General features: G+C 39.6%; 7 protein-coding genes and 1 long non-coding RNA gene across 23 annotated transcripts; 3 read left to right on the forward strand and 5 right to left on the reverse strand.

The window, feature by feature from the left end:
• Positions 1-504: 504 nt before the first annotated feature.
• Positions 505-8,965, reverse strand: Mk (mevalonate kinase). Its single transcript, NM_001099829.1, is given in 6 exon segments — positions 505-688; positions 2,163-2,290; positions 3,019-3,084; positions 4,156-4,385; positions 6,845-7,388; positions 8,646-8,965. Coding segments are annotated over 6 exon segments (1,242 nt in total). The 5' UTR covers positions 8,787-8,965; the 3' UTR covers positions 505-555.
• LOC134200293 (bolA-like protein 2) lies at positions 8,866-75,328 on the reverse strand. Of its 2 annotated transcripts, XM_062672893.1 has the most exons (4): positions 74,619-75,065; positions 49,487-49,544; positions 19,220-19,314; positions 8,866-8,989 (listed from the first exon to the last, which is right to left on the reverse strand). In XM_062672893.1, exons 2-4 carry the CDS (start codon positions 49,508-49,510, stop codon positions 8,899-8,901), a joined length of 210 nt encoding a protein of 69 aa, XP_062528877.1. In that variant the 5' UTR covers positions 49,511-49,544; positions 74,619-75,065; the 3' UTR covers positions 8,866-8,898. The 2 variants fall into 2 exon arrangements, with proteins under 2 accessions (XP_062528877.1, XP_062528876.1); XM_062672892.1 differs by lacking the exon at positions 49,487-49,544 and having other exon boundaries at positions 74,619-75,328.
• Positions 16,285-25,903, forward strand: LOC134200303 (uncharacterized). The gene is made up of 2 exons (XR_009975141.1): positions 16,285-16,485; positions 25,798-25,903. It is a non-coding gene; the product is annotated as an uncharacterized LOC134200303 (long non-coding RNA).
• Positions 72,903-74,504, reverse strand: LOC101739034 (dolichyl pyrophosphate Man9GlcNAc2 alpha-1,3-glucosyltransferase). The gene has a single exon (XM_004928931.5). It carries the CDS (start codon positions 74,502-74,504, stop codon positions 72,903-72,905), a length of 1,602 nt encoding a protein of 533 aa, XP_004928988.2.
• LOC101738892 (protein adenylyltransferase SelO) lies at positions 74,758-90,288 on the forward strand. 11 transcript variants are annotated; one of them, XM_062672876.1, is made up of 13 exons: positions 75,803-76,050; positions 76,300-76,396; positions 78,553-78,716; positions 80,097-80,177; positions 82,835-82,998; positions 83,496-83,668; positions 85,271-85,370; positions 86,615-86,775; positions 87,091-87,212; positions 87,916-88,045; positions 88,496-88,622; positions 89,375-89,508; positions 90,116-90,288. In XM_062672876.1, exons 3-13 carry the CDS (start codon positions 78,628-78,630, stop codon positions 90,236-90,238), a joined length of 1,404 nt encoding a protein of 467 aa, XP_062528860.1. In that variant the 5' UTR covers positions 75,803-76,050; positions 76,300-76,396; positions 78,553-78,627; the 3' UTR covers positions 90,239-90,288. The 11 variants fall into 11 exon arrangements, with proteins under 11 accessions (XP_062528861.1, XP_037872363.1, XP_062528863.1 ...); XM_062672877.1 differs by lacking the exons at positions 75,803-76,050; positions 76,300-76,396 and adding an exon at positions 74,758-74,893; XM_038016435.2 differs by lacking the exon at positions 76,300-76,396 and having other exon boundaries at positions 75,784-76,050.
• A 405-nt stretch (positions 90,289-90,693) lies between these two features.
• LOC101738749 (DNA repair and recombination protein RAD54-like) lies at positions 90,694-93,331 on the reverse strand. Its single transcript, XM_004928929.5, has one exon. The coding sequence runs from the start codon at positions 93,096-93,098 to the stop codon at positions 90,801-90,803; it is 2,298 nt and encodes a 765-aa protein (XP_004928986.1). The 5' UTR covers positions 93,099-93,331; the 3' UTR covers positions 90,694-90,800.
• Positions 93,332-94,571: 1,240 nt separating this feature from the next.
• On the reverse strand, positions 94,572-100,823 carry LOC101738617 (leucine-rich repeat-containing protein 47). The gene is made up of 6 exons (XM_004928928.5): positions 99,599-100,823; positions 98,704-99,132; positions 98,355-98,514; positions 98,134-98,236; positions 96,693-96,848; positions 94,572-96,171 (listed from the first exon to the last, which is right to left on the reverse strand). Exons 1-6 carry the CDS (start codon positions 100,218-100,220, stop codon positions 96,064-96,066), a joined length of 1,578 nt encoding a protein of 525 aa, XP_004928985.2. The 5' UTR covers positions 100,221-100,823; the 3' UTR covers positions 94,572-96,063.
• LOC101738401 (collagenase) lies at positions 100,814-112,723 on the forward strand. Of its 5 annotated transcripts, XM_062672884.1 has the most exons (10): positions 100,814-100,839; positions 101,974-102,443; positions 103,849-103,879; positions 104,117-104,137; positions 106,680-106,836; positions 107,952-108,121; positions 108,673-108,774; positions 109,946-110,091; positions 111,142-111,250; positions 112,553-112,723. In XM_062672884.1, exons 2-10 carry the CDS (start codon positions 102,396-102,398, stop codon positions 112,618-112,620), a joined length of 852 nt encoding a protein of 283 aa, XP_062528868.1. In that variant the 5' UTR covers positions 100,814-100,839; positions 101,974-102,395; the 3' UTR covers positions 112,621-112,723. The 5 variants fall into 5 exon arrangements, with proteins under 5 accessions (XP_062528868.1, XP_062528869.1, XP_037872465.1 ...); XM_062672885.1 differs by lacking the exon at positions 104,117-104,137; XM_038016537.2 differs by lacking the exon at positions 100,814-100,839 and having other exon boundaries at positions 101,650-102,443.
• The last annotated feature ends 5,676 nt before the right edge of the window (positions 112,724-118,399 follow it).

Genomic DNA, 118,399 nt, shown 5'->3' on the forward strand with positions numbered 1-118,399 from the left:
AAAAACTTATGAACTCATTACGGTATCAACTGGGACCCAAAACCTTGTAAACCAAACAACTTTGGCCTCTCCCACAAATGTCCTGATATAAATAAAAAAAATCACAATACACTGGGATTTACATTCGTCTGAAAGAAATCTTTTAATAGTGTTAAGTAAATAGTATTCGAATACCGATAAAAGAATAATCGATTGATCGATATTCACTTCACTAGTAGTAGTACATCACCGATGCTTTCTAAGTCACAATTCGAATAATATCGATTATCATACGATTACAATCAATTGTTTTAACAATGATAATTTGTTAGCATCAGACTTTAACCATTAAGTTTAGAGATATAATACTCTAACTTCTTATTAAATAAAGGAAGGCAGGCGAGTGAGATATTTTTACATCTTACTATCGGTAATATCTCAAAAAAAAGACCTCAATAAACTCATCTACCATCTCAACTGTCACTGTCACCGCATGACAGTGAGTTGACACTTGTTTATTTCTTTTCACAAACGGTCCGTGCGCTATGAGACCCGTTGTCTCTTGTTTGTCTTTGGTCACATCTCTATGGAGACGCCCGGTCCACCGAGCCTCGTCTCCGTGACCCGGAAACCGTTCTGCAGCAGCTGGCCGGACAGCGAGTCTATCGTCGAACGAGGAGTCGATGGTGGAATTAAGATCATGGCGTATCTGAAAAAGAAGAGAGCAGTCATTAAATTTCTTAAAAAAAAATGTTAGTGATGTTGACTTGGAAGTTATTAATCGATACAACGGGCTCTCGGTCAGCTAATTACTTAAACAATTTTTTTAAATATCTGCGACATCGAGGATGATATGCTGATATATTAAAGTGATGGGACTATAGCAGGTTTCAGTAGTAGTTTTATTTTTCCAATTGGAAAGGCACAGGTATCATACCATACAGCCTAATCTTTTATATATATTTTTAATATGAAACATGGCATGAAATGAAATGATATGAGGTGAAATATAATTTCAGTAAAATGGTGGTCATTTACTGAGACTTTTTCAGTGGACTTTTTGGAGGATCCCGAGAAGTTACGTTAAGCGGCTTTGTTTCATTTTCCCACATTTGAATATATAGCGGGGTTCAATAAATTGGTAGATATATTTTTTTCTAATTACAAACGTGCAAAAGAACTTCTTTCACGATGAAGAAATAACACCATGTGTCCTGCGTTTCAGAAGGGATTTCTGGTGGCCTGGAAGCCTGTCCAGAACGAGAGGTTGGTTTGTTAACAGCTGCTGAAGAGTCTATCAATTCAAGAGAAGCTTGGCGGGCTGTTACTGGGGATGGGCTTAGGTTCATAAGGATGGATCTGGGGCGTGGACGGATGGGGATGGACGCTAGATGCTCTAGACTCTGGGCTTTAATCAGCAGCCGTCACGAAAAGGCTCGCGTCACTGTTGCGAACTAACGTGCTGACATTGAATTTTTTTTATTGCCTTTATAGGAACACCTTATGGTGAGTGGTTTCCGTCGCCCGTGGACTTCAGCAATGCCAAGAGCAGACCCAAGCTGCTGCCTACAAAATTAAAATTTGAAGTGTGGAGCCAACGTTACACAATACAGTTGAGATGTCGACCTCATGACCCGAGGTAAATGACGGAGTTCACATTCAATCTATGGATTCCGGTAGGTCTATACCATGAGCGTTATGAGCTAGTTCACGCATAATACGCATTAAACATTATTGAGATTTCTATGGCACGTCTCAAGGTGAGTTTCCATGCATTTATACAATAGATATTTAGTTAGTTAGATATAATAACTATACTTGAGACCTTAGAACTTATATCTCAAGGTGGGTGGCGCATTTACGTCGTAGATGTCTATGGGCTCAAGTAACCACTTAGCACCAGGTGGGCTGTGAGCTCGTCCACCCATCCAGGCATTTTTTTTTGTCTAAGCTGATAGGCTTGCGGAACCTTAACTAGTAGGTGAGCTCAAGGGGCTCAAACCTGACGACGTTGCTAACACGAACCCTAGCAAGAGCAGTGCTTCGCAGAATCTACCACCGGATCGGAACCGCGACCCACTGTAATGTACTCGTCGAGCCCTTCGTCGCAAGCGACGGGTTCGACGAAGACGATGACCGATCTCAAGGTGAGTTTCTATGCATTAGTACAATAGAATACTGACCCTCCACCTCCGGCTCCGGTGAGCTTGCAGGCGAGCCCCTTGCTCTTGGCCGCCGCTCGGATCACCTCGAGAGAGGGATGAGACACGCCCAGAGCCGACAGCAGACAGTGGTTCATGTCCCAAAGCTCCTGAAATATACATTTTTTACTGGTGATAGGACGTCTTGTGGGTCCGCACGGGTAGGTACCACCACCCTGCCTATTTCTGCCGTGAAGCAGTAATGCGTTCCGGTTTCAAGGGCGGGGTAGCCGTTGTAATTACACTGAGACCTTAGAACTCCTCGAAGTTAGGTGGCAGCATTTACATTGTAGATGTCTATGAGCTCCAGTACCCATTTAACACCATGTGGGCCGTGAACTCGTCCACGCATCGAAGCAATTTTTTTTTTAATTCACTATTTAAAACATTTTTGGGGATTACGGCGGCTTTGTAACTCGACCTTTTAGTCAATCTGTTTTTGTTTTACACTTTCTCTATACTAATCTACAATTTTCAGAGAATTTTATAAGAATTATGAATTCTCAACTTTTTCTTTGATTTTTTTAGTCTTTGCCTTTCCTACTATAATATTTTCATAGAATTATATAGTTATGAATTTTCATTTCTTTGGTTTAAATGTTGGACTTTAAGGATAGCAAAGCTACTGCAAGAAATGCTAAATGCACAAGCAATTACATAGTTCCCTCACGGTTGAATAAATAACCAACACAAACCAAACCGTAGGCAGCGGATTGCCTACACCCCTGGCATTGCTCCAGTCCATGAGCGACGGCAACCACTTACCAACAGGTGGGCCGCATGCTCGTCCGCCTACAAGGGCAATAAAAAAAAACTAGAGATAATAATTGAAACTTACTGATAAATGTTGATAGTCCGCCTCCGTATCGGGGTCACACTTGCCGCTGGAAAGTTTCTCTAAAACCTGTAACAAAAAACAGTCAAAATGACACTTTACTCATCAGAGAGTTTCATCACACTTAACACATATTAAGAATTGATGTGGCTTAATCTGCAATCCTTACGAAATCCAAAAACGAAAGATGATATGAGATGAAACATAATCTCGGTAAAATGGTGATTATTTACTGATACTTTTTAAGTTGACTTTTTTTTAATTTTATTGCCTAGATGTGTGGACGAGCTCACAGCCAACCTGGTGTTAAGCGGTTACTGGAACCCATAGACATCTACAAAGTAAATGCGCCACACACTTTGAGATATAAGCTCTAAGGTCTCAGTATAGTTACAACGGCTGCTCCACCCTTCAAACCGAAACGCATTACTGCTTCACGGCGGAAATAGGCGGAGCCGTGGTACCTACCCGTGCGGAGTCACAAGAGGTCCTACCACCAGTAATTACGCAAATTATAATTTTGCGGGTTTGATTTTTATTACACGATGTTATTCCTTCACCGTGGAAGGTAATCGTGAATATTTGTAAAGTACGTATTAGAAAAATTGGTACCCGCCTGCGGTATTCGAACACCGTTGCATCGCTATATACCAATGCACCGGACGTCCTATCCTTTAGGCTACGACGACTTCCGACTCCACACGACTTTTTGGAGGATCCCGAGATGTAACGTCCAGCGGCTTTGTTTCATTTTCCCACATTTGTGCACTTTCACAGATACTAAACACATTCGCGAAGCAGCTGCTCTTGAGCTGTTAGGTCTCCTTCGGAGGCGCTCGGGCAGCTGTTAGCACATTCCCCCCCTTCTGATTGAGCCTTTTCTCGCCCACCTGTCCTGATAATACTGGAAAGGCCTCCAGGCCACTAGTAATCCATCAATCATAAAAATAAAAATAAAAGATACTAAACAGTTAATAAACCACCGTTATAACACATTTAAACCTGAAGAAACACTAAATAGACAAAATAATACAATTCACACAACTTCACTCCTCGCGTTCCCGCGACAAGTATTCACTGATTTGAGTAGTAGTTGTTGTTGTTATATACCCTGAAATTTAACAATGAAGGATGTATTACCTGAGTGGCAGTGTGCGCAACGTGTTCACAGGCCTCCATGATGTGGTCCACGGCGGCCGTGTTCCTTTGCCTTAGGGCCGCCACACGAACGACCAGGGTCCTCGTTTCTCTGGACACCCGCGAATCGACCAGCAACACGCGCAGCTCCATCCTTATGTCGAGATGACGTGGTTTAGCGCCTTTCTTGAACGATACCAAGTTCCCGAATGTGCAGGTCGCGTTGTCAATACCTATAATTGCCAAGTTACAAGACTTATTAAAGTAATTTGGTCAATGGCTTACGCGGTAATGTTAAGGTCTATAAACCAATGGTATTCATCATTATGAAGCTAGCACGTTCAGGTACCACCACCCTGCCTATTTCTAAGTGAAGCAACAATGCGTTTCGGGTGCAGCCGTTGTAACAATACTGAAACCTTAGAACTCATATCTCAAGGTGGGTGGCGCATTTACGTTGTAGATGTCTATGGGCTCCGGTAGCCATTTACACTAGGTGGACTGTGAGCTCGTCCACCCGACAATGCAATAATAAAAAATTAAAAATAATGACGAGATAATTATATATTGTATTGACAGCTCTGTGAACATATTCATTTTAGTACCGCCATTTTGTCGATATAGCAAGGCACCAATAATTTTGCATCGCTCAGAAATTAGGACTCAGGGCTAAGCTAACTAAGCAATTTATGGTATGACACTGTTTTTTTTTATGCCCATAACTTTTAGTTCAAAAGATTGAGTTTGTAGATATACGACGAAAGGAAGATCTTCCACCGAGCGGGTGATATTGCTCGGTAGACCGACGGTCCGAATGTTGTTGTTCGAAACTTGTATATATGCGAGCTTAACTTGAAAATGTCGTAAGCGAGATTCAGGCATCTGTCAAATATCTTGCGTTGTATGATGGCTCCCGCCACAGAAACCAAACAACTAATGCCCAATGATCAGAAATACATGCTCTAAGAATAATAACATCCATTATAATACCCATCATAGTCCTAACTCTTGGTATTAACACGAGCAAGTAATCAGTCAATTATTATTACCGAAGTGACGATCAATTTACGAGATGATTAGAGACTAGTTCAATACGATCAGATTGCCTATTCAAGGATAAGAATAATGTATGTTGTATTTGTATAGATTTAATAGAAAATTATATGGAGGTATCTTCCTTTATTCTGCAAGCAAGGTCAATTTGGTCTTTTAATCTTTTTGATCTGGCATTGGGGGTCATTAATCAAAATTAACTAATTTTATTATAATCTATACTAATAAATCTACAGTCGTTTTTACGGATGTTCCGTTATAACTACTGAACCGTGCATCCGATTGACTTGAAACTTGGTATCCATGTAGAGAATACATGTACTTAATGGATAGGCTAATATTTAAATGAGTGTTGGATTCCCAAATAATAATGACAATAAATAATAATGTTAATTTTAAATGCCCGGCGAAGCGGACGAGTACGGCTAGTCGAATAATAAATACGCAATGGGCGTTCCTTATATGCATCCTTAGCCTAATAGGTAAGACGCCTTGTCTCAAAAAAGGGGCTACTGTAAAGCCTTTACTCTCAATTATTACCTCGTTTACCAGATTTGTCCCTATTCTAACTCTAGACTTTATTCCCTCCAATCTACTGTAAAAGCTCCGAAAAGTAATATTCGGATCGTCGGTCTATTGAGAGATTACACCCGCTCTGTAGAAGATCTTGCCTTTGTCGTATATTCCCCAAAGTTGTCTAGTACAATCCCGGACGATACGCATATCTGATCGCTGTAGTAGTTCCGCGGTCGTAAGTCGTATTTTTGGGTTGTTTCGGCATACGATATCATAAACTACACTAGTCTGTTTTAGGAGAAACATAATACGCGAAAGCGAATTCACGAAACTTTCACATTTTATCGTAAGCCGAGTTTCTAATGCTCTATAGAATTATATCGAGACGTCCCCGTCAGCGTCAGTTCCGAGGTCGTTCATATTAAGGCATTGACTTTCTAATTGATGACATTTCAAATGGAAGCGATCCGGCAATGACCCCTGATGGGAACGTCATCCGGAGACCTTGACATCGTTACATTGAACTGATTATTGTGATTATGTTTAATATACAAACATCGACCGTGTATGCTTCAAATAATTTCGAACTAACAACGTTTTATCTATATATTAATACGTGAAGCAAAAACTTTGTATCCCTTTTTACGAAAATTGCGCGGACGGAGGAGTACGAAATTTTCCACACTTATAGAGAATATAGAGAAGAAGTGCACAATGCTAATATTTTTTTTAAATAACGCATAAAAGATACATTAAATCAATAAAGAAAACATTACACACACTACACATCATGTATTTGACGCACACACGTATGCATACTATTTATTGCCAAGCTTTTGTTCTTGACGTCTGTTGTCAAATTGAGAATAGATTAAATATTGTTTGTCTTTGTTAATATTTTTTATAGTGTAGTCTTGGCGAAATTTGTGATTATAGAAGTATAAAATACAATCATAATAGTGTACAAACTTACAATTCCAATTAATTATAGTCGAATGTCGACTACTGCGGGACCTCTAGTTATAATCGAAATGAAATACTCATATTTTAGTTAACTCGTTTCATGGCAAATCGGTGTGACAGTGCCAGAGCTAACGCCAAAAAATACCATAATGGTACATACCTGAAGGTGTTCCGTGCATTATCTTCTCACAATTGAAGGCCCATTCCGATATAATCTCCTTTTCGGTATCCGTAAAATCTTGGCTGCTCTGATCGTAATATGCATCGAAATTCCCCGAAGAACTCTTCAATTTCAACAGCTGTATCAATGCTCCTGCTAGACAGACGGCAAAAGACGCCGAACTGCCAGTACCCGCGCCAATGGTGAGCTCAGATCCCATCGAAATATCCATAGACTTTACCGGTAGATATGTGCTACCGAAAATCCCGGAAAACACGTATAGGAAACTACGCAAGGAATTCTTTTGATTGTTGGGCAACGAGTCAAAGTTAGGCTTGATCAAATGCAGGTATTCCTCCACCCTTCGCAAGTGATAGTCATGGTCGATTTTGTGGGGTAATCTCCAAGAGAATTTGCCGGTTATCCCTGGTGCCAGTTTAGGATGGAACAGACTTTTGACTGTCGGCTCCAATGGAATGGTCTCCTGTAGATCCACGCACGGCAAATGTATGTGGACTGCTGGTTCGTGTGGAGTGTTTACTTCCTGCGAAATTGCGAGAAACATAAATAACGGAATGATGAGATACGCAATCTTAGACTATGACCAAACAAAAATTTTGCATCAGCCATTGATGAAGAAAAATTCCAACGTATTCATGACTAAGTCCTTATGTCACAAGTGATTAAATAACAACAAGGTGAAGTTGATGAGCATTTGTGAACTCGACTGCAGTCTGATGGCCACCACATGCATTTAATATTCATTACCTATCCATAGAATTAAACGATCGTATTGACACCAATTGACTTATTTTTGTTCATTTCAACAATTCAAGGCCTTCACAGCCATCCCGACACCTTACGTCCTTTCTATATCTATGGGTGCTTTTGGGCGAAATCTATTCGTAAATGGCCGCCTGGATATATCACTATCGCGACATTAGATTCACATAATCATTAATTAAAGAACTTTATAACTAATTTTCAAATCGTTTCAAAATAGGTTAAATTCGTATTCATTCGGTAGACAGCGGCGTGGCTGTACCCCTGGCGTTGCAGAAGTCCATGGGCGACGGTAACCACTCACCATTAGGCGGGCCGTATGTCTGTCTACAAGGGCAATTAAAAAAATAGTTTCCAGGGGTTCCAATATATCAGAACTGTCAGTAAAAGAGAAGAAATGATCTATTAGATTAGACGGCTTTTTGGGTAAAAAAACATATTTCGATTTAATCTTGTAAATACTGATTTATCCACCAACAGAAATGCTACCTTCGAAGCAAATCCACAATTGTACTTGTGGTAGGTAAGCCCTGATGAGTACGTTATCTTGCTTATTCCTGCCACGAAGTAGCCATTCGTTCCTGTTTGAAAAGGTAGCGACAGCCAATCTACATTACAATTGCGACTTCGACCTTGTGTCTTAAGTTATATGGCGCCATTCACCTTGTGACGTCTACGAACTCCGGTAACCACAAAGCACCATATCGCACCTTTAAAATTATAGAGACTCATTTTGAAATATTTGGATTTCGTCTTTAATTCAAAAATGGAACTAGAACGACCCTTTTAAGCGACTTTAAGTAATCAAATGACCAGAAGTAGCTTATAACAAAGCTATCCATCGGTCTCTTTTACTCCGTCCCCTTCCTCTACGTTTTTTCGGTTTGAGAACTTTGATGTTTTCCAAAAAACCCCTTTTTCTAGTTGGGTCTTTATAATTCTATAGGTGCGATATGTGAACCCAAAATTTTTTTCACACGTCTATAAAATAAAAGAAGAAAGACTTCATGAAAAATACCTTTATCACTATGGAGCTCCTTAGGCCGAGGCTGACAGCGATCGCAGTTTTTCCGTACACGACCGAATGCTCTCCATGCAAGATGACTTTCCCCGGCGCGGAAACGCTCACCGTAAACAAATTATCGACGGCCGTCAACATTGTCCTTTTAATGTAATAAGCACACGCGAAATTGACTAGATCTTAAGCAAGGTATAATGAACAATAAAAAACTAATGGATTTCGACTACTGCATTGTATTAAATAGTATACATTATTGTGTCTTCCACTGATCAACAGTTAAGGTTTTCTGGGTGAACGCGTGGATTGTCTTCAGTTCCTCTTGAAGCAATGTGTTCACCAATCTGCGAAAGGACGATTTTAAATGCTTCAGCCCTCATAATATGGTCTTTATTGTGTAAATCTGGTCTTGCGATTGCATCGGTTATTTTAAATAACAAAGATCCATTGTACTTTTATCGTTTTAGATCTGTTTTATTCTTAAAAGTGTTTATTTTCGCGACGTATGTACGCGTTTGACATTTTCACCCCAATTAGAATATTGGATCTCTTTTGTTGATCGATATTTTGAAAAAAAAAAAAAAAAACAACAAGAAACACAATTGTGTGGCAAGAGGAAAAAACAGTTTAAGATTGACGCAAATGATCTTTGAAAAATGATTATATTTTCATTGAAATAGTCTTATTGTTTGGTGAATAACGTGTGGCGCTGGAGAAAAAAATAGATAAGACACATATTACGCACTTATAGTCGAATAATATCAAATAGATATAAGAATTATTAAGATACGATATATTACAGAACTATTTGAGTACATATCACTGGTGGTAGGACCTCTTGGGAGTCCGCACGGGTAGGTACCACCACCCCGCCTATTTCCGCCGTGAAGCAGTAATGCGTTTCGGTTCGAAGGGTGGGGTAGCCGTTGTAACTATACTGAGATCTTAGAACTTATATCTCGAGGTGGGTGGCGCATTTACGTTGTAGATGTCTATGGGCTCCAGTAACCACTTAACACCAGGTGGCCTGTGAGCTCGTTCATCCATCGAAGCAATAAAAATAAAAATGTCTTTAATAACACAACTGCCTTTCAATATGTACATACGTACATATACATATGTACGTCGTGTCACTCGTGAATGTCACGTAGTCAAAATTTAATATATGTTCAATTTTTTATTATTATTATACAAAATATCTTTTTCTAACTAAAACTCTTTTGTTATCAAAACAAACAAAAAAAAACAATTATGTACTTTTTTATGATAATCAGTTTTCTGTATAGAACAATAATACAAAATAAAATATCGTTATTACTGATGTTAGTTACATTGTATTTTTTCTAGCGCAAACAGCCGATACTACTACATGTGTTTTTTTTTTCAAGGATTTTATGACTTGGTAACTAAGACCTTTAAGTCATGTCAATTTATATTCTTATTTTTATGAAAAATGATAATATGGAGTGAAATGGAATGAAATGAAGATGATTAATTTGAGATATTAATTAACTGGGTAAAAATATAATCTCAGTAAAATGGTGGTCAGTTACTGAGATTTTTTCAGTGGACTTTTTGGAGGTTACCAAGAAGTTACGTTCAGCGGCTTTGTTTCATTTTCCCACGTTTGTGCACTATCACAGATTATTAAACAGTTAATAAATCACCGTTATTACACATTTAAACCCGATGAAGCACTAAATAGACAAAATAAAACAAATCACAAAACTTCACTCCTCGCGTTCCCGCCAAAAAGTCCTACATATTATGTTTTGAAATCGGTGGGTAGTTTATTAGCGATTCCATTGCCGGCTGAATACACTAGCAATGGGTCGCTTTGGAATAATCTGCAATATTTACGTCTGTTCGTCTTTTATTGTCTTTGTGTTCATTTATTTGTTTAAATTTTCATTTTAACTATAAACGATACGTAGCGTCGATAGTAAGTTTATTCGCAACGATTGGAACAATGCCAATGTTATTAAACAGTTTTATTTATAAAATATTCGTAAGGATTAATTACGTGCTGTAACATACAGAACAGATGTTACGACAGATATGAGACTGTTTTAAGACGATATCTGTTTAAATAATTCGCGAAAATGAGAGAGAGAGTGTGTGCGTGTAAGAAATTACAGATATTCTCAGCTCAACAGATTTTAAATAATTAGGGTTTTTGTTTTTGAAACGTCTGATTTAGTGTCAGTATACGTGTTTAATTATTTAAGACTGCCAGTTCTTTTATCTCTTGTGTTTTTCTTTGCTAATTAAAGTATTCTGTCAATGAGTCTGAGTGAGTCTCGAGTGAAAAACTCAACATTTGTAAACGCACACGTAACGTGTATAAGCACGCCATAAAACCCTCAAACTGATGTTGCATCATGAAAGGCCCATACCCGATCCTGTAAACCGAATGGTAAACAGTCGACGTCGCCCAAAACACGTCATTACGGATTCTCCCGATCCATTAATGGTGCTTTTAGGTATCTCAAGCACCGGTCACCGTTCTCGTCGAGCCCGTCGCTCACGACGAAGGGCTCGACGAGCGAATTAGCCCATAGACACAGCCCACTAAGTTTCTCGCCGGATCTTCTCAGTGGGTAGCGTTTCCGATCCGGTGGTAGATTCTGCGAAGCACTGCCCTTGCTAGGTCCAGTGTTAGCGGCACTCCGGTTTGAGCCCCGTGAGCTCACCTACTAGTTAAGGTTCCGCTGAAATAGCCTCTCAAGGCTTATCTATCAGCTTAGCTAGGGAAAAAAAGGCTTTTCCGTCGCTCGTTAGTCTCGTTCATTTAACCGGAGACCTATCACAGCCGGTCTGTGTACGCGTGAAGACCGAGAACGAGAACTAGTTGGAGCCCTGCTTGGATGTGAATTTGACACGTGTAACCAGCGCGGGTCGTGACCGATTTTATCGGCTCACAATCCGCGTCAAATGAACCATGAACGCGTCAACGATAGCGAGAGCCGCCCCGGAATAGCTCACGCTGTGATCACCACGTGAAGTATTTCCGACAGGTCATTACAATTTACGATTCATGAATCTTTAAATGTGCGCCTCGTCGAACGATTTTTAAGCAATCTCTTATTAGGGTCTCGTGCAGTCTTCGAATAAGTCGATCGATATTCGAAGACCGTAATTGGTGTGAATGTTTCTCTTGAAAACTCGCATATTATTTATATTACTGGTGGTAGAACCTCTGGTGAGTCCGCGCGGGTAGGTACCACCACCCTGCCTATTTCTGGCGTGAAGCAGTAATGCGTTTTGGTTTGAAGGGAGGGACCGCCGTTGTAACTATACTGAGATCTTAGAACTTGTATCTCAAGGTGGGTGGCGCATTTACGTTGTAGATGTCTATGGGCTCCAGTAACCACTTAACACCAGGTTGGCTGTGAGATCGTCCACCCATCTAAGCAATAAATAAAATAAAAAGTTTCAGCCCATTCCAGTCTATTTTTCTTGGGAATACCAGTTAGTTTTGGGTTTTTCTTTTATTACAACGCATCCTTTGAGTTTTCAGGTTGTATTAGCAGATATAATTGCTGTGGACAATCAAACGAATGATTCTATCTATAGCAGTGATTATCAAACTTATTTCTTAAGGCGCGTTAAGCTGGCTTCTTCCCAACATCGGGGTCCTGACCAGGTGACGCGCCGTCTCTATACGGGGGTGGTGCGGTCAATGGCCTTATACGAGGCGCCCGCGTGGGGCCAGTCACTGGCCGTGGGGGATAGCGAAGTTGCTGCAACGGCCGCAACGCACCATCGCGGTCAGGATCATCCGGGTTTATCGCACCATTTCTTTCGAGGTGGCGTGTGTATTGGCTGGGACGCCGCCTTGGGTCCTGGAGGCGGAGGCGCTCGCCGCTGATTATCAGTGGCGGGCTAACCTTCGTGCCCGGGACGTGGCGCGTCCCAGCCCCAGTGTAGTCAGAGCGCGAAGGGCCCAATCTCGGCGGTCCGTGCTGGAGTCATGGTCCAGGCGGCTGGCCGATCCTTCGGCTGGTCATAGGACCGTCGAGGCGATTCGCCCGGTTCTTGTGAATTGGGTGAATCGTGACAGAGGACGCCTCACTTTCCGGCTCACGCAGTTACTCACTGGGCATGGTTGCTTCGGTGAGTTCCTACACCGGATCGGAGCCAGGCCGACGGCAGAGTGCCACCATTGTGGTTGCAACTTGGACAAGGCAGAGCATACGATCGTCGCCTGCCCCGCATGGGAGGGGTGGCGGCGTGTCCTCGTCGCAAAAATAGGAAACGACTTGTCATTGCCGAGTGTTCTGACATCGATGCTCGGTGACGACGAGTCGTGGAAGGCGATGCTTGACTTCTGCGGGTGCACCATTTTGAAAAACGAGGCGGTGGGGCGCGTGAGAGATGCACAGGCCCGCCTCCGTCGAGCGGGGTCCAGGGAGGCGGATCTCGACCAAGCCCTGGCCCTCCTAAGTGTTTCGGGTCTCCCTCACATGTCGGCCTGGGGACCGGCGAAGGGGGCCTAAGAAGACGACGTGCAAGCTGCTCTGCATACGTTTTACGTATGAGCATCCGGGTGATGGAAGGCCGGCTATCCCCAACCCACCCTGGTTCTGACCCAGTGTGGTATTTCGTAGGATAGACCATTCTAACCGGCGCCATCTAGGCGGTCTTCGGACAGCCTTCCGACTGAGAGGGCTGGTGGTTGTGGCGCCGACGACCGCCAGTCCGGCATCCCGAGGGGGAGGGTGATGGGAGAGATGTGCTCCGCACTAAACACTTCACTTTCCCCCTTTGCCTTTTCATGAGCTCTGTCTCATGCGAGGTTTGGATGCTGGTTGTTAAGCGATAGGAGGTTTTAGTCGGTTCGATTCCGACATGCGCCGCCCTCCATCCCCAGTGAAAGGCGGAAGTCCGGCGATTTACACCTGACAAAAAAAAAGTGTGGCACTCGGGAACTGCGGCGGTAAAGCTGTTGCATAGCATTTTTTATCAACTTATGACATTATAATTGGACAATGATAATTTAATATTAAAACAATAATAAAACAAGGCCACGCTATATTAAACCTTAATAAAGGCAAAACCTTAACTGTCCCCTTCACACTCATAAGCTAAAGCGCGCGAGAGAGAGATGGGCAGACTTTTTATGATTCGCATGCAGTGTGACATCACGCCACGCGCTTATTCACAAACACTACACAAGCGCAACGTGTGAATGTGTTGAACGCGAGCTACATGGTAGGCGGAGTGAGGGGTTTTTTTCGTTACGGAATTTCATGATTCGGTCGCCGCACTCAAGGCCCGCTATAAAAGCTATGCAATAGCTTAAAAATGTATGAACTTGTAATAAAATCTCTTTGACTATACTATTTGTATCTGGCTGGTTTTGGTATCATTAAAAGTTTAAATTCGAAAGAAGATAATTCCAAATTAAAATTAGGAAGATGTGTGATTTTTATTTATTTTTCGTACTGTCAAGATGAGTGAATCTAATGAAGATATTCGATACATTTGAAAATATTACTACAAAAAAAACTTCAGAGGTGTCAAGGGACACCCGGATGGAACGAAGTTCCTTTCGATTAATTAGTGAAGGAATTGTAATTTTTTTTAAAGTTATAATAATAAATTACGGCATTATGAAGAAGAAAAAAACAATACTATGAACTAAATTACTATTGTTGAAACGCTATCTCGAGAAACTGTACTCATTACGCGGACCAATCGGATACGAGCAATGTCACGCGATAAGCGCCTACACGTTGATTGGTCAGAATGACGGATCTAAAAAGTGTCGTGACAACTTTTCGTAAGAATTTTTTCCATCTAGCCCCCTTTCACAACGCGCGATAAGGAACTTCGTTCCAAAAAGTAAAAAAGCAACGCAAGCCGTGAAAAAAATTTGCGATGTTTATGGACCTAGTGCAGTGTCTGTGAGAGTAGCACAAATTTGTTTTAAGCGTTTTCAATCCGGTAATTTTGGTGTCAAAAATGCACGTCGCTCTGGTCGCCTTATTACGGATAAAATCGATGCCATTTTTGAAAAAGTGGGGCAAGATCGGGATATCAGTAGTTACAACGTAACTGAAGAACTGGGAATTGAGCACAAAATAGTTATGGCGCATTTGAAAAAAACTGGGTACACAAAAAAGCTCACTGAAAGAAACCTAATGAACCGTATACTAATTTGTGATTCTTTATTACGACGTAATGAAACCGAACCATTTTTGAAGAAGCTGATAACTGGTGATGAAAAGTGGATCACGTACGACAAGAACGTACGAGAAAGGTTGTGGTCAAAGGCCGGTCAGGCTTCACAGACTCTGGCGAAACCCGGGTTAACTCGCAACAAGGTGATGCTGTGTGTGTGGTGGGATTGGAGGGGCATTATACATTATGAGCTGTTACCACCAGGCAGGACCATCGATTCTGAACTCAACTGCGAACAACTGATGAGATTAAAGCAAGAAGTTGAGAGAAAACGGCCGGAATTAATCAACAGAAGGGGTGTGGTTTTTCATCACGATAACGCAAGACCTCACACATCTTTAGCCACTCTGCAAAAATTAAGAGAGCTTGGCTGGGAGGTGTTAATGCATCCGCCATATAGTTCTGACCTTGCACCTTCAGATTTCTACCTGTTTCGGTCTCTTCAGAATTCTTGAGGCAGTGTCAGGTTAACATCACGAGAGGACTGCCAAAACCAATTGTCGCGGTATTTTGATCAGAAGCCCCAAAATTTCTATAGCAATGGGATCATGTCCCTACCTACAAGATGGCAAAAAGCTATCGAACAAAATGGTACCGACATACTTTAGTAAATGTGAATAAATTATATTAAAAAATGTTGTGAATTTTCTTAAAAAATGCGAAGGAACTTTTTCCCCAATCTATTATTATATAGAAATAAAATAGTAAACAATGTTTACAATAAGTAAGCTGTTTAGGCTTACTATAACTATACTATTTGACATTGGACGGTAATGGGTAAATTGTAAAAAATAATAATCTAAGACAAGTTTTTGAACAATAATTATATACGCATTTCCATTTTATATAAAAATTATGATTCTTACATCAGTAATTTCTTATAAAATGCTAGGAAAATGCTTTGAAATGCTCTTATGTTAAAAACAAGAAAGAAAGTAAAGAAAACCTCAACTTGTATTAGTTTACGTATGTGTAATATTTTAAAACTCTGCATGGTAGTTTTTTTTCTAATGTTTAATATAATTTCTGGCGCAATGTAATTAAGGTAAAATTGCTCTAATTTTTTAACTATCATCGATCATGTTCCGCAGAAACTTGTTACAACTTGATTGCGTACGGTGTGCGGGCTGTCCTACGAAATCTATGTTAATTATTTTAAGTTTTTATAACATCATACAGGGTAGAAATATAAACTAATTATTCGTTACTGTGTAGTAGGTGAGTTTTAATTTTAGTAAAATTTAAAATACTATAAAGTAAATGAAATTACAAATTTTACAGCGCCCCCCTAACCCACATCAACGCCCCCCATTTTTTCCTGGACCCCTTAACGCCCCCCTCGAGGTTTCAAACGCCCCCCAGGGGGCGTTATCGCCCACTTTGAGAAAGACTGATCTATAGTGTAGTTTAATTAGATCATGTCTCGTCTCTGTCTCGCGTAACTCAGCATATCAGTTCGTCAGTGGCTTCAGTAGGAGTCAGTCGTCGGCTTGATATCGTACAGTCCTAGAATAGGCCATCGATACCGGCTTTTATAGTATTGCAATTGCAATGTATTGTATAATTAAAGTAGGTTCATGTCAATTCCAATCACGTCTGAGGTCCCATCGGCGAACGCGGCACGCTAGAGCTGTTGGCTTTTAAAATAACTCAGGTAATACGTCATACGTTCAAGGCTAATTTGCTCATGATGTTTGATTATACATTAACATTATTTGTATTCAAAATGGTTAAGTAGATAGAAACAGAGATAGGTGTAGCTTCTTTTAAGCCTTTTTAGTGCTGAGATTATTGTCACATATTTCGCAGAAACAGCTAAAGGATTTAAAAAAAAAAGCGGTATATAAAACTTTAATTAAAAAAATGATAATACAAAAATCAATGCTAAATTCACAGCAAAATAATTTCCCGCCTATTTCTGCCGTGAAGCAGTAATGCGTTTCGGTTTGAAGGGTGGAGCAGCCGTTGTAACTATACCTGAGACCTTAGAACTTATGTCTCAAGGTGGGTGGCGCATTTACGTTGTAGATGTCTATGGGCTCCAGTAACCACTTAACACCAGGTGGGCTGTGAGCTCGTCCACCCATCTAAGCAATAAAAAAAAAGGTTATTTATAAACATAATAAAAACATGCGTGCGTGTGCTAAGATACGTCCGTACAGGTCGATACCTAATACCTATAATCGAACTGCGTAACAGTCGATATTCAGACGATCCGCACTTTATACGCATTAATAGAGAGTCGATATATCGACGGTTCGCGCTCAAAGGGTTACATAATTAATAACTCTTTAGATTCTTGGGGCGGACGAATTGATCGATTAATGGCGTGATCTGTGTGATTGTGAAAACTGTCTTTTAAAATCACTTGCATGTTTTACGGTTTAATCTTGCGTTTTTTATTGTCATTATATCAAAGAGTGAAAGAAAGGCTATTAGTTTAAGCGACATTTCGCTTAATAAGCGACATTTATCTTTGTAACTAGCGACCCGCCCTCGCTTCGCTTCGGAAACTGTAATTAATTATTGATTTCTCCACTATTTAATGGATGTTATTATACATATAAACCTTCCTCTTCAATCACTCTATCTATTAAAAACCGCACCAAAATCCGTAGCGTAGTTTTAAAGATTTAAGCATACATAGGGACAGACAGATATAGGGACAGAGAAAGCCACTTTGTTTTATACTATGTAGTGATTACCGGTGCGTTTTATTTGGTCTTACAGCACCAACAATTGGATGTTTTTAATTTGAACTCCAATTAAGTTAGCCCCATTGAAATAATAGCTGAACAAGTTTTTTGTTACGACATTATTTCCAAAATTTAAACTTTAAATTGCTCTCCTGTGAATTTGCAAAAATGCCGCTTAAACATAATAGCAATTTCACTCCTCGATATTAGCTCGGACAGTTTTCGTGGTCACGCATGACTAAGGTGCTTGCTATATTCGACGACATTTCAATATTTTATCTAACTACCGTGTTAATATTGTATCGATATAATAATATCATCGATATTTTTCTATTGATAACAAAAATTTCATTGAATTTGCTTGTTTGTTTTGAATATATCTGAAGTACGAGAATGATAGCAGCGTTTGCGGAAAAAAAATACGAACCTATACTGATGAAGATACGGCACGTCTAGTTTATTTCAGTTATTTTCATAGTGTTATGTCCTATGGCATTTTGCTATGGGGCAATGCTGCCGATGTCGAAACGATTTTCATCCTGCAGGAGAGGGCTATTCGTGCTATTTATAATATGCACCCGAGGGAATCCTTGAGGGACAAGTTTAAGGAAATCAAAATTCTAACTTTAGCGTCCCAATACATTTTTGAAAATTTATTGTACGTGCGTAAAAACATTGTAGAATTCCCCAGAGTCTGCGATTTGCATAATGTGAACACTAGGAACAAACACAGGCTTGCGTTGCCGGCGGCTCGAATTAAGAAAATAAGCAACGCTTTCAGGGGGCTGGGTGTACAACTTTTCAACAAGATCCTACAAAACATTCAACTACTACCTGTTCATAGATTTAAGAAAACTGTCAAGGAACGTTTGTGCAACAAGGCATATTATAAAGTTAAGGATTTTTTTCTAGATGGCACTACGTGGGAATGAGGCGTTCGCTCCTGGCCTTTTCATTTTTCATTATTATTATTTATTTGAATTGTAGTTTTTTCGTATACTGTAAATATGTATGTTTTCTTATTTAAAAAAAAAAAGAAAATATTTGACAAAATCCAAAAAAAAAAAAAAGCCCGCTGAGTTTGTTTCGCCGGTTCTTCTCAGGACTGTGGCTTTTCTTGGAACCGGTGGTAGAGTTAACATTTTCTTTTACATTTTGACATTCAACAAGTGTGTTTTTGATGACATCCAAGTTGAAATAAATGATTTTGAATTTGAATTTGAATTGAATTTGATACATTACGGTATAGGTATGTAAAATATTTTGATAGAAAAACACGTGTGGCACTCGGGGACTGCCGCGGTAAAGCTATTGCATAGCATTTTTTTATAAACTTATGCAATTATAATTAGACAGTAATAATTTAATATTAAAACAATAATGAAATAAGACCACGCTATATATATAAACATTAACAAAAGCAAAACATTTGTCTCCTTCACACTCATAAGCTAGACCGCGCGAGAGAGAGATGGGTAGACTTTTCATGATGCGCATGCAGTGCCGACGTCACGCCGCGCGCTTATTCACAAACACTACACAAGCGCAACATGTGAATGTGTTGAGCGCGAACTACATTGTAGGCGGAGTGAGGGGTGTTAGGTTTTGTTTTCGTTACGGAATTTCTTGATTCGGTCGCCGCGCTCAAAGACCGCGATGAAAGCTATGCAATAGCTAAAAAAATACACTCACCTATGCCTGGCAAGAAGAGGTTTCCCTTTGAACTTGTCCGATACTATGAGAACAGAAAACTTGGCGCCGCATCCGTCGCTCTCATCTGTCACCTCCTATGGACAAACATACGCACTAAATCAGTACCGCATAAAACAACATAATAATACAACAACGTAAGTGAGGTTTTAGAACTAAAACTGTTGAATTTCTCAACAAAATTGACCAATACAAAAAAAATAGGCAGACGAGCATACGGCCCACCTGATGGTGAGTGGTTACCGTCGCCCATGGACTTCAGCAATGCCAGGGGCAGAGCCAAGCCGCTGCCTACCGTTAACGTATTTAGAAACAAATTTCTTTCACTATCCAGAGTTTCCAATGAAAATAGGTTAATATATTCAGTTTTTCAGAGTTTATTTCTGGGATCCACATGTCTTCGGGATTAACACATAGCAGATTACGGGCACCATCGATACAGACGTGTTATTATTGTTATTTTCCCCTACCCATTAGCTGGTGGCTTAAGGGACTATTTCACCTACGCCCGGACGGGTGAGCTCATGGGCTCACGGGCTCTTTCATTGTGACGGCGATATTTCTGTCAATTGATCGACCAGACCAGATTCGACTGAATCATCCTATATATTTCTTCTTTTTTCTCCGCCTTATCCCACTAGGTGAGGTCGGCATAGCGGATTTTTCTCTTCCATTCTCTTCTATCAGCCGTCATCTCAACACTCACTCCTCTCTCTCTCTCTCTCTCTCTCATATCGTTCCATACATTTAAGTTCGATAAATTACACGCTACATTATGTCATAGATCCGAAATTCGCAGAGTTCCTTATGAGCGAAGAAAAAGTACGTGTCTGTACGGAACCTAAACTACAGCAATTAAAATAAGATTTCCTCAAATTCCATTTATCATTTCACAGATTCCGGGCATCTTCAACGTTTACCATCCTACATATTATTACCCTCGATACTTGACCTGAATTATTCAACATCAGCGTCACTACAAGTAATTACTATTCGGTAAATCTAGTAGTGTATAGTTGTTGCAAAGTCGCGCGTGCCCTTTATTTGTAGTTGTAATCGTAAATACTCACAAGAGACCCTACCACCAGTAAACCTTTTTTGAAGTCGGTCAAAACTAATACATAATATTTCATTTAAATTCGCAATCGTGCCGACAATCGTGTACCGTGTACCACTTCACGTGATTCGGACCGTCAGCCAGATTTAACTTTTTTTTTCTTATTGCTTAGATGGGTGGACGAGCTCGCAGCCCACCTGGTGTTAAGTCGTTACTGGAGCCCATGGACATCTACAACGTAAATGTGCCACCCATCTTGGGATATAAGTTCTAAGATCTCAGTATAGTTACAACGGCTGCCCCACCCTTCAAACCGAAACGCATTACTGCTTCACGGCAGAAATAGGTGGTACTTACCCGCGCGAACTCACAAGAGGTCCTACCACCAGTAAAAAACGTCAAAAGGTAACTGAAAGGTCATCGCGTGGCGGTCGTAAAAAATTGAAAATGTTTCAAGCGTTTCGCGGAGTTGCGTTCAATGTCATTCGTTCGGTTTTGTAACGCTTCTTTTGACGGACTTTGAGACAGTCTCTGAACGGTGACAGACGGGGCAACTGCGGCCGAACTGGCAACGTTACCGGGGAACTTTCTACGTGCCTCCGACCGTGACGCAGCCGCAACTTGCAAGTGGAATGAGCGTAACCAAGCGATACCGTGAACACTCGTGATCACGACGTGCTTTAGTGCATGCGTTTCTTTGGTGCCTTTAAGGCATGTGTAGGTACCACCACCCTGCCTATTTCTGCCGTGAAGCAGTAACGCGTTTCGGTTTAAAGGGTGAGGCAGCCGTTGTAACTATACTGAGACGTAGAACTTATATCTCTCAAGGTGGGTGGCGCATTTACGTTGTAGATGTCTATGGGCTCCAGTAACCACTTAACTGATGGGCTGTGAGCTCGTCCGGACTCACAAGAGGCCCTACCACTAGTATAAATTTTATTTTTATAGAATATTTAATTAACATTGACTACATTGATGATACCTCATTTTACTTGCTGACGTCTGTTTTTTTTTAATCTTTAAGCATATTTGTGTTTAAAATAAAGCATAATATTTAATTACCATCGGCTACATTGATTATACATTATTTGCTGACGTCATTTTTATTTTTTTTTACTTTTATTGTATATCGATATTTATCTTTGTAATTAAAGGTCGGTTTTATTTGGATTTAGTATCAAGAATTCGATTTTTTTTTTTTAATTGACCATCAATTAAGTTTACCTCATTCAAATATCTGAAGAAGTTTATTGTTGTGTTAAATTTTACAAATTTTAAACTTTAAATAATTGGCTCTCCTGTATGTATGACATGACACTGTCGTGTTGGTCTGGTGGACAACACTGGCTTCGAACGGCGTTATTCATCAGATTGAGTATTTTATTCCCTTTCATATTCACTGGTAGCTTAAGACGCTATGCCAGCTACGGATGGACGTGTAGGTTAGCTCACGGGCTCAACCCGAGCGAATTTGCTAACACTAACCCTAGCAAGAGCAGTGCTTCACAGAATCTACTACCGGATCGGAATCGCGACCCACTGAGAAGATCCGGCCAGAAACTCAGCGGGCTGTGTCTATCTATGAGCGATTGAGTAAAACTTTCTATCAGTACCAACAAACAATACGTCACAAGTAATGCGCTACTAGTTCTAAGCCGTATAGCTGACACCATTACGAATCATGGCTAATCACGGTCGAGATTCAATATAATTAACTACGTATAGATAGATAGATAGCTGTTACCTGCGACTTCGCCCGGATGGTCAATGAAAAGTGCGGATAATCTATATACGTGAAGCAAAAACGTTGTATCCCTTTTTACGAAAATTAGGCGGACGGAAGAGTATGAAACTTCCCACATTTATAAACAATATAGAGAAGGAGTGCAGAATGCTAAAATTGTTTTTAATTATGCATTAATAATACATTAAATCAATAAAAACAAAAACATTACGCACACTACTGTGTATTTGACAGTTGATACACACACGTATGTACTCTTTGTTTATTGTCAAACTTTTCTTATTGTTTATAGTCTGTGGACAAATTGAGAATAGGTTAATATTGTTTATCTTTCATATTATTTGTCTATAGTGTAGTCTTGGCAAAATCTGCGATTATAAAAGTTTAATAATCTTTGACAATAGAGCCATAATAATGTACAAACTTATAATTTCAATTAATTATAGTCGAATTTCGACTACTGTGGGACCACTAGTCTACACTAATATATAAATCTACAGTGGTTTTTACGGATGTTCCGTTATAACTACTGGACCATGCATCCGATGACTTGAAACTTGGTATCTATGTAGAAAACACATGTACTTAATGGATATGCTAATATTTATATGAGTGTTGGACTCCCTACACCAGTTGCGGGGACGTCAATGATGAGAATCTTTGTGGGGGTGAGAAATAATAATGTGAATTTTAAATGCCCAGCGAAGCGGGTACGGGTACAGCTAGTTTTATCTAATGATAATCTATATATTAATACGTGAAGCAAAAACTTTGTATCCCTTTTTACGAAAATTGCGCGGACGGCGGAGTGTGAAATTTTCCACACTTATAGAGAATATAGAGAAGAAGTGCACAATGCTAATATTTTTTTTAAATAATGCATAAAAGATACATTAAATCAATAAAGAAAACATACCATGCATTTGAGGCACACACGCATGCATACTATTTATTGTCATACTTTTGTTCTTGACGTTTGTTGTCAATTTGAGAATAGATTAAATATTGTTTGTCTTTGTTAATATTTTTTATAGTGTAGTCTTGGCAAAATTTATAATTATAGAAGTATAAAATACAATCATAATAGTGTACAGACTTACAATTCCAAATAAGTATAGTCGAATTTCGACTACTGCGGGACGGGCGGGACCTCTAGTATAAACAATTACCCGAGGGAACGAGATGTTAATTCGGGATAAAAGTTAAATGTCACCAGTTTGATCTAAAACGATCGCTTTTAAAAAAAAAACCACTACAATCAAACAAACAAAGAAATACACATTAACATTTACAATATTAGTAACAATTAGTATAAGTCATATATTGATATTAACATATGAGATTACTACGAAATATTAACGCATTTTCTTTGTGTTCGTGCTAATGCTATTGTGAAAGAAAACGATTTGAGAACAAAAGGATCCGCGGGCATTTTTTTTTTTTTTTTTTTATTGCTTAGATGAGTGTACGAGCTCACAGCCCACCTGGTGTTAAGTGGTTACTGGAGCCCATAGACATCTACAACGTAAATGCGCCACCCACCTTGAGATATAAGTTCTAAGGTCTCAATTATAGTTACAACGGCTGCTCCACCCTTCAAACCGAAACGCATTACTGCTTCACGGCAGAAATAGGCAGAGTGGTGGTACCTACCCGTGCGGACTCACAAGAGGTCCTACCACCAGTAATTACGCAAATTATAATTTTGCGGGTTACATTTTTATTACACGATGTTATTCCTTCACCATGGAAATCAATCGTGAACATTTGTTGAGTACGTATTTCATTAGAAAAATTGGTATCCGCCTGCGGGATTCGAACACCGGTGCATCGCTCAACATGAATGCACCGGACGTCTTATCCGTTAGGCCACGACGACTTCATTTACGTAAATGACAGACACATAATTACAAAAATATATTTATAAACATTAATTTTAACACACCAACCTGTATAATTAACTTATATACAATTTAAAAGCTAGTCTTTAAATTGTATTGCATTTTCCCGTTTACTGTGTTACTTAATTGATTTTTACAATCTAGTTTTTTTATTGCCCTTGTAGGCAGACGAGCGTACGGCCCAACTGATGGTGACTGGTTACCGTTCAGGGGCAGAGCCAAGTCACTGCCTACGCGTTTGGTTTGGTTTGTGTTGGTAATTTGTTCAAGTATCATTTCTGTCGTCCACCGCGAGGGAACTATGTAGCCGCTGCCTAAGGTAAGGAAAGGTTAAGTGGGACATTACTTCAAATAATATTTATGGTCGAGGATAAGTCTTAGTTAAGAATATAAATGTCTACTTATGTTTAAGGACTTCCTACTCTTAATTAGAGTCAAGGATATGATACCCTTAAAACGGAGAATGTTTTTAAGGCGCATGTGAACCCCTTATACGTAGTCTTCTTGGATCTCTCTCGCCGGTCCCTAAATCGACGTGTGAGGAAACCCGAAAAACTCTGGGGAGCCAAGAGACGGGTATGAATCCCCTCGGGATAGAACATTTGATAAGAACATCGTGACCACAAAATTTGGCAGAGGGCAGACGTATGTTCCTCCAATTTAGCTGTGAGGATACGGCAATTTTCCCCTAAGATGGGGAGAAGACTACAAGCATGCCGCATCCCAGTCACATCCACATTTATGGCACTCAATCGTTGATTCAACTCTGATCCAATGCAGGAAACTCACAAAACATCCATGTCCAGTTAGTAGATTATCAGTCAAGAGAAAATACAAGAGTCTCGAAATATTTTGCATACGTTTAGATGTACTAGTGGGCCCGCGGTAGTCGAAATTCAACTATAATGAATTGAAATTATAGTATTGAACATTATCAAGGTTCTATCGTCAATGACTATTATAATTCTATAATCACAGATTTCGACAAAACTACAACTATAGACCAATAATATTAAAGATGAACAATATTAATCTATTCCCAATTTGACCACAGACTACAAGTAATAAAATAAAAGTTTGACAATAAACAAAGAGTATATAAATATGCAGAAAAATTCAAAAAGTCAGGAGCAAAGTAGTTAGACAGAAAACAAAGATAAAAGACGCCCTTACACAAGCTCTAAAATTGAAATGGCAGTGGGCAGGTTACGTACTGAGATACACAGACACCGGGTGGACAGTCAACACTACAATCTGGAAAGGGCCAATTGGCAAAAGAAGGTTCGGGAGACCGAAAAGACGACGGGCTGATGACATAAACGAAATAATAAGAAAGGACTGGCAAACTACCGGCAAGGACAGAGACCCGTGGAAAGGACTGGAGGAGGCCTTCACCCGAGGAGAGGTCCATATCCAATAACAAAAACTAACTCTTATTAACATTTAGAGAATAAGCAAAACGTTAATAACCAACTAAACATTAACAAACAAATACCACATTTGCAATGAAAATTAAGGATATATAGGCTTCTTTATTTTTATTTGATTATATAAATATATTATGTGTTATGTCAAACACATAAGTAGTGTGTGAAAATTTACGAAATATTTTTTTAATAGACTACCAAGCTTGCCGACCGGTTAGTGTTTAGTGGTTACCGAAATCCAGTAACAATTTAAAAAAAATGTACCTCACGCATTTTAATAATGTTGAATTCAATGTTTTAACTGCGCAACGACTTGTTTGCTTAAAACATCCGACACAGATCCGTCTTGTCAAGAGTTGAACATGATTTATGTGTGATTTTTTCATTTCATTTTAGTAATGGTAAATTTTTGTTTTCCTCATTTCTTTCAGCGGTAGCTCGGCTGTGTTCCTGGCTGCTGACATTCCACTCACCATCAGGTGGGCCGAACGCTCATCTGCCTACAAGGCCAATAAAACAAACAAAAAAACGTGCTTCATAATAAGACCGCTGTTAAATCGAATTGACGAAACCTAGACATTACCTACGTAATGAAATTACGGAGAGAGCTAAAAGTAATTATTTGTAGTTGGCGATGTGAACGAACTACGTACGTACTCAACAAAAGTTCACGATTGACTTCCACGGTGAAGGAATAACATCGTGTAATAAAAATCAAACCCGCAAAATTATAATTTGCGTAACTACTGATGGTAGGACCTATTGTGAGTCCGCGTGGGTAGGTACCACCACCCTGCCTATTTCTGTCGTGAAGCACTAATGCTTTTCGATTTGAAGGGTGGGGCAGCCGTTGTACTGTTTTAAGAGTGACATTACAACTTATGTCTCAAGATGGGTAGCGGCATTTACGTTGTAGATGTCTATGGGCTCCAGTAACTACTTAACGCCATGTGGGCTGTAAGCTCATACATCCGTCTAAGCAACAAAAAAATATATTAAAAAAAAATACTTGTTTTAACTCGTAACTAGATGCGGCTTAGGTTATATTACGAGCTAGATAGAAAACAACGGGTTTTTGTCGCTCGAATGGACATCTGTGTATTCGTAATTCGCGTTTCATACTATCATTGGCTATAATTTATAAGACATGTATTATTTGGACCGTTTATTTTGAAAGTGGTGTAAGTCCATTTTTGAGAAAAATGACCTATCACGTGTCATGCTTAATTTAATGTAATTTTTTTATATATATAACTAGTCCGTGTTTAATTTCTCAAAAAAAAACCCATGTTTTGTACAACTTAAAATCGGTCGGTAAATGAAATTGCAAAACCATCGATTATGAAAGTGGTGTAAGTCCAATTGACGGAGGTAGGTGGCATAGCCAGACCTCATATGATTTGCCTGTATTTTTAAATCAACAAATATAGTAACCTTTAATTTTCTCGAAACAAAAGAAAATGGACTTACACCACTTTCAAAATAAACGGTCCATTTATTGCTTACTAGCTGACCCGGCAGACTTCGTAGTGCCTCAAACGATAAATAAAAGACCTAAACTTTTGTATAAAATAAACTTAAAACAAACAAAAGGAATCCGTCCGACGCGGGACACATCAAAGGGAAAACGAAATTGTTATTTTTATTTAATTCTGAGCATTTTCATATTTATCTACATTTTAAACCTTCACTGGACTTTCACAAATAATTCAAGACCAAAATTAGCTAAATCGGTCCAGCCGTTCTCGAGTTTTAGCGAAACTAACGAACAGCAATTCATTTTTATATATAGAGAAGAAGATTCTATCAATTTAGTATTACTTATATGCTTTTTAGCGAAACTAACGAACAGCAATTCATTTTTATATATAGAGAAGAAGATTCTATCAATTTAGTATTACTTATATGGTTACTATTGTTGATCGAAGCTTATATGTATTTATTTTATGTATTTCATTATATATGTACGTGTACATTATTTATGTGTATATGTATATAGTCTGATATATTATGTATTAGTGTTTTTTTTATTTTTTATAATTATTATTGTTATTGTGTATTATATCAATAAGTAAATTGATTAGATTGTTCTACCCACTCATGTAAAGCTTTCCTTCGTTAAGAACGGTTTGCTGGTAGAAAACTCAATTGTTGAATTAAGCTCGCCATTTTTATATCTTATCGCTATTACTGTAATATTAACTGTGTGTACAATAAAGAATAAAGAAGATTTTACGGATATTCGCTCATGGACAACGGCGATACCAGAGGACGCTGCGTAACGATTTGGATCGTTTTAAAATTTGAAGGGCAACACATAGCGCTCTTGAAGACTGTAAAGGAATTTTCGACGCCTCCAATGAACACTACACTAACTCAAAATTTTGAAATTTTCGTTTTTCACCCAAATCGCTTCACTATTTTACAGCTATTACAAATTCATTATTGACGGGGTTCGAAGCAAGAGTAAATCAGCTAGGTACACAAGAAAAAAAACCATAAATATATATCTGCAATAATAAAGATTATATCAACTTTTTTCGTTTAAGTGTTCATTGGAGGCATCGTTTTCTTCCCGCGCCTGATGGTGAGTACTGTGTAATGAACTCAGCGGCTCCTGGTGGTGGATGACCTCTGCTCTGGAGGCGAGTGGTGAGACAATAGAAACGAGATATTGGAATCAAATCGAAGAATTTCGCAGATCATTAACGGGTCGTTTTTTTTTATTACTTACTAGCTTTTTCCCGCGACTTCGTCCGCGTGGAATAGTTCACAAATAATGCTTTATTTTAGAACAAATTTGGTTAGCATAAAAAAAGTTATAGTGAGCCAACCTTAAGATATATGCTGCCGCGGACTTTTTTTTAGATCTTTTAAAGGGGAACAATTCTCTTATACATTATTTTAGCGAAACTTTAACCGTTTCCGCAGCACACGCAGTGGAAGCTCTCAAAAGGGATTAAAACGCCGATTTTGAAACATTCTTTATTAGTGTTCCGCTTGCATTGGTCTTAGCGTGATGTTATTTAGCCTATAGCCTTCCTCGATAAATGGGCTATCTAACACTGAAAGAATCGGACCAGTAGTTCTTGAGATTAACGCGTTCAAATAAACAAACTCTTCAGCTTTATAATATATAGTATAGATACGGGAGAACAAGCTTGCAGCTGACCTAGTTTTATAGTGGTTACCGGAGCCCATAGGCATCAACAACTTAAATGCCGCTACCCACTTTGAGACATCAGTTCTAAGTCTCAGTTCTATCGCACAACGGCTGTCCCATCCTTCAAACCGAAACACATTACCACTTCGTGGCAGAAAAAGCCGGAACGGTGGTACCTACCCGTGCGGGATCACAACACGCCCTATGATCTGGCTAACGTGATAGTTTGTATCTTTGTTACTCAATTAAGCACACATTGCAGCAAATTTAAGAACAGATAAACACATAGGATACTTTTTCATCATCGTACGACATGATCAACATCAGGTATAATATTATATCCTTCATAATGAATACGACATTCTCTGACGAGATAACATTCGCAATTTTACGTACAAACTAGAGGTCCCGCAGTAGTCGAAATTCGACTATAATTAATTGGAATTGTAAGTTTGTATACTATTATGATTGTATTTTATACAAATTTCGCCACTATAAAAAATATTAACAATGACAAACAATATTTAATCTATTCTCAATTTGACAACAAACGTCAAGAACAAAAGTTTGACAATAAATAGTATGCATGCGTGTGTGCGTCAAATACATGGTATGTAGTGTGTGTAATGTTTTCTTTATTGATTTAATGTATCTTTTATGCATTATTTTAAAAAAAATTTAGCATTGTGCACTTCTTCTCTATATTCTCTATAAGTGTAGAAAATTTCGTACTCCTCCGTCCGCGCAATTTTCGTAAAAAGGGATACAAAGTTTTAGCTTCACGTATTAATACATAGATATTTAGACAAAACGACTCTAGCCACTGTTTAGCCCAAGAAAAGGCAACGTATTTAATTATTTCCGAATAGCAAAATTCAATGCGACAGAAGTAGCGGGGCGCGTCTAGTACAATTACAAATTTTACTGGTGGTAGGACCTCTTGTGAGTCCGCACGGGTAGGTACCACCACCATCCCTATTTCTGCCGTGAAGCAGTAATGCGTTTCGGTTTGAAGGGTGGGGCAGCCGTTGTAACTATACTGAGACCTTAGAACTTATATCTCAAGGTGGGTGGCGCATTTACGTTGTAGATGTCTATGGGCTCCAGTAACCACTTAACACCCGGTGGGCTGTGAGCTCGTCCAGCAATCTAAGCAATAAAAAAAATAAAGCTATTCAACACGAAAAACGCTAAAGAAAAGTTTCATAACAATGTACAAGTGTTACAATGGTCCTATGAATTAAATCAATATCCTCTAGGCAACCTTGTATACAAATAAATAATTATTTTAGTACGTTTAAAACAATGGCAAGTTGTTCATAATAATTATACTATTATTAAAGCAACACTAATAAGTCACACCGCTTCACGCCGCGCATTCCTTCATTTACATAATTTGGAATTATACGAAGATCCGTCTTCAGTATATACTGTTTCAATGTACAATATAAAAAAACTTCGTTATCGATGTGTTATCGATGCTATCGATCGGACAACACTACCCTATCGATATTGTTCTCGATCTTAACACCACGTACAGATGTAATTGGGGGTTTAGGGAAGGTTTTTGTAACAGTACCAGTGCTCTGAGGAATTGTTCGAGATGATACCGGCATCTCGTTTTTACCATCGCAACGCCCGCCACCGGAGTAGAGTTCATCCATACTACCTGGAGTCACTGCGGTCATCCACAGTGCGTTTCCAGAGGTCTTTTTTGCCACGTACCATCCGGCTATGGAATGAGCTCCCCTCCACGGTGTTTCCCGAGCGCTATGACATGTCCTTCTTCAAACGAGGCTTGTGGAGAGTATTAAACGGTAGGCAGCGGCTTGGCTTTGCCCCTGGCATTGCTGAAGTCCATGAGCGACGGTAACCACTCACCATCAGGTGGGCCGTATGCTCGTCTGTCTACAAGTGCAATAAATAAAAATAAAAACTTACAGGTTGTGTGTTAGTAATTTTATCCGACGGGTACTCTTCAAATATTTAGAATAACCACAGCTGACCGTGATCAGGTTTCGCGTGTAATTAACAAAATAATCATAATTTGGTTAAAGCGACATTTTTACGACTTTACAAGAGAGACATGTAAAGTTTAGGAAATTTGGAAAAAATATAATAACAAAAAACAAACTTCTTCAGATATTTAAATGAGGTTCGAACTGTTGATGCTAATACCAAATACGTAAAACACATATTTAATTACAAAGATAAATGTCGCGTATTAAGAATAACGTAAAAGATAAATTTCGCTTAAACCATATAGTCTTTTACCCTTCGATAATATCACATTATGTGATTTAAAAACAAACAAAAAAAAACACGTTTAAGTGGCAAAATGAACTAGCTATTAATTTTATATCTTCTTCGGTTTCAGCCTCTCAATACCGGTCAGGATATTAGAGCGAAATTATAAAATTATTGTATTGCCATCGGTCCTTAATGCACGTTCAAATTTTCAAGTTAATCCGACGCCTTGAAGTCGACGAGAATTACATTCAAAGATTCCGTTACATATATATATTAATGAAACTAAAATACATACTAAGCTAATGCAAATCGTTCGTGTTAAAGACATAGCTCTTTACAAGTACCTCGGTCATATGTACTAGATACTGGCATATTATTTGAAAAAAAAAAACACACGCGCACGGTATTGTACATTTAAAATATTTTAATTTTTTTTTTGACACAACGGTTTTACTGTTCCTCCAAAATTTGCAGATTTTTTTTGTATTTATCGTGTAATTTAGTCATAATTAAATATTCAAGCAAACCGCAAGTTACTCAGCCTTGGTATACAAGAGAGAAAAAAAATACATTATTAATATCTGGTACTCCAAAAACTTTTACTGTTTCGCGACAACGAAACCACACATAAAAGTTCATTGTTTGAACAGAACAAACAAAAACCAAAAACAATCAATTGTTTGAATTGCAACAAAACAAAATTGTACTACAGCGAAAGAAAAATCGTAATCAAAAAACCATCTTTACGTAAACACGTTCACAATAATTAAAAAAAAAAAAACACCCCTGACATTGTGACCTACCTCAATAGAGCACTTTCAAATTTTTTAAACACGCGATCTCACTTAGTCTAACCAACACGATAGGTCAGCACGCGGCCGCGGTCGCCCAACGACTGACTCCGACTGAAGTCACTGACGAACTGATATGCTGAGGCTGAGATACGCGAGACAGAGACGAGACATGATCTAATTAAACTACACTATAGATAGAGTCATTCGTTTGAATGATTGTCCACAACAATTATATCTGCAAATAACAATCTGAAAACTCAAGAGGATTCGTAGTAACGAAAAAAACCCAAAAGTAACTGGTATTCCCAAGAAAAATAGACTGGAATGGGCTGAAACTTTTTATTTTATTTATTGCTTAGATGGGTGGACGAGCTCACAGCCCACCTGGTGTTAAGTGGTCACTGGAGCCCATAGACATCTACAACGTAAATGCGCCATCCACCTTGAGATATAAGTTCTAAGGTCTCAGTATAGTTACAACGGCTGCCCCACCCTTCAAGCCGAAACGCATTACTGCTTCACAGCAGAAATAGGCAGGATGGTGGTACCTGCCCGTGCGGACTCACAAGAAGTCCTACCACTAAATTGGGCGGAAGGAGACTGGAAAAAAGTCCTTTGGGCGGATGAGTCCAAATTTCGAATTTTTGGACCTAGCAGACGGGTTTTTGTGCGCCGATCAAAAGACGAACGGACTTCAGAAACGTGTACTGTACCAACTATTGAGCATGGTGGTGGTAGCGTAATGTTTTGGGGATACATAAGAAACAATAAATCAGATCATTTGATAAAAAATGAAGGTTAACTGAATAAAGAAAGCAATCTGAAAATACGTCAGGAAAACGCAATTCCTTCTGGAATTAATTAAATTGGCCAAAATTTCCATCAAGACAATTCAACCCCAAACATTCAGCAAAATCATGTCAGAGGTTAGAGAGAGCTAGAGCAAGAACGAAACGAAGAAATTTTGCAATGATTATGAAATGGCCAATACAATCGACAGATCTCTCTCTCATCGAATTAGTATGAGATGAGCTGGATAGAAAAGTCCATCAATTCAAGCACAGTTGTGGGAATATTTACAAAGCGAATAGAAATTACTGGACTTCGAATACTTTGGTAAATTAATATAAAAATAGTGAACTAATAATTAAGGATAAAGGTGGCAAGATAACGAGGCAAAAATTTAAAGTATCATTATGTTATTATTTATGTACACTAAATATATTTTACTAAATGATAGTCTAATGGTTCATTTAAATTTAAATGTAATAAATAATGACATGTATTTTAGCGTAACTAAAAAGTAGATGAGCTCAAGGGGCTCAAACCTGAAGACGTTACTAACACTAATCCTAGCAAGAGCAGTGCTTCGCAGAATGTGCCATCAGATCAGAAACGCGACCCACTGAGAAGATTCGGTGAGAAACTCAGTGGGATGTGTCTATGGGTTAATTCACTCGTCGAGCCCTTCGTCGCAAGCGACGGTTTCGACGAGGACGGTGACCGCCGGTGCTTGTGGTACCTAAAAGCATCGTTAATGGATCGGGAGGATCCGCAATGACGTGTTTAGAGCGACGCGGCGACGTCGACTGTTTACCATACGGTCTACAGGATCGGGTATATGGGCGCAAACGCCACTATTGGCAATAATTAACATAATGATATATAGTTTAGTTTATTCTATGTTAATATTTATTTATTATTAGCAACAAAACTTATTATGCCATATTTAATAATTAGCAGACACTGTTTTGATGTGAAAATGTTTAGAATATGTTTAATGTTTATATTATTGTTTAAAAACACAAATGACTGTATAAATGATTAAATATGAATAAAGCATAAATATTAATAATAATTTATATTATAATTAACAGTACTAATAATTTAATTAAGTATTGTAATTGTTATGCAATGATGTTGTTGGCGCCATCTATGAATAGGCTGGATAATAACAATGTTAGTTAATATAACTTAAAAGTAATTTATGTAAAATAAATTAAATGTCAGTCATGTAAAAATCACTAAAATATGTATTGTGAATATTAAACTATATTTTGTGAATTGTTTCGCAGTAATTACACTTGTTTGTTTAAAAGAAGTTGTAGTTGCTATAACCATCACAAAATGGCTAATTGTGTAAGAACCAAGACATGGCTTTATGTTGTAAACAAGTAATGTTAAAGTTTTATAAAATTGTATTGTATTTTCATTGTAAAAGAACTTATGTGTGAAAACCCTGGCTTAACGCCGACAGGCATGTAATTCCCGGCGGCCACGACAAGAGGGTTTTCATGTCGTGCCGCCTTCCCGAAGTGGCCCAATGATGCCGACTGTAGATACTTACTGACAGAGTCAAGTTCCAGGTCATCAAATATGCGATGCTTTGCTTCTTACAAAATAATAAACCTTATTATTTACAGCAATTAAAATAAATGATTCTTGTTAAAGAAGTCGTTATTGCCAAATCGCTCTAGTTTTACCAATCGCTTTTCATATGCCTAACATATTTGTCATTGAAGTACAATAGCTAGAGTTCTTTTTTTTTTAAATGTTATCGAATCGGTTTTTACGATAAACTAGAGGTCCCGCAGTAGTCGAAATTCGACTATAATTAATTGGAATTGTATAATAAGTATGTACACTATTATCATTGTATTTTATACTTCTATAATCACAAATTTAGCCAAGGCTACACTATAAAAAAATATTAATAAAGACAAACAATATTTAATCTATTCTCAATTTGACCACAGATGTCAAGAACAAAAGTTTGACAATAAATAGTAGGTATGTATGCGTGTGTGCGTCAAATACATGGTATGTAGTGTGTGTAATGGTTTCTTTATTGATTTAATGTATCTGTTATGCATTATTTAAAAAAAATATTAGCATTGTGCACTTCTTCTCTATATTCTCTATAAGTGTGGAAAATTTCATACTCCTCCGTCCGCGCAATTTTCGTAAAAAGGGATACAAAGTTTTTGCTTCACGTATTAATATATAGATAATCTCACGGTTTTTTTTCTTGATTTCAATATTTTAAAGCGGACCTTGGCACTAGACCGGGAAAACCCTAGGAAGAAGAATAAGAAGAAGTATTATTTTCGACCACCTATCCTCTGTGACCACGAAAACGGTAGTGTTCGAAAGGTTTGAAATAATAAAGGCTAGATTAAACCGTAAATGTAATTTTAACTGTCTACGAGTCGCAAAAACCAATGACAATGCTAATTTCATCATCATCACCAAGTATTTCTGCCGTGAAGCAGTAATGCGTTTCGGTTTGAAGGGCGCGGCAGATGTTGTACTCAGGGACGTCTTAAACTACGATGGGGCCCTTGGGCACACAAGAATTTGAGGCCCTTTTGGGAAGTAAAAAAAGCGAATTATAATAACATTTTTTTACTGAGTTTAAGACCATTTATTATAGGTAATCAAATACAGTATGATATAATAGTCATTAATGATATTAGAATGCTGCTGGTTTTTTGGTTACCATTTCGATAACGGTTTCTTTCGGGATTTCTGTTGAGCAAAATCTTCTATTATAGTCATAGTATATGCCTTGTGTGATTACTGATTTGTGAAAAAGTGTAATGTGCCCGCCAAAATGTTTTGAGAATAAACGTGTGAGAGAAATTGTCGGTCTTTCGGGGCCCCCTGAGAATGGGGGCCCTGGGCACGGGTCCCGTGTGCCCTTATGGTAAAGACGGTATTGGTTGTACTGTAAAAACTGAGACTTTAGAACTCATGTCTCAGGATGGGAGGCGGAATTTACGTTGTACATGTCTATGGGCTTCGGTAACCACTTAACAGCAGCCGTGAGCTCGTCGACCCATCTAAGCAATAAATAAACAAAAAACCTTAACGGGAATCACACTTTATGAGCATGCTATCGAAACAGTTTAAAATGATAACATTCAATGGACCTCAAGAGAACGGTTCTTTTTCCAAAAAAAAAAACAATAAAAAAACAAACATATTTCACCATCACAATCTGAATGCGAGACCTTGTGTGAAATGAGTGAAGTCAAACAACACTGAAACCAGACTGCCTTCGCTGTTATTACAGTAACCGCTAGATTTTCAGGGTCATTCACGAATAAATACGAAAACAGTAAACCAAGATCATTATAGTATTGCCCAAAAAGTGATCTAAAACCTCCATAATTCAAAATCCTTAAAAGACTTGGACTATAATAGAACAAATTCGATTTATTACCACTAAGTAATCGGATCGTTTGGAACCTCTGGGTTTACGGAGGGACTTCAGTTTACTCTGTATTTTGTACCGTATTTTCTATGAGGAGTGCTCTGAGGAATTATTTGAGATGATTCCATCATCTCATTTTTGGCATCGCACCGCCCGCCCCCAGAGTAGAGTCCATACATACTACCTGGAGCCACTGCGTTCATCCACAGTGCGTTTCCAGCGATCTTTTTTGCCACTTACTTTGGAATGAGCTTCCCTCCACGGTGTTTCCCGAGCGCTATGACATGTCCTTCTTCAAACGAGGCTTGTGGAAAGTACTAAGCGGTAGGCAGCGGCTTGGCTCTGTCCCTGGCATTTGCTGACGTCCATGGGCGACGGTAACCACTCACCATCAGATTGGCCGAATGCTCGTCTGCCTACAAGGGCTATAAAAACCGCAAACCTTCTAAGAAATATAAAAAATATTTATAGGTTTGTCTGTTTTATCGTGTTTTATACGTTCGTGCGTAAATTCAGTTGAATCTTTGTTGTTGATGTTGCTGTTTTTAGCACCGTACCATCGAAGTACGCGCGCGTAGCATTAGCATCCAAACTTATAAACTTATTACGACAACAAGTCTCATTGGAATACGGTAATAACAAATAAATATAGACTACCGAGACGCATGACCAACTATTCCGGAATAAACATCATTTACAACGTGTAATGATAATGCGTAGACCTGTTCGCGAGCTTATTGGAAACCTTCTCTCCAAATTGACTGAAAAAACAAAATGGAGTCGTTCGAAATACCACATATAAAACGTGGCGGGATGGGGGACGGGGGGGACGCTCATTATTACTATATCGACCAAGGTATTACGTACATTCGTTTAAGACACGCCGATATAGTAGGTTGTTTACTAATGGATATTTGGAGTTCTGTTTCCATGGCAACGAGCTGAAATTCTATTGAGATCGTATCCAACGCATCGCTTATGAGACAGCTTAGTTAACAAAACAGATCTGGAGACAACCGTCAGAACAATGCTTATCTTAGTTAGTTAAAATCGGCCAAATCAACCAAACCTTCAGACCCAATTAATTTTAACCCATACACCTTACCTATTAAATCACTTTATATTGCAAATTCGAACCATAACCCTTAAGCATTGTACCAAATTCGTCACTATTCTACCAATACGTACTATAACAAAACCGATCAAGCCACGTAACTCTGACATTCAATTTGATCGGCCGCTGTCACGTCATGTGGGCGTAGAAGCTAAAACTGGCACTTACATGCGAAATTGCGTAACTCCAAACACCGGTCGACGCGCGGTCAACGCAAGGTCCACGTACAAATTATACGACATTACAAAACACCGGGGACATCTCGATGAACCGACCACGACGAGTTAGCGTTCGCGGGTGTTGTAAATCTGATGATTTACGGATAGATGCGATAGCTATTATGGAGTTAGGTAAGCGTTTGAACAACGCTAACTGCCGGTCTGTTCGATGATCAAACTAGATCAAAGTATGGTAAAATTTGCTCTATATATTTGCTCAACACAAACCGGGAGAAATGGCGATTGCTCGTGAGGCGTATAGTATCTACCCACAGCAATGAAACTGAATTACTACTACGATCGCTCTGACAATAGTGATACGACAAAAGAGAAGATTATTAAAGATATAACTAGTTTTCGATCAGCAGCAAAACGATTTGACTGTATGACACAATCGAATGTCGCGCTAAAAATACAGAAGCAAGATCACGACTGTAGTGATTAATGAGAAAAGCAAAGAAAATCATGTTAATTAAATGGGCGGATACCCAGAAAATGCCACTACGGACCGATAACCTTTATTAAGATTACAAAAACCCGCCGAGTTTAATCCATGAAACGCGAGAATGTTTATTGATAAGAAGCGAGGAAACCTAATCGTGCTCGTTCAAGGTCCCGGAGACGCGATAAGTGATAGATCATGACTTTTAAAACTTATTTTATTTAAAAACGTTTGGATTTTTAAAGTTCGTCCAGCCGACAAGAAGCCTTTTTCCATCGTTCTAGGCGCCAGAAAACGATGACTATCTGGCTTTTGTGACCATTAGCTCTTATATTAGGACTAACAAGGGTCATCATCATCATAATCGGTTGCTCTTGGCAGAGCAGTCGTGGTCATGTGGAATTTTTGCTTTTATTATTGCCTTGACAGATGTTTTCCATAGTTTGCGAACCGAGGCCCGGCGCACACACTCGTTAAGTAGGGTTTCAGTAAGGTCTTTCACCTGATCAGTCCAACGCATGGGGATTCGTCCACGAGATCTCTACCATTGACCCTACCTTGAACAACAAGGGTAGCGGTATTATAAATATAAAATATCATTTGAAATTTCTCATGATATGTAGTTCGAAATTCCCCCCAAACAACTATGTTCCACAATCCTAGACGGTCCCTCTTGGATTGTCTCGCTCGGCAGGAGACGAACCCCGCTAGTCTGAGGATACGAAATGACACTAACCTGTCAGGACTCCAAACCGAACGTTTAATCCCCGCCTTTACAAAACTCGCAACGTGTAAAGTACGATGCGCGACCTAGACGCGGATTTCGTAAAATCCAACGGACGTCCTCCACTGATAAATCAAGTCAACTAACTGAAGCAGCGACTTACAATACCGAGCGCGTAGCTAACTTACAGTAATAAATTGTTTACAGTCTATAGGAGTAATAAAATATCAGTTTAATTACTTTCTTTTGTGATATTTTGTCCATTTCTAACTTAATCTTCGTCAAGCTAGAATTAGTTTAATAGTGTTTGTGTTGACTGGGTGTCATTTAGTCGATAACTATATTGGTTGTATTATTGTCTGTCTGCTTTTGTGTCTATCACTGTTTACCCCACAGATAAAGCCCACTGAGTTTTCGCTAAATCTTCTCAGTGGGTCGCCTTTCCGATCCGGTGATAGATTCTACGAAGCACTGCTCTTGCTAGGATTAGTGTTAGCAACGTCGTCAGGTTTGAGCCCCGTGAGCTCACCTACTTGTTAGGTTACGCTGGCAAGCCTCTCAAGGCTACCAGCTTAGGTGGGATTAAAAAAAACTGTTTTTTACAAATTGTTTGCTTTCCGCATTGAAAGACAAATGAAAACTACATGAAGTTTTTCATCGCTAGTTCTAAGAACGTTTACGCTTGCCAGATTCTTAGAAATACACAATTTTATCGGATTCTAACCAGCTGGTCAGCGAAATGTGTGAAAAATATTTTTTGTTTGATAACTATTTTCAAATGAAATCGCTGCAAAAAATGAAAGTCAAGGAAGGTCACCGCTTGACCTATACACTCCCTCATCGGGAAGGTATTGGTGCGCAGCATTTAATGCACTTCCTAGATTAATTACTGGCAACATTAACGTCTGATGCATCTGTACAGGTGAAAGGCGGACATTGACCTTTCGGCCTTCAATTCGTCAATAATTTCGGTGCAATTTATGATCTTCGACAATATCGTTATTAATTGGCATATTTTAGCAGATTTTTAAATATAAGTGAGATATTTTCTGTTCTGTATCAGCACGCGCCTTTACTATTACTATTAATCTTCTAACTGCCAGACTTGGTGACTTATAGTGGAGTCTCCCGTTTTAAACTTCCAATCTATATATTAATACGTGAAGCGAAAACTTTGTACCCATTTTTACGAAAATTGCGCGGACGGAGGAGTATTAAATTTTCCCCACTCATAGAGAATATAGAGCAGGAGTGCAGAATGCTATTTTTTTTTAAAATTATGCATACAAAATACAGAATTCAATAAAAAAAAACATTACGCACACTACCATGTATTTGACACACACACACACGCATATAATTATACTTTTTTGGATATTGTTAATCTATCTATACTAATATTATAAAGAGGAAAGATTTGTTTGTTTGTTTCGAATAGGCTCCGAAACTACTGGACCGATTTGAAAAATTCTTTTTCCATTAGAAGCCGACACTGTCCCTGATGAACATAGGCTACTTTTTTTAATTTTTTTTTATTTTTTTTTTTGGTTTCATGTGTGTTTTAATGTTTCCGAAGCGAAGCGAGGGCGGGTCGCTAGTATATTAATACGTGAAGCAAAAACTTTGTATCTCTTTTTACGAAAATTCACAGACGGAGGAGTTAAATTTTCCCCACTCATAGAGAATACAGAGGGAGTGTAGAATGCTAATAAAAAAAAAATATGCATAAAAAATACAGAAAGTCAATAAAAAAACATTACGCACACTACCATGTATTTGACACACACACACACACACGCATATAATTATACTTTTTTGGATATTGTTAATATAATTAAAACCACAGACATTTTCGAATACAACTTTTTCTTTGTACCCGACACATTACCACAACCGCATCGGACGAGACGGTTCGCATTATCGTTTATGGAAACAATTAGGTTCTGCGTCAGGAATGACGTGATCAGCGTAATAAACAACAGTTCAGATATTTTCGGACGATGGTTATTTGATATTTTATGACTTCGCAGTTGGATAGACTGCGATTTATTTGTTCGTATCATGAATTCAATCATCGCGACTGACAGCAATATTAGGGATATCTATCGCGAGCGGTTTCGTGTGCTTTATACTCTGATACATATTTAAAATAAATTAATATAACTTGAAAATGAGGTTGTTAAGAGAGTGTTAACTATGAATGTGGAAGGATTTAGAGGAGGAGGTAGACCTAAGAGGAAATGGATGGATTGTGTCAAAGACGATATGGGTAGGAGGGGAGTGAGCGAAGAAATGGTATATGATAGAAGAGTATGGAAGGAGAAAACATGTTGCGCCGACCCCAGGTGACTGGGAGAAGGGCAGGATAATTATGACATATTTAAAAATGCCGATAGCATAGTACACGTGGTTATGTGTAAACAAAATATACTTTAAGAGTTTGAATCCGTTTTTTGGTATTACTTGCGTGAACTGTTTTAAGTGCAAGGCTTTATTGAAAACTCCTATGCGATTGAGCGTGACATATATTGAACAATTATTGTCATTAAACGAATCGCGTTGTGTTTAAAGACTATTGTGTACATATAAATATTATGGACTGCCTGCCCCGGCAGACTTCGTAATGCCTCAATCGATATATAAAAGACCTAAACTTTTGTATAAAATAAACTTAAAACAAACAAAAGGAATCCGCCCGAGCGACGGGAGACACATCAAAGGAAAAACAAAATTGTTATTTTTATTTAAATCAGAGCATTTTCATATTTATCTACCTTTTAAACCTTCTCTGGACTTCCACAAATAATTCAAGGCCAAAATTAGCCAAATCGGTCCAGCAGTTCATTTTTATATATATAGATAGATAGATTTAAAAGTTTGTTCGTAGGCTTTTTTTTTTTCTCAAACGTACTGGTCAAATACGCTTTATTTTCGAGCCCCGGAATGTCATGTCATTATTTAAATGAGGTTATAAGAGTTCTCACTTAATATTCGTTTAATTAAGATTGACATACAAAGTTCGAAGGTGTGTGTAATGGCAGCAGAGTCTGGACACTCAATCAGCGAAGTAGGTTACCTTATAACAACCGTCCGGTATAACGGCATCGATTGAAATACGACAGTATTGGGTCACCGTGTTTGTATCTTGGTTACTCATTTCATGGCTCAATTGAAACCTTTTGTTTCGGGCCGAACCTAATTCGAGTTCTCAACGTCTAGGGGGCTCGCGGGGTATGTGGGACTTGATGGCAGACGTTGGGAGCAGACCGTGGGCCCTGGGACGTGTTAAAGCCCTCCCCACCAAATGACTCTCCTTGTAGGGTACAACCACCCAACGTCCGATATCCGGGAACAGAGCTCGGTCAGAGTAGGGGGGTTCCACAGTCAACACTAGGCTCAATTGTAGTCTGACGAGCCAATACGTGACATTAAAATATAGGGATAATTTTGCTAATGAGAAGTGAAAGCTTTCTGTTGACCACTCCCATAAACTGGACAAATTGAAAAGCACTCTCCCACTTTGTATCTTGTTAAAAGTCTCAATATTTCGAGAACATTCATTCGCAAACATTAAATCATTCATAAACAGACAATCGAAAAGCAGCCAAGAGACGCGGCTGAAAATTATTGTTTGTTACAACTCGTTAGGAGCTGAAAACATTTAAAATAATTGAGTTTAAACAACATGATAGACCTTCTATGGTTCAGTTTTTTATAAAATATATCTAGCGACATCGCAATATACCTTTCATCATTTGGCGTATGTGAAAACGGTTCTCCGGAAGAGGTATCTTTTTTTTTTTTTTATTGCCCTTGTAGGCAGACGAGCATACGGCCCACCTGATGGTGAGTGGTTACCGTTGCCCATGGACTTCAGCAATGCCAGGGGCAGAACCAAACCGCTGCCTACCGCAAAAATTTTTTAGCGATATACTTTTAGCGATAATACCGCCTAGAGGCTATTATTACCTATTACCGAATTTTCAATGTTAATTATGCTTGACCAATAAAGTATACTTTCTCTTTCTCTCCCCTTCTCTTTCTAAAGACGTCTCCTCACATAATATCATTTGTACCTTTACCCTCCACGATTAATTGCGTGTCACGAAATGGGTGTGAGACGAAAATATTACACAACAAGGAGTTTAAAGACAGAACAGTGGCACAAAACCAACCTGACCGCAAAACTGACCAACGTTTTAAAATAAACACGGCCGCGTCTCGTTGATGACTGGTCACACTAAAAGCGGAGTGTTAAGTAATTACTGTACGGGTATGGGTTTAATGAAATAATATTTATATTACACATAGGTTACGTCGCTTGGAAAGTTGGGAGTTTTTTTTTTATGTAGGTAGGCCCTAGAAACACTCGGTGTATGTGATAACAGCGAATATTATGGTACTGGTGGTAAAACCTCTTGAGAGTCCGCACGGGTAGGTACCACCACCCTGCCTATTTCTGCCGTGAAGCAGTAATGCGTTTCGGTTTGAAGGACGGGACAGCCTTTGTAACTATACTTGAGACCTTAGAACTTATATCGCAAGGTGGGTGGCAAATTTACGTTTTAGATGTCATGGGCTTCAGTAACCACTTAACATCAGGTGGGCTGTGGGCTCGTCAGCCCATCTAAGCAATAAAAAAAATATATGGAGGAGAATAGCCTCATCCAAAAGGATGTTGAAGACCGTGCAAAATGGAAGAGTTTAAGTAGGAAAGCGGACCCTGGTTCTAGCCCGAGAAAACGCTTAGAAGAAGAAATAGGAAAATTATCCAGTTTTAAATATGAAAACAGTATATTCGACTACCTATCTGCGACTTGCCTCGGAGGGCTATTCTAGCTAGCTTTCACTAGGACAGATGAGAATTTACGCACCTCTGCCCTAACGAGAGCAGTGATTCATTGAATCTATCACCGCATCGAATTCGCGATCCAATGAGAAGATCCGGCGAAGATATACTCAGTGGGTTTGATAGATGGCAATGATACGTCTGAAGTTACTAGCTATGTAATCTTTAAATGGGAAAATTTTATTTACATGGGAAATGAAAGCATAATTAGGTACTTTAGTGATTGCAACTGATGTAAGTAAATCTTGAATAAACTAATTATGAGCGAGCCAGATGGCACTGATTGAAAATACGATTGGGCATTTACCACATTAGAGCGTCCAAATTGAAGAGTATCAGTTACACGTTGGCAATTTAAATAAGATCTGTACTAGTACTAATATGGTACCTCATACTTGGAAATAAAATGTAGTTGGGCAGAGTTTTTGAAACCATGAACTTACGTAAAGATTCCCTAATCCGAAGTATTTCCATACGGATAATCGAAACAAGCGATGGGAATCGAGGGGCAGTACCGCGCACGTGTTTTATGCACGTGCACAAATATACCGATACATGTGTATCGTAGCGTCTTCAATGACAAAATATTGATATTCAATGGAGCAAATTCCTCTCAAGAGTATTCGCGAATCGAAATCGTTTATAAATATAGGCCACGTATCGTCAAATTGGGACCAATTCATTTCATTTCAATATATTTCGGCGCACCACTTGACCCAATTATTCTGTAATTGTTCGTAATGGAATAAATAATACGTCAAAGTGAGAAAACTGACGCGGTCTCACTTTAAATACTTATTTGTTTATTAAATTAAAACATTATGGCCGAATAAAAGAGTAAATAGGCTATACAAAAAGTCATCATATTACGTCTTTCAAAATAAATACTTAACTTTTAAGGACATATTAAGAAAATGATAACTTTCATCTAACATTGTAATTAAATACAGTTGTTCCATCAGTAGCGCTCGAGTTTAAAAGTATGTGATTTTTTCCTACCTATGCTGATAGCCTTGAGAGGCTACTTCAGCTTCACCCTAACGTGTAGGTGAGCTCACGGGGCTCAAACTGGAAGTGTTGCTAAGACTGGCCCTAGCATGAGCAGTGCTTCGCAGACTCTACCACCGCATCAGTAACGCGACCCACTGAGATGATTCGGCGAGAAACTCAGTGGGCTGTGTCTATGGGTTAATTTACTCGTCAAGCTCTTCGTCGCAACCGACGGGTTCGGCGAGGACGGTGACCGGTGCTTGTGGTACCTAAAATCACCGTGAATGGATTGGTAGGATCCGTAATGACTTGTCAACTTTGTAAATTTAGACATTTATATTTTATGTAAAAATATATCTATAAGCAGAGGTTTATGAGAATTTTCCTCGAACATTGAATACTTATATCACTACTAACGACCCGCCCTCGCTTCGCTTCGGAAACTGTAATTTATTATTGATTTCTCCACTATTTAATGGATATTATTATACATATAAACCTTCCTCTTCAATCACTCTATCTAATAAAAAAAAACGCATCAAAATCCGTTGCGTAGTTTTAAAGATTTAAGCATACATACGGACAGACAGATATAGGGACAGAAAAAGCGACTGTTTTATACTATGTAGTGATTTCTATTATATCTTAATAAGTCACGCAGGTTCCATGGTGTTGCGGGATTAAATTTAGTGTACCTCTCTTGGTGTGCACGATACTGAGGCAATTGCGTTAAAAGGGGAAGCCGGAACCCGATTCTACACTATAAACCTTGTAAACTACATTTACAACCTATATTTACATGATGGGGGCTTTTGACGTTCATCTTTCTTGGAATTAAATCGATAAAAGTTTACGATGTTGCGTTTTGCAGGATCGTTTTGTTATTATTACAGTAGATTGGGGGGAATAGAAACTAGAGTTAGATTAGAGACAAATCTCCCTGGGGGACCGGCTTTCCCCCTGGGGGACCGGCTCCTTGAGCTATATAATGGCTGCTTGGAGTCGGGACGGTTTCCGTCGCTCTGGCGGACGGGTAGACTTGTGTTGTTGAGGAAGGAGGGGCGCCCGGTGGATACAGCCGCCGGGTATCGTCCTATCGTGCTGCTGGACGAGGCGGGAAAATTGCTGGAACGTATTCTGGCTGCCCGCATCGTTCGGCACCTGGTCGGGGTGGGGCCTGACCTGTCGGCGGAGCAGTACGGCTTCCGGGAGGGCCGTTCGACCGTGGATGCAATTCTTCGCGTGCGGTCCCTCTCGGACGAGGCCGTTTCTCGGGGTGGGGTGGCGCTGGCGGTGTCTCTTGACATCGCCAACGCATTTAACACTCTGCCCTGGACCGTGATAGGGGGGGCACTGGAGAGGCATGGAGTGCCCCTCTACCTCCGCCGGCTGGTTGGGTCCTATTTGGGGGCCAGGTCGGTCGTATGTACCGGGTACGGTGGGACCCTTCATCGTTTTCCGGTCGTGCGTGGTGTTCCGCAGGGGTCGGTTCTCGGCCCCCTCTTGTGGAATATCGGGTACGACTGGGTGCTGAGGGGCGCCCTCCTCCCGGGCCTCCGCGTTATTTGTTACGCGGACGACACGTTGGTCGTGGCCCGGGGGGATGATTTTAGGGAGTCTGCCCGTCTCGCCACAGCGGGAGTGGCCCTCGTCGTCGGAAGGATAAGGAGGCTGGGTTTCGACGTGGCGCTCAATAAATCCGAGGCTCTGTGGTTTCACGGGCCGCGGAGGGCGCCACCCGTTGACACCCACATCGTGGTTGGAGGCGTCCGGATAGGGGTCGGGGTGCAGTTGAAGTACCTCGGCCTCGTGTTGGACAGCCGGTGGGCCTTTCGTGCTCACTTTGCGGAGCTGGTCCCCCGATTGATGGGGACGGCCGGTTCTTTGAGCCGGCTGCTCCCGAATATTGGGGGACCGGATCAGGTTGTGCGCCGTCTCTACGCGGGGGTGGTGCGATCGATGGCCCTGTACGGTGCACCTGTGTGGGCTGAGCCGCGCAACCGGGCCACTATGGCTCGGTTCTTGCGCCGGCCGCAGCGCACCGTTGCCATCAGGGTCATCCGCGGATATCGCACCGTCTCCTTCGAGGCGGCGTGTGTTTTGGCGGGGACGCCGCCATGGGAGCTGGAGGCGGAGTCGCTCGCTGCCGACTATCGGTGGCGCAGCGAGCTTCGTGCTCGGGGCGTGGCGCGTGTCCCCGAGAGTGAGCTGCGGGCGCGGAAGGCCCATTCTCGGCGGTCCGTGCTCGAGTCGTGGTCGAGGCGATTAGCCAACCCCACGTGGGGGCTACGGACCGTCGAGGCGGTTTACCCGGTCTTTGATGACTGGGTGAATCGTGGCGAGGGACGTCTCACCTTTCGTCTGGTGCAGGTGCTGACCGGGCACGGATGCTTCGGGAAGTACCTGCGCCGGATAGGGGCTGAGCCGACGACGAGGTGTCACCATTGTGGACACGACCTGGACACGGCGGAGCATACGCTCGCTGTCTGCCCCGCTTGGGAGGTGCAGCGCCGTGTCCTGGTCGCAAAGATAGGACCTGACTTGTCGCTGCCTGGCGTCGTGGCGTCGATGCTTGGCAGCGATGAGTCATGGAAGGCTATGCTCGACTTCTGCGAGTGCACCATCTCGCAGAAGGAGGCGGCGGGGCGAGTGAGGGAAAGCTCTCCTCACTACGCAGAAACCCGCCGCCGCCGAGCAGGGGGTCGGGACCGGGGTCGTATCCGTGACCTGGCCCCCTAAGAGCTAGGGGTCCCACCCGTTTTGTGCGGGGAGGGACCCAGACGAGGGGTGGCGTGCTCTGCACGCTCACCCGCAATAGGAAGCCGGGTGATGGTAGACCGCGTTCCCCCGACCGCTCTGGGGGAAGGTGTAACGCGGCGCCATCAAAGCGGGCTCTCGGCCCGCTGAACGAGGGAACCGGTGGTCGTTTCGCTGGCGGCCACCGGTCCGGCGTCCGTGGGACGGTGGGATGGATGTAATGTGCTCTGCGTCAACCCTGTCCCGCCGTTTCAATAGCCCCGACTGGGCTCCGGCCCGGTCCGAGGTAGGGCGCCGGTTGTGAGCGGCAGGAGTTTTTAGTGAGGTTCAACTCCCACATACCCCACCTGCCGCGCGGGTGGGGATCCGGCGATTTTCTCCTGTAGAAAAAAAAAAAAAAAAAAAAAAGAGACAAATCTGGGATGTCATAATACTTTTGTTGAGTTGTTACGATTTAACTTTGTTGAACTGAAAATTACTTTTATTTAGTGTTTAAGAATATTAAATAGTTTAATTTAGTCATCAAAGTTTTGTAACTCATTAAAGATATTAACAAGTGAATTATTATACCTAAAAGTAGGTAAACAAGGGAGTTTTACATTATATTTCTGCCGTGAAGCAGTAATTGCGTTTCGGTTTGAAGGGTGGGGCAGCCGTTGTAACTATACTTGAGACCTTAGAACTTATATCTCAAGGTGCGTGGCGCATTTACGTTGTAAATGTCTATGAGCTGCAGTAACCACTTGACACCAGGTGGGTTGTGAGCTTGTCCACCCATTAAAGCAATAAAAAAAAATATACTAGAAGAGGCTACACAAAAATAAAACGCAGGAAGCATTTTGATTTTCAGAAAACTAACAGCGTGTCAATGTGCCGGTTGAGAAACAGACTGCAAAATCTTAACCCGCAAAGTACACATTACTTTCAAGGCGAGATAGTTAATCGTCGGGTATTATTGCGTAAAAAATAAAACTTCAAATCCTAAACGAATGTTTCTTGTGCATCTTCGAAAGGTCAATGGGATTTTGTCTTAATGACCATATAGCTGCATGTATCTGACAAATGCATATTGCGATAAAAATATGTAAACGTATTCAAGGACTGAGTTGCTATTTTGTTTGAGCGAGATTACGGAGTGGAGTTCATCCGTACTACCTGGAGCCACTGCGGTCATCCACAGTGCGTTTCCAGAGATCTTTTTTGCCACGTACCATCCGGCTATGGAATGAGCTCCCCTCCACGGTGTTTCCCGAGCGCTATGACATGTCCTTCTTCAAAAGAGGCTTGTGGAGAGTATTAAGCGGTAGGCAGCGGCTTGGCTCTGCCCCTGGCATTGCTGAAGTCCATGAGCGACGGTAACCACTCATCATCAGGTGGGCCGTATGCTGCGTCTGCATAAGGGTCATAAAAAAAAAAGATTTCGCTTGATACACGACATAATGTATCTTTGTAATTAAAGGTGAGTTTTATTTGGTATTAGCATCAACAGTTCGACGTTCTTAATTGAACTTCAATTCAGCGGTTCAGCTGCAGCTTCAGCAGAAATTACAAAAAAGCGGAAGTATTCGGGTTTGGGATCTTCTTATTCTTTTTTGCCTTTCGCGGTTGAGACGATGGGCCCTTGGGGCCCTGAAGCAAAGAAATTTTTAACAGAAATCTCCAAACGCTTGAAGGAGGTTACACATGATGCTAAGGCTGGCTGGTACTTTGCACAGAGAGTGAGTCTGGCTGTCCAACGAGGCAACGTAGCCAGTATCTTGGGAACTGTGCCTCCTTCAAGCGCATTGGAAGATCTGTTCTACTGTGTGGGTTGAGTTATGTTAAATTATTTTGATTTGACTTTTTGTTAATAATAAAATACCGTGAACTAAAAACTTCAATTAAGTTTACTTCATTCCAATAGCTGAAAAAGGTTTATCTTATAATATTTTTTCGAAAATTTAAACTTCAAATGGCTCTCCTGTAAAGTCGCCTAAATATCGCTTAAACCAAATATCCTTTTTTACCCATCGTATTGACCTCGGAACTATAAACAAAAGCAGTTGGCTCTGAAGTCGTCGTGGCCTATAGGATAAGACGTCCGGTGCATTCGTATATAGCGATGCACCGGTGTTCGAATCCCGCAGGCGGGTACCAATTTTTCTAATGAAATACTTACTCAACAATTGTTCACGATTGACTTCCACGGTGAAGGAATAACATCGTGTAATAAAAATCAAACCCGCAAAATTATAATTTGCGTAATCACTGGTGGTAGGAGTCCTCTTGTGAGTCCGCACGGGTAGGTACCACAGCCCCGCCTATTTCTGCCGTGAAGCACTAATGCGTTTCGGTTTGAAGGGTGGGGCAGCCGTTATAACTAAACTGAGACCTTAGAACTTATATCTCAAGCTGTGTGGCGCATTTACGTTGTAGATGTCTATGGGTTCCAGTAACCACTTAACATCAGGTGGGCTGTGAGCTCGTCCATCCAACTAAGCAATAAAAATAAAAAAAAAACATTAAACAAAAAACCAAAAATAAGTACGCTTGACTTTCGAATACCAAACGTCCACAAAAAAAAAAGATAGATTCTTAAAAAACAAAAACAATTTTTCCTTAATCTTCATTGCGAAAAACAGTTTCATTCACTCAAACCGACGAGTGATCTGGCAACGAACTCTGAAACAAATGTAGAAATACGAAAATCCATTTTAATAACGATTCTCAAGCTCTATCAACAACTACAATACGAGGAAAAACAGTTTTTATCTTAATAATCATTAAGTAAATGACTATATCATTACCACCACCACACTATCAAGTCATTGTTATCAACATTACAATCCTGTCTGAGTGTCATCAGGCTTAATTTTAATACTTGAATCTTCGATGTGCTTTACTGAGAAACCGCTAGTCATATGTAATTATCACGGGCTCAACGGAATTTTCAGGGCAAAAATATTGTGATCAGGGATGCGCCGGCATTTGGTTAAATGATTTTCAAGTTATTTAATACTAGCGACCCGCCCTCGCTTCGCTTCGGAAACATTAAAACACACATGAAACCAAAAAAATAAAATAAAAAAAAATTAAAAAAAAGTAGCCTATGTTCATCAGAGACAATGTCGGCTTCTAATGGAAAAAGAATTTTTCAAATCGGTCCAGTAGTTTCGGAGCCTATTCGAAACAAACAAACAAACAAATCTTTCCTCTTTATAATATTAGTATAGATAGTATAGATATAGACTAGCTTTTATCCGCGACTCTGTCCGCGTGGACTATTTACTTTGGCATAACGCTAAATTTTACCCCCACTTCATTTACGTAGAAAGTGAAAATATTTTTGAATTATAGAATGTTAAGGAGCTATTTAAACCCCTATTTTGAAACATTCTTTATTGGTGCTCCACTTGTATAGGTTTTCCGTGATGTTATATAACATTGAAAGAATTTTTCAAATCGGACCAGCAGTTCCTGAAATTAGCGCGTTCAAACAAACAAACTCTTCAGCTTTATAATATTAGTATAGATTAATTTTAAGCTTTTCTTAAATATTAGTTTATGTCGCTCCAAAATAGTAGATGCTTTGTTTTTTTTTTTTTGCTTCATTGTTTATTCTGGATTTGGACGAATGAGGTTCCTCTTCACCCGGTGCAAAATGGTTGATGCAGTCCATAGACATTACACCGTGGAATCTCGAGATCGAATTTCGCAATTTCATCAATACATACATAATAATATATAACGAATATCTTACCACTCCCACCACTTTTTTTTTATTGCCCTTGCAGGCAGACGAGCATACAGCCCACCTGAGGGTGAGTGGTTACCGTCGCCCATGGACTTCAGCAATGCCAGAGGCAGAGCCACGCCGCTGCCTACCGCTTAATACTCTCTACAAGCCTCGTTTGAAGAAGGACATGTCATAGCGCTCGGGAAACACCGTGGAGGGGAGCTCATTCCATAGCCGGATGGTACGTGGCAAAAAAATAGCAAGCAAATAGCATGACTACTTCGTAGGTGTAGCTGCCTAGGAGTGGCCTTACAATACCAACTGATTGGCGTTCACAGCACACTGGTTAAATGCTTAGACAACGTCCAGTCTACAAGGAATCCCCTAGTTCTCTTTTACATCCACAAGAAGATATGGAGTGGTCCCGTATTAGCCACATAACTCAGCTGTTTCTGTTCTGCTGATTTCATTTAGTTAAGAAACAATAACTCCGCCCCTGATCATCAGATATTTCCTTTTAAACTGCTACACGTTAAAAGCCAATCAAATCAAGAACTAAAAGTTTAAAAAGTTTTTATAATATTAAATTTCTTTGTCTAAATCATTGACGAATTTCTTTTTACAAAGATAATTATTGTAAATAGACATGCTTTAACAAAAACCGACTTCAAATATAAAAAAAAAAAGATATTCCAAAACAAATTAATATACACTAAAAACAATAATCATCGAAATCGGTTGCCGTGATATTGAGTTATTGAGTTATTAATATATGTCGCGCACGTACTTAATGAACATTTAAGAATTAGTGGTTTTCTCGTGGACACCATTATCAGAACTGGACTACATTGTAATGGGACCACGCGGGGAGCGTCAGCTTTCTAATAAAAAAAGAATCATCAAAATCGATTCACCCAGTCAAAAGTTATTAGGTAACAAACATACCTAGTCTAATTGAGAACCTCCTCCTTTTTTGAAGTCGGTTAAAATTTTAAATTTATGTTATAGTTTGAGAAATGTAAAGTTATAATTTCGAACCATTAAAAATAATGGTTGATATATCAGTAGTATAATAACGTACAGATTAATACACACATAGAATATTTAACTCGCGTCGAAAAACAAGGTCTTAAAAGCAATCGGCTTCTACATACTGTTCAATATTTAAAAAACATTTGCATTTTGCAAGGATTTCCGTCAGCTGCGTCAACCGGTGTACCAAATTCGATTAATTATTTCCATTCATCGGAGTACTTTGAACCACAACCTATTATTAATTACGAAGCATTGTTCAATAATTCCCTAGGTTATTTTCTCATTGAATCTGCGCTCCATTTGTCCCGTTCGAGAAGACCATTGAAGATAACAACATCAGACAATATTCGCAATTCAACTATTGATTCAGTCAGACGTTTGGTAATGACAAAGGAAGTCTTATTTTAAAATAGGGCTGTGCTATATTCAGTAATCGGTATTGTAATAAAAATACTACGTAATCATAGGATGGAAGGATCCGCATAACACATTTTTGGGTCTATGACCTAATATTTCTTCATTATTATGCTATTGTCGTCCAAATAATAGGTTTTCTTCAAACATTGATTGAAGAAAGTAAAGATTTTTAAAGCGTTACCCTCTAATTCTTCATCTATTCTACTTCTTCTTTCTTTTTCTTAGATGGGTGGACGATCTCACAGTACACAGTCCACATAGTGTTAAATGGTTACTGGAGCCCATAGACATTTACGACGTAAATGCTGCTACCCACCTTGAGATATGAGTCTAAGGTCTCAGTATAGTTACGACGTCTGCCCCACCCTTCAAACCGAAACGCATTACTGCTTCACGGCAGAAATAGGCGGGGTGGTGGTACCTACCCGTGCGGACTCACAAGAGGTCCTACCAACAATAAAAAAATGTAGTATTGTCTCTTGTATTAGCGTGTTGTTTTTTTATTTATTTACTTCCTTCAATCCTACAGATCATTTTAAAAATAGACCCCCACGAGGTGGACCGAGAACCTATTGAGGTTCGCGGGGATCCATTGGATGCAAGCAGCGCAGGACCGATCGTTGTGGTGAGGCTCGGGTGAGACCTATATCCAACAGTGGGCGCCTGTGGGCTGATAGAATAGAACAAAATCCTCCATCGCACACGTACACACACCCGTGAATCTTGTGTCCAAAATATTTATTTTCTGATAAGGTTTTGCAGATGATGTTTCTGTAACTGTTTCTTTACATCCTTCAAGAGGCCTAAATATTACGCGAAACAAAACACGTACAATCACGTATCATCTACAATTGTGTATCATGTTTTGTGTGCTAATTCAGATGTAATACGGACTAACCATGTGAGTCACCACACATTCTTGGACGTCCCGATTTCTAAGGAACTTCGTGAAAGGAGCGAACTGATGTACGTGACTTCAAGATAATTCTGATTGTTTTAAAAATTATCCTCTATTACCATGTATCATTGAATTTTGTAACTTCATGCTTTTGGATTATATTTTACAGTTTACTATAAAAGAAGAACACGCAGATGGCCTTAAGCTCTGCTTTCACGTCATTAACAATTTAAATTCGTAGCAAATGGATGACAATAACCTTAATACTTCACTCACTAATTTCACATAGGTACTGATTCGATCATCGTGATTTTGCATTCGGTTCAAAGGGAGCACCTATGGTAGGCGATCCTAAAACTTGCAAGATTGAGGAATTCATCACTGGAACAAAATATCCTGCGAGAAAATCAACAAATCAATTAGTTGTGTGTGAATCTTTTTGTGAAAAAAAACTCATATCTTGGAATTCTCGATGGCCACTTAAATACTTCTTGGTTGGGCCGCAGCAGCAGCAGACTTATCCGGGGTCCACAGCCGTTTGGCGATATACAGCGCGAGAACGGCACCGGTGGATGGTCTCTGGTCATTTTTGGGTCATTGAGCAAACAAAGTATTTCTGAATCATCAACTTTGCATTCGGGCCTCGTCCTAACACACGCAAAAGTTTCCACGGTTTAGATTGTCTACTTTACCCGGTACACGGTTCACGGTACGACTAATGTGCGGTGGATTACGTCATCTATAGGCAAAAATAGTTGCGACATTATGTAAATATTAATAGCAATGTTGTACTAGGGGACAGGTTGAACGTTTAAAAATAGGTTTTGTATAATCACTAAAATAATGGTCTTGACCTGATGGTTATAAACTATTGCTGGAGCGTGCATATTGTGGTCCAAGTTCAGACAAGCCACACGAGTTTGGTGTACGCTTTAGGAATGAAATAGTGATAATGAAATAGTTTCTTCCGCAAAATCTATTTTTGTATGGATTGGACGTAGTTGTTAATTATTGAATTGGCGTATTTTTATAGATAACTAGCTGACCCGGCAGACTTCGTAGTGCCCCAATCAATAAATAAAATACCTAAACTTTTGTATAGAATAAACTTAAAACAAACAAAAGAAATCCGTCCGACGGGGGACACATCAAAGGAAAACAAAATTGTTATTTTTAATTAATTCCGAGTATTTTCATATTTATCTGCCTTTTAAACCTTCCTTGGACTTCCACAAATAATTCAAGACCAAAATTAGCCAAATCGGTCTAGCCGTTCTCGAGTTTTAGTGAGACTAACGAACAGCAATTCATTTTTATATATATATAGATTATCGGTCTAAAAATATGTTCTATTTCTATAACTGAATAACAGGAAACACAGCTTTTACCTGTTAAATCTATGTTTGTGACCACAAACAGTACTTATATAATTCATCAAAAGGAAAAGCGAATTAAAAAAAATACTCTTCATAATTTCAAAGTATCCGCCCTGGCGCAAATACCTTAAATAATTATTGCCTTAATTGATTTAAATGGTGTTAAAAAAAAAAAACGACAAAAATGCCAAACGTCGTGAATTTATTATGCATTATGCAATTACCACAAAGGACCTCCAGGATATAAACCTGAACCATTACAACCGTAGCACGGAGTCCATTGATGGCCAAACCACAACGTTGCCATATAATTAATGTGCCATATTTAACGGCCGTCTGGTGTAGTGGTAAGTGACATGGTCACCACACAAGGGGGTCGCGGGTTCGAATCCCGCCAAGGGAAGATATTTGTATTATAAATATAAATGTATTTTCCAGGGTTATGGATGTATATTAAATATGTGTATGTGTATTATAAAAATCTTATATTTATTTCCGTCATCTGGTACCTGTAACACAAGTTCTTTACGAACTTATCACGGGACCAGTTAACGTGGCGTGACTGTTAGTAAATATTTATTTATTTATTTATATAACCAAAGAGCACTAGATACGCAATTTAAGACAATGAAAACGTATATATCTGTAAACGTATCGCAAAAACCTTACATGTCTATGACCTTTTGCGTCGAGCCGATAATTACATCATCCACTTCATGTTTCGTCACATGAAATTTTCGACAAAATTAATGATGGTATTTTTTTCGTTACAAGATAACGAAGCGTTTTCAGAATTAGCTTCTTAGAATCTGTTTCGTTATTAGTCATTGGATCTTAAAGTCTATGACATGGTTTTCTTGAAAATAGATATTATGAGGCGGCAGGGATTGTCGCCGACGTACCGCTTCTTTCTACGACAAACAATTAACATTCATTACATCCATTTTATATGGTGAAATAGACAGACTCGCTGGTGCAGTAGTTACTCGCTCCTAACTGTAGCCACTTCGATAAAGCGGAACGACATGAGAATCCTCTCATCGTGGCCGCCGGAAATTACATAGCCGATCCTGCGGACCAAACGGTAAACAGTCGACGTCGCCCAAAACACGTCATTTCGGATCCTCCCGATCCACTAACGGTGATTTTAGGTACCTCAAGCACCGGTCATAGTTCTCGTCGAACCCGTCGCCTACGACGAAGGGCTTGGCGAGTAAATTAACCGTCAGACACAGCCCACTGAGTTTCTCGCCGGATCTTCTCAGTGGGTCGCGTTTTCGATCCGGTTGTAGATTCTGCGAAGCACGACTCTTGCTAGGGTTCGTGTTAGCAACGTCGTCAGATTTGAGCCCCGTGAGCTCACCTACTAGGTAAGGTTACGCTGACACGGTCTCTTTAGAGTACTCTAGACCATAAGCTTAGGTAGGAAAAAAAACTGACTGTAGCGCCCAGGGGCGTGGGTTCGATTCCCACATCGGGCAAACATTGTGCGATGTACAGGTTTGTTCACTCTTTGTCTGGATGTTTATTATCTATATGTGTATATATTTATACGTATATGAGTATATTCGTCAGTGTGTGTCTTTAAATATTACTTTACGTGATCAAAAAATTAGTAAGACACTGAATTAAATAAAATGGTCTTGCTTATGCTATTTTTTTATTTTATTGCCTTTGTAGGCAGACGATCATGCGGCCCACCTGATGGTAAGTAGTCACTGTCGCTCATGGACGTCCGCAATGCCAGGTGTAGAGCCAAGCCGCTGCCTACCATTAATCATTATAGCAAGATCTTATGGTAACTTGTATACGCGCTTCGAGTAATTTCAACTTCGTCACAAACATAATGAATTGTTATAATGAATCATCGGAATTACATTACCCGACTTTCTTTGGCGCCGTATTCGTCGAACAACCATTAACGGTGACACTGTATTATCTCCAGACTTCTATTATCATTAGGTCAAGTCTTATTTAGACAAAATCCCAATTTGTCTTTAAAAAAAACGAGATACTTTTGAAGATAAGCATACGATGAACTTGTCTTTGTCGCTCGCTTCGCTGGGCATTTAAAATTAACATTATTATTTATTGTCATTATTATTAGGGAGTCCAACACTCATATAAATATTTGCCTATCCATTAATTACATGTATTTTCTACATGGATACCAAGTTTCAAGACAATCGGATGCATGGTTCAGTAGTTATAACGGAACATCCGTAAAAGCCACTGTAGATTTATATATTACTATAGATTATTATGAATTGCTTAAACACTGCTGAAGTTCATGAGAACACTTCACGTACTTTTTTTTTTATTGCTTAGATGGGTGGACGAGCTCACAGCCCACCTGGTGTTAAGTGATTACTGGAACCCATAGACATCCACAACGTAAATGCGCCGCCCACCTTGAGATATAAGTTCTTAGGTCTCAAGTATAGTTACAACGGCTGCCCCACCCTTGAAACCGAAACGCATTACTGCTTCACGGCAGAAATAGGCAGGTCGGTGGTACCTAACCGCGCGGACTCACAAGAGGTCCTGTCACCAGTAATGACGCAAATTGTAATTTTGCGGGTATGATTTTTATTACACGATGTTATTCCTTCACCATAGAAGTCAATCGTGAACTTTTCTTGAGTACGTATTTCATTAGAAAAATTGGTACCCGCCTGAGATTTTAACACCGGTGCATCGCTCAACACGAATGCACCTGACGTCTTATCCTTCAGGCCACGACGACTTAACCTTGGTCGAAAGTTTAAGTTTACGTGAAAATAACATCGTTGGAATTTTGAAATAATTTCAGTTTGATATATAAATTTAAAACATACGACACAATTGCACTCCTCTGCACTCCCCTAAGGTAGACTGTTAGAGAATGCCTATGGCATTAAGTCCGCCTTTATACTTTCTAGTATAAGAAGTTATAAATAAAAAAAATAAACAATTCGCTATTTCGGACGTATCTCTTTCTCCTTAATATGGAACCGAATACATTACACATACATATGTACGTATTATAATAATTATACATTACTTCTTCAAGTAATTGCGAAAATTATTAAATTAAAATGGCGTTCTCAATATCCTTTGGGCCTTGACGATCAGACGATACGAACATACACTGGACAATTAGTACTGTACTTATTTGTAAGAAGACGCATTTTTAACTACCTTTTTTTTATTACTCTAGATGGGTAGACGAGTTCAAACTCCACCTGGTATTAACGACTATAAGAATACACACATCACAATGTTAATGCTCCCACCCACCTTGAAACACGTAGGTACTAGACTCTCAATTTCGTTATGTCTCTTGTACATATCAAACCGGAACCCAAGACTGCCCAAGAGCGGTAAGCGAAAGCAATAAACAAGATAGTTGTGCCTATCCGTGTGCGCTTACAATACGTCCTACCGCCAGTTAAATTTATTAAGAGTATACTCAAGAAATTTGGATAATAACGGTAGGCAGCGGCTTGGCTCTGCCCCTGGCATTGCTGAAGTTCATGGGCGACGGTAACCACTCACCATCAGGTGGGCCGTATGCTCGTCTGCCTACAAGGGCAATAAAAAAAAATAAAAAAAATTAGGTGAGACTTTACCACCGCAGAGGCACTAAAACGAGCCAGTTTTGAGAATCGGTAAAAACGAGGGGGCCAGAATCTTATTGATGTTTCTTATACTTTTATTCTACGTAGCTTTAAGATCTTTAGGTTCCCAGGTTTAAAAGTGCGTTCAGCTTTCCAAGATTGCCTTCTATTATGAGCAACGCATTCTGGATCAAAACAGCCATTAGAGTTTTTCTGTGTGGCCCATATTGAATTTACATTATCCTTTACGTTTGAAAGCTAGTTGGTATCTCAACCGTATCTATTTCGCTCATGATGAGTAGTAATTGAGCAATCCGGAGCCCACTGAGTTTCTCGCACAATCTTCTCAGTGGGTCGCGTTTCCGATCCGGTGGTAGATTCTGCGAAGCGCGGCTCTTGCTAGGGTTCGTGTTAGCAACAACGTCAGGTTTGTTGTCAGGCAAAGAGCAATCGGGTAAAGTTGCTTTGTACAACTTATTAATTTTTTTTATTGCCCTTGTAGTCAGACGAGCATACGACCCACCTGATGGAGAGTGGTTACCGTCGCCCATGGACATCAGCAATTCTAGGGGCACAGCCAAGCAGCGGCCTACCGATAAGTACTCTCCACAAGATTCGTTTGCAGGACAGAAACTAGACACTATGTTATTGCTGTTCAGAAACACAACGGCTGAGATGGGTTCCTGGGAACGGTAACGTGCATGAGCGACGGTAACCATCGACAGTCAGGTGGGCCTAATACTCATCTACCTACAATGCTAATAAAAAAAAACGTTTCGAAAACCAAAATCATACACAGTATTAGGAATGATGTATTTATTGTTTTAAACTTCCGCGCTTATCTACATTATAAAGAATTACGTATTCACTACAGACATAATTCCTAGACACATTACGCATTATCAAATATATTCTAAGCCAGTATACCCATCATTTCCTCATAAATCACGGACAAGTCCGCTCATTAGACCGGCCAGTTGGCGCGACGGCACGTGTTCCCTCCCGCGTACACAAGAAAGGCTGTTCACACGCGAAGATATATGCCTGACTCCTTTCACAGTTTGTGTGAACCGGATTCGCTTGACGGCGGTCTTACCCCTAGTATTGCCAGCGCCTCGATGCGACAATAGCAAACTACCGTCAGAGCTCAGTCAGCCATATACATTAATCTATATATTAATACGTGAAGCAAAAACTTTGTATCCCTTTTTACGAAAATTGTGCGGACGGAGCAGTATGAAATTTTCCACACTTATAGAGAATATAGAGAAGAAGTGCACAATGCTAATATTTTGTTAAAATAATGCATAAAAGATACATTAAATCAATAAAGAAAACATTACACACACTACATACCATGTATTTGACGCACACATGCATGAATACTATTAATTGTCAAACTTTTGTTCTTGACGTCTGTTGTCAAATTGAGAATAGAATATGGTTTGTCTTTGTTAATATTTTTTATAGTGTAGCCTTGGCGAAATTTGTGATTATAGAAGTATAAAATACAATCATAATAGTGGACAAATTTATTATACAATTCAAATTAATTATAGCCGAATTTCGACTACTGCGGGACCTCTAGTAATAATAGATACTTCATTTTAGCACAATTATAAGGTTTACAAGATTCACCGAAGAATGAATAGTAGCATTCTCTGATTGTTACAACATTCAACCGGAATTTGAATAGTGATCGGGCGTTTGTTAATCCACTCGGATAGGTTTCATCATCCTGCCTATCCTTAGCGCGAAGCAGTCATCCATGCCGTCTTGAAAAGTCAGGTAGCCGTTACTTAATTCAGTTGAGACTTCAAGTTCACGTCTTACGGCCTGGCCACGGGGATCGGCGGTGCGAACAGCGAAGCGGTGGGCGAGGCGACCATTCGCGCAACACCGTTTGCAGGCCACGGGTACTCACGTTCGCCGCCGCGACTAGTAAGGAAGTCCGACAGCGAAATGTCTATATCGAAATTATCTCGATATTGCTTACAAATTAATAGTTTTTTGGTTCAGGACCTATTATTTGGAAAAGATTGTGAAGTACATGATTTGAATAAGAATCGGAGTATACCTATAGATGGAGAATTCCACAAGAAGTACGAGAAATACTTTGGGTGGCTAGACTTCCAAATAGCTGGTCTAGCTAGTATTTCAGCTATTTTATTTTTTTATTGCTTAGATGGGTGGACGAGCTCACAGCCCACCTTGTGTTAAGTGGTTACTGGAGCCCATAGACATCCACAACGTAAATGCGCCACCCACCTTGAGATATAAGTTCTAAGGTCTCAAGTATAGTTATAATGGCTGCCTCACCCTTCAAACCGAAACGCATTACTACTTCACGGCAGAAATAGGCAGGGTGGTAGTACCCACCCGTGTAGACTCACAAGAGGTCCTACCACCAGTAATTACGCAAATTATTATTTTGAAGATTTCATTTTTATCACACGATGTTATTCCTTCACCGTGGAAATCAATCGTGAACGTTGAGTGTTGTTGAGTACGTATTTCATTACAAAAATTGGTACCCGCCTGATATTCGAACACCGGTGCATCGCTCAACACGATTGCACCGGACGTCCGTTAGGCCACGACGACTTTAAAAATATAAAATAAAAAATAAATAAAAAATATAAAAATTTCGGCGTTAATTTTTCGCGGCGAAAACAACTAAACTCATTTAATCACTGCACTATTCGCCGCGACTACCGCTCGACTCCGTGGCTCGCGCCGTCCGTATTCATGCATTTGTTTTGTTCGCCCGCCGCATCGCGCGATTCGCTCGGTACATTTCGCCGGTCGCTTCGCCGGTCGCCGGTGCGCGTGGCTTGTTAGGTACATTTCTATGCGCTTGTTTTAGTCGCTAGACGCTTCGCCGTTCGCACCGCGCGAATATTCGTATCGGCGAATGTCCCGTGGCCAGGCTGTTAAGGTGGATGGCGACAACGTTTCATTCACTGATGTCAGTGTCTGATACACTTCAGTAACCACCTTACACCAGGTGGATCGTCAGCTCGGGCACACATCTACGCAATATAAAAAAAAAATCAAACATAATTTCAAAAAGAATCATTTTAACGAGATACTTATTTGAATTTCGTTTCTAAGTTTGACAATATTAAATTAAACTATTAGGAATAATATTGTTAGAAAAAATATTAAGAAAACATTTATATTATGAAATGTTAAAAATTTAAAACAGCTGACGCGCGAGGTCATTGAACTTGTGTCATGAACGGGCGTTCGCAACTACCTTCGTTGTAGAAATCCAGGCAAATTCAGTGTCGGGGACCAATAAAAACTCTAAGCGCTTTTGAAATCGATTAAGTAGCATAGGCTCATACTTAGATGCTGTCGTCTAATGTAGGTGTTTGGGGTCTGTCGTTTAGAGGCCCGTGCTTCAGAGGTTCCGTCGTGTAATGCAAACGGTTCCGATGGCGTGCATCGTGGCACGCACTTGACACGCGCGCGCGTGCCCAACGAAATCATGCATGTAATTATGCAATCGTCGGTGAAAACGGCACACACCGCGCATGCCGAACGTTTGTGGGCTAATCAATCGAGTCGTGCCCGTTTTATGGTGCAATCTACGGCGCGGTCGCGGACTACATAGATCGGTTGACCGAGAAGTTGAAGAGTAACCCTAATCATATGTTTTCATTGCTCTACATCGGGGATTCTCAAAATATTTTGTGCAAGAAACCCTTTTTTTTTTCAAAATGAAATGATTCTTTAAACTCCCATAGCCAAATTACTTTAAAATTACTTACCAATTTAAAAACTATGCGGATGGTTAAGTTATCGTGTGTGTAATTGTTTTTTTTTTGTCAGGAGGAAATCGCCGGACTTCCGCCCTTCTCTGGGGATGACGGGCGGGGTCTGTCAAAGTCGAACTGACTAAAGCCTCCTGTCGCTCAACAACCGACGTCCAAACCTCACATGAGACAGAACTCATGAAAAGGCAAAGGGGGGAAAGTGAGTAGTGCGGAGCACATCTCATCCATCCCCCTCCCCCTCGGGACGCCGGACTGGTGGTCGTCGGCGCCGTGACCACTCGGTCAGCAGACTGTCCGAAGCCCGCCTAGATGGCGCCGGTTAGAGTGGGTTACCCTATGGAATACCCCGCTGGGCCAGAACCAGCGTGGGTCGAGGATAGCCGGCCTTCCATCACCCGGATGCTCTTGCGTAAAACGCGTGCAGAGCAGCTTGCACGTCGTCTTCTTAGGCCCCCCTCGCCGGTCCCCAGACCGACATGTGAGGGGGACCCGAAACACTTAAGAGGGCCATGGCTTGGGCGAGATCCGCCTCCTTGGCCCCCGCTCGACGGCGGCGGGATTGTGCGTCTCTCACGCGCCCCGCCGCCTCCTTCTGCGAGATGGTGCACTCGTAGAAGTCGAGCATCGCCTTCCACGACTCGTCGTCGCCGAGCATCGACGCCACAACACTCGGCAACGACAAGTCGGTTCCTATTTTTGCGACGAGGACACGGCACCACCCCTCCCATGCGGGGCAGGCAACGAGCGTGTGCCCCGCCGTGTCCAAGTCGCAACCACAATGGTAGCACTCTGCCGTCGGCACGGCTCCGATCCGGTGCAGGAACTCACCGAAGCAACCATGCCCAGTGAGCACCTGCGTGAGCCAGAAAGTGAGGCGTCCTCTGTCACGATTCACCCAATCCACAAGAATCGGGCGAATCGCCTCGACGGTCCTACGACCAGCCGAAGGGTCGGCCAGCTGCCTGGACCATGACTCCAGCACGGATCGCCGAGATTGGGCCCTCCGCGCTCTGACCACACTGGGGCTGGGACGCGCCACGCCCCGGGCACGAAGGTCAGCCCGCCACTTATAGACAGCGGCGAGCGCCTTCGCTTCCAGAACCCAAGGCGGCGTCCCAGCCAGTACACACGCCGCCTCAAAGGAGATGGTGCGATAACCACGGATGACCCTGACCGCGATGGTGCGTTGCGGCCGTTGCAGCAGCTTCGCCACACCCACGGCCAGGGACTGGCCCCACACGAGCGCCCCTATAGGGCCATGGGTGTACCTCAGGGTTTCGTTTTGGGTCCTTTTTTATTTCTAATATAAAATATATAAACGATTTACCTAGTTTTATTGAGTCCCGACACGAAGTCGTATTATTCGCAGATGATACATCTTTATTATTTAAAATTAACCGACAATTGCAAGTCTATGACGAAGTCAATGATGCGATTTCGTGTGCGGTTCATTGGTTCCGTATCAATAACCTTTTATTAAATAGTAAGAAAACTAAATGTATTAAATTTACTTTAAAATGTATTAAATCATCTTTAAATGTGAGACAAATGTAATTGTTTCTGAGGAATCATTGGAGCTTGTTGAGTCAACCGTATTTCTTGGTATAACAGTCGACTCCAAACTGCAGGACCTCATATTCATAAATTGGCGAGTAAGCTCAGCTCTGCAGCATTCGCAGTAAAAAAAAATTAGAATGTTAACAAACGGGGACACGGCTCGTTTAGTTTACTTTAGTTACTTCCACAGTGTCATGTCCTATGGCATTTTGCTTTGGGGCAATGCGGCCGATGTAGAAATGATATTTATTCTGCAGAAAAGAGCTATACGTGCTATTTATAACATGCACTCAAGGGAATTCCTGAGGGAAAAATTTAAAGAAATTAAAGTTTTCACTATGCCATCACAGTACATTTTTGAAAATTTGATGTATGATCGTAAACATATTGAGGAGTTTCCTAAAAAGTCGGATATACATAATAGAATAACTAGGAACAAACACAAGCTTGTTGTGCCGATGAGTAGGTTACATAAGATACGAAATTCATTCGGGTGTTTGTCTGTGCGCTTGTACAACAAAATCCCACAAGATGTTCAGAACCTACATATACAAAGGTTTAAGAAAACTATTAAAGAACATCTGTGCAATAAAGCTTACTATAAAGTCAATGATTATCTAGAAGATTGCACAAAGTGGGAATGAGTTGCTCGCTCCGGGCATTTCAATATTGTAATAATTGTTACGTTATAATACTAATTATAAAAATTAATATTTAAAAAAAAAACTAATATTATAATAAAAATATCTAATATTTAAAAAAAAAAGATATGCCCGCTGAGTTTCTTGCCAATTCTTCTCAGGACGGAGGCTAGTTTTTGTGAATTGGCGGTAGTTCTTTTGACGTTCAATAAGTATGTACTTTCATTTATGTTGAATAATTTTTTTTTGATTTGATTTGATTTGATTGATCGCACCGTGTGTAATTGGTAGATCCTTTGGAAATCTCTGCTGTGCCTGAACAAACGAGCTCATTGACCACCGGGTGTTAAGTTCATACAAAACCCCGTACAGATTACAGTGTGAACCCTCTTAAAGACATGAAGTTGAAAACTCAACTGTAGTGGTGGTTATTTACCTGCCTTTACAATTCACCAATCACCAATAGGTATTTACTGAAATTTTAATATTTCCCTTGTTTTTTTGCTTAGTAGGGCGGACGAGCTAACGGTCCTCTTGGTATTAAGTGGTTACTGGAGCCTATAGACATCTACAACGTAAATGCGCCACCCACCTTGAGATATAAGTTCTAAGGTCTCAGTATAGTTACAACGGCTGCCCCACCCTTCAAACCGAAACGCATTACTGCTTCACAGCAGAAATAAGCAGGGTGGAGGTACCTACCCGTACGGACTCACAAGACGACCTACCACCAGTAAAAACACTTGTATGCACGAGTCAGAGTCAGGCTTATTACCTACAGCAACACTTGTTAATAAACCGATTCCATTGCAGCGTTTATTATTATTAGTAATAATATATTTTAATTTTAGACCTGCCGCTTATCAAAAACCGCAATTGAGGCAAAGGTACGTTATACAGGAGGGCGTGACGATGCTATGCACACAAAATTCACAACAAAATAAGTACGACTCTTTTAATCCAACATACCTAACTCAAAACTGGTGGTAGGACCTCTTGTGAGTCCGCACGGGTAGGTACCACCGCCCCGCCTATTTCTGCCGTGAAGCAGTATCTTTTTTTTTTTTTTTTTATTGCCCTTGTAGGCAGACGAGCATACGGCCCACCTGATGGTGAGTGGTTACCGTCGCCCATGGACTTCAGCAATGCCAGGGGCAGAGCCAAGCCGCTGCCTAAAGCAAGCCGCAAGCGCCACGCACCTCAAGGTGTGTGGCGCATTTACGTTGTAGATGTCTATGGACTCCCAGTAACCACTTAACACCAGGTGGGCTGTGAGCTCGTCCACACATCTAAGCAATAAAAAAAAAAAAAAAAAACTTATATTGATGCAGGTTCATTTTTGAGCAAGGTTACATTATTTTTAGACTCTCGCTCGTAATAATACATTAAAAAGCATAAAAGCAAGTCGTTTGCGTTTGAAAGAATATTAAAAAAAAAGACAAAACAAAATAATAATAAATAATTCCAGACGCATATTGTTTTATTCGTTTACATTCATAATTTATAGTTTGTTTTAATATTTATTTATTCTTTACACAACTGGGTCGAATTGACCTTCGCTACAAGTCACACCTACTAATTGTCATAAATTCAAAAGCTTTCATTTAGTTTATATGGGTTAAAGCTGAATTGACCGCATTGTTCTTAATAGAATACCTTTTGCGACAACATTTGTCTCTTTGATAAACTTTGATGGTCAATAAGTTTTGTTTTTATTTTTTACCAACAATAAGATTGTTTTTTTTTTTATCCTACCTAAGCTGAGAGCCTTGAGAGGCTATTTCAGCGTAACCTTAACTAGTAGGTGAGCTCACGGGGCTCAAACCTGACGACGTTGCTAACACGAGCCCTAGCAAGAGCCGCGCTTCGCAGAATCTACCACCGGATCGGAAACGCAACCCACTGAGAAGATCCGGCGAGAAACTCGGTGGGCTATATCTGAGGGTTAATTTACTCGTCGAGCCCTTCGTCGCAAGCGATAGGATCGACGAGAACGATGACCGGTGCTTGAGGTACATAACAGCACCGTTAGTGGATCGGGAGGATCCGAAATGACGTGTAAGATTGTGGGTATTTGTTAATATGCTTTTATTAGCTCGACCTGTACCTATTGAAACACAGTTTTTACCTATCTAATCGTTGGTAGTCTAAGGGGCTATTCCAACTTCGCGCGGATCATACGAAATTCAATATTTCGACAAAATTTTCACCAACTTTCAAACATTCGATTAACTTGAAAAAGAATACCCGTATCGACGTCCAATGACTAGCCTGGTCAGGACCACTAATATAATAAAAAAATATTAACTTACGAGATGAGATGGTCTGGACATGGGATGAGACGAAATGACAATGAGGTTGTTGAGAGAATTTTAACTATGAACGTGAAAGGCTTTAGAGGAAGAGGTAGACCTAAGAAAAAATGGATGAATTTCGTGAAAGACGATATGTGTAAGAGGGGAGTCAGCGAAGAAATGGTATATGATAAAGGAGTATGGAAGGAGAAAACATGTTGCGCCGACCCCAGGTGACTCGGAGAATGGCAGGAGGATAATGATGATGAAGGACTAAAGTAGTTTTTTTTAAACTACATGTATAATATGAATTTACCACTTGCGTTTATTGCGAAGTTTCTATGTGGGTCATTCAAAGTGGATACCGTGAAAAACAGCGTGACCTAATTTTCACTGGCTTCAGAACGTTCGATTAATTTGAATCTTTGCACAAGTATCAGGGTTTTTTTTTATGACAATACGATAATTTTAATTCTGTTTGCTATAAAGCTGTAGTTTTTCTTTAATACCAATCTATATATTATAATTTTTTTCAGAGCGCATTTTTTATTTATTATTCATGGCCTTTTTTTTTATTGCTTAGATGGGTGGACGAGCTCACAGCCCACCTGGTGTTAAGTGATTACTGGAGCCCATAGACATCTACAACGTAAATGCGCCACCCACCTTGAGATATAAATTCTAAGATCTCAGTATAGTTCCAAAGGTAGGGCACCTTTCAGACCGAAACACATTACTGCTTCACGGCAGAAATAGGTAAGGCGGTGGTACCTACCCGCGCGAACTCACAAGAGGTCCTACCACCAGTAATTACGCAAATTATAATTTTGCGGATTTGATTTTTATTACACGATGCTATTCCTTCACCGTGGAAGTCAATCGTGCACATTTATTGAGTACGTATTTCATTAGAAAGATTGGTACCCGCCTGGGATTCGAACACCGGTGCATTGCTCAACACGAATGCACCGGACGTCTTATCCCGGTCGTTCCCAAATGACAAGCTAGCGTCGCTCTGTTAGAAATTTAGAGGTATCGTATTTTCTGTACACTTTTAGTTATTATACTTTGTGCATTTTGCACCATAGTCTCTAAAACACCTAAACCGGTTTCGTTTGATGTTAAGATGTAATAATCCAAGATCATTTAGCATGTTAAGGGCACTCTCGAAAAGTACCATAAACAGTAAGTATCCTGAAACAAACAGTTGCTAAACATAAAAAAAAATAAAAAAAATAGCTTGGCGTGCTTATTAAAATGTTTTTTTTTTTATTTCAATTATTTAAACTATATTTTATTAGTATTATTTATATCAGTTTCCTGAATAACTGAGGAAGGAAATTTCAACTAGATATAGTGTAATACTGTGGTATTTTAATTAATTTATGTTAAATTGCAACCTATTCAATAATACTGTTTTAAGTATATTATATAAAGTATAAAAATAATAATGTACATAATTCCATAAGTTATTGCATTTAAAGTGGTCTAAGACAAGTTAAATTCTTCGCATATGACTTTGGAGAGGCAAACTTTATTAGTTACAATGGTTTAAAGTTGTTTTTGATTCATCATATTAAATTATTATTTGTAGGGTGGCATGATTGAATGTTCCCAATTCAACTAAAAGAGGCACTATATGGTTGAATTGTGAAAAAAAAGATGTCTATCAAGATTCATCATCATTCTTCCTTATCAATAATGATTCCCTTATTGTTTCCTACAGCAAATGTAAATTATTAATTTATAAAATTGGAAAATATTATCACAATGTTGAAAAAACAATCATAAAAGTTATAGTGGCCAATGTTATGTAAAAAAAAATGTTGGAAGAGACATAAAATAAAAAAATAAAGCACTAAATAAATAAAAATTCATTTGTAACATCTTCAAGTTGTTTTATTTGAATAATTCTTTTCACAAAAAAAAATACCTCACATTTTATTTGTTCTACATTTATTTTAAATACTTTTTATTCACTGTACTAAAAAACTACAAACATTTGTTGAAAAATAAAAATTGTATTTATTTTTGCTACATATAAGGCAAAAGGAAGAGAGGCCGCCCCAGAACAACTTGGCGTCGGTCGGTGGAGCAGGAGCTAGGGGTCTTGCGCATGATATAGGAGGAGCTAGAACAGACTGCCCAAGACCGATATAAATGGAAAAATTTGATTCGAGCCCTACACCCCAGCAGAGGGTAATAGGAAAGAATGATGATATATAAATTATTTTATGAACTAATAAGTAAACATTTTACCTCATTTTATAACTGTAGTGTATTAGTGAGGGTACTTGTTCTCCTTTTAATAAAAGGATTGCTAAGTGCGGGTTGCATAAAGACAGACACACAATGAACTGATTTGTTACCGAACACATGTGCTTAAGTTCTTGATTAAATAATAAAACATAATATTGGCGACGATCGTAAAATACTAATATGGAGCGTAAATCAGTAAAATTCCAAGAATTTAATGTAAAATCGGATAATTGGGACAGTTATATTGACAGACTAAAATATTGTTTTGAGGCAAATGGAATCGAAAGTGATACTGTTAAAAAGGCTAATTTCTTTACTGTGTGTGGTGCTGAAGTGTTCGAAACTGTTCTCGCGTTAATTACACCAAGAAAATCTAGTGATGTGACTTTTGTTGAAATTGAAAACATTCTAACCAAACATTACAGTCCGAAACCAAATGAAATTTCTATGTCATACAAATTCTACAAACGAGATCAGGCACCAAACGAATTGGCTTCTGATTATATTGCTACGTTACGCAAAATTAGTTCGGGATGCAATTTTATTGAATTAGAACGTATGCTTCGAGATAGACTGGTGTGCGGCATGAGCGATCATAAGCTTCAGTATGAGTTGTTGAAGAGAGAACAACTTCGTTATGAAGATGTTGTACATGCTATGGTATCATCGGAGAGCGCCGGAAAGGATGTGCGCATGATTCAAAGCACGAGCACGGACACATTTGGTATGACACAGGGTGAGGTAGTGACGTCACATGCCGAGCCTATGGAAGTGAATGTCGTCAATTTCAAACGTAATTTTCGACTGTGCTATCGCTGCGGAGACCGACACGGTGGAGAGTGTCGATATATTAATTCAATTTGTCATTATTGTAAGAAAAAAGGGCATATTGAAAAGATATGTACATCTAAGAAAAACAACAAAAGAAAGAGCATTAACTATACAGATGATGAATTTCAAGCGCAATTAAATGGTATTTACAACGTGAACACAAATAGTCGGCGCGTACCAGCTTACGAAGTAAAGGTGTTACTAGATGGTGTACCAGTGATTATGGAAGTGGACTCGGGTGCTGCCTACTCTCTTGTGAATTTACATACGTGGCGTCGAATACACTCTCACATGCCTTTGGAACCTTTGATGAATAAATTATGTACTTGGAATAATTCTGCAGTCAGAGTGGACGGTCAAGCCACAGTGCTAGTACAATATAAAGACATTAAATGTTCTCTTAAGGTTATTGTGGCTCAGGGTTCGGGTCCAAATTTGTTAGGACGTAATTGGTTTGAAGCTTTAGGAATATGTGTAAATGTAAATACTATTAAAGAAATTAATGTGACTGAGGTAATTTTGAATAAACATTATGAAGTTTTCAGAGCCGGACTCGGTACTTATCGTGGGGAACCTGTAAATATTCACCTGAAACCAGGTGCAGTGCCAAGATTTATGAAAGCGCGTCCTGTACCGTACGCTATCAAAGAAAGAGTTGAAAAAGAAATCAATCGCCTGGAAGCTGAAGGAGTACTCCGCCCTGTAACTTTTTCTGAGTGGGCTACTCCAGTTGTTCCTATCGTAAAAAAGAATGGAGACGTACGCCTTTGTGGAGATTATCGTAGTACAGTTAATCAGGCTACAGAGTCTGATACGTATCCAATGCCCACCGCAAGTGAAGTGTTTGCCACCATCTCTGGAGGTAATATTTTCTCAACGTTAGATCTTGATCGTGCTTATACTCAGGTGGTTGTCACAGACGACACAGCACGTCTCCTAACCTTAAACACATGTAAAGGCCTTTACACGGTACATCGGCTAGCTTTCGGCGTCAAGGCTTCCCCGGGTATATTCCAACGTTTAATGACAGCATTACTAGCTGGCATATCTGGTGTTGCAGTGCTAATCGATGACATCATCGTTAGTGGTAGAACAGCGCAGGAGATGACACAACGCTTAGATGCAGTCCTGGATCGCATTGAAAAAGCGGGATTACGACTCAATAAAGGCAAATGTAAGTTTGCAAGGAAACAAGTAGAATTTTTAGGTTTCATAATTGATGCTGAGGGTATACACCCTGCACCGAGTAAAATAGAATCAATATTGAAAACTCCCAAACCTAAGAACGTACAAGAGCTTCAAGCTTTTCTTGGCCTTTATAATTTTTATGAGAGATTTATTCCTCACAAAGCCACCATACTTGAACCTTTACATAGATTGCTAGACAAAGCACATAAGTGGCAGTGGTCAGAACGGGAACAGAAAAGTTTCGAGGTAGCAAAACGTTTGTTGTCCTCAGAGTTAACCTTAGCTCATTATGATCTTGAAAAACCTTTGATACTTACCTGTGATAGTTCAGATTACGGTGTAGGTGCAGTTTTGTCACATGTCATGAGTGACCGACAGGAACGACCTGTTGCTATGGGGTCCAGGACACTTCACATGCACGAACGGCGCTATTCGCAGCTAGATAAAGAAGCGACTGCAATAATGTTTGGAATAAATAAATTTCAGAACTATCTCATGGGACGGTCATTTACTATTGTCACGGATCACAAACCTTTGTTAGGTATATTTGATCCAAGAAAGCCCATTCCTAATATGTTGTCACCACGTCTTACAAGAATAGCATTAGTACTTACTTCACATAATTATGATATTATTTATAAACCGGGAAAATGCATAGGACATGCAGATGGGTTGAGTCGTTGGCCACAACCTGTATCAGAACAACCTGAAGAACAGCTTCAGGACATATTGCTACTGGCCGAAACACCAGACGAGTTTCCAATAGATGTTGCTCAAATAGCAAATGCTACCAAACGAGACTCAGTTTTGTCTCGAGTACGGCATCATATACTTTCCGGATGGCCAGCTAAGATAAATGATGAGTCGCTACGTCCATACTGGCTTCACCGAAATGAATTTTCCTTGAATGAAGACTGCATTCTAATAGGCAATCGTGTAATAATACCACCATCGTTTCGGCAGCCAGTTTTAGATTGTTTGCATAAAACTCATAGTGGCATCGTTCAAACTAAAGCGATTGCTCGTAGCTACGTCTGGTGGCCACAAATGAATAAGGATATTGAAAAGTTGGTAAAGAACTGTAATCGCTGTTTGGAAAATCGACATATGCCCCCTAGAACAACTTATGAATGGATAACTCCTACCAAACCTTGGTCTCGTATTAATGTAGATTTTGCGGGACCATTCCAAAATAAAATATTCCTGATTATAGTTGACGCGTATTCGCGATGGCCAGAAGTATTCATTGTTAACAATATGACTTCGTCGACCGTTGTTAAACACCTTCGAACAATATTTGCGACACACGGATTGTGTGAGGTATTGGTGTCTGACAATGGAACACCTTTTGTATCTGAAGAAACGAGAAAATTTCTAGAGTCTAACAAAATTAGACATATTACAACGGCGCCACATCATCCGTCTACTAACGGACTGGCAGAAAGAATGGTTCAAACAGTCAAGGACAAGTTACGGAAGATGGACGGTATCTCTTGGGATATAAAACTTCCCAATATATTATTAGGACTTCGCACAATTCCATGTGCAACAACAAATAAAAGTCCATGTGAATTATTGATGAACAGGCGTTTGCGCACCTTGCTTGATACACTCCATCCAGACAATCTCCAAACGTGTAAGAGAAATGAACAGATTGAAAGAAATGGCAACAAAAAAATTAGACACACTGATGTGGGGCAGAAAGTGATGTACAGGAACTTTGGAAATGGATCCCGTTGGTTACCAGGAACGGTAGTTTACAGGAATGGGCCAGGAAACTATCAAGTAGAAACTGGTGATGGAACTGTGGTGAATAGACATATAGATCAATTACTTAAAAAAGAAACAGATTCTGGACAGGAAACTGCAGAAAGAGGGAAGGAATCGGAATTGGATTGTGAGGCAGTGAATGTTGAGGAACAAGAAGATATGGAAGACATTTCTAGTAGTTTGGAGGAACAGGAAATTATAGAGATACCGAGTCCGGATAAATGGGCAGAAATGTTAGGAATTCCTCCCGAACCAGAATCAGGATATTCTGGTGGTAAAATTCGTCACAAAAGTCACATACATCAGAGGTCACCTTATAGTAGATTTAACTATAATTACATTAATTAAAACCTTAGATATTATACATTATTTAATAGTAATATGTAGAAAATTATGATTAAGAATCTAATACTTTAAATTGTGATTAAATTGTACTTGTGTCTGTATTTATGGGATCAAAATATATTTCATATTATTATGGATAGTATATACTTGGGGAGAAGGTATGTAGTGTATTAGTGAGGGTACTTGTTCTCCTTTTAATAAAAGGATTGCTAAGTGCGGGTTGCATAAAGACAGACACACAATGAACTGATTTGTTACCGAACACATGTGCTTAAGTTCTTGATTAAATAATAAAACATAATAATAACTGTATTATTTAGTTTTAGCTTTTTGAGGAACTGGCAAACACATTGGCATAGAAAATTGTTGATAATTAAAATATATGAAGAATAAAACAAAATGGCAGAATGAGAAAACGGAAATGAGCAACGCAGGCAAATCTGGATATGAAACCGGCGGAGGGATGAATACAGCGGCCACTATCAACCATATCATACAAATGAATGAAAAAAAGAAATTCGTGCTCAGTAGTGTCATTAATACTGAGTTTTCATGTTGATTTGGCCGTACTATCTTGTCGATTCTATTCGCACTGAAAAATGATAGAAAATCACTGTTCGGATGAGCTAATTTCACACATATGCTGTAGAAACAAATGTAAATAACATTTGTACATATGAATGGTATAAGTAAACCATCTTTAAGGAATAATGGCAGCATACTGAAGGTAGATATGAGTAGGAACCAAAAGCACATGAAGGGATCTTCAGGAAGATGCAAGGCTACAGGTATAGCCACCAATAATATTGTTTTCTCGTGAACTTGAAACGAAAATATAAAGAACGCTAGTGAAACATTTATGAGGCAAAGTACAAATTTTTTTTTGTTGATTCTTAAAAATAAATCGATACACGATGGTAGAGCAGCTGCCGCAGTTGCTACCAGGCACATTCTAGCCATCTCTTCATTTGTGTACACGTCTTTTAATTTTACAAAAACATTTACAAAGCACCATATATTAGAAACTTTATCCTCGAATACTCCTCTTTTGATTGGAAATAACCTATGTACAAGCTGAGATATATTATCCCAAGACTTGGTGAAGGGATACCATATAATAATAAAACAAGATATTACAGCAACTGCTAATTTGTTAAATTTGTGAACAATATGAGAAAATTTACTACGTGGAGGTATTCCAATAAAACACTTTCTAAGCAAATAAATGAAAAAGGGTAATGCATGATACAATTCCATCTGTTTATAATTCAGAGCAAAAACGAAGAATATTGTCGCTAACACATCATTCTCAATGGCTATTATGAAGAAAGTGGCCCACAAAAACAAACCTAGTGACACACAATTGTATTGAAAGTGACCATGATCGATAAGAATTAAACCGGGGTACAATAAAAACAAGATAGTTGATAGATCAGTCCTCTTGAACACCCATTTTGTTTCTTTAGCTCTCACACGTTCCGCGTCTATGCATATACATAGGACTGCTGTCGCATAGAAATACAAATCACTCAGGAATACCGTCCAACGCATGAATGTTTTGTGAGAGTCATCTTCGTAGCCTCTTGACGCGAAGAGCCTCACGGATTCCGGATCCAGCCAGTCCGCAACGAGGCCCATCAACAAGCTATGATACGCTGATAACGGAGGATAGTCCATGCCCCAATATTCAAGGTCATTTTGCGTCGTGTTATGATACCACGTTGTTACCGGTGTGTGAACAGTAATCTCTTGCCAATGTCTCTGAGCTTCGAAGTCTCCATACATCGGTGGTTTACGATATCCAGAATACGGATATGCGGCAACACACCAACGAACAAGTAATGCGAAAAATATACCCGGCAAAAGCGCATCTTTCGTTACCGTAAACCTATCTGGATCGGCTCTTTTCGTCATTGTCACGTTTGAATAAATTTTTTTCACGTTTTTAAATGATTTACATTCAAATTTGATAAATTACAACGCGGCAAACGTAAAAAGTCAATACATATTTTGACAGATCGTACTTACGACGTGAACGGCGTCCAGTTCCTGGGTCAGCTTCTCCTTTAAATATTTCTCCGTATACACCATATTCATTAATAAAAATCCATGCACCGAGCAGTAAAATCGGACACAACTTACACCAATTAAACTGCACCTCTCACTAAAATTTACTACGCACAGAAACGGGTTTGATTCACACGACTATTGGACTTTTTCGAAAGTGAGAAAACGAGAAAGCAGCTCACGAAAGTGAAATTGCGGTCGCTGAACTAACGAATTTCACACCGGATAAGCAGTGGGTAAGAAGGTAGAAATGGTAGAATCAAAATTCTGTCGACTAATTTGATCTATTTTCTGTCAGAAAAAAATTGTATGAACACTTAACATGGTAGCACTGACCTTGACCAGTTTACTACATTATTACTTTATTACTACATAATAGAATATTGTAAATCATGCAGATAAGAAATTATTAGCAGCATTTATATGTGTAGTATTTAGGATAAGAACTTTCCGATATGTTGAATTTAAAATCTGTGTTTAAATTATTGAAAATTTGTAATTTGCTCAGGAAATCAATCGTCAGTAATAATAAAAAATCAGGTCATACGACAGCAGAACAATACACATACGTACTTATTTATATGGTAATATATCTATATATATGCCTTGAATGTCACAATTAAAGTCCTAAGTAGGTAAGATGAATAACACTCTTCTCGGTGTTTTACCTTCACTTAGGATCAAGTGACTCTGATCTACAATCGAAAATAGCAATAATGGTAAAATATATTTTTACACCTGCTCGCTTTACATAATTTAAAAACAATTAGCGAGGCATATAAAAATTAAACATGCTCAAGTCGATTATCTCGACTATTGAACATCTCAACAAATCTCAATAAATCGACTTAGAGTCGATCACCTATCACAATTTCAATATCTTGAACTTTCGTCTTGAATCGACAGTCGCGAGTTCGTGATATTTAAAACCGTTTAATCAAAGTATATTTTAATCACTACGTTACATCAAAATATCTATCTCACGGGCAAATCGATCGAATCCAAACAATCAAAAATCATCTCGATTAGTAAGTCAAGAAGTGAGGCTATCGTATACTCGATTATAATTCTGGCACGAATACGATTCTTTCTAGGGTTGTATCATCTCAGACTCGCCAATCACTATTCAAATAAGATTCCGAAATTATGGTTATGCAATGCACCTACATGTACACTGATACAGTTAATATAGTTACAATACGTGTAAAATTTTTCGTCTTCTCGTTCCGACATCAGACTGCATTATTTAATGAGTTTGCACTATCTGTCGGGGTGTTTGAATGTCTGGATGTCGTGATTCGTGGTCACTGGTGTCGGATAATAGAGATAGGCTCATCATTTTTGCTTTAGCGGAATGTGTACAAAAGTGACGACAGAGAAAGTTTACGGCAAGGTAACAGAAAGAAACAATTTCCAAATTAGTACTGACGTTTATTATGCGCTCAGAGCTTGGAAATTAAACAATTTAAAAATAATTCCGGTTCAATCATTAGTACAGTTTATCCTCTACTAATACTTAATTTAATACTCTTACTATATTAAATTTTTCAACTGATATTCACGACACTTTAAAATACTATTATGTAACAGTTAAATAATCAGCAATTTAAGTCGCACTCTTTGTCTTTTAAACCCGATCCAGACGACCAAACCACAAAATCATCAAGTCAAAATGACAAGTCATCGTCGTCCGTAGCATGTCATATCGGATCCTCCCGATCCACGTTTGGTGCTTTTAGGTAGGTATTTAAAACATCGGTCATCATTCTCGTCGAACCCGTCGAATGCGAAAAAGGATTCGTCATATAAACGAATATTTTTTAAGTAGCAAGTTTATAGATAGGGAGGTAGGGACTATAAAGTTTGTATTTCATGATAGACTAAGAAGGGAGGATCTTCATACAAGTGGGTATATTTGTATTTACAAATGTAAAATTGATTTGAAAACCTATAAAATATTTGTTAAAATGTCTCAGTAGTTAGAGTTTTTAGTCGAACCCAAAAATTCAAGTCCAACGTTTTTTTCGTTTGCCAAAATTATGCTTTCATAGATGCTAAAGGTTAATGAGATACACCAAAATAACCAAATAAAAAAATCACTATTCCGTCACTTCCGTTTTTGTAAAAAAATCGCATCTTTTTATTGACAGTGCTGAAAAATATATAAAATAAACAGCAAACATAGATATTGTTGACCATTGCATATTATGATGTAGTTTGGTTGGATATAAAAGACCGCACTTTACGACAATTACGGTTCATATATAAATGCTTCCCCACACTATGCTTCCTAAAGGCAATGACTTTAATGGCGGGAAATTTAAATTAAAAAGATAAGCCGCCGCACTACAAATTTTAGAATTGTGCCAGGTTAGGGATACCAATTTTTATGTTATTATATAATAATTATTTCTTAATTTTCGAATGGATGTTTAGTTTTTTTATGTTGGCTAGGCTGATAAGCTGTTAAGAGAAAATAAAAGATGTGAGTGCGAGTGAAGATGGGTAAATCCGATGCAGACGAATGTGAAATCAGTTTTTGGCGGGAACACGCCAAGTTGAGTTATTAGTTAATTATTGTATGGGTAAGTATGGATGGGATTCATTATTCTCGTCATGCGCTTAGCCCATACTCATTAAGATATTCTTCGACTATAATTTGCATCAGTCCTTAGCGCATAGAAAGCAAATAAGCATAGTAACATTTAGTGATCGCTGATTAAGTATCTTATTGTAAATTTAGAGAAAAAAATATACGATATGTATTAGCTCTTTAGAAATCACAATCGCGGTCCAACTTGAGACATGACGAATTTCCCACCCTTAAAACCGGAGAGCATAACGGGTTAGCATATAGCATAAGCGTAATAGAGCACTTAATACAAATTAAGTGACGTCATACTTTATAGATTCCATTGACGACTTGAGAAAGAGTATGTAATCGAAAACGTCATCTTGGATCAAAAATAAAATTTGACAATTAAAGCAAGCTCAAAAACGATTATTTAAATTCGATTTTCTCATATATTTATTGTGAATTCTGATTTAAAATGAAGATGGAAGGTGAGGCGACCACACTGAAAAGAACCTTAGCCGAGTGGAAATTCAGTCAATATCCTAAGTACATTTTACTGCCAATCGATGAAAATAACGAACAAATTTCATCGAATGTTAAGAATGTCGTGTTTTCTGAGGTACATAGCGTTCGTATTGAAGACTAATTAGTAGAAACATGACCCTGATCCATTAAATTCCCTGATCCATTAACCGTGCTTTTAGGCACCACAAGCACCGGTCACCGTCCTCGTCGAACCCGTCGCTTGCGACGAAGGGCTCGACGAGTGAAATAACCCATAGACACAGCCCACTGAGTTTTTCGCCGGATCTTCTCAGTGGGTCGCGTTTCCGATTCGGTGGTAGATTCTGCGAAGCACGGCTCTTGCTAGGGTTCGTGTTAGCAACTTCGTCAGGTTTGAGCCCCGTGAGCTCACCCACTAGTTAAGGTTACGCTGATATAGCCTCTCAGGCTATCAGCATAGGTAGGAAAAAAAAAAACGCTATCGAAAACGTTAAAAAACTCACACTAAGCACGCAGGAGAAGACTTCATGGTATGGTGGCGGTTACTCAGTTAACATTATTTCATTATTTGTTGTATTGTGTGTCTTTATTAATTTTAATTTTATATAATTAGTAACTGACAATTTTAATTTTAATAATTTTGATTCGGTTTCATTTGATTTGGTTTCATTTTTGTTTTTAATCATTTTGATAAATTGTAATTTTAATTTTATGGGCTTAAGTTGCCTGAAATAAGCGCATTTCGTTTCATTTTCATTTCAATAATATATCACGGATTATAATAAGATAAAATATTGTATGAACGTTTTGATTCAGGCTACTCCGATTCCACTGGAGAATAACGTCAGACTCGTGTGTGTCTCTGTAGATGCACTCGCTAACATTTTAGACATGGATCCGGATGTATCGAATCGAGAGGAATTCGTGGAGTTTGTATCCGGCAGGAAACTTCCTTACGGCGCTTTGCCTATTGCACATCGGTAAATGTTTTCTGCACACCACATTAATATAAACAAATTCGCAAAAGTCTAACAAAAAAAAAACAGCCACTAGAGCAATAAAATCTGAAGTCTGAAGTCCTCGTGGCCTAAAGGATAAGACGTCCGGTGCATTCGTATGTAGCGATGCACCGGTGTTCGAATCCCGCAGGCGGTACAAAATTTTCTAATGAAATACGTACTTAACAAATGTTCACGATTGGCTTCCAGGACGAAGGAATAACATCGTGTAATAAAAATGAAACCCGCAAAATTATATATTTTGCGTAATTACTGGTAGTAGGAGCTCTTGTGAGTCCGCACGGGTAGGTACCACCACCCTGCCTATTTCTGCCCTGAAGCAGTAATGCGTTTCGGTTTCAAGGGCGGGGCGCCGTTGTAACTATACTGAGACCTTAGAACTCATATCTCAAGGTGGGTGGCGGAATTTACGTTCTAGATGTCCATAGGCTCCGGTAACCACTTAACACCCGGTGGCTCGTCCACCCATCTAAACAATAAAAAAATATAAATAGGTATATTAAATACAATTTACGGTTCAATCTCGGCTTTTTTTAATTGTGTTATACTCGTATTATTTTCTATGCTACGAATACTTACAGCTTATATGGTCCACGGGCATCACGGATTATGTCTATGACTCGTGAAGACCGAACAAAATATACTAAAATAATATTTATCTAGATGCTTAGTTTCCAAAGTGGTCCGTGGGGACCTGAAGGGGTCCAGCACTACGGTCAACACGATATAATAACATAATAGTGCTACGCGCTAGGGTTCGGGATAAATAAAATTCTACCAAAGTACGACTAAAAAAAACTGTATTCAACACTTAAAACACTTCACAAACACTTTGAAACACTCAACAAACACTTTAAAACTCTCAATTCGCTTGTTCCGCTTCGCTTCAGATGATCCGTTTGCGGTTGCGCTTCGACTAGTTCCGATTACTGACGACTGCGTGCCATCTTTACAACGCTTTTATAGCCGATACCTCATCCCTAGAATTATCGAGAATATTCCACACACACCTCTAGTATTGGTTTCCGCTATCTGTCAATAGATGGCGTTGTGCTTCTCGAGCGTTCTAGGTGCTTCTAGGTTCTTCGATATTCGTTCGACTATTCGGCGATAGATGGCGTTACTCTTACCGGCGTAACAATAATATATACACATATAACATAATAGTAACATAATAAGTTTGTTGTATACTTTAGTATTTTGTCCGGTATTCTCGTTAAGTGGACATAATTTTGTTACTGTAGGTAATACTTTAGTTTCACGTTACCTATTTCGCTGGATTTTAGTTTTGTAAAAATTATCGGTATGTTAATCTATATACATACATATGTACATTCTCAGTTATGGAGGTCATCAATATGGTCTATGGGCTGGCCAACTCGGAGACGGGCGGGCTCATATCATCGGAGAATATGTTAATAGGTGAGCATTCATGATAAAACACTCAATTATTTTTATAAACTTCTGCCTTTTATTCCCCTCCTTGATTTGTAAGCATTGACCACACGCGGGTCTTAGTCCTGGGTATTAGCTTTATAAAACGATGCAATGTATTATTCTTTTTTTTTTTATTGCTTATGATGGTCGGACGAACTCACAGCCCACCTGGTGTTAAGTGGTTACTGGAGCCCATAGACATCTACAACGTAAATGCGCCACCCACCTTGAGTTATAAGTTCTAAGGTCTCAGTATATTTCCTACGGCTGTCCCACCCTTGAAACCGAAACGCATTACTGCTTCACGGCAGAAGTAGACAGGGTGGTGGTACCTACCCGTGCGGACTCACAAGAGGTACTACTACCAGCTGTAAGTCTTCATAGGCATATTCAATTCAAGCATGAAATAATGTACATTGGATACCGCGCTAATAGACAATGCGATGAAGCTATGTAATTTTGCATTTACGTATTTACTGAATGTATCAAAAGCGAACGCGGACGATCTCCAACACGATGGACCTCATAAAATCTGTGACTCACTCCAACATATATTATTGCCCTCACTCTGCGAAACCTTTTACGAATAATCCTGGAACAATGTCAGGAGATGCAGTGTGAAGTTTTCACTTTGTTTATCGACTTCGAAAAGGCCTTTGACTGTGTCAGTTGGTCCAGCATTTGGACTGTTTTGAAGAAAAAAGGCGTGCCCGACAAGCTCATAAATGTCATAAAAGCGCTTTACTATGGATCGTCGTGTAGAGTGCTCCACAGGGGAAAACTTACGGATAATATCGTGGTCAATGCAGGCGTCAAGCTAGGTTGCTTGCTGTCTCCCCTGCTGTTTATAATGGTGCTTGATGATGTGATGCGTAGAGTCACCTGTAAATGTCGACAAGGACTGCCTTGGACCACGGATGAAGATCTAGAGGACATCGACTTTGCTGATGACATTTGCCTCCTAGCAACCTATCGGCAGCAGCTACAAAACAAAGCAGATGATCTAGTAAATGAAGCTGAAAAAGTAGGGCAGCGTATTAATTTTACAAAAACAAAAGAAATGCGCATAAATACCACCGATTCGGCTCCTATGTTGATCAAAGGGAGGCACATCGAGCAGGTGGGAAGCTTCTGTTACCTGGGCAGCATTGTGGACGATAGGGGAGGCACCGAGGCAGACATTGCGGCTCGTATAAATAAAGCTAGAACCGCGTTTAGTCAACTTAGGTCAGTGTGGAGTTCCTCAACCTTAACGAGACGAACAACGGTGAGGATCTTCAACTCAAATGTAAAGTCTGTATTGCTGTACGGGAGCGAAACTTGGTTTGTTGGCAAGGACTTGATAAGAAAACTTCAAGTGTTTGTGAATAGGTGCCTGCGTCAGATTTTGAAAATCTTTTGGCCTGAGAAGATCAGCAACAAAGAGTTGTGGAGGATCACTAAGCAGACACCAATGGAGAAGGAGATCCTTACGCGGAAGTGGTATTGGATTGGTCACATTTTGAGAAATCCCGATACCCACCTATCAAAGAGAGCACTGACCTGGAAAGTGTCTGGCAAAAGGAAGAGAGTCCGCCCCAGAACAACTTGGCATCGCTCGGTGGAGCAGGAGCTAGGGGTCTTGGGCATGACGTGGGAGGAGCTAGAACAGACTGCCCAAGATCAATCTAAATGGAACAATTTGATTCGAGCCCTACACCCCAGCAGAGGCTAATAGGAAAGAATGATGATGATGATGACTCTGCGAAACTTCGTGCCGCATGGCGTCACATCGCGAGAGCATTGATATCGCAGGATCCGACTGATGCATGACCTCGACCACTCTGTCAAGAGTGTACGACTGGGAAGAAGAATGAAAAGCGAATTCTTTCTCCAGGCGTGATTTTTGTCATCATAATGTAGTGCCATCGGTTATTCGGCAAGCATTACAGCCGCTGGAATCAAGGCTGGGGCGGATCTGGTCGGACCAAGCATTGGGAGCGTCCCGCAATCTACTTATATCTAAGAAAAGCTAATTTATCTTCTTAGTCGTTTGCACTTTTGGCATGTGGTCATGGTCATTAGTTCGGGTGGTGATGCGCTTCACAAGACGTGGCCATTTCTCGCGTACCGTGGCTCTTCTTGTGCACGCGTTGACGAGACCTACTAATCTATACTAATATTATAAAGCTGAAGAGTTTGTTTGTTTGAACACGATAATCTCAAGAACTACTGGTGCGATTTGGAAAATTCTTTCAGTGTTAGATAACCCATTTATTGAGGAAGGCTATAGGCTATATAACATCACGCTAAGACCAATACAAGCGGAGCACTAATAAAGAATGTTTCAAAATCGTTTTTTTTTGCCTTTTGAGAGCTTCCGCTGCGTGCGCTGCAGAAGCGGTTAAAGTTTCGCTAAAATAATGTACGACAGAATTGTTCCCCTTTAAAAGATCTAAAAAAATAGTCCGCGACAGCATATATCTATATGTTAAGGTTGGCTCACTATAACATTTTTTATGTTAACCAAATTTGTTCTAAAATAAAGCATTATTTGTGAACTATTCCACGCGGATGAAGTCGCGGGCAAAAGCTAGTTATTTATAAGCTAATTAAGAAGTCCTCAACTACAAAACTTAGATGCGGTTTGTATTTTTGTTCAGTCGCAATGAGAGATGGCAACTGCAGCTGAAAGGGTCCGGTCCGACGCCGTATTCCCGGATGCGCGACGGTCGCTTGGTGTTACGCGCGGCCATCAGGGAAATGGTGGTCAGTGAAGCCTGCCACTATCTGGGCGTGCCCACAACACGAGCGGCCGCTGTCATCGGTAAGTTGGTTGGATGAACCACGCTTTTCTACAAAAAATCATTTTTCCTTACACTATTTTTAATTCAAATTTATTTTCCATTTTTTAGTTGAATTTCAATTTCTTCAATATTTTTTTTTCTTTTTTCCTTTTACATATTGAATTGTCATCGGTCCTTAATAAGTATACCAAATTTCGAGTTAATCCGACATTTTGAAGAGGCTCAAAATCATGTTCAAAGATTCCGTTACATACATACGTATGAAGCTAATAAAAGCGTATAAAAATACTGGTGATACCAAATGTTTACACGCGTATTAACTCAATTTTGAATATTTTTGGAAAATTGTACACTTTTAATGCGAAAGGGCGATTATTCGGTAGACAGCGGCTTGGCTCTACCCCTGGCATTGCTGACGGTAACCACTCACCATCAGGTGGGCCGTATGCTCGTCTGCCTACAAGGGCAATAAAAAAAAATATTGTCGCGTATTCAACCCTCATTATGACCGTTGCAGTCAGCGATGAGGCCGTTGTCCGGGACATGTATTACTCTGGGTGTCCTCGGCGGGAGAGCGCCGCCGTCGTCCTCAGATTAGCGAAATGCTGGTTCCGTTTTGGGTCCTTGGAAGTTCTGAGTCGCGCCGGAGAGCTGACCGTCTTGAGACAGCTGACCGATTTCATTATCAAAGTAAACATTTTCATTTAAGTACTTTCCACGGTGAAGGAATAATAACATCGTGTAATAAAAATCAAACCCGTAAAATTATAATTTGCGTAATCACTGGCGGTAGGACCTCTTGTGAGTCCGCGCGAGTAGATACCACCGCCCTGCTTATTTCGGCCGTGAAGCAGTAATGCGTTTCGGTTTGAAGGGCGGAGCAGCCGTTGTAACTATACTTGAGAGCTTAGAACTTATATCTCAAGATGGGTGGCGCATTTTACGTTGTGGATGTCTATGGGTTCCAGTAACCACTTAACACCAGATGGGCTGTGAGCTCGTCCACCTATTTAAGCAATAAAAAAAAAACTTAACGAGGGATGAAAGGTTGTTTGGTTTAACCGTCATTCCGCTTAATACGCGCCTTTATCTTTGTAACTAAAGGTGCGTTTTATTTGGTATTAAGTAGCATCAACAGTTTGATGTTTTTAATTGAACTTCAATTAAGTTTATTCCATTCAAATAGCTGAAGCTTTTTTTTTTACATTTTTATTTTATTTTAATCTGTAACTAGCTCTCCTGTAAAGTTGCAAAAATGTCGCTTATACCAAATGGCCCCTCGATATTATTACGCTTTTAGAATACGATGGAAGTGGGATTTGGTTTAAAAAATATCCCAATTAAAATAATTTGAATGAAACAGTATATTTTTTTTATTGCCCCTGTAGGCAGACGAGCATACGGCCCACCTGATGGTGAATGGTTACCGCCGTCCATGGACTTCAGCAATGCCAAGGGCAGAGCCAAGCCGCTTCCTACCGCTTAATACTCTCCACTAGCCTCTTTTGAAGGACATGGCATAGCGCTCAGGAAACACCGTGGAGGGGAGCTGATTCCATAGCCGGTTGGTACGTGGCAAAAAAGATCTCTGGAAACGCACTGTCGATGAACGCAGCGGTTCCAGATAATATGGATGAACTCTGCTCCGATGGCGGGAGGTGCGATGATAAAAAGGAGATGAGGGGATCATCTCAAACAATTCCTCAGAGCACTCCCCTTGCAACACACGGTACAAAATACAGAGGGAATCGAAGTCCTTCCGCAGACCCAGAGGCGCCAAACGGTCCGTGAGGATGGAATTATCGACAATCCGAACGGCCCTCTTCTGTATGGAGTCAAATGTCATTCACGACGTGCATTCTTTTAGGGAATATCGACATCTGACGTTGTCTATACGTTGATATAGCTCCCGACGTAAGCGGACACAGGTCTGATACGACGAACCATTGTCATGTCATTGACACCAAACTTTTAGAGATAGAAAGTCGAAGGTAAAAAAGTATCAGAGTAATTGCTGTGTTACTCTTCAAATCTCAAAACATAGCTTCCTCACGACGACAGAAATAGGCTACGAACTGTCTGCTAACAATACCTCGTTTGGTTTGCACGCTGAACGTTAAGAGGCGATGAGTAAGGTGATCAGCTATGACCGCAGCCGTAAAGCTGGTGAATATCACTGCAGCCATCCAAATGTCACATCTTCATGTCACTAGTCTTGCCAGCTCTTGCGTGACGTCATTGTTCGGGCCCTAGCAGGCCCTTGTCTGTGGTTTGATGTTAGTTCTGTTTCAGGAACATTTTCCCGATATCCATTTATCAGACGAGAATCGTTTTATAAGATTGTTCTCTGATATAGCGCACAGAACTCTCGATATGGTGGCTAAATGGCAAGGTGAAGTACCTAAAGTCTCATATGAGTTTAATGTAATGTAAAACTATTTTTTATATATGTGATTCGCGTCAACTGAAGAAAATGCTATGATTATAAAAGCTAATCAAAGATTTTAAAGCCATGAGAACGCCACTAAAGATAATTTTATATTGATTTCAAAAAACTTCTGCACGCAATCGAATGTAAAGTCGTCAGCAGTTGAGCGGGTGCAACGACCTCTTAAAGGATTTGCTTTAATTTAGGTTGCGTGTTCATGATTTTTTTGAGTTCTAAGGTCATCAGTTTTTACAGTATAACAACTGCCCCATCAAACTTAAACGCATTACTGCTTTACAACAGAAATAGGCAGGGTCGTGGTACCTACCCGGGGGGACTCACAAGACGTCCTACCACCAGTAACATAAAATTGCCCAAAATGATAGGTATTCCTGCAGAAGAAATTAGGATTGTTACACATTTACGTTGAGAGAGTAAATTGACATTCCTCCGGCTTCGGAAACTTCTCTCATACTCTATAATAAGATACTGATGATAAAATGTTGTGTTCCTACCGCAATGAGAAAATATGCATCCTTTGAGCAACTTTATTCTTTCTACCTAGTTTTGAGTGACCATCAGACCCCATAGACATCGACAACTTAAATACCGCCACCCATCCCCACCCTTCTATGTCTTAGTTTTTCAGAATAACGGCTACCCTCACCCTTCAAACCAAAACGCATTACTGTTTCACAGCAGAAATAGGTAAAGTCGTGGTATCTACCTGCGCGGACTCAAAAGACGCCCTGCCACCAGAACAATTTCTTAGGCTGAGTGTTAACATTAAACCTTTGCATGTTTTCATGAGATAATTCTTAAATCCAATCGGTACCTACATTTTTTTAGATGGGTGGACGAGCTTACAGCCCACCTGGTGTAAGTGGTTACTGGAGCCCATAGAACTGGAGCATCTAGAATGTAAATGCGCTACCCACCTTGAGATATAAGTTCTAAGGTCTCTAGTTACAACGGCTGCCCCACCCTTCAAACCGAAACGCATTATTGCTTCACGGCAGAAATCGGCAGGGCGGTGTTACCTATCCGCGCGGACTCACAAGAGGTCCTACCACCAGTAATAAAATTACACCAGTAAAGTAATACATTGCGGTACAGCCGGTAAATGTCATTGTAAATGGCTGACGTTTCTCATTAAAATATCGTCATTTTCGTATAACAACCTTCGATCGTAAAAATAAAAATTTCAGGTTTGGGTTTCACGCACGGCTTATTAAATACCGACAACATGAGTATACTTGGGATAACAATGGATTACGGTCCGTTTGGATTTGTCGATTCATACGACAGTGGTTTTGTGGCCAACTGCTCTGACGGCGAAGGAAAGTATGCGTTGGCGAAGCAACCTGATGTATGATGATGCGTTACATTTTTTTATTTATTGCTTCGTTGGACGGACGATCTCACGGCCCACCTGGTGTTAAGTGGTTATCCGAGACCATAGACATCTACAACTTAAATGCCACTGCCCACCTTGAGATATGAGCTCTAAGGTCTCAGTTTACAACGGTTGCTCTACCCCTCAAACCGTAACGCATTACTGCTTCACGACAAAAATAAGCAGGGTACCTACCCGTGCAGACTACCACCAGTTAAGAAATTTGTTTTCCATCACACCGCTTTCAATCCAAACAAGCTGTACCGATAATGTTTGTGTACAAAATAGGTCGTGGTATGGAATATAGGTCAACTAGCGAACGCTTTGAAACCGTTATTGACTTCATCACAACAAGTGCACATGTTGCACATCCTGAAAACCTTGGATACGTACTGCAAGAATAAAATATTGTAAGTTTCTTAATTGGGTAAGGTTATTTTATGTTAACTCATAGGATGGCGATTAGTTGTTCTTGGTGGTTTGTTTAACGTTATCTTCCACTGAGTTTCTCGCCGGATCTCAGTGAGTCGCGTTTCCGATCCGGTGGTAGATTCTGCTAAGCACGGCTTTTGCTAGAACCAGTATTAGCAACACCTCCGGTTTGAGCCCCGAGAGTTCACCTACACACTATGGTAACGCTCATATAGCCTCACAGGGCTATCAGAATAGGTATTAAAAAAACCATGGCCAAATACCATGTGAATATGTTTTTGGGGAAAGAGGGATTGTTAGTGGCTCTGGGCCTTTCCAGCATGCGATCGCAATGGGATTCGTAGGTCAGACGAGACGTTCCACGGTATTGGCGGTAACCATCCATACATCATCTTCGATGCTACACGGATAGATGTACCATGTAAGGATGGATGGATGGTACGGGAACTGGCCATCATAGCACAAGAACTTGCACAATTTCCGGGTGCAGCCAAACCGCAGAAACACCTAGAACATCTAGATGTTAATTCTCGTTTTTTTGTTATTCGTTTTACACGAATAGCCCGGTAAACGATCACAAATTCATCTTAATATTTTTAAATGTTTAGTCTCATGAATAGAACGGCGGTATGCCTCTATGTAGAGAACTTAAAATGCTCTATTCCACATAATCCACTCAAGAGAAACGTTTCTAATGAAGATCGGTTTGAAAGAAGAGCGTTGGGGAGACGAGCAGCTGGTAGAGAAGTTGTTAGACATGATGCAGCAGACTGGAGCCGATTTTACTGCTACGTTCAGGCAACTAGCTGAGGTAAGATGCGAAGCTCAACCTAGGAGAAATATTAACCTCTATCTTCTATCTAGTATGAGCGTAAATATGTGGGTACTTTGAGACTTTTTTTTTTCTGTTGCTTAGATGGGTGGAAGAGCTACAGCCCACCTGATGTTAAGTGGTTACTGGAGCCCATAGACATCTACGACGTAAATGCGCCACCCAACTTATATAAGTTCTAACTTATACAAGATATAAGTTCTAAGGTCTCAAGTATAGTTACAGCGGCTGCCCCACACTTCAAACGGAAACGCATTACTGCTTCACGGCAGAAACAGGCCTACCCTACTACTAGGGTTGGTACCTACCCGTGCGGACTCACAAGAGGTTCTACCACCTAGGAAAAGTGTTAACCTCTATCTTCTATCTAGTAAGAGCGTAAATATGTGGGTAGTTTGAGACAGTCAAGTTACACTGTTTTATCGTTAGTTGGAACCATCGGAGCTGGTCAGCGAAGTGAAGATATCAGAGAAGTGGTCGCTCAAACGTTTGTCGTCTCACGCTTCGTGGGGCTGCTGGCTCGACCAGTATCGTGAGAGGCTCGACAAGGAAGCTGGTGGGTTTTAAAATCGGAGCTCAAAGTCGGAGGGTCCTAACAACGGTTTCAGTAATTTCATGGGACATCTGTAATTTCCTTAATTGTTCTTATAGGCAGACGAGCATACGGCCCACCTGATGGTAAATACTTACCGTCGCCCATGGACATCAGTAATGTCAGGGACAGAGCTAAGCTGCTGCCTATCTAGTTTAACTGCTAATATGTATTGGCAGTATTCTATTTATCTTCATATATTAGTATCTCGTCCCTGCTTTCTGCCACTGCCACAGTATAGTTCAAGCCTACACCGGTGGTGCAACCATGTAAACATTCTGCTGCGAAGCATTCATGTCAACCGAATTAAGGGGTCGCATAGTAATTTTAAGCCTCCACCATGTCTCAAGCCGACATTGACTTAGAGATGTCTATGAGCTTGGGTAACCAAACGTGATCCAGTCACCCTAGGCATTCGAACTAATGGAAAAAAACCTATACCTACTGTTTTTGTGAATACTGTATTCAATTTATTTCGTCACGATTTAAGTAACTGAAGTAACTTATAATACGCGCTTATTCACAAACACTACACAAGCGCAACGTGTGAACGTGTTGAACGCGAGCTACATGGTAGGCGGAGTGGGGGTGTTAGGTTTTATTTTCGTTACGGAATTTCTTGATTCCGTCGCCGCGCTCAAAGCCCGCGATAAACGCTATGCAATGGCTTAATATTATTTTATAATAATGAGGGTAAACGTAAAATGGTTGTGCAGTTGACGCGAGCTCAGTTGGAATGTTTGAGGATGAGCGTCGGAGGCGCATGCTGAGCGTCAATCCAATTTACGTTCCTCGCAATTGGATCCTGCACGAAGCTATTGTTGACGCCGAAAAGGATGACTTTGGAAAAGTATAGCCTAACTATCTAAGCACCGAACGCGACGAAGGGTTTGTCGTGCAACTTAACCCACTAAGTTTCACGCCGAATCTTCGCAGTGGGTCGCAATTTCGATCCGGTAGTAGTATCAGTGAAGCACTGTTCTTGCTAGGGCTAGTGTTAAAAAATTCGTCAGGCCGAACTCTGTGAGCTCACCTACACCAAGCGAGCGAAACTAACAATATAACCCCTCGAGGTTACCTATTAGGACAGGTAGGAAAATAATAATTAAATAATAGCAAAATTACTTCCATGGATCGGCCTTTTTTTTTTATTATTGCCTAGATGTGTCGACGAGCTCACAGCCCACCTGGTGTTAAGTGGTTACTGGAACCCATAGACATCTACAACGTAAATGCGCCACACACCTTGAGATATAAGTTCTAAGGTTTCACTATAGTCACAACGGCTGCCCCACCCTTCAAACCGAAACGCATTACTGCTTCACGGCAGAAATAGGCGGGGCTGTGGTACCTACCCGTGCGGACTCACAAAAGGTCCTACCACTTTAATAATAGAGTCGATCTCTCGACGGTTTGCGCTCAAAGGGTTATCTTTCTAAATTATTCACCTATCTCAGGTACAGTTCTTGTTGGAAGTTATAAGACGTCCCTACGACATTAACCCAGAGGCTGAATTACGTGGTTTCTCAGCCCAACCACCTCAATGGGCGTACGCTTTGAAGATCAGCTGCTCAACATAGATTACGTGATGTGTGAAATTTTTGTCAAATAATATCAAATTATCAATTCAGTGTACATTTTATTGATTTTCCCTCCAAAAAAGACTTAAAAAGTTTTATTTCTGCGGATTTACGATTTAACATTACATCCACGATAATAGTATATTTAAATTATCCATAGATGATTGGATGGTAGTCTGGAAGAGATCGCTCTTAGCGATAAGACCGTCTATAGTACTTTATTTTGTATTTAATGTTTCGCAATGTTTCTTTTGTTGGTGTACAATAAAAATACTCTCTCTGTCCCTCCAATTGATCTAGTGCAATGTATGAAATAAACATTAATTTCCTAACAAGTTAACACATATTGAAATAGTTTATTTTTTTTTTTGTGCCACCAAACATATTATACCAAAATGTCTGAGAAAAATGTGTACTGATTCTTTCTTTACGAAGCACAATAATGAAAACATTCAAAATTTCAAATAAATATATTTTCTCCACAATTAACTTACAAATAAAACAGATATTTACAATCAACAAACTAAATGGCTTAATTTTTTCAATGATTACCCACAAAAAATCATGAATAATCTTCATCAGCACTGTCATCTGGTTCAGAGTAATCTTCATCATCCATGATTCTTCTTTTTTTACTTACTTGTATATTTTCTTTATCTTCTATAGTTATCTCCTTAGCCTCTGTTTTTGCGGACCGATGATGGAAAACAAAGGATATACTTTTTGCAACGTCCCAGCATTGCTTCAAGACCATGTCGGCTATGTTTTTCTTGTCTGCACAGTGGTACCAATTGGAAATATCAGATGTGCAATCAGAATTTTCAGGTGGTAGTGTAACTTGAATATTGTTTACACACCTTTTACATTTAAACTTACTATGAGTGTCCGATAGTGTGTTCTCCTCCAAACGGAATAGGTCTTTCAAATCATCTGCTGTGAAATGTCTTAGAGACTCCTCATTTTGGTCAACCACTGTCTCGCTGAGTGCTTTTTTGTGTGCTTGCCTTTGGAATATTTTTTCTTCAATGGTTCCAGTAGCCAAAAGTCTGTAAATATAGCATGGTTTTTTTTGCCCATCGCGCCATACCCGTGCCATCGCCTGCTCATCATTTGCAGGATTCCAATCAGGGTCAAACATGATTAGCCTGTTGGCTCCAATGAGATTCAAGCCACAACCACCAGCTTTGGAACTTAGCATGAAAATCCACTCTTTGGAGTCTTTATTGTTAAAGTTTTCCACCACCTTGGCTCTCTTTTTTATTGTCATTGAACCATCCAATCTTACATATTGATATGTACGTTTTCGACATAATTTCTCAAATAAATCTAATGTCTGAGTATAATTTGATACGAGCACAATTTTATCATCTGTATTCATTTTAAGATTTGCCAGTATGCAGTCTAAGATCATTAACTTGCCTGAATATTCTGGTCTTACATCTTTTATATCATAGTTACTTGGGAGATAGTCTTTTGCTTTTTCGAAACCTTCTGTTCTTTCTATAATCTTTTCATAGATCAAGTCTGGGTGGTTACAGAGCTTCTTCAAAGATGTAATGCTGGACAAAGCACTTAGCGTATTGCTTTTTTCTCCAGTGCCTGTAAACTTGTTACGAATTGCATCAGAATTTATGAAATTCTTGTAAATTTGAGTCTGTAGTGGAGTCATTTTTACACAAATAACTTGCTCAAATTTAACTGGCAAATATTTAGTTAATAGACCACTAGTTCTTCGGATCATGCACTTGTTCACAATTGAAGTTAATGTTTGCAGGCACTCCTGGGCTTTTTCTCTCTCAGGTTGACTTGCCATTGCATCTTGTCCCTTCAAAATAGGATTTTCATATCTCTTTTTGAACTCATGCGCAGTCCCTAATATTCCTTCATTAACAAAATGTACTAAACTAAAATATTCAGTTAAATCATTCTGGATTGGTGTACCTGAGATTAATATTCTCCTTTTAGCCTTCAAACCCATTAATGCTTGGTATGTCTGATTTTCGCTGTTCTTCAACCTATGCCCTTCATCACACAGGACTAAACCTACTTCAGAAGAGTGCAATATATTTGAGTATATCCTGAAAGTTTCATATGATATGATTAAGACTGGTGTGGCAACTCGAGTCGCAGAATATGTGTTCATAAATTGCTGTAGTTTCAAAGTTACTTCAGCTTTTGAACCCCCATCCATAGCTAAAGCATTTATCCTTTGCGACAGCCACTTATGTATTTCATTGTACCAATTTTTTACTAAACTGCTGGGACATACTATTATGGCTTTACATATTGTTGGTTTACAGTCTGGCCCTTGACGCAGTAAGGTCCACAGTAAAGTTATGCACTGCAAGGTTTTACCTAAACCCATTTCATCAGCCATTATACATCCATATGCATTTTCTATTTGTTTCCCAGTAACGCAGTCATACATGAACTTTACTCCTTCTCTCTGGTGCGGCCTCAGTATGTTTCCAAGTACTGGATCAACTACAACAGCAACTTTTATGTCATTAGGATTCATTTTCATTCTTTCGTGTTCCGGAATGGTTGGAGGGCGTTCGAGGACCAGTGAATTGGGTTCGTCTGGGTCGTGGAGGGCCCTTCTAAGTTGCGTTCGTTTTAATCCTAAGCTTTTACTGCAATACGAGGAGACATAGTTTGATATAGGAACTTTAAAGGGCTTACTAAGTATTTGACGGATAATGTTTTCGTGATCTGAAGAAGGTAAAGTTTGAGAAGGAGTTTTCTGTGCTAGCGGTATTCTTGTGCATTCTCGTTTCTTTCGCTTGGCGGAGTCTAGTAATGGACTCTTGAAAACACTCTCTCCAGAGCCTATTTGGCTTGGCGCTCGACTGCGGCGCATCTTATTTTACACGTTACTGCACATATTTGGGAACTTTACTCAATGTTTTCGAACTCAGCAATTTGCGCTATTTAATGTAATCTCCTATTGATGTTTTCACTTTAGTAAGAACGATATTCCTTCATTATTTAACGCAAACAAGATCGGACTTGTTTGCTTTTTGAATTTTTAATAATTTTTATTAACATTGACATTTCCAACTGAAACTGTCAAACTCGTAGCAGATAATAAATTAAATTGACGTTAGTTTCATTTTGGACAACGTGTTTTTCAAGGTACCTGATTAATTACTACTTATAAGTTTAATGTTACTAAAATATATTTGTATACACGAGCCTATTCCTGAAAATCCTGTTATGCCTTTTCTTTTTTTTTCGGGCCGGTGCGGTGGCCGGACCTTCTATGAGGTCCCCGTGGCTAGGGGGCGCGCGGGGTATGTGGGACTTGACGATCTGCAGATGTTGGAAGCAGACTGCGGGCCCAAGGAGTTTTAGTTCTCACCTTCATCCAAAAGTTGCAGCGTGACAGCAACTTCAAATATAGATGCATCGATGGAAGCGATCTTGTCCTTAACATTGACATATTTATAATGGAGCTGCGACCATGACCGCTTTGCGAAGGATTATTATATGAGCACCATTAAGAAGAAACTTAAACTACACATATAGAAAACAAAATGTTGTAGGTTTCGTAGAGGTCCATCGCCAATTTTTAACAAGACGCTACACGATGGTAGAAGCCACTAATATCAATTAGTTTGAATATTACCCTTTCTAAGGGTCAATTCCCACTGAAAGAGCAGCGGCGCGCAGCGGCCGTAAGAGCAAGTGACTGAGCGCGGCGCCGCAAGGGGCAGTGTGGCGCCGCGCGGGGCAGTGCGGCGCCGCGAGAGGCAGCGCGGCATCCCGAGGCGCCGCAATGAGCCTCTGCGTGGTAGCTTTGAAAACTAGTGTGCGATCTACTTCACTCAAGGAAAGTTGTGTGGCAATAAATATGGTGGATTTGGATTTATGTATCATAGCACTGGCTGTAGAAGAAGAACAAGATACCCTCTAATAAAATAACGCGAAATGCGCAAGCGGCAGGGCGAGCGGGTATGAAATGGTCGCTCGCGCGCAGCCGCGAGTCTGTCAGCTGCACCTCGGTCGGCCGCACGTCAGCTAGCTGCGCCGCGATCAGCCGCGCGGCGCCTCTTTTGACTAGTCGGTAGAAAGCTCGTGCAGCCTCGCGACGCCACGCTACCCCTCCTTTGCCTTCAAATGAACTTTTAATCACGTAGATAAGATTCAAAATAGTTTGTAATATTTTGCCTCAAAAAGACGCTGCCGGCCGCTGCTCTTTCAGTGGGAATTGACCCTTAACTTTAATATTAATTGTATTGTCTATCTATGTACCTTTTCTGTATATAAATTATACAACACTTTTCGATTTCTTAATTATTTATTATTAGTTGCATTGCAATAAAAGTAAACATTTTATGAGAAAATACTTTATTAAAAAAAACACTTGAGTCATACCTGTAATTATATGCATCACAGACAATTCTTAAAGTTTAGGATCAAAATTGTTTTCAACAGTAATATATAAATTAAGCACATATATGGCTGGTAACATTTTCAGTAAGTCACAGGACATTTTCAATGTAGGCACTATTTTTCAAACAACTCGGCAATTGAATTTAGGCTAATTAAAAAATATATATTTATAGTAAGTATAGCATTATTTGCACTAAGTAGATACAGGTAACCTCTCTAACCCTCCAGTAAATACGTTCCTACAAATTCCTGTGTTATGTGAAACCGTGTTATATGTATGTAATTTTTTTACCTATCATACATAAAAAAATTGGCAGTAAAATTTTATTCCGATATATTGTGTGCTCATAGTGGACAATGTAATTTTTTAAATAATTTTAAACATAGATTTTGTAATCGTTTTTTAGAAGTACCGTGTTACAGAAGGGGTTACCTGTACAGTAGAATGTAAGAAATCCTTCAAAGGCCTAAATCGCGCCAACGATTTCATAGATAATCTTGCAATACAAACGTCCCGGTCAAGATTCTGAGTTTGCACTATTACGGCAAAGCCTGCCAATGAGCGGTTGATGATTCTCGGAAGAACTGTGCAGCCTCATAAATATGATGAAAATTTATAAAGAATGTCAAATTCGTATAATTCTCGACATTACAAGCCCATAGACAAAATTTCAATTATTGACATTATAATCGATACCAACGCATTCAGATATTTCCACAAACACTTTTAGGACATATTTTTTAAAGTTACTCATTAATAAATAATAGTTTAAAGACAAATCTCCAAGGAAATGACAAAAAACTACACGACAAATGTATTGTTCATCTAAAAGAGACTGTTATAAGTTCAAAACAAGTACTTTTGCCTGTGACTATACTGCTACCTACACACGCAATGACGAAATAATGACAGAGGATTTGATGGATCTTTGCTATCAAGATGGAAGATCTGTAGGTACAAAAAAAGAGATAGCAAATAACTTTCTTCTGAATATTTTTTTTTCACTTTTAATCAGATGTTTTAATAAACTTATAAAAGTAATCCTCTTTGTAGAATATTATAGTAAGTTTCCGATATAAATTTACCATAAATTTAGAATGATTGTGAACAAATGTGACATTATCATGAATCGATTTAGAAGATGTCTAGTTTTATGGTAGCACAAACGGATTACTTATAGTTTGTGAGAAAAAGAAAAAGTCGTTTTTAACGAATCAAAAACAAAGTAAAAAAACATTATACATCATGCAGCATGAAAGACTCACTGAGAACACTGTATCAAAAGATTTTAAATCTTCTAAAGAAAAGTACAAAAAGTTCAAACAAAAAAAAAAGTAAAAAATTAACATCATGGCAACACTGCTCGTCCTGTAGGTGTTGCCGGCGCTAACGATGCGGAATCCCAGTCGTCTGGTCACATATTTCCAGATTATTTTTTAGGCATCCTGATGACTTTGATGTTCGTATCATCATACACACAGTCAGTTCGCGATGGATACACTGACTTCAGGTTACCATCCGGGTCGACTACTTTGACCTGGAAAATATACAATTATGTTACTCACTAGTAAGGCCTGGACACTTAACAGTGACAATAGCTAAATGTATGAAAACACCCTTTTTTTTAATTGCCCTTGTAAGGCAGACAAGGATACGGCCCACCTGATGGTGACCTCTCATGGATCTCTGCACGCCTGAGGTATAATAGCTAAGCCAATACAAATACAATAACAAAACAATGCACTTACTAACCACCTATTTCATATTGATGGTAGTTACAAAGTTGCAACATCCATACAAAATTGGAACTCAATCATAAAATATCATAAGTATAGGAATAGGAAAACATAGGAAAACACAGAGGATTTTTCCATGACTCACATTACATGTTAATTAATAATCCCAGGGTGCATTCAAATTAAAATTTCAAATGGATTTCACCTACCCACTTTGATATGAAAAACTGTTCTATTGGCAACTTTGCAATCAAAATTCAAAATCAGCATTGAAGATTTGACGGCAATTCAATTTCAATTTAAATTCAATTTCAATTGTTACCTGTTGCACAGTGAGCGCATGAAAACCGTCCTGGGAGTCAGCTCCGATGCCTAGCATCAAACATTCTTGCAATATTTTATCCATCACCATCTTACAGGCTCCGAGTGAAGAATGAGATGTCACCTCTATCAGCATGGCTTTACTTTCTGATGACATCTGTTAAAGGAAAACATATTGTTTTTGTTAAATTTTTCATTTAGCTGAAGTTTTTGGAAGCTTATTTCCACAGTGACAGTTTGAATGGGGAGAAACTATTTTTTTTATTTAGTTTAATTTAGTAGCACAGATTGTGTATTATAAATGCTTGTTGGTGTGAAATTTACATATCTGTGGTAAGAGCTGTTGTTAGATAAGTTTCAATATAGATTGATGGAAACAGGGCATTGTAAGTTATGGCAATTAATTTTTAATGGTGGTAAGCAAGCTACCTGTGCTACACCCTTGTCTCATGAGCCTGCACAGGTTGGTATCAGTACCTTACTATTAATGCTTTGAAGCAGTAATGCATTTGGGTTTGAAAGGTAGGGCATAAAACTGAGACTTAGAACTCAAGTCTCGAGGTGTGTAAAGTAGCGGTGTTGTTGATATCGATGTTGATTTTATTTAACAACAATTTTTTTTTATTGCCTTTGTAAGCAGACGAGCATACGGCCCACCATATGGTAGGTGGTCACCGTCGCCCATGGACGTCAGCAATGCCCGGGGGCAAAGCCAAGCCACTGCCTACCATTAAGTACTCTCCGCAAGCCTCGTTTGAAGAAGGACATGTCATAGCGCTCGGAAAACACCATGGAGGGGAGTTCATTCCAAAGCCGGAAATAAATAAATAGGCCGTGAGCTTGTTCACAGATCAAAACACGATGTTTTGTGATTGTTATTGAGTAGAGCCAAGATTCACTAGCCCTACTATAACTACAATATTATAAATATAAAAGAATTTGAGGATTAGTATTAGATCATGCCAAAAGTACGCGATGATTAAAATTCACAGTAACAGGCTCTAATATTGTAAGGTAAATGAACAATAAGTGTGAGTAGAGTCAAGAAACTTATGTATTTCAATTAATAATTTACAACTTCAATTTCCAATTTCCCAGCTATTGTGAATAATATTCATTGATGGTACATAAAAAAATTATGTGAACTTGCTGTACTTGCAACTTCCTTTATGTGGCCTTATCTAGTCACTTGGAAATGCATTATTATATCAAAACCAGGTAAAAAAATTATAATACGATTTAGAAAACTAACAACAGCTACTACTCAGCAAGATTGCAATTGCTTAAACTTTCATATCTTTATTGAAAATAATGTGTAAATTTTGTTAGGAACAAAGTTCTAGAATATGCCTTAAAAAGTAGACCAAAATTTTCTTTAGCTTTTGCATAATGTGTTAATGGCAAACTATTATTAATTCAAAAGTTTCTTAAGTTCATTGTACCTTCGTTACGTCAGCATTGGTGATAGGTGGGAAGCTGATTACTCTACCGGATGAGTCTTGGAGGCAAGCATAGACTGCTTTGCCTTCTAACAGGTACAGGTACCTATGTAAATATTAAAGTTATCAGTTCCATGAAAGAATACAATATTAAACATGCAATTTATAATACAATTTTAAAATTTTATAGTTTAGTGTATTAAGAGAATTACAATTAATCTTACTTATGGATCCCCGAGTAAACATTTCTTTTTTTCTCCTTCCTGAGTGCTTCCGCTTCTGCTACTAACTGCTGGACTAGTTGTTCTCCGGTGTAGGGTTTTGTCCTCATTAACGGAATAAGGCTTAGCATTGACGGAGGCTTTGCTGTGTACACAAGATCACCTGGCAAAGGTAAATACTATGTAGAGTATGGTAATACATTTTTTGGTAAATTACTAGTTGATGAAACAATAACAATAAATATGGCTTTTAAATTGTTTATAATTTAGTTTATAGCTGTTTTAAGAAGATTTGTAATGGAGGAAATTTAAGACATAAATTAGTTTAGAAATAATTTCAGGTAATACGTACCTGGAGGTAATTTGTTAAGGTCATGTGTTGCAATTGTGGCTACATTTCTCTTATCACAGACGGTGTCATGCAGTCTTGTTTGCATTTGTATAAACTTTTTAAACAATATATCTGTGAAATTTAGATCCTTTATTATGCAACAAAGTATATAAGGTCGGACACTGCCAACCTGAGACTCAACAATTTTAACGTTCAATACATCGTCAGAGACATGTAAAATCTTCATTGAGTTACACAATTCAGCTTCCACATTTTCTGTATGAGGTTCTTCTTTCTTTCCTTTTTTTGTTTTGGATTTGGATGACTGTTGAGTTTGTTCTGTTTTGGGGCAGTGATCGCGGATGTAGTCCATAATTTGTTTAGTGCGACACTGATCAACCAGTTTCATGAACCGCTTGTCTGATAGCTTGTTCCCCTTTAAGTTGAGATCTGTAATACATTATTTTTATTTACTTATCGTTATTTCTTGAAGTCTACGTTTTAGAATATATTCACTAGTTGCGGTTTTCAAATAAGATAATTGTTATATTTTGGTGCGGGTACTTGTTAGATTTCTTAGTGCTAGTGTATTGAAATATAGACACGCACCACTGTGGTGATATTTTATTTAACATATGTGTTTTTTAAGCTGGAATTCACTTTTCGGTGCTTACAACAGTTTTACACCAGAATTTGCAAATGTTTCATGCACGTTGATCAGGAACATGTGTTAAGTATTTTAAGAAAATTTGCAGTCTGCAGGATTTGAACCCTAACATATAGAAATAGCTTTACTGACTTAGTAGTTTTTAACTGAAAATAATAATAATAATAAATAATGAAATGATGAGAGATGAGATGAATGTTTCAATTGTGTAGGTATATTACGATTAGTAATAAAATATATACTTTTTACCTTTAATTTTCGACATGTTAGCTACTTCGCCAGGTACAACATTTATTTGATTGTCGCTGATATCAAAGTTCTTGAGTGATGAAAGTTTTTGTCCGATACAACTTGGAATAGATTCAATCAAATTACTTTTTAGCTTCAAGTCTGTCAAATGAGGCAAGTTAGCCGATTCCACGTCCAAGAAACTCTTCAGTTTATTATTGGAAATGTCTATTATTATTAAGTTTGGTAAATCGCCAATTTTCGGCATATCTTCTATTTGATTTGAGCTGAAATTGATACTCGTTAGTTCTTTCATGTTGTTCAAGCTCTCTGGGATGCTTTTTAATTCGTTTCTTGATAAATCGAGGACTTTTAACTTTCGAAGTGTGGTTATGTTTTCATTAAAAACTTCAATCTTATTTCCAAACATTAACAAGCTTTGGAGATTAATTAAGTTCTTGATTTCATCTGGTATAGCGTGCAGACATGTATCACTGATGTTTAATAAGTTTATGTTTGTTAAGGTGAAGATATTTTTGTCTAAGCCATGTTCAGAGATTCGTTTCGATATAGCGGCTCCCGCCAACTTAATTTCGTGACGATTCTCCTCTTTTGCGGTCACAACTTCCGGCCAAGCACTCATTTTTATTGAGTAAATTTGTACTTAATTCCAGAATTATTAAATCCAATTATAAAATGAAAAAAAAAAACGTGTGCCGAAACGCAGGTAGGAACGTAAATTAAATGTAAAAACCCAAGACGTTTGCTAATACTGCCTACTAGGGATGCAGACTAATCGATCATTCGGAAAATTGATCTGATAAAACAATATCATCGAATTTTTTGAACAGATTTCTACAAAATCGATCTCAACCTAGATTGGATTCTATTTTTGCTCTATTGTCTGTAAGATGTCCCATGGCTTCTTCGAGGAATATAGTATATCCAACTATCAAAGCTTTTGTTATTGTTGTAGATTCATTTCGTATTTTTTCCCATCCTATATTTCCCAATAATGAGCAGATTATATGTTCGAGCTGTTTGTATTTTCATGCATGATTCTCTCTATATATAACATATAATAGTATTACATACGCATTTTTTTCAAATTAAATCGTAAATTAAATCGATTCGATTGCCGAATATTCTAATCGATTGATTGAATATTATTATTTTTTCCTACATAAGCTGATGGTTTAGAGAGACCCATGGAGTTAATAAGTACCTGAGAGACCATATTATCAACGTCACCGGGCTAGTAGGTGAGGTCACGGTGCTCAAACTTAACGATGTTGCTAACACGAACCCTAGCAAAAGCCGTGTTTCGCAGAATCTACAAACGGTGATCTCTCTATAACATCAGCATAGGCAGGAAAGAAAAAAAAGAGATGAATAAACGTGTTTAAACATCAGAAATTTCCGATTTATAACAGTAAACAGACCATTAAGTTTACTGTTTTAATGTCCGAGGGCCGATCTTCCTGCAAGGGTCCCGCGTCTAGGGGACGTATGGGGCATCCGCCATTGTGTGGACATTGGATCACGATTTTAATGCCGAGTTTACATTACGAAATTAGTGTCATGCATGTTGAGCTCAGTTTCACGAAAGTAGTTTCGATATACGCGAAAGTAATTTCGTTAAAAAATTAGTGTCGCGAAATCCATAGTATCGCAGTAACCATGGCGCCGTTAGCATCAAAGCTATAATTTGCTATATTCAATGTAGCTAAAGAAATGCTTATATACCTATAAACTTAAAAAAAGACTATCAAGAAAAAAAAAATTTGGTAGATTCGAGGATGGTCAACAAGAAGGCATTTAGGTGCAATGAAGTTAGTCTCTGAATTAGCAGATGAAGATCCTGAGAGTTATAAAAACTATTTTCGAATAAGTGAAGATAATTTTGATTTTTTACTATATGTGTTTCGGGACCCTTGTCATTGATATTCATTAATAAGATCTATATTTTTTTCTGTATTCCATCATTGGTTTGCCATTTTCAACGCTTGAAGCGCGTCCGAACTAACAATACACACGTCCGCACAGCGCAGGCCCTTTCGCGACATTAGTTTCACGTCGCGTTTACACTATGAAATTAGTTGCATGACATTAATTTCATCAAAAAATCGCGCAGGGCACGAAACTAATTTCCATGCATGAAATTAATGCATGCATTACGAAAGTATTAAATTACACGTGAAACTGTTAGTAAAACTAATGTCACGAAATTAATTTCACGCCACTAATTTCGTAATGTAAATTCGGCTTTAATAAAAGCATCTTGAACGTGTCTGGAATGTATTATGCATCTAAAGATTTGAACAGCCTTTATCTACGTCATCTTAAGAATTTAAAAAAAATATTTCTTATACAATGATATTATAATTATTTTTTAGATCAGCTAATTCGGATCACCTGCCGTATGCCCATGCCGGTTCGACTATTTATCTCTGTTGCGATAGTTAAGAAAGGATCCTCTGTCAATTTTTAACCTCGATCAACAATTGAAGATTTTTGTGTAGTTTGCATGTCCAATATCATTGAATAAGTAAACTATGCACTTTGCTTTCTTGGCTCTTTATGATAGTTGATATCCTGTGTGAATGATGTACTAGAGACGACCCTTACCTACTTCTTTTATTGTTTAAGTAAAAACTCAAAACAAAAAACTTCAAGTTCAAAATGCTTACGTATGAATGGCAAGATGATAAATTTAAGTTATCAGACGATAATGTGTTTAATTAATAATTGATTAAACAATGATCATCGATAAAATTATTGTTGATTATAATAATTATTTATACGTCGAATTATTAAGATGTCGTTGCTAGGTGTGGTCGCGTTGTTAATACTGGTTGGAACATCGGTGAGTACAAAAAAATATTAAACTTATTGCTTTGATGGTCGCCATAGATAATACACATAATTTATAAAATAACTAAAAATAAATATGGCCACTTCGTACAGTTCAAAAGACGCTCGTTGTTTAGATAATTTAACCACTTCATTGATAACAAACGTTAAAATTCATCGCTATGGCTCACAAATTATTTTCCTATTGTATTTAACTGATGTTTACCAAAGCTCGTTTTCGTACCCCAGCGATATTCTGTATACGTCAGTAGGTACTTAAGAAAATGCAGGTAAAACTATGTTTCATAGTTTCTCAGGAGAAACATCTCAGTATTTTTGAGTACGTTTTATGTTACGTCACACATTTTCAATAATTAATAATTGGGAATTTAATTGTTTTTATGATCGAACAATCACCAATAGTCGTTGAGCAAACGATAATTGATCAAAATTAATTAATCTGAGCGATAAAAATAAAGATATCTAGTAAAGGGGGCCAACTTAAGGGTGATCATTTGTTTAATTAATTATAAATAAATCAAAGACGAACAAACAATTTTTACATTCAAACATTAACGAATAAACGACGAACAAATAATTAAAAATAAATAAAATCCGAAAATCAAAAAAAGTGGGGTCAAATTCAGTGAATCGTTTTTTTTTGTTTAGAGCGGATAAACGGAAATGGACTTCATAGATTATAAAAACGTGTACAGTACCATACATTCAACATGGAGATTTAATCAAAATTTATTAAATCGCTTTTGGCGGGAGCGGGAAAAGCGAAGCTGTTTAAATGAATTAATATTTTGAATAATAATCATTTAATTTTGAATATTCAATTGAGGAAGCGTGAATTATTAACAGCATAGAAATTCTTTTATGTGTGTTTCTAAAATATTTTTAAATGAAGATTTTTGATCTCGATCGTAATGGCCCGATGGCGTGGCATCAGAAAAAAAAGGGTGCGTGTACTTATGTACGCGCGTAAGAAGTTATACTTTTTTTATTATAATTTTTTTTTAATTTAAATAATTAATAATAAATATTTAACGTTAATAATTTAATAATATTTAGTATGAATTAAATTAAATATTAATTTTGTCATTTATATTACTAAAAATGAATGCTAATAACACTTTTTTTTACGAGTGTACATGCGCGAAAGTTCACCTGCGGCTATATTCAGACTCGCCAAGTTACGTCGGTCGTATTGTAATGAGCGATTTAGTGGGCAACTTCATTCTGTTAATTTTGTGTCACGGTGCGCGCGCGTCGTAAAATTTCACTCTCATCAATTTTTCATAACGCGCCTAAAGAAGTATAACTTCAAAAAGAAGAAGTATCTATATTAATAAAATATTTTGTTCACTTTGGTCGAGACATGCGTACCATAATATTTTAATTTCGACTTTCAGGTTTCAGCTGAGCAATCGCTTGCTGAAAAAGGTAACATCGGTTTATTACTTTAGCGACATATGGCAGCGCTGGGTCCCCGACCATGTTGACATCCATGCGTTAGGGTAACCACTTACCATCAGGTGAGCCGCATGCTGGCCCGCACACAAAGACATTTAAAAAAAGATTGCTGATATGTACTGTTTTCTCCAAAAGATTTCGTGTTGTAGAAAATTATTGATACCAACAGATATAAAATACGTAACCGACGTATATTTAATTTTTCAGCTGCATCGCATCCGGGGGTTGGTAAGAACAAATACAAAATTGTTATTTTAAAAGGATTTTATGACCTGGTAACTAAGACCTTTAGGTCAAGTCAGAATATTAATTTATATTCTTATTTTTATGAAAAATGATAATATGGAGTGAAATGAAATGAAGATAATTAATTTAAGACATTAATCAACTGAGATGAAATTATATGAAATGAGGTGAGATGACATGGGATGAAATATAATCTCAGTAAAATGGTGGTCTGACTGAGACGCAGATATCTGCCCCGGATAATACTTCGTACCTCGGATATCCCGGCTACGCATTGGAGCACACCTTCCTGTGTAAAGCCGGGGTGTGCGTGTTTATCCGGGAGGATGTCTGCTGTTGTCGGCTTCGGGGCCTCGAGCAACGGGACCTGTCCCTCTTGTGGCTACGCGTGGACTATGGGGGCTGTACACGAGTCTACGCTTGCCTGTACAGGTCCCACAGCAGTGATGCGGGGTCAGCTCTGTTTGAGCATGTACAAGAGGGGACTGACCGCGTGCTTGAGCAGTACCCATCTGCGGAGGTGGTAGTCCTTGGTGACTTTAACGTTCATCACCAGGAGTGGTTGGGGTCCAGAACCACTGACTTCCCGGGTCGGGTTGCCTACGATTTCGCCTTGTCCTACGGCCTCTCTCAACTGGTGACACAGCCCACCCTTGTCCCAGACATTGAAAGGCACGAGCGTTCTTTGTTAGACCTTCTGCTGACCACTCACCCAGCTGGATACAGTGTGGTGGTCGACGCTCCACTTGGATCGTCTGATCACTGCCTTATCCGTACTGCGATACCACTCTCTCGTCCAAGTCGTTGAACGACGACCGGGCTTCGAAGAGTGTGGCGGTACAGGTCAGCAGATTGGGATGGAATGCGTGAATTTTACGCATCCTACCCATGGGGGCGGCTCTGCTTTTCCTCCGATGATCCTGACGTCTGTGCGGACCGACTTAAAGACGTGGTGCTTCAGGGAATGGAATTATTCATTCCTTCTTCTGAGGTGCCCGTTGGGGGTCGCAGCAAACCCTGGTATAATAAAGCCAGCAGCGATGCTGCACGCCTCGAGCGCTCTGCATACGTGGCATTTAATGTTGCTAGGAGATGCCGGGATCCTGATATTTCGGAGAAAAGGCGGAAATTTAACGCCGCCTCTAGGTCCTATAAGAGGGCTATTGCCAAGGCGAAGTCGGAGCACGTTGCCGGAATTGGCGAGCGACTCAATAGCTATCCCTCTGGGAGCCGTGCTTTCTGGTCGCTTTCTAAGGCTGCAGAAGGTAACTTCTGCAGGTCTAGTCTTCCACAGTCTGGCTCATTGTGCGAAGGAGAAGGCTGACCTTCTGGTCAAGCTCTTTGCCTCATACTCGACTTTGGATGACGGGGGAGCCACGCCGCCCAACATCTCCCGGTGTGACAGTTCCTTGCCTGAGATTGGCATCACACAGCGTGCGGTCAGGCAGGAGCTTCGGCTTCTTGATGTCCATAAGTCGAGTGGGCTGGATTGCATTCCCGAAGTGGTTTTAAAAACATGCGCCTCTCGTACAATACCAACAGGGTTCCGTCTTCATGGAAGACTGCTCATGTCCACCCTATCCCCAAAAAGGGTGACCGGTCGGACCCCTCGAAATATAGTGACCACTTACCATCAGGTGGGCCGTATGCTCGTCTGCCTACAAAGGCAATAAAAAAAATTACTGAGACTTTTTCAGTGGACTTTTTGTAGGATCCCGAGAAGTTACGTGAAGCGGCTTTGTTTTATTTTCCCACATTTGTGCACTTTCACAGACACTAAACAGTTAATAAACCACCGCTATAACACATTTAAACCTGAAGAAACACTAAATAGACAAAATAAAACAAATCACACAACATCATTCCTCGCGTTCCCGCCAAAAAGTCCCATACAAAATAATAATTGTACTCACGTTTAATAACCTCAAAATAGCTTAGGTCGACATTCAAAAATATCACTTTTGACAATGAAAATTAAGATTATATTTAAGGCACGACAGTTCAAATATCGGTTTAATAAAACTTAGTATTTAAAATCACCACAACTTGATTACGTAGAACTGAATATCACTAGGTAGAGCCTTATATTATATTACGTAATACAATTTCTGTGTGTATATTCAATAAAACAGAAAAAAAAAGAAAGGAATGTAATGAATAGTCTGTTAGTTATGTGTTAGTATTTTACGTTACTAGCATAGATTATAAGTAATACTAGCTAACAAAATCTTAGATTTTTTTAACTGAAATAAAGATCCATAATAATAATAAAAATACGACAATACGTGACCACATCACGGGCGCATTCCTGGTACTACCAGCCGCTTCTTAATCGTTTCACTCTTCAAATACTTAAAATAGTTGTGATCTTCATGGAGCCCTGGAGGAGGCAGTTAAACGTCTTACGTTCCCCCACCGTCACTCCTCGCTCGAGGCCATTTTGCTGCACTAATTTTAAAGATATTTAGTAGATTGCTGCCTTAAAGCTGTGCAGGTGGTGGATCAGTCGCGTTTTTGTTTCCAGCCGGTTCGAGAATCGTGTCAGGATGGGAAGCCCGCGATGGGCAGTTCCCTTACATGCTGTACCTCCGTTCCGTGGATGTCCACGGGCGCATTTCCGCCTGCGGGGGCTCCATCATCCACCACAAGTGGGGCATGACGTCTGCTAGATGCATCGCCAGGTGTGCTCACAAAATCTGTTGATTCCCGTGGCTTGATAAGTTTTAACTCGTCAAAACAAATAAACAAGTTGTGACAAGTAAAATTTCTAAGTTACTTTCGGAACTTATGGACATCCCGATGATTAGTAACGGGAGTTGTTGATGCAATTCTAAGATGTAAGCTTCGATTTTTGGGAGATATTTATAAGTGGAAAATGTTCGATCGATCGGTTTAAGCATCTTTGTGGATCGGCGGTCCGTGGTTTATTGTTCAGAATATATTGAAACTCATTTTGATATAGTGTTATTGTGATAGTGTTATATAGACTCTCTGTTGCGACCGCCCTGAGAGAAGCCGAAAACCGAAGCAAATGGAAGCTGATGGTACAAAGAGCCACGAAAGACTTTCAGGGACACAGTCTTCAGCAATGAAGTATTCGACTAAGAAGAAGAAGTGATAGTTAGTGTGATTAAGAGATTTATCAAAAATCTTAGGTTTTTTTTTCCTACCTAAGCTGGTTACGTAGAGGGTTTATGCCAGTGTAACCGGGTGAGCTCACGCGGCTCTAACGTGCGCGTTTGGGATGATATGGACATGTGATGAGACGAAATGACAATGATGTTGCTATGAACGTTTTAACTATGAATGTGAAAGGCTTTAGAGGAAGAGGTAGACCTAAGAAAAAAAGTATGAATTAATTGAAAGACGATATGTGTAAGAGGGGAGTGAGTGAAAAAATGGTAGATGATAGAGGAGTATGGAAGGGGAAAACATGTTGCGCCGACCCCAGGTGACTGGGAGAAGGACAGGGGAATGACGATGTATGTACAGATGTACTTAACTAATTGTTCATGTATGACCTCCATTAACAACAATGTCGTAACAACACACAACAACGCAAGCACTATGATTTGCGTAATTACTAGTGGTAGATACCAACGCCCTCCTCATTACTGCCACGAAGCAGTAATGCGTTTCGGTTCGAAGGGCGAGACAGCTGTTAGACCTCATATCTCAGGGCTGTGTTCACATGATGTCCACGGGCCCAGACAAGCCGCGGGTATAGTCATTCATCTAAGCAATTAAAAAAAACTCATAAACCAAAACATGGCCCATGACCGCCGTCTTATTTCAGACGCGTAGTTATTATGCTCTGGGCGGGAATGGTGGACCTGAGCCGGCCCCGCGTCTACATCGAGACCGCTTCGTACTTCACGGCCCCCGAGTACATGGATGACCTGCATCAACTCACCCAACCGCACGACATCGGGCTGGTCGGGTTCAATCGGCATCTTGAATACAGTCGTGAGTAGCTTTGGTGGTTCTAAAACTGACGATCACAATGTACATATCCAGTGAGAGCTGGATAATCAAGTGCGATAGAAAGAGACTGCAGCATAGATGGAAAATAACCAAAAAGTTCGTTGCCAATTTTGATAATGGGTCTGTTAGTTTTTTCTTCTTGGATAGATGGGCGGACGAGCTCACAGCCTACCTTAAGTATACCTAGTGGAGCCGATAGACATCTAAAAGTAAATGCCACCACCCACCTTGAGATATGAGTTCTAAGGTCTCAGTATAGTTACAACGGCTGCCCCACCCTTCAAACCGAAACGCATTAAGTACTGCTTCACGGCAGAAATACGCGGGGTGGTGGTACCTACGCTTACGGACTCACAAGAGGTCTTACCGCCAGTAATCACGTAAATTATAATTTTGCGGGTTTGATTTTTATTACACGATGTTATTCCTTCACCGTGGAAGCCATCGTGAACATTTGTTAAGTACGTATTTCGTACACGTCGATACCAAAGGGCTGATGAAGATGATTATTAGAATCTTTTGTAACATTCCAGAATTCATTCAGCCCATCAGATTGATGCGTTCCGCTGATATGAACAAGGAGTACGCGGGTGTGAAGATGACGACCAGTGGCTGGGGTACAGACTGGACGAACGGTGAGGGTTCCGCCTCTTCAAGTGTCATCTTAGTTTGGTCATACGTCGCCGACGAAGGGCTCGACGAGTAAATTAATCCATAGACACAGTCCACTGAGTTTCTCGTCAGATCTTCTCAGTGGGTCGCGTTTCCGATCCGGTGGTAGATTCTGCGAAGTCCTACTCCAGTGTGAGCAGCACTCCCGGTTTGAGCCCCGTGAGCTCACTTACACGTCAAGGCAAAGCTGAAATAGCTTCTCAAGGCTATCAGAATAGGTAGGAAAAAAATTTGGTCATGCAGAAATGGCTTATGAGTTCGCGGACGACTTGATGTTAAGCGGTTGTCGGAGCCCATAGTCATCACCACGTGCGGCCGCCTCCTGGCTTGAGTCAACCTATAATATTGTATAGTGCTTGCCCTATCTTCCGAATCAGAACACATGACTGCGTGCCAATTGGTGCGATGACAATACGACGACTACTACGAGAACCACCATAGTAAAAGCCTTAGTCACCTCATGATACCCTCGAGAAGAAATGGGGTGGTGCTAGATCGACATCTGAAATCGAACATAGGATCATTAAGGCAACTTCCTGATGGAAGGGCGTGATGTAAGCCCATAATACCGCCACACCATCTCTCTCACAGAGCAGTCGTATGCTCTGGATTGAAGATTCTCAGCCGCCATACAATAGAGCTGAGACTTCGACGTTATAATAGGTAGAAAGGTAGAATATTAATTAGGTAATATGACGTTATTCTTACTATCTTATCATCTACCATTAGATTTGCTATTCACTACAAAATATTTCACGAATCAATTATAATTTCAATAAAAAAACTTCATTCTTTCCATTAACACATGTTTTAAATTGATATATGACTGACATATTCTGTCATATCTATACACGACAAAATACAACCTTCATTATAGTGACCGAGGAAGCCACACGGTTCCCTAACCCAACACATCACAATTCTCGTTTAACATTTGGTAAACCCTGTAACATATTGGGAAGGTAGATGCCTGATTTATGCGGATTTCCGAGGTCGTCGACCCCGCGCATCAGCTGACTTCGATACGCAGCGTTGAAGCATCCAAAAAATTTAAGGCACCACTTTATTTTTTTCATCTACCGTTCATCTTTGGTTGTTTCACTAGTAATGGAGGTCTATTTATGTTTGAAACAGGGAACCCTACGCAAATATTAAACTTCGTGCACCTGAGGGGAGTGAATAACATCGTGTGCGCGCTTTGGTTACAAAGCTCGTTCCACGTGAGGGTATCCACCATTTGCGCCGGTCCATACAACGTTACGAGTCAAGGGATATGTTCGGTGGGTTCGCGTTGGTCCTTGGAGCAGTATTGGCACCGGCCGATCTGTATTCAGTGAGGCTTGGATACTATGGAGCCAATGGACTGCAATCGGACTTCCTACAGCCCCTTAGTGCTCAGACTTTCCTGCATAAAAATAAATAAAGCTGGTTTGAAATTTAAAGTATCTTCCAAAAAAAAAAAAAAATGTGTTCGAAAGGGGGTAGTTTGTAAAACAGAATACATTGAAACTTACTTTAGAGTGACATTTCGAAACGATAATTTAGGCAGCGGTTTGGCTCTGCCCCTGGCATTGCTGACGTCCATGGGCGACGGTTACCACTCACCATAATGTGGTCGAGGGCCGTATTCTCGTCTGCCTATAAACAAATAATTGCTTAGTTATTTTATTATCTTGAATGGAGTTCCAATGTGTTTATATGTGAGAATTGAGCCGCTTTCCGACGGACATTCAAATTGAGGGTTCGACCTCATGCCTCAAGAGGGCCGCAACCGCGTTCTGTCTAGTGGGAGCTTAATGGAAGGTAATAAGAGTTGGTTTACCCAAGCATAAGGTACGGGTCTCTGCAAGCTTTTTTTTTATTGCTTAGAGGATGGACGAGCTCACAGCCCACCTGGTGTTAAGTGGTTACTGCAGCCCATAGACATCTACAACGTAAATGCGCCACCCACCTTGAAATATAAGTTCTAAGGTCTCAGTATAGTTACAACGGCTGCCCCACTCTTCAAACCGAAACGCATTTCTGCTTCACGGCAGAAATAGGCAGGGTGGTGGTCCTTACCCGCGCGGACTCACAAGAGGCCCTACCACCAGTAATTACGCAAATTATATTTTGCGGGTTTGATTTTTATTACACGATGTTATTCATTCACCGTGGAAGTCGATCGTGAACATTTGTTGAGTACGTATTTCATTAGAGAAATTGGTACCCGCCTGCGGGATTCAAACACCGGTGCATCGCTATATACGAATGCACCGGACGTCTTATCCTTTAGGCCACGACGACTATGATTATGATAGCTTATGATGAGAGGCATGTGACTTGTTCAGGGCGACAGCGGCGTGCCCCTGACTCTGTTGGAGGAGGATGGCCAGCTCACCCAGGTCGGAGTCGGCTCGTTCGTCTCATCGTTCGGGTGCCACGTCGGTCTACCTAATGGTATGCAGATCATATCTATTGATGTAGATAGACCAAAACCAGAGAGCTTAACATTTGAGTGCCACCACTTACCCCGAAACATCAGATGGAATACGCAAGCGGAATCTGCTGCGAAGATGCGTGGGCGAGCTCACAGTCCACCTTGTGTTAAGTGGTTACTGGAGTCCATAAATATCTAAAATGTAAATTCCGCCACCCACCTTGAGATATAAGTTCTAAGGTCTCAGTCTGGAACCTCTGGGAGGGACTTCGGTTCCCTCTGTATTTTGTACCGTATGTTCCATGAGGAGTGCTCTGAGGAATTGTTTGAGATGATCCCCTCATCTCCTTTTTATCGACAGTGCGTTTCCAGAGGTCTTTTTTGCCACGTACCATCCGGCTATGGAATGAGCTCCCCTTCACGGTGTTTCCCGAGCGCTATGACATGTCCTTCTTTAAACGAGGCTTGTGGGAGAATATTGAGCGGTAGGCAACGGCTTGGCTCTGGCCCTGGCATTGCTGAAGTCCATGGGCGACGGTAACCACTCACCATCAGGTAGGCCGTATGCTCGTCTGCCTACAAGGGCAATAAAAATAAAATTGTACAGTACAACGGCTGCCCCACCTTCTAAATTACTGCTTCACGGCAGTAATAGGCAGGGCGGTTGTAACTACTCGTGCGGAATCACAAGAGTTCCTACCACCAGTAAGCACAAGACGTCTTATCATCAGTAAACTTCTGTATCTGCATCAAAAATAAATAATAGTTTAAAAAAAGTAACAAAATACTAATATCATTTTTTCTTACACTATTTTTAATTGAAATTTATTAAAATTTATTTTCTATTTTTTACTTGAATTTTTTATAAAAGCGTATTTTGTTAGTTTGTTTAAACTATTATTTACTAGCTTCGGAAACTGTAATTTATTATTGATTTCTCCACTATTTAATGGATGTTATTATACATATAAATCTTCCTCTTCAATCACTATCTATTAAAAAAAAACCGCATCAAAATCCGTTGCGTAGTTTTAAAGATTTAAGCATACATAGGGATATAGAGACAGAGAAAGCGACTTTGTTTTATACTATGTAGTGATTTTTCATTTTTTAGTTGAATTTAAGTTATTTCAAATTTTTTTTAATGTTATGTAAATGTATGTAGGTATGTAATGTTTGTCATCGATCCTTAATAAGTATTCCAAACTTCGAGCTAATCCGACGTTTTGTAGGGGGTCAAAAATATGTTCAAAGATTCCGTTACATACTAACATACATACGTCTGATGCTAATAACGTATTAATAAGTGCTCTCTGTTCCAGCGTTTGTGAGGCCGGGCCATTATCACGACTGGATCCGCGCGGTCACCGGCATCCAGTTCGACTGGTGAATGGGAGCGTCCTTGGAAATGCCGACATCGCGGTCCATGGACAGCAGTAGCGGGACCCGGTCGGTGGATTTAACGAAAAGCGTCGAATTAAATTTAATTAAAATGCACGTAACAGTTGTTTTATTAAAATTAAAAATACTTTAATTTTTTTTATCGCAAGTTTGTTTTAGTGATACTTTACAGTTTTTGTGGTCACAAATGACTGAGGTGTTGATTTTTTCGTTGACATTTCAATATTGTTCCGACTATCGTCTGTTTTCCTATAAAAATAATGCATTTGTACACTTTTACGTAAATAAATAAATATATACATAGAAGTAAACAAAATAGACAATTACTTTTGGGTGTTAAGTGGTTACTGGAGCCCATAGACATCTACAACGTAAATGCGCCACACACCTTGATATATAGTTCTAAGGTCTCACTATAGTTACAACGGCTGCCCCGCCCTTCAAACCGAAACGCATTACTGCTTCACGGCAGAAATAGGCGGGGCGGTGGTACCTACCCGTGCGGACTCACAAAAGGTCCTACCACCAGTAATTACACAAATTATAATTTTGCGGGTTTGATTTTTATTGCACGATGTTATTCCTTCACCGTGCAAGTCAATCGTGAACATTTGTTAAGTACGTATTTCATTAGAAAAATTGGTACCCGCCTGCGGGATTCGAACACCGGTGCATCGCTACATACGAATGCACCGGACGTCTTATCCTTTAGGCCACGACGACTATAATCTGATCTCAGAAACACATTTCACCAAGATGAGCTACTTCAATATACCAAATTATTTATTTATTTAATTATTTATTTGTTTAGACACACCAAGAGCAATACAAGCTTAAAATTAACAAGTATAAAATTAAGTACTGGTATTTAAACCAGTTACAGGCATGTACAGCAATCTCTTATGACACACTATGACATGTTACAGCAATTTTACAAAGAATGGAAAAATAGATTAAATTTAAATGTCAACAGTGCGACAAGAGAAATACAAAAATTTAAAAAGAACATGAAAACAAGAGTTACCTACTTAACATTCTCTCATCAATTAAAAACAAAGAAACTTGGATACTAGTTTGTTTTTGAGACCAGGAGGACACGTGTCGTAAAAAATATCGATATAAAGACGAAGTCGAGTCGTCGTGGCCTGAAGGATAAGACGTCCAGTGCATTCGAATTGAGTGATGAAGGGTGGGGCAGCCGTTGTAACGTGGGAATGAGTTGCTCGCTCCGGGAATTTCAATATTGTAAAATTGTTATGTTATAATTACTTATTGTAATATGAATATTTAAAAAATAAAAATATTTAAAATAAAAATAAAAATCTAATATTTAAAAAAAAAAAAAAAAAAAAACATGCCCGCTGAGTTTCTTGCCAATTCTTCTCAGGACGGAGGCTAGTTCTTGTGAATTGGCGGTAGTTCTTTTGACGTTCAACAAGTATGTACTTTCATTTATGTTGAATAAAATTTTTTTGATTTGATTTGATTTGATTAACTATACTTGACCTTAGAACTTATATCTCAAGCCTTGAGATATAAATTCCAAGTCGCATTTACGTTATAGATGTCTATAGGCTCCAGCAACCACTTAACACCAGGTGGGCTGTGAGCTCATCCACACATATAAGCAATAAATAAAAAATATTGAAATTATAAAGTCTATCACACAACGCACCCAGAAGGCCATTGGTCGAAGTGCAATTATAATCAGAAGCAGCGGTGGATTTACATTAGGGGCTGCCGGGGCAAGTGCTCAGGGCGGCAAATAATTTTGGGGCGGAAAATTTTTTAAAGTAAAAAAAAAATTATAATTGTTAGAAAAAAAAAACAAATATTTATTTATGTTTTTGGAATATATAATAAATTTTCTGCAATAAATTATAACAGTTATATTAATTTTGAAAAATAATATATATAAACTTATAAATATATAACTTATATATTATATAAATATGTATATGACTTTAAGTAAAATTTCACTATTGGGGCGGCTTTCTTTCCGGTGTCCAGGAGCGGCATTAAGTTTAAATTTGGCCCTAATCAGAAGTAACATCAAGCACTATGAAGAATCTCATTACTGTACCGAGATTATTCAGGCAGCAAACATCGTTGTTCAGGACTGGGCGGGATCTATTACCGTATCGCCACTTTACAGCCCTCCAAAACATAATATTAAGAACTAGCGACCCGCCCTCGCTTCGCTTCGGAAACATTAAAACACACATGAAAAAAAAAAAAAAAATAAAAAAAAAGAAAGAAAGTAGCCTATGTTCATCAGGGACAATGTCGGCTTCTAATGGAAAAAGATTTTTTCAAATCGGTCCAGTAGTTTCGGAGCCTATTCGAAACAAACAAACAAACAAATCTTTCCTCTTTATAATATTAGTATAGATAGTATAGATGAAGATTATGAAAAGTTTTTTAATTAAGGAATTAGGACATAGGTTTAGACATGGCTGGTGGAGACTGTAAATTAATGTTAAGCATACAAGCTGGGTGTCTCCGATTTTTCATTTTTATTTTTGGTTTAGAAGTTTTTATGAGTTCTAAGGTTTCAAGTATAGTTACAACGGCTGTCCCACCCTTCAAACCGAAACTCATTACTACTGCTTCACGGCACAAATAGGCGGGGTGGTGGTACCTACCCGCGCGGACTCACAAGAGGTTCTACCACCAGTTAAAATTATTAACTAATTATTTACTTATTTATGAACTTATTATTAACTAACAATTCATTTAATTATTTTTTTACACGGTCCAGAAAGAGATTGCGTTGATGACGTAAATGACGGACGTCATCAGCTTAAGTTAATCACACGTCACTATAAATAAGTCAATGTATATTTTTAAACGACTTTCAAAGATTCAATGTCATACAAGCATACGTAAATACATATGTTCCAACTTCCAAGCTAAAAAAAAAACACCTTAAATGTGATGAGTAACTATGATCACGATTTTTTTTTTACAAATCAAAGGCCTTATCACTCTGTAATAATCATTTTGTGATTTTATATATAAATTAGATGATAAACTAAAACACGCGTAGGAAGTATTCAAATTGATGTCAAAATTTTAATCAAACGATTAATAGTCTCCTTATTGATAAAAAGATAACAATGATCTGATAATATATATGTAAATCAGATAAAATCTTGTAATTAATTTTACTTAAAATGTAAATTCTGGACAGCTACGGCAAGGAATGATAATTTGCACAGATACAATAGTGTTAAAGTTTCAATAATTATGTCAAAAATATTTCTAAGTCAAATCAAATGACGTATATCGTATGTTTAGTATATGGAGTATAGAACTAAGGAGTAATATCTTTTTTTTTATTGCTTAGGTGGGTGGACGATCTCACAGCCCACCTGGTGTTAAGTGGTTACTGGAGCCCATAGACATCTACAACGTAAATGCGCCACCCACCTTGAGATATAAGTTCTAAGGTCTCAGTATAGTTACAACGGCTGCCCCACCCTTCAAACCGAAACGCATTACTGCTTTACGGTAGAAATAAGCTGAGTGGTGGTACCTACCCGTGAGGACTCACAAGAGGTCCTAGCACCAGTAATTACGCAAATTATAATTAGCCTGATTTTGATTTTTATTACATGATGTTATTCCTTGACCGTGGAAGTCAATCGTGAACATTTGTTGAGTACGTATTTATTTCATTAGAAAATTTGGTACTTGCCCGAAATTCGAACACCGGTGCATCGCTCAACTCGAATGCACCGGACGTCTTATCCTTTAGGCCACGACGACTTCAAAGTTAAAAAAACGCTCGCTGAAAGGAAGGCAATTAAGGTGGCGCCATACCAATTAAGGTGGCGCCACAGTAACAAGGGGAAAGATTTAAAAAATAGCGCCATAAACTACCACACTTCACTTCAATACACCAGCTCGTCGCGCTTGAGCACATCCCGGAGGTCAAAAAGCTTGTCTTATGTCTCCGCACCGTCTGCGGTCACCATCTGGCCAGAAAGTGCCAGAGATGCCAACTTTACGGGCACTCATCGCGCAATTTTCACGCGCGCTCCCGTTGCGTTAAGTGTCTGGGTGACCACGCGACCGCCGATTGCTCGCGCGTCAAGAAGACCGCGGCCAAACCCCAAGCTGCGTCCTCTGCCGGAAGCAAGGGCACACGGCCAACTACAGCGGATGCCTTAGGGTTCCGCGAAAGCACTTGTCCAACCCACCCCCTAAAACCGTCGGCCCAAGACTTCGGCACCTTGTGCACCAGCCTTCGTGTCGGCAGCGGTGCCCACCGTGTCAGCGTGGACAAAACCACTGCCATACACAAAATATAGGTATGTCACCCCAGCCCCTGCTCGCGCCTCACCCCGCGCCCGCGTACAGTCTGCCTCAAACCGCTGCTGACAGTGACTTCGGGATCGTGCGCGACTTCTTGCCGCGGTCAACTTCGACTTACTGCGCTCATTCGCGGACGTACTCCGCAGTTCAGTGACACCCTGACAACGGGTCGAGGCCACGTTTAACCACATGGACGTTTACAAGTTCTTCTTCCGCACCCTGCTTTTAAAAACCGGCAGTCAATGGCGCACAGCGGACGTTTATGGCCGTTTCCACTCAAGTTAGCATTCTGCAATGCTTAAGCTCTCTCATGGTTAGGTATGACAGACTCACCGCCCCTAAGAGCGGGACTGCCATTTACTATGGGCGATATACTCCGGAGACCTATTTAGCGCTCTTCGCCGATGGTACGGCTATCTACGACTCGTGTAGGAAGAAGTCGTTATTGCATCGGCGACGCCAGATCGTAACAACCACCATGGGACAGTAGTTCCCGAAGTGGCTCATCGCCATCAACCCCACGAAAAGCACAGCGGTGCTTTTCAAAAGGGGTCGCCCTCCGAATACCACTTCGTGCAGCTCATTCCCAGATAGGCGCGTAAACACCTCCGCCATTCGCCCTATCACTCTATTCGGCAAGCCCATACCGTGGCCCTCGAAGGTCAAATATCACCCTCGACAGAGGGATGACATTCAGCCCCCACATTAAGTCGCGATCGAACCGCGTTCATATTTGGACGCCTCTATTCCATGATTTGCAAGCGAAGTAAATTGTCCTTTCGTAATAAGATCTTCAAAACAAAACTTAACCGCTACAAAACCTGCATACCTCCGGTCATTACCTAGTGATCGTGGAAGTGTAGTGTTCGCTACATCTGCTATATTCATATCATTTTCACTTCCTACACTAGCGCTATTTCGGTGAGTTTTCCAACAATAGCTTTCTATTTATTTACAGATGGACACTTTTTCAACTTGTCCCCTATACAAAATGGTGCTCTCTACCCTACATAGTTTGGATATTGCTCTTATTCTTAAATTTTCTATGCCCTTATCTGGGGACTAGAGCTGTTTCTTCCGTTTGAGTTCCTACAGTGAAGAACCGTTCGAAATATCGATTTCAAACGAAGTGTTAATCTGATTTTGCGTCTTTTATCACATCCTACTGTGTTCCCGGAAAATGCTCCGAGAAACTGTTGGGGATTATATTTAGCGGCTAGTAAAGTCTACTCTTCATTGAAGGCGATACGAGTATCAGCTCCTTACCTCTACCCTCCATAGCTTAGTAAGGTCAACGATCGAGATATGTATTAAGCAATATATTTTTTTAATGAAAGCATTCTTCTCGTACTAACGAATGTGCATGGCCTGATTTATAAGACGCCCGGTATACCCATATCAACAGATACGACCATGCCTGGCTTAAAATCCTATCGGTAGGTACTACG

The sequence above is a fragment of the Bombyx mori genome, chromosome 16, assembly GCF_030269925.1.
Source record: "Bombyx mori chromosome 16, ASM3026992v2".
NCBI classification, from domain to species: Eukaryota; Metazoa; Arthropoda; class Insecta; order Lepidoptera; family Bombycidae; genus Bombyx; species Bombyx mori.

Coding starts and splice junctions, on each gene's coding strand:
- LOC101739034 (XM_004928931.5), bottom strand. CDS start 74,504: ATGACGAAAAGAGCCGATCCAGATAGGTTTACGGTAACGAAAGATGCG.
- LOC134200293 (XM_062672892.1), bottom strand. CDS start 74,687: ATGAATATGGTGTATACGGAGAAATATTTAAAGGAGAAGCTGACCCAG. Junction 19,315..74,618: donor AACTGGACGCCGTTCACGTC/GTAAGTACGATC, acceptor GTTTGTCCATAG/GAGGTGACAGATGAGAGCGA. Junction 8,990..19,219: donor CCTCTTCTTGCCAGGCATAG/GTGAGTGTATTT, acceptor GTCCTTTCGCAG/ATTGGTGAACACATTGCTTC.
- LOC101738892 (XM_004928930.4), top strand. CDS start 77,708: ATGAAGATGGAAGGTGAGGCGACCACACTGAAAAGAACCTTAGCCGAG. Junction 78,717..80,096: donor GCTTTGCCTATTGCACATCG/GTAAATGTTTTC, acceptor GTACATTCTCAG/TTATGGAGGTCATCAATATG. Junction 85,371..86,614: donor TATGGTGGCTAAATGGCAAG/GTGAAGTACCTA, acceptor TAAAAATTTCAG/GTTTGGGTTTCACGCACGGC.
- LOC101738749 (XM_004928929.5), bottom strand. CDS start 93,098: ATGCGCCGCAGTCGAGCGCCAAGCCAAATAGGCTCTGGAGAGAGTGTT.
- LOC101738617 (XM_004928928.5), bottom strand. CDS start 100,220: ATGAGTGCTTGGCCGGAAGTTGTGACCGCAAAAGAGGAGAATCGTCAC. Junction 98,515..98,703: donor CCTTAACAAATTACCTCCAG/GTACGTATTACC, acceptor TACCTTTGCCAG/GTGATCTTGTGTACACAGCA. Junction 98,237..98,354: donor GTTTACTCGGGGATCCATAA/GTAAGATTAATT, acceptor ATATTTACATAG/GTACCTGTACCTGTTAGAAG.
- LOC101738401 (XM_062672884.1), top strand. CDS start 102,396: ATGTCGTTGCTAGGTGTGGTCGCGTTGTTAATACTGGTTGGAACATCG. Junction 103,880..104,116: donor GCAATCGCTTGCTGAAAAAG/GTAACATCGGTT, acceptor TTAATTTTTCAG/CTGCATCGCATCCGGGGGTT. Junction 110,092..111,141: donor CGAGTCAAGGGATATGTTCG/GTGGGTTCGCGT, acceptor TGACTTGTTCAG/GGCGACAGCGGCGTGCCCCT.